Source organism: Schistocerca nitens, chromosome 8, assembly GCF_023898315.1.
Source record: "Schistocerca nitens isolate TAMUIC-IGC-003100 chromosome 8, iqSchNite1.1, whole genome shotgun sequence".
NCBI classification, from domain to species: domain Eukaryota; kingdom Metazoa; phylum Arthropoda; class Insecta; order Orthoptera; family Acrididae; genus Schistocerca; species Schistocerca nitens.
This window is the reverse complement of record NC_064621.1, coordinates 565,609,341-565,753,519: the sequence shown is the minus strand read 5'-3', so window position 1 is coordinate 565,753,519 and position 144,179 is coordinate 565,609,341.

The window sequence follows — 144,179 nt, the reverse complement described above, 5'->3', positions numbered from 1 at the left end:
TTATTGAGCATATATGGGATGCCTTGCAATGTGCTGTTCAGAAGAGATCCCTATCCCATCCAACTCTTACGGATTTATGGGCAACACTGCCGGATTCATTGTGTCACTTCCCTCAAGCACTACTTCAGACGTTAGTCAAGTCCATGGCACCTCGTGTTGCGGCACTTCTGCGTGCTCGCGCGGGTCCTATACGATGTTAGGCAGGTGTACCAGTTTCTTTGGCTCTTCACTGTAGAGGACCGCATCGAACAGCGCAGGTGAGGAGCTCTTGGAACTAGAGGGTGTTCGGCGAATGAACTGGCCTCCCGTACCCGCCGACTTACTCCAATCGAGCACGTGTGAGATACTTTGGGAAGACGTCCACATGCGCCGACGAACATCCGTTATTGTCAACCACGGTGATGGTTAAATGGAACGCCATACCACGAGAACTGCTTGCCAGTGTTGTGGCCAGCATGGGAACACGTTACAGATCAGGCATTGCCGTCCGCGGTCATCAAACGTCTTATTAAGAACCATGTCTTGGTTTTGGTAATGTCCGGGAGCCCATCATAAATTCTTTGAATGAAAGTGTCATTTTCGTTTCTGTCGATGCGTATTTCCTTCTGTTGCCCTCCGTACAATACTGTAAATACGCCACTGGCCATTAAAACTGCTGCACCAAGAAGAAATGCACATGATAAACGGTTATTCATTGGACGAATATATTACACTAGAACTGTCATATGATTACATTTTCACGCAGTTTGGGTGTGTAGATCCTGAGAAATCAGTACCCAGAACAACCACCTCTGGCCGTAAGAACGGCCTTGATACGCCTGGGCATTGAGTCAAACAGAGCTTGGATGGCGTGTTCAGGTACAGCTGCCCATAAAGCTTCAACACGATACCACAGTTCATCAAGAGTAGTGACTGGCGTACTGTGACGAGTCAGTTAATCGGCCACCATTGACCAGACGTTTTCAATTGGTGAGAGATCTGGAGATTGTGCTGCCAGGGCAGCAATCGAACAATTTCTCTATCCAGAATGGCCCGTACAGGACCTGCAACGTGCGGTCGTGCATTATCCTCCTGAAATGTAGGGTTTCACAGGGATCGAATGAACGGTAGAGCCACGGGTCGTAACACATCTGAAAAGTAACGTCCACTGTTCAAAGTGCCGTCAGTGCTAACAAGAGGCGACCGAGACGTGTAACCAATGGCACCCCATACCATCACGCCGGGTGATACGCCTGTATGGCGATGACGAATACACGCTTCCAATGTGCGTTCACAGCCATGTCGCCAAACACGGATGCGACCACCATGATGCTGTAAACAAATCCTGGATTCATCCGAAAAAATAACGTTTTGCCATTCGTCCATCCAGGTTCGTAGTTGAGTACGCCATCGCAGGCGCTCCTGTCTTTGATGAAGTGTCAAGGGTAACCGCAGCCACGGTCTCCGAGCTGATAGTCCATGCTGCTGCAAACGTCGTCGAACTGTTCGTGCAGATGGTTGTTGTCTTGCAAAGGTCCTCATCTGTTGACTCATGGATCGAGACGTGGCTGCACGATCTGTTACAGCCATGCGGATAAGATGCTGTCATCTCGACTGCTAGTGATACGAGGCCGTTGGGATCCAGCACGGCGTTCCGTATTACCCTCCTGAACCCACCGGTTCCATATTCTGCTAACAGTCATTGGATCTCGACAAACGCGAGCAGCAATGTCGCGATACGATAAACCGCAATCGCGATGGGTTACAATCCGACCTTTATCAAAGCCGGAAACGTGATGGTACGCATTTATCCTCCTTACACGAGGAATTACAACAACGTTTCAGCAGGGAACGCTGATCAACTGCTGTTTGTGTATGAGAAATCGGTTGGAATCTTTCCTCATGTCAGCACGTTGTAGGTGTCGCCACCTGCGCCAGCCTTGTGTGAATGCTCTGAAAAGCTAATCATTTGCATACCACAGGAACTTCTTCCTGTCGGTTAAATTTCGCTTATGTAGCACGTCATCTTCGTGGTGTAGCAATTTTGATGGCCGGTAGTGTATTCTTTCGTTTCTTCTGTCTTCGTTTTTCCTTCGTATTCTCCAAGTTTCATCGAGCTGTATTACATGGCAGTGACAGACCACGCGAAACTTACTTTCGTCTTTTAAGTCTTCGACGACAGTGCACTTTAAACTGCTAGGAATCCCGATAAAATTGTTCATAGCAGAAAGGAATATTGCTTACGGGCAGAGGGTGTTTGAAAAAGAAGTGTGGCGAAATGTGAGGAACCAGAGAGCGGCAGTCGCAGGTAGGAAAACACACGCGAAGTCCATCATTCTGCAGCGCGACGCGAGATGAAGCCTGTCGCCACCGCGTCGGCTTGTCAGCGCGGTGACAGCCGCCGAGGAAGAAAGCGTCTCCGGTGTCCTTTATGTCGCCCGGTGAGACCCGGAGGAGGGTGGGAGGTGAACTTCAGAAGCGGCGGCCGAGACCGCTCTGCCCCGCCGCGGCCTGTAGATGCTATCTGGCAGCAGTCGGCGGCTGCGGGCTTGTCCCGCATCCCCGGCCGGCAGCGCGGCCCGCGTTCGTGACAAGTCCCCACTGTCGCGCTGACACGACCGAGGGCAGGTGGAGGCGCTGTTACGCGTGCGGCGCAAGGGATATATCATTCGTGGAAGCAGGCGAACGTGGATGCGTCTGCGGTGAGGTACACTGCTGACGAGGAGAACGTACTCTTCGGCGACCACTGACTCACTACCATCTTACGAGGTACATTCAGAATGTAAGTGTACTGGAATGTTTTTTTTTTTTTTGTTTTTTGATGGTTGGCAACGCTGAGTAGTAGAGAGGGATTCCCTGTCCAGAGCGAGCATCGCAGGAACATCGTAGTGTCCAGTTGCGCGAAATACACTACTGGCCATTAAAATTGCTACAGCACGAAGTAGACGTGCCACAGACGCGAAATTTTACCGACATGAAGAAGATGCTGTGATATGCAAATGATTAGCTTTTCAGAGCATTCACACAAGGTTGGCTCCGGTCGCGACACCTACTACGTCCTGTCATGAGGAAAGTTTCCAACCGATTTCTCATACACACACAGCAATTGACCGGCGTTGCCTGGTGAAACGTTGTTATGATGCCTCGTGTAAGGAGGAGAAATGCGTACCATCACTTTTCCGACTTTGATAAAGATCGGATTGTAGCCTATCGCGATTGCGGTTTATCGTATCGCGACATTGCTGCTCGCTTTGGTCGAGATCCAATGACTGTTAGCAGAATATGGAATCGGTGGGTTCAGGAGGGTAATACGGAACGCCGTGCTGGATCCCAACGGCCTCGTATCACTAGCAGTCAAGGTGACAGGCATCTTATCCGCATGGCTGTAACGGATCGTGCAGCCACGTCTCGATCCCCGAGTGAATAGATGGGGACGTTTGCAAGACAACAACCTTCTGCACGAACAGTTCTACGACGTTTGCTGCAGCATGGACTATCAGCTCGGAGACCGTGGCAGCGGTTACCCTTGACGCTGCATCATAGACAGGAGCGCCTGCAATGGTGTACTCAACGACGAACCTGGGTGCACGAATGCCAAAACGTCATTTTTTCGTATAAATCGGGGTTCTGTTTACAGTATCATGATGGTCGCATCCTTGTTTGGCGACATCGCGGTGAACGCACATTGGAGGCGTGTGTTCGTCATCTCCATACTGGCGTATCACCCGGCGTGATGGTATGGGGTGCCATTGGTTACACGTATCGGTCACCTCTTATTAGCAATGACGGAACTTTGAACAGTGGACGTTACATTTCAGATGTGTTACGACCCGTGGTTCTACCCTTCATTGGATCCCTGCGGAACTCTACATTTCAGCAGTATAATGCACGACCGCATGTTGCAGGTCCTGTACGGACCTTTCTGGATACACAAAATGTTCGACTGCTGCCCTGGCCAGCACAATCTCCAGATCTCTCACCAATTGAAAAGTATGGTCAATGGTGGCCGAGGAACTGGCTCGTCACAATACGCTAGTCACTACTCTTGATGAACTGTTGTATCGTGTTGAAGTTTCATGGGCAGCTGTACATGTAAACGCCATCCAAGCTCTGTTTGACTCAATGCCCAGGCGTATCAAGGCCGTTATTACTGCCAGAGGTGGTTGTTCTGGGTATTGATTTCTCAGGATCTACGCACCCAAATTGCGTGAAAATGTAATCACATGTCAGTTCTAGTATAATATATTTGTCCAATGAATACCCGTTTATCATCTGCATTTGTTGTTGGTGTAGCAATTTTAATGGCCAGTAGTGTACGTCGAATGCCAACCACGTACTGCGATACGTTTCCTACTTGTGAAAGGAACACCACCACATGAACTTTTTTTTTTGTTTTGCGAATCAAAATGGCTTACGGAGAAGGTGTTACGAACGAATTTGTGTAAGTCGTGTGCGTAGGTTATTGGATACAGGACGAATGTTCGTGGCAGCGGAGTGGAAGACCTTCCATTCTCGCTGATGAGGTGGTGCAAAAAATCGAGGAAACTCTTTTTCAAGACCGCCGATTGACAGTGGATGAAATTTACGGCATGTTTCCATAACTCTCCAGAGCTCTCTTTTACGAGACACTCATAGAAACTCTGAGATTCCGGAAACTGTGCGCAAGATGGGTGCCAAAACAGCTGACACAGCAGCACAAGAAAAGTCGGGTCGGTTGCGCCCGTGAGTTTCTTGAGCAACTGGAATTGCAAGGTGATGATTTGCTGAGCTCTCTTGTGACTGGAAATGAAACAGGAGTGGCTGATTACTTTGCTTGAGACAAAACGACAGTCTTAACAGTGGCCTCACACCAATTTACAATTTGTCAAAAAATTCAAAACCCGTTAGAATTTCTGCCTCAGGGAGAGACCGGCAATGTGCAACGATGATGTGAGACCCTAAAAAAATTCGAAAGCAAAATTCCGCAGGAAATGCTGACGAGACGGGTGTGGTTGTCTCGCGACAACGCCTGTTCTCACACAGATTGAGCCAGAAAGGCGCTCTTGGTTGGGATATTTTGAACCAGCCCTCGTTTTCCCCTGACACGGTGCCTTCAGATTAACATCGTTTCACTTCCCTGGAGGCACAAACGAGCGGAATTAAATTTTCAACCAACGAAAAGGTGCAGAGATAGGGGAGGAAGTGGCGAAAAGTTCTTCGAGGAGGGCATAAAGAGGTTTGCGCCACGACTCACCACATACACTGAAAGGGATGGCGACTCATCATCATCATCGTCGTCATTTAAGACTGATTATGCCTTTCAGCGTTCAGTCTGGAGCATAGTCCCCCTTATAAAATTCCTCCATGATCCCCTATTCAGTGCTAACATTGGTGCCTCTTCTGATGTTAAGCCTATTACTTCAAAATCATTCTTAACCGAATCCACTTCTCCTTGGTCTACCCCGACTCCTTCTAGCCCTCTACTGCTGAACCCATGAGTCTCTTGGGTAACCTTGCTTCTCCCATGCGTGTAACATGACCCCACCATCTAAGCCTGTTCGCCATGACTGCTGCATCTATAGAGTTCATTCCCAGTTTTTCTTTGATTTCTTCATTGTGGACACCGTCCTGCCATTGTTCCCATCTACTAGTACCTGCAAGCATCCTAGCTACTTTCATATCCGTAACCTCAACCTTATTGATAAGGTAACCTGAATCCACCCAGCTTTCGCTCCCATACAACAAAGTTGGTCGAAAGATTGAACGGTGCTCAGCTAACTTAGTCTTGGCACTGACTTCCTTCTCGCAGAAAAGAGTAGATCGTAGCTGAGCGATCACTGCATTAGCTTTGCTACACCTCGCTTCCAGTTCTTTCACTATGTTGCCATCCTGTGAGAATATGCATCCTAAGAACTTGAAACCGTCCACCTGTTCTAACTTTGTTCCTCCTATTTGGCACTCAATCCGTTTATATCTCTTTCCCACTGACATTACTTTCGTTTTGGAGATGCTAACCTTTATACCATAGTCATTACATTTCTGATATAGTTCTGAAATATTACTTTGCAAACTTTCAATCGAATCTGTCGTCACAACTAAGTTATCCGCATATGCGAGACTACTTATTTTGTGTTCACATATCTTAATCTCTCCCAGCCAGTCTATTGTTTTCAACATATGATCCATAAATAATATGAATAACAGTGGAGACAGGTTGCAGCCTTGTCTTACCCCTGAAACTACTCTGAATCATGAACTCAATTTACTGTCAACTCTAACTGCTGCCTGACTATCTATGTAAAGACCTTTAATTGCTTGCAAAAGTTTGCCTCCTATTCCATAATCTCGTAGAACAGACAATAACTTCCTCCTAGGAACCCGGTCATATGCCTTTTCTAGATCTATAAAGCATATATACAATTCCCTGTTCCACTCGTAACACTTCTCCATTATTTGCCGTAAGCTAAAGATCTAGTCCTGACTACCTCTAAGAGGCCTAAACCCACACTGATTTTCATCCAGTTTGTCCTCAACTAATACTCGCACTTTCCTTTCAACAATACCTGAGAAGATTTTACCCACAACGCTCATTAAAGAGATACCTCTGTAGTTGTTACAATCTTTTCTATTTCCATGTTTAAAGATTGGTGTGATTACTGCTTTCGTCCAGTCTGATGGAACCTGTCCCGACTCCCACGCCATTTCAGTTATGCTGTGTAGCCATTTAAGACCTGACATTCCACTGTATTTGATGAGTTCGGACTTAATTTCATCCAGCCCAGCCGCTTTAATCTTTATTGCACTGCAATCTATTGACCATTTTCTCCACTTCCTCAAATCTGATCCTATTTCCATCCTCATTCCTATCCCATTGTACATCGAAATCTGAAACATTACTGATCATATTTTCACCTACATTGAGCAATTCTTCAAAATATTCCGTCCATCTGCCCAAGGCATCAACAGGATTCACGAGCAGTTTTCCTGACCTGTCCAAAATACTTGTCATTTCCTTCTTACCTCCCTTTCGAAGACTGCTAGTTGCACTCCAGAACGGTTTTCCAGCAGCTTGACCCAAAGTCTCCAACCTGTTTCCAATGTCTTCCCAAGATTTCTTCTTGGATGCTGCAATTATCTGTTTGGCTTTGTTTCTTTCTTCAACATAACTTTCTCTGTCTACCTGAGTTCTAGTATGTAGTCATTTTTGATACGCATCCTTTTTCCTTTTACAAGCTGCCTTGACTGTGTCATTCCACCAAGCTGTTTGCTTTATCCTACCTTTACACACTACTGTTCCAAGACATTCTTTAGCCACTTCTAGTACTGTGTCCCTGTACCTTGTCCATTCCTTTTCTAATGACTGTAATTGACTACATTCAACTAACTGGTACCTTTCTGAGATCACTGTTATGTACGTGTGCCTGATTTCCTTATCCTGAAGTTTCTCCACTTTTATCCTCCTACATATGGACCTGACCTCCTGCACTTTCGGCCTCACAATACCAATTTCACTGCAGGTTAAATAGTGATCAGTGTCATCAAAGAATCCCCTGAATACCCGTGTGTCCCTCACAGCCTTCCTGAATTTCTGATCTGTTATTATATAGTCAATGACAGATCTGGTTCCCCTGCCTTCCCAAGTATACCGGTAAATGTTCCTATGTTTAAAAAAGGAGTTTGTGATTACTAAGCCCATACTGGCACAGAAATCCAAGAGTTATTTCCCGTTCCTGTTGTCCTCCATATCCTCTCCAAATTTACCCATAACCTTTTCAAACCCTTCTGTTCGATTTCCAATCCTGGCACCCATGAGCAGAACACTGTCCTTGTCCTTTACTCTAACAACTACATCACTGAGTGCGTCGTAAAAACTATCCATCTTATCTTGATCTATCCCTTCACAATGCGAATATACTGACACAATCCTAATTTTAATGCTAGACATGGTCAAATCTATCCACATCAGTCGTTCGTTTACATACCTTATTGCAACTACGCTGGGTTCCATTTCTTTCCTGATGTAAAGCCCTACACCCCATTGTGCTATTCCTGCTTTGACTCCTGACTGGTAGACCTTGTATTCTCCCAATTCCTCTTCTTTCTCACCCCTTACCCGAATGTCACTAACAGCTAAAACGTCCAACCCCATCTTAGTTGCAGCCTCTGCCAGCTCTACCTTCTTCCCAGAGTAGCCCCCATTGATATTAATAGCTCCCCATCTCGTTAGCATTCGTTTGCCGAGTCGTATCTTAGGAGTCCCTGGTTTGTCAATTAGAGGTGGGACTCCGTCGCCTCCAAATGTCCGAGGCATTTTGCTCTGATTGTTGCCAGCATCATATTTAAAGTACCATGGAAGCAGGTTACTAGCCTTACGTGCTTCGGGTCCCATTGAGTTTTACCCCTAACGGTTGAGGGACTAACCGGTGGATTTGGTAGTCTTTGCCGTCTGAGCACAAAGGCGACCACGACTCATAATACGTCGAGATGCCCAAAGTAACTGGCATCCCGACTGTCAGGACCACTTACTTGGCCACTCACACGTTGGGCGACTATGTGGAAAAATAGTCAAAAATTGTATCAACAATGTCCTGTAATCTCCTGAGCCTGCAGACTCAGAGCAATCGTAAAGTGTTCAATACTTGCACCCCCCGCAAACTATTGCTGAAGCAGTACATGCATCTACATATACACTGTTGAGCCCATTCATTAAATCCACCTACTTAATTGCATGTTGGTCCACCTTTGGAAACCAGCGTAGCAACGACTCTGCGGAGCATTGATTCAACAAGTCCTTGGCACTTTTCTAGATGTGACACCACATTTCCACGCACAGAGTCATTCAGTTCTCGTAAATCACGACAACGGGACTTTTGGGTGAGGAGCTCACGACTCACAACGTCCCAAACATGTTCCATTGTGTTCAGATCACGCGTATCTGGTGACCAAGACGTCAAACCACAATAGCACTATTCTGGCTTCGTGCCATGGGCAGTTACCCTGCTACAAGATGCAATTGCTTTCGCGGAAAATGCCAAATGTGGAAGGATGATGGTGGCCTGCAATAACATACAGACAATCCACAGCTGCCGTTGTGGTTCCTTTTACTACCACAGGTTTCATGGAAGTCCAGGTGATTGTCCCACACAACAGAACCCTGCTCCCATCGTCCAGCATCCGTGGCGTGGTGCTGGTTTCGAGAAGTCTTTCACTTGGATGATGGGAGATCTGGAGATGACCATCAACCTGACGTAACAACAAACGTGATTAATAAGACCAGAAGACTCGTTGCCATCGATACACTGTCCAGTCTCACTGATCCCGTGCCCATTTTCTTCATACTTGTTAACGTCGTTGGGTCCACACGGAAACACAGCGGGGTTGTCTGCAGCAGAACTCCGTGTTCAGCTATGTGTACTGTACCTGATCTAGCACGGTACTCAGTCATCAATTTGCCACAGATCCCCACATACTCCGCTTCATAGAGTGGGCAAACCTCCAATCGGCACGTTCTATGATGAACTGGTGACGTCCAGCACATTGTCCCATACTCAGGCATTCACCATTCTTCAACTAATTACCATAGATGTTCCCAACAGTACAATGCGGAAGGCCAGCCAACTTCGCAGTTTCAGAATCCTCGTTCACAATTGCTGGGCCGCAACAATGTGCCCTTTCTCAAAGTCACTTATCATAATCCTCATCATCTCCTTCCGAGAGTAGGTGTTGTGATTATTTTTTTTGACTCTATCATCCACCTATCCATCTGTTATGCAGTATGTCTAGTTGAAACTTCCTGGCAGATTAAAACTGTGTGCCCGACCGAGACTCGAACTCGGCACCTTTGCCTTTCGCGGGAAATTGCTCTACCATCTGAGCTACCGAAGCACGACTCACACCCGGCTCTGACAGCTTTACTTCTGCCAGTATCTCGTCTCCTATCTTCCAAACTTTACAGAGGCTCTCCTACGAACCTTGCAGAACTAGCACTCCTGAAAGAAAGGATACTGTGGAGACATGGCTTAGCCACAGCCTGGGGATGTTTCCAGAATGAGATTTTCGCTCTGCAGCGGAGTGAGCGCTGAAATGAAACTTCCTGGCAGATTAAAACTGTGTGCCCGACCGAGACGCGAACTCGGCACCTTTGCCTTTCGCGGGCAATTGCTCTACCATCTGAGCTACCGAAGCAGGACTCACGCCCGGCCCTCACAACTTTACTTCTGCCAGTACCTCGTCTCCTACCTTCCAAACTTTACAGAAGCTCTCCTGCGAACCTTGCAGATGGTAGAGCAATTGCCCGCGAAAGGCAAAGATGCCGAGTTCGAGTCTCGGTCGGGCACACAGTTTTAATCTGCCAAGAAGTTTCATTTCAGCGCACACTCCGTTGCAGTGTGAAAATCTCATTCTGAAAACATCCCCAGGCTGTGGCTAAGCCATGTCTCAGCAGTATCCTTTCTTTCAGGAGTGCTAGTTCTGCAAGATTCGCAGGAGAGCTTCTGTAAAGTTTGGAAGGTAGGGGACGAGATACTGGCAGCAGTAAAGCTGTGAGGGCCGGGCGTGAGTCGTGCTTCGGTAGCTCAGATGGTAGAGAAATTGCCCGCGAAAGGCAAAGATGCCGAGTTCGAGTCTCGGTCGGGCACACAGTTTTAATCTGCCAGGAAGTTTCATTTCAGTGCACACTCCGCTGCAGAGTGAAAATCTGATTCTGGAAACATCCCCAGGCTGTGGCTAAGCCATGTCTCCGCATTATCCTTTCTTTCAAGAGTGCTAGTTCTGCAAGGTTCGCAGGAGAGCTTCTGTAAAGTTTGGAAGGTAGGAGACGAGATACTAGCAGAAGTAAAGCTGTGAGGGCCGGGCGTGCGTCGTGCTTCGGTAGCTCAGATGGTAGAGCAATTGCCCGCGAAATGCAAAGGTGCCGAGTTCGAGTCTCGGTCAGGCACACAGTTTTAATCTGCCAGGAAGTTTCATTGCAGCGCACACTCCTCTGCAGAGTGAAAATCTAATTTCAGTATGTCTAGTTCTCTCTTTCCAGTCGGCCGACAATTCATTATCTTTTCCGACAATCCATCTTCTGTCATTATATTAGCATGATGCTTCAGTTTCGTTCTACTGTTTTCTATCTTGTGATTAACTGAAAACATTTTTAAACCTGATCTTGTTGTTTCGTTCCTCATTTTATCCATTTTATTACAGCTTCTTAGATATCTCATAAACCTCATCTCATTGTTTCTGTCCATGATTCAGAAACATATACGAGAGTAGGTACAGCCATAATTTTATAGAGTTTCATTTGTGTTTCTTTTCTTGTTTTCCTTCCCAAAGCGCTTCCAGTTGTTCAGAAGATAGCTTGATATTTACTAACTTCCTTCTCAGTGAATTTTTCACAGTTAAAACTAGTACCTTATCCTATATGAAGTGTGACATTTGTCCTAAAATTTTACCATTTATTGTCGATTTCGATCTCACTGTATTCTTTCCTTTGAAAACAATTGTCTATGTCTTTACAGTTAACTTGTAATATATTGCGTTTTGCCTCAGTCTGAACGCTGCTCTTTGTAAACTATCTTTCGTTTTCTGTATAATTATCTGGTCATCAGCATATAGCAGAGTATTTAACGTAAATTTTGTTATAGACTGCACCCTTGTCGAACACCTTGGTTTATTAAAATGTCATGCGACATTTTCGAACCTGAATTTACAACTATTTTTGTATTTCTATACAGACTCTTTATGGTATTAATAAGGTGTTTAAGATAACTTTTGCTTCCAGTATTTTCCACAAAAGGAGTCTTTTTACCTTATCAAAGGGTTTCTCAAAATCAGTAAATGCCAAATGCTTTTCTCAGCCAAATTTCCGACGGTTTTCAATAATCTGTGTTATTACAACTATATTATCATTACACAAACGTCTGTTTCTTAAGCATGATTGTCCTTCTGAGATTACTGGATCAGCGATAATTTGTAGCCTTCGATTAGCTTAGGATAGTTGATTTCGCGATTATGCAGTCTTATTGCCGCTCTAATAATTCCTCGGTTGCGTATATTTTGGGTTATCAGTGTATGCAGGGTGTATCACAAACCTACACGGTGGGACAAAATACAGTATTAGATGCAAATACTTTCCAGTACACGTCGATCGACGGATGAGCCCTCTGCGAAGTAATTGTGGATGTTTAATATAAGCCGCCGCCTTGCTACGCTTAGCTATGAAATGTTACGATGGTTGGCAAATTTTTTTTTCGAAATGAAAGCGTTGCCATCAAGTCACCATCAAACTGAGCTCAAATTTCATTCGTGGCTTACCTTAACAGGAAATACAATACTGCTTTAGCTTGTTAGGCGATCCAGTTTACTGATCGCTCGCACCTGTTAAGGGTGTTACACACAGGGGTTTAAGTCAGGTGACCTTGGTGGAAAAGGAAGAGGCCCTGTCTGACCTTTTAATCTTAGATAGCTGGCACATTATGTGGTATGACGTATCGATACCAGTGCACAGGTGTCACAGTTGGCAACAGAACTGATGGACTCTGGCAGACGCCAATAGCAGTCGTGCGGGAGCCGTCGGGCCCAATGGAGCACGCCCACTGACCACGACTCCAGGGGCTCTGATGTAAGAGCGCCCTCTGCCGCCACAACACAGGATGGCCAGTGACAGCGACCCAGTCCACTTGCACTTGGAGCCTCTTTGCTACGACACGCTATGCAGTCCCAGTTCCGATTCCATGGTTTATGCTTTACTTTGGAGAGCTCCTCCATGTTGCTACTGTAATTGGTGAACCTATTTCATGCCGCATTATTTGTAATGAATCTTTGTATACTTGGAGAAATACAAATTAAATAAATCTGTTTAACGTGTTAACTTGTTCACTAATCATTTCTGATTCTGTCCAGCTTTCCTAAAACGACAGCCGGCCGCGGTGGTCTCGCGGTTCTAGGCGCGCAGTCCGGAACCGTGCGACTGCTACGGTCGCAGGTTCGAATCCTGCCTCGGGCATGGATGCGTGTGATGTCCTTAGGTTCGTTAGGTTTAAGTAGTTCTAAGTTCTAGGGGACTGATGACCACAGCTGTTAAGTCCCATAGTGCTCAGAACCATTTTCCTAAAACGACAGCTGCCACTCCACTCTGTGGCCCTCATTTCCTTACCATAGTGTAGAAGTTGTACACAACACGTCACACGCTACCTTACATCATCAGCAGATATACCGATGGCCCAACAATGCATCTACCACAGCGCTACAGTCTGGAACAGCGCGACCGCTACGGTTGCAGGTTCGAATCCTGCCTCGGGCGTGGATGTGTGTGATGTCCTTAGGTTAGTTAGGTTTAAGTAGTTCTAAGTTCTAGGGGACTGATGACCTCAGCAGTTAAGTCCCATAGTGCTCAGAGCCATTTGAACCATTTGAACCATCTACCACATTTCCCAAGGTATGGACAAGGTGAGCTTCTAACATAATTAAATAGCGACTTACACGAAAAGTTAATATTTCATACGTAGTTGTACTAACTTGGACGGCAGTTGTGGCTGGTACACACACACTCTTGCTCTTGTCTCTCAGAAGACTGTTTCGCAAACACGGGTTTACTGGAACATGTTTGGTCCTGTTCCTTAGACGGCAGTGTGGACTCGGTCTATAAAACCACTAGCCTCAAAATATTTGTGGAGCCTAGCGCGAAATCGGCCCATCTGTGAAATTTTTTGTTCTTCTAAATGTTTCTATTGATGATATCATTTTTATGGCAGAAACACCACAAAGTTTCCAATTAATGTCTGTCAAGTTGGATGGAACAGCCAGCTATATAAAGCTAAAAATAAATAGTCATAAAACAAAAGCAAAGTGTCCAGAATGGAATTTCCACACTGCAGCGGACTGCAACAATCCCTTGGGGTATAGTTTTACCTGTGCACCGTTAAGAACGACGAATTCTTTCTGCTAGGATATCCATAATCCAGTCACAAACCAATGCTCGGTAAGCTCTTATTTTGTTTACTTAGTGACTGTGTGAAGTTTCATTCTGGTAATTACGCGGGCACTGCGACTATTTCGGTGCACCATGGATTGTCAGCAATATGGTAACCAATGTTGCGGCTTCTCGTGACACTTCGCAGATTGCGGTACGCTCAACGACACATGCTATTTCTTGGCGAGTCTCGTCTCTGCTTACGCCACTATCATAGTCGTATCTGTGAGTGGAGGCACCGAGAAGAACAAACGTTGTCAGATTGCTTTCGTCATCGTCACAATTCCCCATAAAGTGGTCGTCGACTGCCGAGGCACTGGCACAACACCACTCTCCAGCCACTACATATCATGACACGTAGCAGAGTTGGAAATGCGTGGAATGGAGTTCTTGTATCTGTCATCCAAACTCATTTCGACTCCATGCACAGCCGGGCTACAGCCTTTGCTGCTGACATAGGTGGCAGACCTGACTACTAAATCTCGCACCCAGCATGGCGACGTGGACTTTCCGACCGTGGCGTTTCCGACCCTTTCCGAGGTGCCACAGCTACGGCGTCACTTCCGGCCGCCCACTTTAGCATCATGGTATTTCCGACCCGAGCCTCTCTGACTGTAGCGACTTCCTCTGATGCGGCGATGGAGAGGATGTCCCATCAGTGCTGCTCGTATCACTCAAAGCAACTTAAACTAGGTGTGACATTAGGCTGCCATTAGCCAAGGATTACTAGTAACACCATTCGCCACTAGCTGCCAGAGGTTGTTTGAACCATGTAACTCATGCTCTAGTTTTATTCATAATAGCTCATTTTTCATCAGGAACTAGTCAGCTGAGGAATTGACATTGAAAGAAAGTACTTCACTCTTCTATACAAAAAAAGGACGAGAGGTTAGTAAAATCAGAAGACATCCAAGGTAAATTACTCGATTAACCAGAGGACTGTATTACACACTGACGATCTGAGTGCAGACAAGAGTAAATTTTTCAGTTATCTTCTAACGTTACGAGTCGCTTCTCTTCATTTGTCCATGTTCGAGCTCACAAATCTTTAAATAATGAAGCTCCTGATCAATCTGAATTATTCATTCTTACCTGCTTTGTACATTCGTATTCAGAAATCGACTGAAAACACTGAAACTTACATCAAACCAGGTCTAGAGGTGAAAGGTATTACTATACTGAGATAGTGAAATTGGTATATAACTCACCTGAAACATACATAACTCAGTGTCTCTGTTTTGTCACAGTTAATTCCTGTAGTGGCATCCCAGATTGCAGATATCCTTTCAACGTCAAAAATTAGGTCTTCTTCATTTATTTTACACTTTGCTACACTTTATTCGTTTCCTTCACTTCTCGGTCTATCTTATTTAATGTTTCTATATTTATCTACTTATTAAAATGCATTACCACAAACACATTGTCGACTGTATTGTGGTAACAAGGTACTGAAGAACTGTGGGGCTGAGAGCACATGCTGGAGTGACGTATCGTGTAAGTGCGCAGCTCCGTAGGGCGAGAAGTGGTGCCTCTGGTGGCCCACGGCTAATAGGCTCCATACACCCGTGACGGTGTAGGGCAACTCCTAGTGGACAGAGCTGCCATCGGGCTGGGTAGCTAGTGGATCAGTGGCTCCACTAGTTGCCACTAGTTGCCCACCACTGCCCTTATCACGACTGGCGCCACTAATGTCTATCGGCTAACAGCTGCCTCAGATACCCACCTAACCACACCCTTATAAATAGCGATATTCACTTGCAGCAATTTTACGTTTTGTTTTTTAGACTGAAAATAAGATTGAAGAAAACAACAATTAAATATGGCAACATAGTTTGTGTATAGTCAGTCCTATGCCTGGTTAAAATATGAATGCGTGTTCTTATAAGATAAGCGATGGAAAAGCCATGGCTAACACCAACCAGTTTTTCACCGAAGTATTTCCGACAAGAGCCTCTCCCACTGTTGCGGCTTCCTTCGACGGTCGGAAAAGCCACGCCAAAATATTTGCGGTCGAAAACGTCACGCTGACGTCCACGGTCGGAAGTCCACAACACTCCCTTTACACCCTCAAATCACCAACAACACGTAAGAGTAACATATCATTATTTGCCACACTGCCTGACGATTTTAACTCAATGACATCGTACTTAACTACACTACTGGCCATCAAAATTGCTACACCAAGAAGAAATGCAGATGATGAACGGGTATTCATTGGACAAATATATTATATTACAACTGACATGTGATTACATGTTCACGCAATTTGGGTGCATAGATCCTGAGAAATCAGTACCCAGAACAACCACCTCTGGCCGTAATAACGGCCTTGATACGCCTGGCCATTGAGTCAAACAGCTGCTCATGCAGCTTCAAGACGATACCACATTTCATCAAGAGTAGTGACTGGCGTATTGTGACGTGCCAGTTGCTCGGCCACCATTGACCAGATGTTTTCAGTTGGTGAGAGATCTAGAGAACGCGCTGGCCAGGGTAGCAACGAACATTTTCTGTATCCATAAAGGCCGTACACGACCTGCAACATGCGGCCGTGCATTATCCTGCTGAAATGTAGGGTTTCGCAGGGATCGAATGAAGGGTACAGCCACGGGTCGTAACACATCTGAAATGTAACGTCCACTGTTCAAAGTGCCGCCAATGCGAACGAGAGGTGACCGAGACGTCTAACCAATGGCATCCCATACCATCACACCGCGATGTCGCCATCACAGATGCGACCATCATGATGCTTTAAACAGAACCCTGATTCATACGAAAAAATGACGTTTTGCCATACGTGCATCCAAGTTCGTCGTTGAGTACACCATCGCAGGCGCTCCTGTCTGTGATGCAGCGTCAAGGGTAACCGCAGCCAGGGTCTCCGAGCTGATTGTCCATGCTGCTACACACGTCGTCGAACTGTTCGTGCAGATGGTTGTTGTCTGGCAAAAGTCCCCATCTGTTGACTCACGGATCGAGACGTCGCTACACGATCCGTTTCAGCCTTGGGGGTAATATGCCTGTCATCTCTACTGCTAGTGATACGAAGCCGTTGGCATCCAGCACGGCGTTCCGTATTACCCTCCTCCTGAACCCACATATTCCATATTCTGCTAACAGTCGTTGTATATCGACCAACGCGAGCAGCAATGTCGCGGTACGATAAACTGCATTCGCGATACGCTACAATCCGACCTTTATCGAGGTCGGAAACGTGATGGTACGCTTTTCTCCTCCTTACACGAGGTATCAGAACAACGTTTCACCAGGCAACATCGGTCAACTGCTGTTTGTGTATGAGAAATCGGTTGGAAACTTTCCTCATGTCAGCACGTTGTAGGTGTCGCCACCGGCGCCAACCTTGTGTGAATGTTCTGAAAAGCTAATCATTTGCATATCACAGCACCCTATTCCTGTTGGTTAAATTTCGCGTCTGTAGCACGTCATCTTCGCGGTGTTGCAATTTTAATGACCAGCAGTGTACTTTACTGGTTCGTGTGAAATCATATTTAATACATATCAGTCAGTAGGATAATTTTCCATATCGGCTACTATGTTTATTTGGTACGAAAGACCTCGAAACAATTTTCTACATTTCTACAGCTCTTCCTTTCATGCGACTGGGTTAATTGCCAGTATGTATCTGCCTATGACAGATTCCCAAAGATGGCATAGAACAAGCGTGAACCCACACATAGAGCCTTGTGGGCATCTTTCTATACTTCCTCACTCTACGCTGCTCTGCAAGCTATACTTCTGGATCAAATTTCCTGCTCAGAAATTGTTAGAAAGGTAACGCTAAGTGCATGCACAGTAACTGGTCTTGACAGATTCCCAGTCAGGGCACATAAATGGAATGCAGGTCCAAAAATGCAGCATTGTGGACACCCTTTCGTACTTCCTCCTCTTGTGCAATTCTGTGAGCTGTACTTTCTGAACGCAGTGTTTGGAGCGGCCATCATATATTGTGGCGGCAAAGGGCGCTCACAGGCCAGAGCCTCTGGAGATGTGGCCCAGCAGTGTCACCTTTGCGCCGCTTCGCGAACTGACTTTCAAACACACTGCCTGAACAGCAGGATTTGGAAACAAATTGGGACCTTCATCTTTATGAGCAGGTTACGAAAACTTCCAAGTTATGACACACAGTGGACGCTGAACAATATGAGACCAAACACGGAGCCTTGTGGACACCCTTTCTTCATTTCTCCTTTACTGTTGCTACGACAGTTGTGCTTTAGAACACACTATGTGAGCAGCAGTTGTGGGAAAGAAAATGAGAAGTAGGCGCGTAATAGCGGGCCGTGACAGGTTGCCAGAGTGGGCATGCTGTCGTGTCGCCGTGCGTGGCACGCGCCGCTCGCCCCGGGTATTCTGGTCGCGCGCCTGCGGCCGACAGTTGAAGCCATGTGTTCGTCTATTCTCAGGCGGAACGGTTTACACGGAGCGGCGCCTCCTCGCCGGCGGCACAGTAAACGTCCCGTCCCGTCCCGTCTCGTCTGCTCTCGTCTCGTGTCCCTGTCGCCGTCCACCGCGCGGTCGCCAGGAATAGACGACACGCAGCACGCGCTCTCGCAGGCACGCACGCACACACACACACTCGTACGCACACACACAGAACGAGTACACGGGTGCACGTCTCCTGCCTGACGTCACACACCGGCTGACACCAGCAGGCTGGCTAGCGTTAACTCAACACGCTGTCATCGCGTTTTTATGTTCAGTCATATAATCCTCGGGCTTCCACTCCTTCACCTACCTGTATGCTTCTTTAGCCGCTGCGCAGCGCATACTGAAGGCTATGTCCTACCAGTAATATGTTTATTACCACAGCACCGCAACTGCGTTGATCAAAGTGACGGGCAGCATCAAACACGGCGTGGACAGGCATCAAGCGACCACTTTAACACTGATTGATTACTACGAGGCTACAGATACTGCCAGTTTCGATACATTACCTACGAAAATGGAAGGCTGAATTTCTCAAACAGTGTGGTTTGACAGATATCTCAGAAGCAAATTAATGTGAGCAAGTCCTTTGTGGATGGGACAAGACATCAGTGTAAAATGTGCTCTGTGGAGTACCCCACGGTTCAGTCCTTCGTCCTCTCCTTTTCTCTCTTTCTATCAACTGTACTTCATATGCGCTTCTTTCTCGTAACTATCTCTTACACACTGACGTCATTCAGATGTATCCAAGCCATGCCCTTATGGACATTGCTCCTGCCGTATCAGCTATGAACGTCGACCTTTGTTCAGTGTGACGATGGGAACAAAATCTGGATCTTAAACCAGAGTCTAAGAAGTTACAGGTCAGCCTCATATCACAAGCTAATCAGTGAACATTTTCGTGGATCAATTCCTCAAGTACTTCCTAATGGTATCCAGTCCCACAGTAAAAGCAGATAGTGACATAATCATCGACGAGTATCTAAACTGGGACGAGCAAACTCTTGCAGTACTCGTATGTACGAAATTTTACACTTACGTTTACAATTAACACTTTCAGTTGGAACTATTTTTCTGAATTTTTGCATTTTATGTAGGCAACATTGCGATTTCCTGCATACCGTCTTAACCGTCTTAAAATAGTTAGATATCTCTCTTGCCTACCTGCAAGCCAAAAATGTAGAAAAATAGTTTAACCTCCAAGTGTAAGTCATAAATCTAAGTGTAAATCTCGTGCATACTGTAAGAGTTTGTTCATCCCATTTCAGATTTCATTTAATATTATGCCACTATCTGTTACACGGTGTCCCATTTCGTCCAGAAGCAAAATAAGAAAAAAGCATGTCAAGTAAGTGTTGCTTAGCTGTCAGAGGGACATTATCGAGTACGATCGCCTTTCTTGTAACTTTGTTCGTTACGAAGATACGAAAAATAGTACATCTTTTTTAAATAGCACCCTCTATGTTTTGTTTGGTAATCCCCTTTCTATCCTAAAGATATGTGAAGAAACGTATCACAGTGTACCATTCACGTAAATATGACCCCATTAAAAAGTAACGTAATCGTTATTGGCTGGTTGGTTGATTTGGGGGAAGGGACTAAACAGCGAAGTCATCGGTCCAAGCGGACTAGGGTAGGATGGGAAAAGAAGTCGGCCGTGCCCTTTCAAAGAAACCATCGTTGGATTTGCCTGAAGCGGTTTAGGGAAATCACGGAAAACCTGAATCAGAACGATCGCACACGGGTTTGAACCGTCGTTCACCCGAAGACGAGCCCAGTGTGCTAACCACTGCGCCACCTCTCCACCTCACTCGGTACAAAACCGACTTTGAGTCTCCTGCACTAACACACAGTGCATGTAGCTGGAATAACGTAACTCGTTCGTTTTCTAGAGCTGATAATGGAAAAAGTAGTAAAGTGCACACTGTGATTCAATCAACCGTCTTCAGCTGAAGTTATCATTTCTACCTTCTCTATTTCGGTGTACTTTATACTCACTGAACGTTAGCACTTCACCCTTCTCCTCGATGGTGCACACAGTAGTCACACAAACATCCAGCTGAAGATAGTGCACTGAATGACACATGTGGATTTTCCTTGTGTTTCCATTTGTTGACTCCATCAGCACTGTGTGCTAATCCAAAGTAGAAGACAAGTTTATGTTACGTTCCTGATAACGTCATGTTTACGTGATTGGTTTGCCGTGATGCGTTCTTGAACATGACTTAACGAGAGGAAGTGGATTACCGTGTAAAACATACAGGGTGCTCCGTAACGAGCATAGTTATAGGACGGGAAGTCATGCTGGTTAATGTCCTCCTGATAACTTAACAACATTTGATAGATGCACATTTTATTTTGATTCTGCACAAAATGATATTTTGGTGACCAAGATAAATGGGACAGTCTGTGTGCATTCTTAGATCTTCAACCATCTAGTTGGTTGACAGCAACTCACCAAGCATTTCTGTCTTCGGCATTCTTCTTGAGAGAGGTTACGTGGTGTAGCTCGTATCCTCCATCTGTTTCTTGCGTTTTTCCCTTCTCCGGTCCTTTCAGCGATACTTTTAATGATACCTTCATGTCTCAGTAGATGGCCGACCCATATGTCCCTCCTGCGTTGAAAAAATTTCAAAAGATACGGTTTCTCTTCTTCCATTCTGCGGAGCACCTCTTCCTTTGATATACGATTATTGTCTTCCCAGGAAATCTTGAGCAGTCAACGGTAGCACCACATCTCGAGGGGTGTTGTATTTTTCAGTTTCTCCGAGTGTCTATGTTTCACATCTGCACAGCAGCGCACTCCAAACAAACGACTTTACGAGGTATCTCCTGACAAGTTTGTCTACGCATATGGTATGAAACGAATTCTTCCCGCGGCTGGTCCCGGCGGAGGTTCGAGTCCTCCCTGGGGCATGGGTGTGTGGGTTTGTTCTTAGGATAATTTAGGTTAAGTAGTGTGTAAGCTTAGGGACTGATGACCTTAGCAGTTAAGTCCCATAAGATTTCACACACATTTCAACATTTTTGAACTCTTCCCTTGTTGAAAAGTGATATGAGTTGATGGATGGCAACGGCCTTGAGACGTTGGTAGCTCCGGCTCCCGCCCGAAGTTAAGAAACGTTCGACCTGGTGAGAATTGGATAGGTGACTGTCCGGCGAAAACCGGATGCCGTAGGTTGAAGAACATGCAAGTCGCGGAAATGGCGTTTACTTGAAATGCTTGCCCCAGGCAGGGCTGTCACACGACATAATCACTATTATTAACTGGTGGATTTGGTTTGCAGTATCCTTCCTTGATCATCCGTCTGATGTAATTTTACTCCATAGGTAGGCAAAGGATTCAACGGTCTCCAGTCGCTCATTATTAAGTGAACATTGGACAACGTTCTTGTATGTGGGGGTTGTAAAAAAACAACTCACACAAATTTATTTAGAGTGTTCGACTTTGCTCCTACAATGCTAAATAACACATCCAGCAACAAGTTTCCTCTAACGAACTAAGTCAGGTGCGAAGTTTTCTGCTTCTGTCCATTTCATACCCATGCACTGAAGATCCCACACAAAAGTTCGTTACCAAGTCTTACGATATCTTCCTCTACTTCTGTACAAATCAGTTGGTTTGCATAACAGTGCTGATTTGGGGATTCTTTTTCCATCTGTCATACGCAGAACACGCTTCGTTCTTTAAGCAACAATTTTAAGCCGGCTTGAAACGCCGTCGCGATAGCTGACCTGCAAAATTCAGCTCAAGCACCTCTGGTGGAAGATTTTGAGCGTGTATTCTGATTTTGCTGGCATTTTGCAGGTCTCACACGCGTACATAGTCCTCGGTAGGACGGTATAGTTATACAGCCGAAGCTCTGGGCACATACGTATAACGTCCTTAGCTCGTGGTCCAGTGGCTAGTGTTGCTGCGTATGGATCACGGGGTCCCAGGTTCGATTCCCGGCTGGGTTGGGGATGTTCTCTGCCCGGGGACTGGGTGTTTGTGTTGTCCTCATCGTTTCTTCACGATGATTTGTAACAGTGGCTACACTGGACTATGTAAAATATTGGCCTGTGTAAAAATTAGGTAAAAATTAGGACTTTCTACGGCCGCTGATGACCGCGCAGTTGATAGCCCCACAAACCAAACATCATCACGACGACATTAGTTTACACACTGCGGAAGCTTTCGCAGTTCTGCTCGTGATACCTGCCTCTACGCCCCCGTTCTTACAGATACGGCCGTAGAGATATGGAAACCGGTCAACATCTTGTAATACCTTCTTTCGCACTATAAACTGAGTAGTTACGTTTCCACATTTTATGCACATTGGTTTGGAAACTTCTTGACAAATTAAAACTGTGTACCGGACCGAGACTCGAACTCGGGAACTTTGCCTTTCGCATACAAGTGCTCTTCATGCTGTTTTGGTTGACTACAAGGGTGGGAAACCGGTGGCCCGTGGGCCATATCCGGCTCGCGACTGATTTTAATCCGGCCTATGCAAGAAATTACCAAAGTTATTTCCAATTGTTTCTCCATTGGAATTGCTTATCTCACTGGTGTGCCCTGTTTCCCTGTTCCTTCTCATATTAATAATTCTTATCCACTGCCAAGGGTTGAAACTGAAGAAAATTTATTACGAATTTGCTGCAACCAGTTGCTTTTATAGACTTTTTTTCACGATAAGATTAATTTTTTTTTAAATTTTTACTATCGCCGTAGCAGAATTTTGTAAGAGGAGTTTTTAAGGCAGCTATTATAAAATTTTGACACAATATTTCCGACGCATGAATAAATGTAAACATCTGAAGACGGGATGGACATAAAATCAATGTACCCTCAAGAATGGGTGCTTTGAAGCATAATTTCTTGGCGTGAAGTGTTGGGTAAAGGGGCACCATCATATCGGTGAGTTACCCCACAAACATTGAGGTCACGGACGCTGTAGTTTCTTTTGTTTTACTTTATGTGCTAGGAGCGCTGCTGTCTTGTCACGTGATCAAGCGGCCGGCGAGCGTAATCAAGTACGTGAAGCAAGCCCTGTGGTCTCCAAAGGTTGTCCGTGCCTAGTTTACTTCACACAGGATGTTTGAAAGTTTTTTCATCAATCTCTAGGGATAGTAGATCACATCATGGGGAATAACTTTTGTCTGAGACAAAATGTTCACTCACGTTTCCCGGCGGAGCTGGGCATCCTTAGTATTCGACTGCCCTGCGACGACGAAAACTCACCGAACCAGCAGGATATGGTAACCAGGTGTGCTGCCGACAGCCTACACCAGAGAACTGAAAGTGACTTTCAGCGAGAAAACCTAAAGACTGAGTGTCTCTAACTTGAGAAAGGTATTACAGAAGCGAATGACAAACTTTCATTTTGCTGGTATTACCTACCCACTTTCACGCTAATCACATTACTGGATTATAGGTGACACACATTGCTTACGCAACCCCTGCTGCCTTTCAGGGGCATTACAGATGGCAAACGACGGCTACCGAAGGGTGAGATGCGGCACGGGCCATGTTTCTCTGTAACAAAATTTGTTTCCTATGACTTGATCCATCACTCCCACAAGTTCGATGCACTTTGAAACATGCATTATATGAATTATGTAGGGAACAATGTTGGAAACTTCGCGAGGATGTCCACATGTTGTCTTCAGGACAGTTTAAGGGGCAGAAAACTAGTGAAATACCGGAAGAACTACAGAACATCAGGGACTATTGCCGCTATTGGCAATTGGCTCTCAGCTCAAATAACAGCGGGGTATTGCACATGTACGGGTTATTACGGAACTATAATAATGCATAACGTAGAGAACACCAAAACAAATAACCACTGAGGTGACAAAACTCATGGGTTAGCCACAAGCACAAATGCAGATGGTGGTAGTATCGAGTACACAAAGGTATAAAAGGGAGCGCATTGGCGGACCTGTCATTAGTACACAGGTTATTCTTGTGAAAAGGTTTCTGGCGTGATTATGGCCGCAGAGAGGCAGTTGGAGCTAGGCACATGGGATTCGATTTTTCAAATTGTTAGGCAGGCGAATATTCCGAGACCTACTGCATCAAGAGTGTGCAGAGAATACCAAATTTCATACATTATCTTCTGTGTTAGCAGAAGAGCCAACACCGTGTAATGAGTGGAGGCCGAAATGCACGCATTTTAGCTCACGCAGGCTGGCGTGAGGAGGGACGAACTATACTGACGTGAGGTCTGGAACATGAGAAGGAATGAGAATTCAGAAAGCGGACGTAATTAGCTTGATACTTAACTTTAATCCATTAATGATGAACGTCGCTCTTGACGGTACATGATTCACAATATTATCTGTTCAGAATACATTCTGGAAGACAGTAATTATAGTAACTAAATATGGCGCCTTGCTAGATCGTAGCAAATGACGTAGGTGAAGGCTATGCTAAACTGTCGTCTCTGCAAATGAGAGCGTATGTAGACAGTGAACCATCGCTAGCAAAGTCGGCTGTACAACTGGGGCGAGTGCTAGGGAGTCTCTCTAGACTAGACCTGCCGTGTGGCGGCGCTCGGTCTGCAATCACCGATAGTGGCGACACGCGGGTCCGACGTATACTAACAGACCGCGGCCGATTTAAAGGCTACCACCTAACAAGTGTGGCGTCTGGCGGTGACACCACATTATCTCTCACAGCAGCCAACGCAGCGGCCGACGGTCTTCACTGAACGACCGAGAGCAGCATCGTTTGCTAAGAGTTGTCAGTGCTAACGGAGAAGCAACACTACGTGAAGTAACGGCAGAAATCAATGTGGGACGTACGACAAACGCATCCGTTCGGTCAATATGGTGAAATTTGGCGTTTATGGGCAATAACAGCACACTACCGACGCGAGTGCTTTTGCTAACCGCGCGACATAGGCTGTAGCGCCTCCCCCAGGCTCGAGACCAGTCGCTTGGACCCTAGACGACTGAAAACAGTGTGCCGGTTAAATGAGTCACCATATCAGTTAGTAAGAGCTGGGGGAAGAGATGGACTATGTTGCAGGCCCAACGGCGCCACGGACCCAAGCTGTCTGTGAAAAAAATGGCTCTGAGCACTATGGGACTTAAATCTGAGGTCATCAGTCCCCTAGACTTAGAACTACTTAAACCTAACTAACCTAAGGACATAACACACATCCATGCCCGAGGCAGGATTCGAACCTGCGACCGGAGCAGCTGCGGCTAGAACCGCTCGGCCACAGCGGCCGCCCACTGTGCAAGCTGGTGGTGGTTCCGTAATGGCGTGGGCTGTGTTTGTATGGAATGGACTGGGTACTTTGGTTCAGCTGAGCCGATCATTGACTGCAGTTGGTTATGTTCGGCTGATTGGAGACCATCTGCGGCCATTGATGAACTTCATATCCCCAAATAACGATGTTACTTCTATGTATGGCAATGCACCATGTTACTGGATCACAGTTCTTCACGATTGGTTTGAAGAACGTTCTGGGCAACTCGGGCGAATGACTTGGCCTCCCAGGACTCCCGATAGGAATCCCATCGAACATTTATAGGAATAATCGAGTGATCAGTTCGTGCACAAAATCCTACACCGGAAACGTTTTCGCAAATGTGTGCAGCTATAAAAGCTGCATTGTTCAATATTTGTTACAGGGGACTTCCAACGACTTGTTGTGCGCAGACACCTTCGAATTTCTCCAGCACTCTGGGCAAAAGGAGGTCCGACACGGTATTACGAGGTATCCCATGACTTTTGCCACCTTCAGTGTCTTTTGTTAACGATATGGTCTCTGAAGTCAACTTGCAACGTTCGGGAATATTTTGTTGCTGGTGCTGATGCAAACTGTTGTATCGGTGTCACTGGATAGGAACGTGTACTGACATTCAAAGCTGCTCTGTGTACTGATAGTTGGCTCTGAGGTCTGCTTGGGGCGTTAGACAAAGGTAGCGGCAGCCCGTGTCAACAGTGGCTGAGAGCCACCATCTGGAATCGGTAGGTCGGCGGAGGTGGCCCTGTGGCCTGGCAACCCACGTCACCTGGCCGTACATGTCCGAATTTCTTCATCTGGGGGCGTGTGAAGCAACTGGTGTATGAAACCGTTGTGGAAACAGAATGAGACCTCGTCATTGGAATTCCCGTCACTCTTAGTACCAGTGCGGACATGCCAGTAATCTCCGAACTGGCTAGACAGTGAATAATCCGATAATGTAGTGTCTGCATACAGGCCAGTTATCGCGCTTTCGAGAGGTTCCTGTGAATGCCACTGTTGTACTAATTACTGCTACAACGGTAAACTACCTTTTGCGTAAATAGTCCCTAGCATCATAAACTGTCGCGAACCATAAGTAATGTTACTGATTATGTTCCTTTGAGTGTTCTCTATCTACTGTGCTAATTTGAACGAACAGTTTCGGAACACTCTGTAGGGGCAGAAACATGTTTTAAATTACATGATTGGCAATTAATTGCACTGAACAACAAATTTTAAGAGAAAATGCGTAAATTACATGTTTTTTAGTTATGTTAATTTCAGTATAAAATGATACAAAATCATCATCTTCATAAATATTTAGCTCTAGTTTTTTTTTAAAAGTAATCTAAATTTTTGTATAAATAACTCACTAACTAAATAGCCACTCACTTTCCAAGATTCAGCACAACAGATTTTAAGTGAATAATTATCTGAATTATGTTACGTGTTATGCACTGATAAATTTCAGTGCCATTCTGGAAGTACGAAAGTAAATTATTAAGAAAAAAATGAAGATGATATTACATGAATGAAAATACTTTGTTAGTCTACTTTGTACCAGAACTACGTAAAGCACAAAATAAAATATATAAATAAAATGGTCACAGATTTATATAAAGGATTACAAACGTTAAATCTCCATATGTACAGTACATACAACTATATATTTTGTTCAGACAATAATTCAGCAGATGACCGTTTTCGCTTGGCTTGACGTTTATGCACAAGCTCGGGAACATTCCTTATAACAGTCCAGCAGTAATCTGCTAAAATAGTAGGGCTCCACTTTCCTCTTCTCAAATGTGGCAATATCTTGACAAAATCACTCCCCATGTTCATCACTTACTGCACCACAATCTTTGGGGAAGAAGTCAAGATGACTATGCAAGAAATCATTTTCACTGACATGTTGCAGCCACGTTTTTCGTAAGATGGCAACATGTTATCTACAGACTCTTTGTAATTTATTGCTCGTTTGTTCCCTAAGAACTGTAGACAGACTGTCTTAAAACATTGCCGTACATGCTTCTCATCACCTTGTATGATTCCATCAAAAGTATGGTCTCCAAAAAGCTCTCGAATCTGTGGGCTACAAAGATGGCCTCCTTTACTTTGGCATCACTTAAGTAAGGGAATTTTCGCCTTAAGTACTTAAACGCATCACCATCTTTACTCACTCCCTTAACAAAGTTTTTCATTAGACCCAACTTGATGTGGAAGGGCGGGAGCAGAATCTGTTTAGGGTCTACCAGACGTTCACTGTTAATGTTCTTTATAAATGGTTGAAGAGATTTTATGGTGGGTCATTCATGTTTACTGTAATGAAATACACGAGCTCGGCTATCCCATTCACAGAAAAATCAGCAATATTTAGTATACCCTAACAGCATACGTAATAGCAGTGCAACCACTTTCAAGTCACCACAAATCTGCCATTGAGAGTCATTATACTTGATGTTGTTGTTGTGGTCTTCAGTCCTGAGACTGGTTTGATGCAGCTCTCCATGCTACTCTATCCTGTGAAAGCTTCTTCATCTCCCAGTACCTACTGCAGCCTACATCCTTCTGAATCTGCTTAGTGTATTCATCTCTTGGTCTCCCTCTACGATTTTTACCCTCCACGCTGCCCTCCAATGCTAAATTTGTGATCCCTTGATGCCTCAAAACATGTCCTACCAACCGATCCCTTCTTCTAGTCAAGTTGTGCCACACACTTCTCTTCTCCCCAATCCTATTCAATACCTCCTCATTAGTTACGTGATCTACCCACCTTATCTTCAGCATTCTTCTGTAGCACCACATTTCAAAAGCATCTATTCTCTTCTTGTCCAAATTGGTTATCGTCAATGTTTCACTTCCATACATGGCTACACTCCACACAAATACTTTCAGAAACGACTTCCTGACACTTAAATCTATACTCGATGTTAAGAAATTTCTCTTCTTCAGAAACGATTTCCTTGCCATTGCCAGTCTACATTTTATATCCTCTCTACTTCGACCATCATCAGTTATTTTGCTCCCTAAATAGCAAAATTCCTTTACAACTTTAAGTGTCTCAATTCCTAATCTAATCTCCTCAGCATCACCCGATTTAATTTTACTACATTCCATTATCCTCGTTTTGCTTTTGTTGATGTTCATCTTATATCCTCCTTTCAAGACACTGTCCATTCCGTTCAACTGCTCTTCCAAGTCCTTTGCTGTCTTCTCCATGAATTTTAATACCTACTTATATTATACTTGATGGCTTCTATTAAAATCTTCATGTTTTGGTATGACTCATATGCATACTATGCCCAAGTGGAATAGAAGAGCACTGCTTTTAAGCTCAACTTTGACGAATCAATAAAGAATCTCCACTCATCAGGGTTGTAATTAATTCTGAAAGCCTTCATTAGACCATTTATGTCTACACATGCCACAAGATTATCTTGCATGTTAAAAAAAGGAGTGAATTGTTGCTCGCTTCTGCGGTAGAATGAAACATTTATATTGCTTTCCAGAAAATTGCTCTGCTGCAATCTTGATACTAAAATCTCAGCCTTAGCTTTAGAGACCCCCAAATCTCTAATGAGATCACTTAATTCATTTGAGACAGTTTTGTGGATCATCAGTTGATGATATATTTGGAAGAAACTGTGGATCTTGTGGTGTACATGGTTCAGGACATTCAGAATCCCCGTCAGAAGTGATGTACTCTGCTGGTGGTTCAGTTATTGGCAATCCTTCCCCATGTACAACTGGACGTATGGCAGATGAAATGTTAGGAAAGATCACTTTCTGCTTCTTCTTCGTAGGTATTCCCTTCTTGATAGGAGGAATCATAAAAAAGTAGCAGTCACTGACATGATTAGTTGCCTCACGCCAGATCATGAGCAATTCCTGAGGTTGCTGGCCAAGTTTGCAGATCACGTGTGGAGCCCAGAGTTTTTTGGTTTATCCTGATCTCCCATTTTGCACCCAAAATAACAACTGTAAGCTTTTTTAATCAATGGAGTTATTTGTTATTTTTGTGAAGCAAATGTCACTTCTCCACACAAATAGCAAAATGTGTCAGCAGTGTTAGCACAAACTCGTGGCACTTTTGTTCACTTCAGTAGCAGTCAACTTGAACAACTGTTTGTTGACCTGGAAACATCTGCGTTACAAATCTAACACGGACATTTCTACCCCTACAACGCTGCCCAAGTCGACTGTTGGCTATGTGACTGTGAAGTTGAAACGCGAATCAACAAGGCCATGTACTGATAAACAGGGATCCTCAAGCATTGTTGAGGCTGACTGCATTAAATCAGCGGACGGAATCTCTCATGAGCTGCAATGTGCTACCAGCAGTCCAATGAGAACAATGACTGTGTGTAGCGAGTTTAAAAAGTCGGGTACAGTGATCGTGTAGCTCCTCATAAACAACGCATTTCTACAGTCAACACCAAGTGACGCTTGAGATGATGTATGCAGCGGCGCCACTGTACACTGATGACTGGAAAGGAGTAATTTGGAGTTGTGAGCCGCGCTATACCCTGTGCCAAGCCGATGGGAGGGTTTGGGTTTGGTGAATGCCTGGAGAAAGTTACTTACCGTCATCTGTATCGGCAGTACTGATGTGCAGAGGAGGTAATGTTACGGTATGGGGGTGTGGTTTCGCGGTTACTGTGTGATCCCCTTACTCTGCTTCAGCAAACGCTATATACATATGTGGTCACTTTGGAGATGATGACTGTTCAGCGTGACAATCCAGCTTGCCACAAAGCAGCGTCTGTGAGGCAATGGTGTGCGGACAATGACAGCACTGAAATGGACTGACCTCCCCAGAGTCCGACCTGAACCAAATAGAACAACTTTGGAATGAGTTGGAACGTCGACTTTGCTCCAGACGTTACGTCCAGTCTCGCTACTTTCTACGCCATTCCTCCATAGACATTTGCCGAACTGAACCCAATGGAACAGTTTTGGGATGAGTTGGAACGTCGACTTTTCTCCAGACGTTACGTCCAATCTCGCTACTTTCTACGCCATTCCTCCATAGACATTTGCCGAACTGAACCCAATGGAACAGCTTTGAGTTGAGTTGGAACGTCGACTTTGCTCAATACGTTACATCCAGTCTCGCTACTTTCTTCACCATTCCTCCATAGACATTTGCCGAACTGAACCCAGTGGAACAGCTTTGAGTTGAGTTGGAACGTCGACTTTGCTCCATACGTTACATCCAGTCTCGCTACTTTCTTCACCATTCCTCCATAGACATTTGCCGAACTGAACCCAATGGAACAGCTTTAGGATGAGTTGGAACGTCGACTTCGCTCCAGGCGTTACGTCCAATCTCACTACTTTCTACGTCATTCCTCCATAGAGATTCAGATACCTGAAGGAAAGTGTCCCCAGCAGAGTTCAAGCCGACATCAAGGCGAAAACTGGACGCACCCTATATTAATGCCCACTAAAAAGGTGTCCAGATATTGTTGATCACATAGTGTGTGGTTGTTGGTTTGTTCCACGAGTTCACTTGGCCGCTGCACTACGGGACGCCTCAGCGCCACATGTACAGTACCGCCTGGTAGCCGGAGACAAGCGGGTGGCAGGCACACAGCCGCACGGGTGTAGCGTGCTCCGGGGCCCACGCCTCTGCGTGGGACAGCTGCTCTGGTCCGGTCCGCCCGTCCCGACCCCGGAGTGTCGCGGCAATTTGCCGCGCCTGCGCACCAGCGTCCCGACAAATGGCTGTTAAGCGCAGCGCGCTGTTTATAAACACGGTCGTACATCAGCGCGAGGCGGTACCCCAGACGCTGCCGGGCTAACGAGCGGCGAGGCGGCGGCAGCGGCTGGTGCGACTCCGGCCCCTGTGGTTCAGGCAGGCGGCAGGTCCCACGCGGCTATTAGCGTTCAGTTTGTTCCCGGCTCAACATCTGGTAATGGTCGGGGATCGCAGTTCTGTTTACGCACATCCGGAGTTCTTTGTCACCAGTCAGGCAATTCAACAAGAATCATTTTGCCACGCAAGGTAGCCGCGCGGTATAGGACGCCTTGCCACGGTTCACGCGGCTCCCCACGTCGGAGGTTTGAGTCCTCCCTCGGGCATGGGTGTGTTTGTGTGTTGTCCTTAGCGTAAGTTAGTTTAAGTTAGATTAAGTAGTGTGTTATCTTAGTCCCATAGGAGCTTACCACAAATTTCCAAATTTCTAATTCAACAATGATAATGAGGACGCTCCATGGTCATGGCTCGATGTGTTTCCGAGGTTGGGTGGTTGATTCAGGGAGGGAACCAAACAGTGAGTTTATCGGTCCCATTGGATTAGGGAAGCCGCGCGGGGTTAGCCGATCGGTCTAAGGCGCTGCAGTCTTGGACTGTGCGGCTGATCCCGGTGGAGGTTCGAGTCCTCCCTAGGGCATGGGTGTCTGTGTTTGTCTTTAGGATAATTTAGGTTAAATAGTGTGTAAGCTTAGGGACTGATGACCTTAGCACTTAAGTCCCATAAGATTTTTTTTTTTTTTGGAATAGGGAAGGATGCGAAAGGAAGTCGCTCGTGCCCTTTCATAAGAACCATCCCGGCATTTGGCTGAAACTATTTAGGGACATCAGGGAAAACCCAAATCAGGATGGCTGGACACGGCTTAGGACCATCTCCTCCCAAATGCGAGTCCAGTGTGGTAACCACTGCGCTATCTCGCTCCGTTTTCCAAGATATTCCACTCATTTTTCCCTGTGGAGTTTGGTGGCAGAACTCTACAACTAATCTCTAATATTTCATATCTCCTTTAAACATCCTTCAGTTTCAACAATTGACATTCTTATTTGACATTATACACATCGTTGGTTAGTTTAATTTTTCTTTGTAACACAGTATTATTTCTTCATTTCTTTATTTTTCTGAAAACAATTTTAGCTTGTAATAACGAACAATGTATGTTATCGCCTGAATATAAAAAGATTTCTTTATTATTCGCGAACAAAGCATCAGAGATAACTGCAGACTGGAAATCTGAATTGTTCTAACAAGGAAACCACACAGCACTGAGATTTTTCACTGTTTTTATACGTATGGCAAGTAAAATTCAGAACTCAACTATCAATCTCCCAAAGGAAATCGATTCATCTCTCAAAAATTCCAGAGAAAATCGACTTTTCTGAGCGTCTTGAATACTCGATATGAAGATCTGTTGTTTCAACAAGCCGTCTGGCTCTGTAGCAGAGTACACCCCTCGTACGTGGGAGGTCTGGGTTCAGCTCCTGGTTGTGGTGCATTTTCAAACAAAGATGCATGTTCCATGAGCATATCGGTAAAGTACAATACATATACATAAGTGGAAACAAACTTAGCTTGTGCTGTTTCTTTAAGTTAAATAATCTTTCTATTAAAAATCTTTCGCAAAAGACTGGTATTTAAGAATTTATGTATGCAATGAAGACAGGATTTTTTGAGCAATATGTAAGTAGAAATATGAGGACGTGAACATTTCGAAGAAATAACAATTAGGTATGTGTTAATTAGCACGTATTTGATGGAATTTTATATTTAAACGAAAAGTATTCGAACTGCACGACATATATAATGACCGAAACTAGACTCGAAGGAACAATCTCCAGTCCTGAGTACTACTGAATTGTTTCCACTGAATTGTTTTTTTAAACTTCACGAAAATACTCATATAACATGGGACTTTGTTTAAAAATTTACTGTGAAAAGGAATCGACGCCGGACTTGTCACGTGGTAGGCAAGGCTGCTACCACAGACCCGCGCTGGTCTGTTTGTAACTGACTATGCTTTAAGATATTGAAGCGTCTGTAAACCGTCAAAATAGATTTTCTCTAGAATTTTTGAGATTTGCATCGAGCTGCTTTTGGAGATGGGTATTTGAGTTTTGAATTTCAAGTACCATAAACCATAGCAGAAATCCAATTACCGTGTGATCACGTAAATGATAAACTTTCCATTTGTCAGAATTCTTACAGAACATTTATAATGCACCACTTCCTTTTACCCTATGCGTTAAAAACACTTTTTCAGCTGAAAATTAATACGTTTCTAGCGGTGGGCACCGCTTCCACAGTACATTTATACTATGTCGGGAAAATAGACATTACTAAAAGTTAATAACAAAGTCGTTATGTAAGGAAGCTATTGTACTAATCTAGTAATGTTTCCAGATTCGAAACTCATTTCTTCGGTGTGTAAGAGCGATAAACACTCCCACTTTTTGCTGATTCACAGTAAAGAAACTTTTCTTAGATCAGAAGATTTATTGATTTATTTCACATGTTGTTGTTGTTGTGGTCTTCAGTCCAGAGTCTGGTTTGATGCAGCTCTCCATGCTACTCAAACCTGTGCAAGCTTCTTCATCTCCAATGTAACAACTGCAGCCTACATCCTTCTGAATCTGTTTAGTGTATTCATGCCTTGGTCTCCCTCTAGGATTTTTATCTTCCGCGCTTCCCTCCAAGATTAAATTGATGATCCCTTGGTGCATCAGAAAGTGTCTTACCAACCGATTCCTTATTGTAATCAAGTTGTTCCACAAATTTATCTTCTTTCCAATTCTATCCATACCTTCACATACCTTACGTGATCTACCCATCTAATTTCCAGCAGTCTTCTTGTCTAAACTATTTATCGTCCATGTTTCACTTCCATACAGGCTTCAATCAACACAGATACTTTCAGAAAAGACTTTCTGACACTTAAATCTATACTCTACGTTAACAAATTTTTCTTCTTCAGAAACGCTTTCCTTGGCATTGCCAGTCTACTTCGACAATGATCAGTTATTTTGCTCCCTAAATAGCACACCTCATCCACTGCTTTAAGTGTCTCATCTTCTAATCTAGTTTCCTCAGCACCATCTGATTTAATTCAACTACACTCCATTATCCTCGTTTTGCTGTTGTTGATGTTCATCTTATATCCTCCATTCAAGACACTGTCAATTCCGTTCAACTGCTCTTCCAGGTTCTTTGCCGTCGACAGAATTACAATGTCGTCAGAAAGCCTCAACGTTTTTATTTCTTCTCCATGGATTTTAATATCTACTCCACATTTTTCTTTTATTTCCTTTACTGCTTGCTCAATATACAGATTGAATAACATCGGAGATAGGCTACAACTCTGCTTCCTTTTCGTGCCTCTCGACTCTTATAAGTGCCATCTGGTTTCTGTACAGATTGTAAACAGCCTTTCGCTCCCTGTAATTGACCACAGCCACCTTCAGAATTTGAAAGAGAGTATTCCAGTCAACATTGTCAAAAGCTTTCTCTAAGTATACAAATGCTGGAAGCGTAGATTTGACTTTCCTTAATCTATCTTCTAAGATAAGTCGTAGGTACAGTATTGCCTCACGTGTTCCAACCTTTGTACGGAATCCAAACTCATCTTCCCTGAGGTCGGCTTCTACCAGTTTCACCATTCGTCTGTAAAGAATTCGTGTAAGTATTATGCAGCCGTGACTTATTAAACTGGTAATTCGATAATTTTCACACCTGTCAATACTTGCTTGCTTTGGGATTGGAATTAATATATTCTTCTTGAAATCTGAGGGTATTTCGCCCGTCTCATACATATTGCTCACCAGAAGGTAGAGTTTTGTCAGGACTGGCTCTCCCAAGGCTATCAGTAGTTATAATGGAATGTTGTCTACTCCTGGGACCTTGTTTCGACTTACGTCTTTCAGTGCTATGTAACTTCTTCACGCAGTGTCGTAGCTCCCATCTCGTCTTCACCTACGTTTTCTTCCATTTCAATAATATTGCCCTGAAGTACATCGCCCTTGTGTAGACTCTCTATATACTACGTCCACCTTTCTGCCTTCCCTTCTCTGCTTGCTACTGGTTTTCCATCTGAGCTCTTGATATTAATACAAGGGGTTCTCTTTTCTCCAAAGTCTGTATCTATCTTACCCCTAGTGATATATGCCTCTACATCTTTACATTTGTCCTCCAGCCATCTCTGCTTAGCTATTTAGCACTTCCTGTCGATCTCATTTTTGAGACGTTTATATTCCTTTTTGCCTCTTCCTTTCACCATTTAAATTCAATATCTCTTCCGTTACCCAAGGATTTCTACTAGCCCTCGCCTTTTTACTTGATCCTCTGCTGCCTTCACTATTTCATGTCTCAAAGCTAACCATTCTTCTTCTAATTTCTTTGCACCGTTCTTGTCAATAGTTCCCTAATGCTCTCTCTGAAACTCTCTACAACTTCTGGTTCTTTCAGCTTATCCAGATCCCTTCTCCTTATATTTCCACTGTTTTGCAGTTTCTTCAGTTTTAATCGACAGTTCATAACCAATATATTGTGGTCATAGTCCACATCTGCCACTGGAAATATCTTACAATTTAAAATCTGGTTTCTAAATATCTGTCCTACCATTGTATAGTGTATCTGATGGTGATGATGATGATGTTTTGTTTGTGGTGTTCTCAACTGCGCGTTCATCAGAGCCCTTTATATAATCTATGTGAAACCTCCCAGTGCCTCCTGTCCTCTTCCACGTATACATCCTCCTTTCATGATTCTTAAACCAAATATTAACATGATTAAGTTTTGCTCTGTGCAAAATTCTACCAAGCGGCTTCCTCTTTCGTTTCTTGCCCGTATCCCATATTCACCTAATATTTTTCCTTCTCTTCCTTTTCCTACAGTCGAATTCCAGTACCCCATAACCATTAAATTTTCATCTCCCTTCACTATCTGAAAAATTTCTTTTATCTCATCATACATTTCTTCCATCTTTTCGTCAACTGCCGAGCTAGTCGGCGTACTGTGGTAGGTGTGGCCTTCGCGTCTATCTTGACTACAGTAAAGCGTTCACTACGCTATTTGTAGTAGCTTACCCCCACTCCTGTTTTTTTATTCATTATTAAACCTACTCCTGAATTTCCACGATTTGATTTTTTATTTATAGCCCTGTATTCACCTGACCAGAAGACTTGTTCCTCCTGCCACTGAACTTCACTAATGCCCACTATATATAGCTTTAACCTATCCATTTTCCTTTTTAAATTTTTTAACCTACCTGCCCGATTACATGATCTCACATTCCACGCTCCAAACCGTAGAACGCCAGTTTTGTTTCTCCAGATAACGACATCCTTAGTAGTCCCCACCCGGAGATCCGAGTGGACTATTTTACCCAAGAGGACGCCATCGTCATTTAACCATGCAGTAAAGCAGCATGCCCTCGGAACAAATTACAGCTGTAGTTTTCCCTTGTTTTCAACTGTTCGCAGTACAAGCACAGCAAGGACGTTTTGGTCAATGTTACAAAGCCAGATCAGTCAGTCATTTAGACTTTTGCCCTGCAACTGCTGATAAGGCTGCTGCCCCTCTTCAGGAACCATACGTTTGTCTGCTATCTCAACAGATATCCCTCCGTTCTGGTTGCGCCTGCGGTACGGCTGTCTGCATCGCTGAGGCACTCAAGCCTCCCCAGCAACGGCAATGTCCATAGTTCATGGAAGGAGGTTATTTCACATATCTGATTCTTGCGAAGATCCTCTCCTCAGTATGAATAGAATTTTCCTTTTGAAATGCTGGAATGGTATTTCATATATATGATTCTTACTACCATGCCAACATTTCAAAAGGAGAAACCTTTGCATACTGAAGAGAGGTTCTTCAGCCTAATATCAGTTCACAAAATCACATTTATAAACACAGGTAGAAATATTTCCACATACACGTTTCCAAAAAGTTGTAAGAGACAAAAAAAAAAAAACGCTTAGCGCTTAATTTACGTGGTAGATGTTGCGTCAACAGTTGCCGCAATAGCTGTCTCAACAGTTATCTTACAACAACCGATTTTGGCCTGCAATTTGTTCTATGTCTTACAAGGGAACCTCCCCATCGCACCCCGGTCAGATTTAATTCTAAGTTGGTACAGTGGATAGACCTTGAAAAACTGAAGACAGATCAATCGAGAAAAAAAAGAAGTTGTGTGGAACTATGAAAAAATAAGCAAAATATACAAACTGAGTAGTCCATGCGGAATATAAGCAACATCAAGGGCAAGGTGAGCTCGGGAGCGCTGTGGTCATGTGGCTAGCGTGAACAGATGCGAAATAAGAGGTCCGTGGTTCAAGTCTTCCCTCGAGTGGAAATTTTAATTTTTTGTTTTCAGTTTATGTCACAAACTCTTATGTTTTCATCACTTTTTTAGGAGTGATTATTACATCCACAAGAAAACCTAAATCGGGAAAGGTAGAAGAATCTTTTTACCCATTCGCCAAGTGTACAAGTTAGGTGGGTCGACAACATATTCCTGTCATGTGACGCACATGGCGTCACCGGTGTCGTATAGAATATATCAGACGTGTTTTCCTGTGGAGGAATCGATTGACCTATGACCTTGCGATCAAATGTTTTCGGTTCCCATTGAAGAGGCACGTCCTTTCGTCGGCTAATCACACGGTTTTGCGGTGCGGTCGCAAAACAAAGACACTAAACTTATTACAGTGAACAGAGACGTCAATGAACGAACGGACAGATCATAACTTTAGGAAAATAAAGATAGTAAACTTATCACTCGAGGGAAGACTTGAACCAAGGACCTCTCGTTCCGCAGCTGCTCACGCTAACTACGAGACCACGACGCACATTTGCTTACATTGTCCCTGATGTTGCATACCTTGCGCATGGACTACTCAGTTTGTATATTTTGCTTATTTTTTCATAGTTCCACACAACTTCTTCCTGTTTTCTCGATTGATCTGTGTTCAGTTTTTCAAGGCCTATCCACTGTGCCAACTTATAACTAAATCTGAGGGGGGGGGGGGGGGGGGTGCGATGGGGAGGTTCCCCTGTTAGAAAGTTTTTTTCTAGAATGTTCCAGAAACAGTAATGATTCATATTATAGTAGAAATTCATTTCCAGCTTTTAAGTAGTGAATTATTTCAGAAAAGCTATATTTTCAGAAGTTTACAAAAATCAAGAATAATTTAACAGCATAGTTTGCTTTAAATAAATTAAAAATATAATTCTAAGACGTCGAAATACGCTACGTGCTTAAGACAACGAATATTTGCCTTTTTCTGTTGTGTTATAATATTTATGATAAATTAGGTCTGCTTCGGGTACATAGTAACAATTTTACACTCAATGAATAAATAATTATCATGAACTGTTAGATAAATTATCTGTTGTCAGTTATCTGAATCAAGTTGATTTTTTTACAGCTCATGTAAAGTAGAGTCCATGGGACATCTAATTGTCTTAGCATTAGATTAATTCACAGAAAAGTGCAAAATTATTATTATCTTCATTACCAAATTGGAAAGATGGGAAATTCATCAAATGCACCAGTGTATAACGTAAAGATTTGGAAAATGTGAATCACATAATTTGTAACTGAATTTTGGGTAAACTATTACTGAAAAGAAGATAGTATCGTAAATTTCGGATATCTTTGGAAATTCCTGTAAATCTTCGCTCATTATACGTTGTATCTCTTTGTGTACATAACTTTTTTGTATCAAAACACGAGAAAGTGTTCTGATACCACAAACAGGTGCCATTTTGGGAAAATCGCCGTTCTTAGTGCCAATAACAATGTTGTCGTTTCACGTGCCATTAATAGCGAGGCTCAAAGTTTCATTTTTCGTGATACAAGTACAGGGGCGCAGCAGTAACCTTTCAAAGTTTTTGTAACACTAGAACAAAATTAAATTCAAGAAAAATTATCTCTCACTGTTGACTTCTGTTCTTTACACCACTCCATTCTTGAGATGAGATGTTGCAAAGTATACTGTTGAACTTCCTGTGCAGCTGAAGAGGCAAAGGCAGCATCGCCAGTAGGTATTTCTGTTTTGCGCCTTGTAAGTATTGCTACCGTTTCACATTAAGTATTACATGACATACACTGGCCATGGTGTTTCCTCTTTAAAATTCATTGATATTTTCCCGTTCTTCTGTTACAGATTAAGAAGTTTTAATGACTATTTGAGGTAGATGAGTATGACATTCCTTTAGTCATACAGTATTCGGAATTTTATACGTCTATATTGACAACAATGTTTTAGCAGCATCTGTAAACGCCAAGACATCTGTTACATGCATGGGAATTACATGGGCTGGGTTCATCAACTGAGCTTTCATAACATTTTCTCAACATTCTTCAAGTGACTAATAGTGAGCCTCGATTTAGCTTGTCGGTCTAATGCCTCACTCCATCTGGACTTCCCGGAAATCGGAACGGTTCTTATGTGTTGAGATACATAATGAGAAAATTTCATGCAACGAATAACACAGGAAGACCCTCTCAAATGAACAATAAGTGCCTGACTTGCACAAATTATTAAATGATAGGGACAGAGAAACGAAATATAAGACTATTTACATATGAAAAAGAAAAAAAAAAGACGTTAACAAAGGATAGAAAGAATTACTTTGATTAAACATTATGCACCTGTGAGTGGGCCATAGGGAACTCGTTGGCTGCTTGTTTTGAGAGAGGGGACCAAACAGCAATGTCTTCGGTTCCATCGGATTAGGAAAGGATGGGGAAGGAAGTCGGCCGTAGTTCACTGAAATATAGTTAATCATTGTTGTGCTCATCAAGGTCTGTCAGAACAAAGTATTTGAAAGTGATACAAAAGCTTTATCCATGTGTGTGTGAATCACAGACACAGTGATAGTTCATACTCACTATTCCGTTTTCATAACTTTGTTCCTGTCTTTTAAATAGTTCACTGTTCTCTGGCTGTTACTAAAGCTTACTTGTTTCTTTCTCTAATTACAATGTAATATTTCTATTTTCTATGCAACTGATGATAATATTTATGGATATCTTACACTTTATGAAGAGAAGAGGACGACAAGTCCATTTGGTAATACTAGTAGTAGCAGTTTTATACATCCATGGATGACTTTTACACGAAATCTTAGAACTTTCGTAGTGTTAAAATATAAGAACTATTGCAACATAATTCATATATGCAGTTACTTATCTATATACAAATCTGGTTTAACAAGGATGTAACAGGCAGTCAGCCGTCGTCTTAGTGCAAGAATCATCCTGCCATTAACTTGTAGACTGATGCATCAACCGAACCAACATAAGGCCAATTTGTTTAAAACCGTGCTACCTGTTCCACTTTTTCCTTAGTGTGTAATCACTGCACACACTACACACACATTGTTCCATGAGATAACACTACACACACAGCTGACGTCGAGGCCATAGCGGCAATGTTTTGTTTCTATTTTGTGTACCGAAATTCCCATTTGCTAGCCTGAAAAACTGCATCAGCATTTCTGTATAATCAATGAGATGATGAGCTCAGGAAATAGTTAGGGTATTACTATGCGTGGCATAGTTTTGGGAATAACTGCAAAAACACACTCAAAGAAAGTTTTGCATCACCCCGGTTCCCAGAACTCCTGAAGGAGAGGGGCGGTTACAAATTACAGGTGCTGTAAGCAGCATCAAATGGATGTGGACTGCAGTGGTTACTCGGGGATAAATAGGCTTGCTCAAGATAGAGTAACATGGAGAGCTCCTTCAAACTATTCTTCTTTCTTCAGACTGAAGACCAGAACAACAAAAGTGTAGACAGTAGAGCTTTCTGAATATGTGATTTAATATTATATCGCAATATAAATTGCCTTTTATGTACGGCTTTTTAACGTATACCACAGAAAAATGTTTCATAATAACATGATTATACAATACAGTTTACACATGCATATAAGTACAATCGACATGAGAAATTTTTACGAGTATATGTAGTTGTCAGCGGCAATTGCTGTACATGAAAAGGTCATAATTTGTTATATGCCATAGACTGTATACAATGTTTCTTCTAATTTCTATTATCTCCCTTAAGAGATAATGACCTCTGCATGTGCAACTAATTCCTGTGAGGATTACATATTCGTGTAAAAATTTCTTATGCGGATGGCACATACAGTATGTGCATATACAAAACATATAACCGTATTGTTAAATGATTGTTACGAAATATACTCTTCGGCACAGGTTAAAAATCAGTGCATATACCGCAAGTCACATTAAGATAATATAGAAAAACCACATCCCCATAAAACACTGTATACTACAAAACATTATAAGAGATATTTGTCTTCTGTGACACAGCTTAGGCGCCGAAAATGGGTGAACCCCCGAAACTAGGCCGATAAAATAAACTAGCATCAAACAGCATCTTACATAAAGTACATAATTACGTATTTGCAATTTCTCCAAGCTGCAGAGTATGAAACGTACAATACAATCACTTTGGGGGCAAGATTTTTCATTACAGAAAGGACAAAAAAATTGCAAGAAAAATATAGTGCTAAAGTGTTACGTGAAAAGATAAGATTTTTATTATTATTAGTATTATTATTTCCGTTATTTCTTTGCATGTGTTACATGTCTTACCAAATTTGTGTCTGCCTTATCTACGTAATTCTTTAGTGTGTAAACTGTATTACTTAACACAAAATTTTTGACTACCTTTTTACATAAGTTTGTTTCAGTAGTCTTCTTCTTCTTCTTCTTGCGTTACGTCCTCCGTAGGACCACGGGTAGCCCCTTCGTGGACTGCATTTTCCTCTTCTTCTCCCACACCCTCTTCATTCTCTCTCTTCTTCTCTTCTGCTCTTCTTCAGAGATCTTCAGCGGACTTTTCTCCTGTCGGCTCCACTGGTGACACTCTAATCTTTTCCTGTATTCTTCTCTCTCGTTGATCTCCAGCATACCAGTCCTTCCGAAGTTCAACAACCCACTTAGTTCTTGTCTTTCCCATTGTCCTCCCGGTTGTTTCCCACACTCTCTTCCTCATTCTGTCCACAATCATCCTAATTACATGTCCAGCAACCTTGCCCTTTTGAGTCTGATTTTCCCTGATATTGTTCTCATGTTCCGGTGCAGTTCTTCCCTAGGTCTTCGCATCCATCTCTCTCCATCTCTTTTGAGACCTAGTATTTTTCTTAGTATTTTTCTCTCTTCTTTCTCTAGCAGTTCTGCCACATTTCTTCCGAGTGTCGTCGTCTTAGCAGCATATAATGTTGCATTCCTCATCGTTGCCTTGTAGTGGCTTCTCTTTGCCTCTGTGGATATATTCTTTTCATTGTATATCTCTCTCGTCATACACAAGAGTGACCTCATCTTCTTTATCTTCGCTGTTATTCCCTCTTTGCTCCTGTTCCTTCCTGTTATAAATTCTCCCAGGTATTTACTGTATATTTGTCCACCATTTGTAGAGTGCCTTCCGGTGTTTCCCATTCTGCAGTGGTATTTAATGACTTTGTCTTGTTATAGGCGATCCCCCGTCTCACCTTTCTGGCTACCTCACTTAAGTTGTAGAGTTGTGTCTTTGCGTCTTCTTCCGTTTCACTTACTATTGCTATGTCGTCTGCAAAGGCTAGGCAGTCCACTGCCCTGTTGTCGTTTTTTTCCCACACACGGGTCTTTAGTATTCCCATTTCCTCTTTTATTGCTCTCCACTGCCTGATCACTTCGTCTAGTGCTACACTGAACAACAATGGGGACAATCCATCTCCCTGTTTAACACGTCTTGATCCAAAATTCTTCTGACAGTGCTCCTCTGAATCTCACCCTTGCTTTTGTGTCTGTCAGAATTTCTTTTATGAGTTCTTGTGTAGTTCCACCTAGTCCTCTGTTCTTCAGGATCCTAAGAAGAGTCTGTCTGTCGATGGAGTCGTATGCCTTTGTGAAGTCCGCGAAGGTTTTTACTGTCTTTTTTTTTAAGGTCCTATGTTCTATCAGTAGCTTCAGGATAAATATCTGTTCTATAGATCCTCTTCCCTTCCTGGATGCCGTGCAGGGTAACAGAGCGGTTTGAGGGACCTTGTCACGGTCCACGCGGCCCCCTCCACGGTGGTTAGAGTCCTCCCTCGGGAATGAGTGTATGTGTTTTGTCCTTAGCGTAAGTTAGTTTAAGTTAGATTAAGTAGTATGGAAGCTTAGGGACCGATGACCTCAGCAATTAGGTCGAATAAGATCTTACCACAAATTTCCAATCTTTTTTTTCTTTCCTGAATCCCGCTTGGTAGTCGTCAACTGTGCTTTCTACCTGTTCTTCTACTCTGTTCAGCAAGAGTTTTGACAGCACCTTGACCTCTAGTAGCGATATTCCTCTGTAGTTGTTTGTATCTCTCTCGTCCCCCTTCTTATGTATTGGTACTACAATTACATTCTTCCATCCTTCTGGCAACTTCTTCGTTCTCCAAATCTGATGGAGATGTTGGTTATGTTGTCTATTGATTTGTTGACTCCCTACTTTATCGTCTCGGCTGCTATACCATCTTTTCCAGTTGATTTATTATTCTTTAGGTCATTTATGGCATGTGCGACTTTATCACTGGTTGGAGGGCGTGGCCCCTCTCTTCTGTGTCAGTCCCCAATTCCAGATTGTCATCAGGTGGTTCAGAATCCAGCAGGTCGTGAAAGTACTCTGCAAAAATCCTAGAATTCACCTTAGCACTAACCGAGAGCTCCACTTTCTTATCTCTTATAAACAGTTCTCTACTCTTATATCCAATCAGACTCTTTTTGAATTTCCCGAAAAAGTGTCTGTTGTTGTTTTTCCTGAAGTTGGTCTCAATCTCGTCCAGTTCCTGCTTCATCTTTTACCTTTTGGTCCATCGCATTGTTCGGACCACTTCCTTTCTTCTTCCTGAGAAAACTTCCCATTTTTCCGGGTCCTTCTTGCTGCTCCAGTCTCTCCAGGCTTTCTTGCGAGTCTCTAGCGCTTCCTCACATTCCTTGTTCCATCACCCGTGCTTCCGTTTCTTTTCTTCCTTTCCCCTTAGTTCATCCCGTTTCGCCATATTTCACTTCATGTCGTCCCATTCACTGAATGGTTCAATTCCTTCCGCATATCTGGATCGATTGTGTCTTAATTTGTCGCTGTCTATCTTCATGTTTCCGGTTCTTCTATTCGTCTATGGCAGTCTGTCCCTGTTTGGAATCCAAAGGCACTTAACTTCTGTAAGATAATGACCCGATTCTATTCTTGTGTTCTCCCTGACCTTTGTGTTCTTGATCTCTTTAGTGTTTGCCCAGCTGATTGCTATGTGGTCAATTTGGAATTCCCCAAGGCGGGTGCCTGGGTTTTCCCATGTCTTTTTCTCACTCACTTTGGTCCTGAAGAGTGTTGTTGTCAATCCCATTTTGTGTTCTCGACACTGTTCAATTAGTCTTTCTCCATTTTTGTTTGTCCACTGATGTGCAGGGTACTCTCCCACTACCCCTTTTTGTTGCTTTTCTCCCAGTCTTTGCAAAATATAATTTTCAATTTTGTCTCTTAGTAGGAAAAGCTGTAATGAATTTTATGTTATTCTTTCTTGAAAAAAGTTAGTTCTTCTTAGATAGTCTTCCATGGTAATGGGGAGGGCTATTTGTGCAGTAAATATCAGTGTTATTTTTGATGTGCCTAACTGTTTGGCAAATGAACTCACACAGAATAATTAAAATCGACAGAATTTAGAACAAATCGTTATAATGAAGTAGACTAATGTAAAAAAACAAGTTACATAGCTACTTTCAAAGTAAACTCTCTTTTAAAAACAGGAAAATTAAAACATCTTACAGATACCCTCAAACATCATAGAATACTCATAACATCACTACAAGAAACTCGATACATAGATGAAAACAATTTTGATTCCGGAGGTTTCAGAATATACAAAGGAAAGGTAGGCAAAAGAATAATGAAAAACACACCCCACCTCGGAACGGGCTTTATAATAGATAAAAGTATTTTAGACTCCATTATCAGCTTTCAATCACAATCGGAAAGACTCTCCACACTCACTTTTAAATCTGCTAATAGAGTATACACAATTGTGAATGCACATGCCCCCATAAATGAAGACAATAGGAAAAATAAGGAAAAGGTGGAACGTTTTTGGGAACAACTAGATGACGTGGTGCAAAAGATCCCAGACAAACACAACATCATACTTACGGGGGACTTCAATGCTCAAGTAGGAAAAGAGAAGAAATACAAAAATATTGTTGGAAACTACCCAGCGCACAATAGAACTAACCAAAATGGAGTCAGATTAGTAGAACTCTGCCAAGCGCATGGCTTGATCCTGAAATCCACAGCCTTTAGGAGACTACCCAGAAAACAGAAGACATGGACCTCACCAAACCCACACTTGGGTGAATTTCAACTTGATCATGTAGCGATAAAATGGAAACACCATACAGAAATACAAAATGTCAAAGTACTCAGAGGAGCAAACTTGGATTCTGATCACTATCTTTCTAAAATAAAACTCAAAATTATCCCCAAAAGGAAAGATAGAAACAGTAAACCCAAAAGCAGAAGATACGATCCAGAAAAGATAATGAATTCGAAGGAGTTTCCCCTCGCGACTCAAGATATAAGGAACCAAAATTGGGATCAAATGAAGGAAAGCCTACTAACCAAAGCTGAACAAATAGCACCTATAACCAAAATCAAAAAACACGCATGGTGGACAGAGGAATGTGACAAACTTATTGAGCAAAGAAAGAAAGCATGGCAACAGATGCAATCTCAGAAAAATGAATATAATAGGCAAAATTTCCTGAGTGTAAGAAAACTAGTGAGTAAAAACCTCAAAAGAATTAAAAAAGCACAAGAAGATCAACTCCTTTTGCAGATCAACGAAGACTTCAACAAAAACAAGACTAGGAGCTTTTACAGAACTTTTAAACAATAAATAACCAAGTACAGCCCACCGACACTCCAATTACAAGATAAAAATGGTAATATTGCACACAACAACAGGGATAATTGCAAAATTTTGAGGGAATATTTCAGAAACCTTCTCAACTGTAAGGAACCAATTGAAAAAATGGATTTCAGCAACTCAACTTCAACAAGTCCTAACTCAGAACCACCCACCGTCGAGGAACTACAATCAATCATTTTGAATCTCAAAAACTATATGGCTTCGGGAGAGAACCAAATTACAGCTGAACTGTGGAAAAATGTCAATAGAAATGCCATAGAATCTCTCCAAAACATATTTGAAGAAATATGGAAAACAGAAAGAATTCCGGATGAATGGAAGATGGCCCTCATTCACCCAATTCATAAGAGGGGATCCAGAACAGACCCCAACAATTACAGAGGGATTTCGCTCCTTGACGTAACATACAAAATACTGTCTAAAGTCCTTTTGAACAGAGCAGAACCCCAGCTAGATTGTCAACTTGGAGAATACCAGGCAGGCTTCAGAAAGGGAAGATCCTGCCCAGAACAAATTCTAAACCTCAAAAATCTTATGGCCTACCAAAAATCGAGAGCAAAAGCGTATGTCATCACATTCATTGACTTTCAAAAGGCGTACGACTCCATAGACAGGGAATCTCTAATCTCCATATTAAAAGAATTGAACCTAGACAATAAAACTACAAACCTAATTAGAGAAACCATCACCAACACATACTCCAAAATTAAATTTATGGGAGAACTCTCAGACCTATTTGAGATAAAAACTGGAGTACGACAAGGTGATGGACTCTCTCCATTGTTATTTAACTGTGCCCTAGAAAAAATAGTAAGAGAATGGAACAAGAAAATCAATAGTGGAATCCGACTAGGAACAAAAAACAAAGGCATCAAGGTTAATTGCCTAGCATTTGCAGATGATATGGCCCTACTAGCTGAAACATGGGAAGAAGCCAAAGAACAGATCCTCGAATTACAGAAACAAGCAGAGAAAATAGGCCTTAAAATTTCTTTTGAAAAAACCAAAATAATCACAAATATAAAAAAGCCAATGAAATATCTTAAAGTAAGAGACCAAAAGATCGAAATTGTTAAAGAATTCAAATATCTTGGTGAATGGATTAGCTGGAACGCCCTTGAGAAAAAATCAATAGAATTAAGAAGAAACAAAGTTGAACTAGCCTTTCAGCTTACTAAAAATACTTATAATAAAAAGTCCCTCTCATGGAATTCAAAAATAAAACATTACAACACTGTCATTAAACCAGAAGCACTATATGCAGCTGAGACATCATCTATCACTAACCATGGCCCAATTGAAAGGCTAGAGATCAAAGAAAGAAAAATATTGAGAAAAATTTTAGGCCCCAAATTTCATAACGACAAACTAATTCATACCAAAAATGAAACACTCTACAAAACCACAGAAAAACTTTCGGATACAATGAGGAAAAGAAGAATTGAGTTTTATGGGCACATTCTCAGAATGAACCCAAATAGACTTACAAAAAGAATGTTTGACTACTTCAAGAATAAAAAATCCAAACCAAATTGGTTTATCCAAACAGAGAAAGACTTAAGAGAACTACACATCACAGAAAAAATGCTCACAGACAGGACCGCAAAAATGATAAGCAAAGACGGAAAAGAGGGATTACAGCTCCAAAATAGGAAGAAAAGAACGATTGTCATCTCTGATGAGGAAAGAAAAGCAAGATCAGAAAGAATGAAGCAGTACTGGGCGAAACGAAAGGCACAGAACACACAGAAGTGATTGATTCAACGTACCCCAAAGTTGGGTGAAACGAAGAAGAAGAAGAAGTAGACTAATACTTTTGGTTATTATTTTTATGGCCACTTTGAAAACTGCCTTTTTTTTCCTTAAAAGAATTCCATAGCGAACATTTGAAAATATAAATAAGTATGTAACTAGTAGACATACTAGTGAGCAGCTTTGCAGGTCGCCGTTATACCGCGTGTACGCGATCCCACAAAAATCGGCGTTGATCTAACTCACCGAGAAGCACAGTCCGTGCGGTATTAGAATCTGACAGCTGGTTCATTTGCTCGGGGCTGGTTGTTAACAATATTAAACAAATTGCAAAGGCTGGGCACGTGAGTGCGATTCGCCCAACTTAGGACATTTCTATGTGCATGCTTTGTTATTATTGAGCAACGTTGGTATTTGTGGAAACTATATTTAATGCCGCATAAAGATGATTATGTAATTTTTGTGATCTTGATTCTTGGATATCTGAGTAAAGGTGAAGGGTGAGTATGTGAGTACAGCTGTACTGCTTCTGAGTTGCATAGATAATTTAATGTCATTGTTTTCACCTAAGAATCCTACATATGGAATTAATCACAGTTAACTAACACACTTGCAGACCAGAGTGGCCAAGCGGTTCTAGGCGCTACAGTCTGGAACAGTGTGACCGCTACGGTCGCAGGTTCGAATCCTGCCTCGGGCATCGATGTGTGTGATGTCCTTCGGTTAGTTAGGTTTAAGTAGTTCTCAGTTCTAGGGGACTGAATACCTCAGCAGTTAAGTCCCATAGTGCTCAGAGCCATTTCAACCATTTTGGTACTAACACACTTCAGCTGATTTAGTGTAACATAACAATATTAGTTCACCACTTGATTATGCAGTCATTTACAGTATTTAAATTTAGCTCAACCATCGAATTTTGTTACATTTCGCTAGGAGTCACGTAATTTGATTGACAGTATGTAATTAGGTCGACCATCCGGTTTTACTATAATCTGTTAAATATTGTTTTAATTTATTTTTGATTATTGCATGTTTTCAAGTCCTGTTACGTAACAATTTAAAACACGTCTTACATATTACAATTTTCATCCGGTAACAGCATAAATTGTTCCTACAAATGTTAAACAAAAGAAAATTCAAAATAATGGTAATGACTTTGAAAGACTCTTAACAAACTATAAGCTGAAAATTAGTTAAAAGGAACGATGTGTGTTAGGTAAAAATGTTAGTAACTTAGTGATTAAGGAGAGAGTATCAGAAATATAAGAAAGAATATACAACATGGTTGCCAGCTACCATCAATGATCGGCAAGCAGAGTCTTGGAATAGCATCAAGTTTTCTCTTTCAGTTGTTACTTTTTTACGTAATTTGGTTACATAATGACGGCAATTATTTATTATTAATGGTACTGACCAGCATTGATCATTATATGAATTACTCTTCTTAACAACCCTTATGTAACAACCGCTGGGCACTGTTTACAGGCCTCTGCCACGAGAAGTTCCTTCTGTATCATTACTGCTGTCATTCAGTCTCATGATCATGATTAGCCTCACTACAGTCTCTCACTTGCGTTTTTTATGCAGTATTCTCAAAACTGTGTCCGTTTTCCTCTCTAGGTCTTCCCATCGGGAGACCTGTTAAGAGAGACGAGTATGTTGCCATCCGTCACTCACTGTCGTCTAGCCCGTGCATGCGAGGTGCTGCGCATTATTACTTGTTCGGGAGAGCCAGTTTCCACGCATGCGCATTCTTGCGTCGAACATGATGTTCATTCGATAGAAGTGTGTTGTGTAAGGACCGTGTCCTGTTAGGTTGCATATCATTACACAGCCTCTGGTGGCGTCCGTTGTTCCTCACTGTAACACCCCAACGACCACCTTAAAGTCAAGAAAAAACATGAAGTAGGGAAATTTATCTTGGCAGTTACGACATCTTTGACGATGAGCTAACACGAAAGAGTTTTGTCAACAACTACACTGTACACCACTGAGCATATTTGTCTGCGAAAGAGAAAGAAGAAACATCGTATTTCAGCAATGGACAAATATCGATGTGACAAATGTGAAATTAATATCTCAAAAGTTAAGTCCAAAGTAATGTCATCAGAGATAACTTTTATGTGGAAGAGAGTTGTAAGCGCAACGAAGAAATTCAATGCGCCTACAATGCTCTTCTACAGAAGAAGTCGCTTGCTAGAAACTCATCCAGTGCAGACGTACGAGAGCAGTTCTGATCCGAATTATTGAGATTGCGAATCGTGACGAGATTGTTTTCGAGTTTAGAAATGTTTGTTGCGTGACTGGATTCACGGCTTAAGAAACTGATTTTATGAACTGAGACAGGAACAGATAGTCTCATTTAACCGTGCACTACGGGTTAATTGAAATCTAATAACGGAATTGGTGAACATTGGACTTAACTTTAAATTAGTTGGACCTTAAGGAGAAGTGAACAGTCTATGAAAGAATACACGCAATCAGTCTTGAGTAGGACCCAAGTACACGACGTCATGAAGATAAAACAATTACGCTAAAGTGTTGAGTTGTGGTAAGTGCCAAGAAACTATAGCTCAATCGGACTGACTTAATTAAACTATTCCGTTTGAGTGTGGTGCGGGAGTTATAAGTATTTAGTGACAAAATAACAATAAACTGTTCGTTACCAGTTAAATACCCGGTGTGGACTACATCATTAAACAGTTTGATAAATGACTAAAACCACGACTACTCATGAAAGACTATTCATTGAAGTGCAAATATTCACGTCATTAGCTGAGAAGTGAACTTTGAAATATTTTCGTATTACGACGCAATCTTACAAAGACTGAATCAAAGAGTATCTCTGGATCTCGCTGCATACCAGAACAACAATTCCATAGCAACGAGACAACAGCGTAAGAAAAAACTGTTAACTAAAATATTTCCTCGCAATCAGTGGTGTGTGTTATGCGAACGAGAGAAGAATTAATAACTACTGCAAATCCGGGCAGTTAACAATACAATATTAATAATAAAAAGCATCAATTATACGAGTTCGCATAAGTGGAAGCGCTGCGGACTTGTAATTGAGATACGACGACTACGCGAGGAACGCCTTTTCGGAAGCTTTTCAGGTTTTTTTCTCCCGTTAATCTACGGGGACTGACGTTATATCGCATCGTGTCTCCACTCTGCCGCGAGAGCTGTGGCAGTAGCAGCTCTACGGCGTCGACTACATCAGCACGCGGTTGGAGTCCGGGGGCACGCGCCACATCACCTGTTCCTTACTTTCGTCGGGAAGTCATACAGCGTCCGGTGCTCACCGGTTGCCTCTGCCACGTATCCATCTGCCATCTTGTAAGGCGTTTTACAAGGTGCCCACTTAGAATATCAGACCGCGTCTTTGACCCTGCAGAGGCAGAGAGACGGATGACGCCCTTAGAGCTGGACCAATGATTTCTGGACTGCCGGAAACGATGGCTCGCCATTGGGCGGCAACTCGGGAACACGCTAAAATTTTGTCAGTCTCCTTAATGGGCAGTGCGAGCGTGCCTGCTGTTGTTTTGATTTAGTGAGCGCTGGCTGTGGGAATATAATCCCAGGCGAGGCCAGAGACGGGCCAATTAGGCCGTGCGCCCACGAGATGAATAACGCGGCGGCCCGGAACAGGTGTGCCAGCCAGCGGTCCGCAGCGCGGCCGACTCCCGGATTTGGAACACGTCGCGCTGGTCGGCGGCGAGCCACTGACCACCGGCTAAGCGTCGCAGTTTCTCCACCTGCCACTCGGAGCGCACTTCCTGTTGTTGTTTTTGTTGTTGTTGTGGTCATTCCAGTCCAAAGATTAGTTTACGGCGGTCGAAAGGAAATACATATTATGGGATGTGATCGAAATGAGGGGTTGTCGGGAACTGCTGTCAAGTCGAGCGTTAACTCAGCTAACTACCGAACGTAACTAGTCTCAATATCGACTTTAATTCCTCCTTTCCGTTCCCTCTTTGGTATTGCCCCGAATGAAGTGTAACTGTTTCCGTTTGGACTGGATATATGCGCCATGCGATGGGCCTAGGTTTGGTCCGCCGCTTCAAGGTAGAACAGAGATTCCGTAATACTCCACTATCCTGAAATCTTCTATAGATGCCCTTATCCCAGCGCAGTTGTTGTACTCAGGTGAGCCAGCCGGGGTGGCCCACCGGTTCTAGGTGCTACAGTCTGGAGCCGCGCGACCGCTACGATCGCAGGTTCGAATCCTGCGTCGGGCATGGATGTGTGTGATGTCCTGAGGTTAGTTAGGTTTAAGTAGTTCTAAGATATAGGGGACTGATCACCTCAGAAGTTAAGTCTTATAGTTCTTAGAGCCATTTGAACCATTTTTTAATTTTTTTAAATTTTTATTTATTTATTTATTTTGTACTCAGGTCGCGAATTCCTCGTTCTTGAGCTGAGCCTGTAAAATAAGTGGTGAAATGGCTCAAGTGGCTCTGAGCACTATGGGACTTATATTCTGAGGTCATCAGTCCCCTAGAACGTAGAACTACTTAAACCTAACTAACCTAAGGACATCACACACGTCCATACCCGAGGCAGGATTCGAACCGGCGACCGTAGCGGTAGCGCGGTAGCACCCTGTAGCGCCTAGAACCGCTCGGTCACCCCGGCCGGCTAAGTGGTGAAATGTCTAATGCTCTGATAAGCTCCAAATTTGGGTTGCCAGAAGCTTTGCGTTTATTTTAAAACACACAGACCAGATAAAGCTCTCAACGGCTAGTAAGACTTTTCAACATACACAGAGCAAAAAACGTTTTGCATCAATTCGGTTCCGAGAGTTCCGGAACGTGTACAGAAAATTGGAGTAGAGATCAACATAAACATCATTTCGGCCATTTTTATTGCTCATGAAGACCACAAATTGCATGTTGTACCGCCATACAGCGAGACCCTCAAAGGTGCTGGTTCAGATTGCTGTACACACCGGTACCTTTAATATCGAGTAGCACGTCCTCTTGAATTGATGCATGCCTGTATCCATCGTGGCATACTATCAACAATTTCATCAAGGCACTGTTGGTTCAGATTGTCCCACACTTCAACGGCGATTCGGCGTATATCCCTCAGACTGGTTGGTGGGTCACCTCGTTCACAAACAGCCCTTTTCAATCTATCCCACTCCAGTCGAGCGATGTCGTTATCCTGAAGGCAGTCACTCACAAGATGTGCATGAGGGGGCACGAATCGTCGTCCATAAAGACGAATGTCTCGCCAATATGCTGCCGACATCGTTGCACTATCTGTCGGAGGATAGCATCTACGCATTGTACACCCGTTACGGCGCCATCTATGACCACCAGCAGCGTACGTCGGCCCCACATAATGCCACCCTAAAATAGCAGGGAACCTGCACGATGTTGCACTCGCTGGACAGTGTGTCTAAGGCGTTCAGCCTGACCGCGTTGCCTCTAGACACGACTATTGTCTGGTTGACGGCAAGTGTGTCTCTCTTTATTGAAGAGAAAGTGATGTCAATCCTGAGCGGTTCATTCGGCATATTGCTGGGCCCATTTGTACCGCGCTGCATAGTGTCGTGGTTCAAAGACGGACCTCGCCATGGACATCGGGAGTGAAGTTGCGTATCATGCAGCCTATTGCGCACAGTTTTAGTCATAACATGACGTCCCGTGGCTGCACGAAAATCATTATTGAACATGGTGGCGTTGCTGTCAGGGTTACTCCGAGTCATAATCCTTAGGTAGCGGTCATCCACTGTGGCAGTAGACCTTGGGCGGCCTGAGCGAGGCATGTCATCTACAGTTCCTGTCTCTCTTTATCTCCTCCATGTCCGAACAACATCGCTTTGGTTCACTCCGAGGCGCCTGGCCACTTCCTTTGGTGAGAGCCCTTCCTGGCACAAAGTAATAATGCGGACGCGATCGAACCGCGGTATTGACCGTCTAGGCATGGTTCAACTACAGACAACACTAGCCGTGTACGTCTTCCCAGGTGTAATGACTGTAACTGTTCGACTGTCCGTGCTGCTCATGCATGATTGTTTACATCTTCGTGCGGGTTTGGTCACATATCTGAACAGTCAATGGGACTGTGTCTGTGATACAATATCCACAGTCAACGTCTATCTTCAGGAGTTCTTGGAACCAAGGTGATGCAAAACTTTTTGAATGTGTTTATATTAGCCTACAAAGTCTCACATATCACAGTTCATGTGAAAAATATTCCCAAGTCACTTACATCAAGTATCTTGTACGGAATATGTTCACGAAATAATATACACTTCTATTCTGTTGTTCTCTGTTGTGCAGACAGAATCGCGATAATAAGGTACAATTTTATACGGCGCGCACCCGAGATACTAATTATGCGGCCTCTAACGCGGTTCATACTTACAACCCCTCGTTCCCGACTGACTAGACAGCTCGAATCAGATCCCTTGGTAGCGCACTTTTGGCTGGAGCCGAAGATGCACGAACGATGTCCAGCTTCTTCACGAAGAGTTTAATTTTAATTGGTCACAAAAAATTCTTCTCACCGATGAGCCCTCTGCCAAGCACTTAAGTGTGATTTTCAGAGTACCCATGTAGATGTGTTTCGTTTGAATATCGTTAATCCAATGATAGTAAAATTGTTGTAGATGCGAAATTTGAAACTAGCGAATTAAAGCTAACTTCTGAGGGTGTACTCACCATCATAGGCAGTAAAAACTGAAATACACTACATCAAGCATTAATACATGAAATTTAGAAGTTTGGTGGTCTAGTCTCTATGTCGGCAAACAATCACGTTATCCTCCTATTTAACTGGCGCAATTTCTCAGGCAACTGGTTCTCATTGTACGAGCTGTTGTCTAGCTCTCACCCCATTTCTTACGACATACCTCAGCTACTGCAGTCTTGGCCAAATTATGGAGTGAATCTCGGAATGGAATCTTATGGCTCGAAATAAAGGAATCTCATACACTCCACACTGGTCTATTCCCACAAGGCTATTTGTTTTTGTATAACTATGACGATCTACTTGCACTTGAACATTCAGTCTTCGTCTGATTGGAAATTAATTACACGTGGTGTTCCTCAAAGTTCCATCTTGGGTCCATTGCTTTTTCTTCTGTGATTAATAAGCTCTCGTCTGTTACATTGCCAAATGCTAAGTTTGTTTTGTTTGCAGATGATACAAACATTGCGATAAATAGCAAGTCAAGTACAGATTTAGAAATAGCTGCTAATCAAAATTTCATTGACATTAATCAATGGTTTAGAGCTAATTCACTGTCATTAAAGTTTGGAAAGACAAACTATATTGAGTTCAGAACCTGTAAGAGATTTCCTTCCAGCACGTATATAACATATGAAGACATGCAGATCGGAGAGATTGAGAGTATTAAATTTCTGGTATTACAACTCGATAATAAATTCAGTATCACAGAATTGCGTAAGCGCCTAAACAGGTCTGTATTAGCAGTGAGAATGAGGTCAGGTGTAGGAGATATGTATATAAAAATACTTGTATACTTTGCTTGCATCCATTCTATTATGTCATACGGGATCATATTCTAGAGTAACTCATCAAACCGAGCCAATGTTTTTAGCGCGCATAAGCATGTAATAAGAATCATTCATCAACATTATGTAGAAATCTGTTCAAAGAACATTGTATTCTAACCACTGCTTCTCAGTGCATTGATTCCTTAATGGAATTTTTTGCAAGTAATATATCTCCGTTTCCAACCAATAGTTCAATACATAGTATCAGAATAACAAGAATCTACATAAAGACCTAAAATCACTTACCTTGGTCCAAAAAGGGGTCCAATACCCAGAAACACACATTTTCAATAAACTGCCAGCAACCATTTAAAACTTGGACTCTGGTAAAGCACAGTTTAAACACATTCTGAAAGAGTTTTTGATAGGCAACTCCTTCTACTCTGTAGATGCATATCGTAACTGTTAGGCTAGCTTAAGTAAAAACGTCTGTTATATTTCAGTTTTGACAGCACTTTGTCACAACAGTCAAGATTAGGTATTTTGTGTATGATAAATTTATTAATAGCACATACAATGTTTCATTCTAACAGTGTATTAATTCTGTAAATATGAGCTTTTCCAGTTTACTGTATTGTGTTCGCCAATTTTGACAATGTCCTGACAAATTAACTGGATAGTAAGTTTTATATTCAAATGTTTAATTTTTTATACTATTCTTTCCGACATGTTCCACACCCACGAGAATCATCTAATTTTTTGGGTCTATGGAACCAAAACTGAATCTAATCTAATCTGATCTAATCTCATGATTACTGCAGTGAAGCCTTTGCTTCACCATACAATTTTCAACGCCAACGTTTCTCTCTATTACTAAATATATTATTCGTAGATGTAGTGTCCATTGTCACAACTTCTTACCACCTGGCAAAGATTTCATCGATGTAGAATTGACTGGTCCTTTATGTGTAGGAGGCTGACAGTCTTCCCTACAGGAAGATACACGACGTTCGTCAGATGACCAGACAGCAGGAGCACGCAGACCGCTGTCCGCTGGAGCTGCGTCTTTTATGAGCGGACATATTGCCGAGATATTCCGGTGCCAGCGCTAACGACGCGTGGCGGCAGTTCCCAAACGCTTTACTGCCAGCGACGGCCGCTGATGACTTTTCTAAGAATAATCGCGGGCCGACCGCGGAGCAGTTTCTGGGAAGTCGCGAGTGCCGTTATGGCTTCCGTTCTGCTCCGGAATGGACAGCTGCCGCAGAATATAAGGGCAGTCTGGAGATCGGGTCTGCTGCAGCCCCATAAACCCTACCCCGTCGACGACTTCTGTACACAGCCTTCTGGGTACAGTTGTGTAGCCACGACATCCAGGATCAATGACTACCAACAAACATAGTGGAACAAAAATACAGCGTCTAAAAAATAAAAAAAATAGGCACGCAGAAGCAATGGTTGGATGTCAATGTAATGTACACTCTGTTGGTGGGTACATAAACGTTGCACTACTCTGTGACAAGTATTATGGCCACCAGAGTGCGTTACTCATGTTCGACTTAAGTGCTGTTTTCAGACCTGGTAGAATATACAAAGTGATTTAGCTGCCCCTGCCTATGAGTTTTATGCAACCTGCAATGCCTTCAAAAACCACATGCAACACTTGCATATTCTCTCACTAGCTACAAACAAACCACTACTCCTACAGAGGAATTAACTTGTCCTTCTTACACGAAATTTACTGTAGTTAAATCTTGTAGTCGTATACATTGTCACTGGAGGTCATAGGTTTCAAATTATTCAAGAACAACACGTTTAAAGGTCACTTTTGTACATTTTTCATGGATAACTTGAAAACTTTGGCCTCTTGCGAAAGCGTATCATAGTATAAAGTTTTAGTACATTGAATTTCCTACAAAGTGATCGCGTTCATTTTTTTGTGTAGGATTAACAGTCTGCACGTATCGAGTGATAGAGTATCAAAATCATTTACATGTATTTGAAGGCGCTGCAGAATGCATAAAAGCAATAGTTAGGTGAAGTTCAGTCACCTCCTACAGGGGACGTAGAGAATGTCAGATGTAGAGTGATAACTATGAACCACACAGTGGTACCAAGTACACGTATGAGAAACGTTATCAGAATCTGACAGAGACAGGAAGGGGATTCTGTGCGTGAAAATTTGGCCGGCTGCTCGAAGCAGGTAAAATCCAAATCTGTGGGGGAATGGAGTGTGACAGTGGCCCTAATGTTGGACTGCTCTGACACAGGAGGTAAAGAGAACGTTTTTAATTTCTGAAATAAACTTTCATTATTATCGTATGAACGAGGGATGGCGGTTATACCTGAAACAACCGGTTTTCGGTTATATCGCTTTTTTCTTCGTCTCCAGTTTAACACGACCGTAAAAGCCGCTCGAATTAGCCCGTTTATGAAATAACCGCTTTTCCGTTTATTTATTGCTATTATTAACAACAATAAACGTAGACTTCGAACAAAGATTGAAACAATATTAATGAAGGTGAAGGAGTGGGTCTCGATCGATATGACGTCGTGAGTGTAGCAGAAATCACTCTCTGTAACCAGTAAAGATTGCAGAGGTGAGGGAGGTGGCCACAGCAACGTCGAATCCAAAATATCACAAGTTTGTGTCTTTCCTGCATCGTAATTTTTGTGTAATATCAAGTTCTCACCCAGAATGAACCAAAAATTGAGAATTCAGTGATTAGTCTTATGTTATAGCATGTCAATAAAATTAGAGGTATGTGAATCAAATTTGCGTTTGTTCCAAGGGACAATGTGGATGTTTTCTCCTTATATGATATCGCAAGTTTGTTGTGCCTGCTCCCGTTTTTAATATTTTAAAGAAAGTCGAGCATTGTGCCTTATTATTAGGTTTTTGCCCTCCCTGCTATGAACTTATATAGTTAATTTAAAATTTTAAATCAAAAATAATTTGACACTTGCTACAGTTCACTGTGTCTAGGTGTTACTGGGAGATAGACTCTGTGAAGAAGAACGCTTTGTTGTTTACTGTAGTTTTCTTCTTTGCAGGAGTTGACACAATACTTTCAGACTATGGACTGGCCCATTTTGTAATACAGCCGATGTCCTGGGACGACAGCAGGGAACTAATATATATTCGCGGTGAGGGGCTAAAGACATACACACTGCACATACTCGCGTACAAAGCCACACCACACGACAATGGATACACTATTGTCTACGCAGTGCTATACCGATTCTTATGGCTTGTGTTTGTTCCTAGTTTCTAATTGTCGGTATGTTTATTAAAATATTACTGACAGCCTTTGATATTTTCTATTACAGATTAACATTTAGAAGCAATGGAAAATTTACAAATAATTATTACTCTTGGAAAAAAAGTTATATTAAAACCAAAATTTTTAGCACTGCTGCTATGGTGAATTGACATACCAGTTTTTTACCCGGTTAGTAGTAAGAAAAGAAAAACGCCTGTTATAACAGAGACCAAATAAATACCGAATAATACCGGTTATTCAGAACTATAATACCAGTATAGGTTTTTGCCCTCCCTGCTATGAACTTATATAGTTAATTTAAAATTTTAAATCAAAAATAATTTGACACTTGCTACAGTTCACTGTGTCTAGGTGTTACTGGGAGATAGACTCTGTGAAGAAGAACGCTTTGTTGTTTACTGTAGTTTTCTTCTTTGCAGGAGTTGACACCCACGTCTAACTACCCCAATAAATTATTATCATATTGTACACCAAACGGACCATATCTCTTTCAGTCCTGCTCGTGGCAGCTGAGAACAGGTAATGGGCTCCATGCGACATTCTCTGTCAACGTGGACCCATGGCTGGAGACTATTAGCAGTCGGACTGGGGAATTACTGACCCATACGTAGGCTGCCGTTAACACCACCATACAAACAGATGTATTCGGAGTGGTGCCGTTACCAGGAAACGTAGGCTGGTAACAACTGGAATTGCATTGCCTTCAGCGCCAAATCGCTGTTCTGCGTTGTCCCGCATAATCGACACACGCTAGTAAAGCAGCAACCAGGGTACAGCTCAATCCTTCCAATGTTTTGGGAAGGAGCAACGTCTTAGTGGGGAAAATCATCGGGTATGACTCAGGTTACGTCTGACGGTGACTGACGGAAGTCTGACGACACAAAGCCACAAATACTGAAACAAATAGCTTTTAAGTTTATCAGAACCTAGAAGCTCGTGCTTGTCAAGCATTACTGTAGAATACTTTTCTGATAGTTGTAACGGTCTTCAGATCCCCGCTAGGAAACTTTCAGCTGTTTATGAATAATCTAGGTGCATTATTGAGCTACCTGTCAAACAAGAAGAAACAGTTATCGTTTGTGGATATTTAAATGCAGATTTAGTAAAAGATACTGCCAGGAAAAATGAAGTAGAATTGCTATTTTGTTGTTTCAGTCTAATATAAGTAGTCAGTTTTCCAACTCGTGTGCAGAAAAATAGTTGAACACTGATTGATAACATTTTTACACTTAGTGCTCAGGCTAAAATATTTAATTGTATGATCATGGTGCACAATTAATCGAAATAAACAATATGGCACCTTACCACCCAAAAGACGGCTCATACAAAAAAGTGAGCCTTTTGTTACTAGAACAGGATCAATGTTTTAAGAGTAGATCTATTAAAAAAATAAGTAAGCCATGGATAACTAAGGGAATCAACGTCACATGTAAGAGGAAGAGATAAATTTATTTAAAAGCCAAAGTAAGTCAAGACCCAAAATTACTTGCATCCAAAAAAAGTACTGTAGCACTTTTAAGGGAAGTCATTAAAATGTCCAGAAGTATGAATGTCCTGACAGAAATAAGTAATTCAGTTAATGAGATTAAAACTATATGGAACATTGTCAAACGGGAGACAGGAGAACCAATCAGTGTACAATATTCCAAAACAATTAAATTGACTGATAATTCACAAGTGCAAGTTCTGTCAACAATCACTACTAAACGTGGATAATATAGTATTAAATGGTTCAGTTGAAGAAGCAAGAGAATATAAAAAAATGTCATTCCACAAAACTTTAAGCAAGTAGAAGTAGCACCAACATCCTTCACAGAAATTACTACAGTTATTAAAATTCTAAGAAACAAAAGCCCTTGTTGTTTGATGGCATTTCGAACAGAGTTCTGAAAAGTTGTTCCATCTTAATAAGTAATGTCCTTAGTGATATATGCAGTGCATCACTGGCACAGGGAATTTTTCCAGACAAATTTAAATGTGCAGTTAGTAAACTGTTTCTAAAGAAAGCAATTTTCATCCATACTGACATCTATTCCCAAAATATTGGAGAGCGTAACGTTCTCAAGAGCAGACACACATTTCAGTAGAAACATTTTACTTAGCATACCACAGGTTGCACTATAGAGAGGTTACTCGACTGAGAACGCCATTTACACATTCTCTCATAAAAAGTATAAGCCTTAAATAGTAATATACTTGGTGTTGGTACTTTTTGCGATCTCTCAAATGCCTTCGACTGTGTAGATTATGATACTCTCTTAGATAAACTCATGTTTTATGGAACTGACGGCTTTATACACAGCTGGTTTGAATGATACTTAGCAAACAGAATGCAAAAGGTTGTGCTGAATAATTCAATGTCGAAAACGTAGAACATTTTACTGACTGGTGTAAAAATTACAAAGGGAGTCCGACAGCGTTCAATTTTGGGTCCACTCTATTCGTTATGTATGTGAATGAAGTTTCACTTAAGATTCAACAACCAAAATCGGCACTTCTTGCAGACGGTAGTAGCGTTTTAATGAACCCAATTAGAAGCGAAACAATGGAAGAGTTAATTAATGATATTTTCCAAAGAATTATTGAGTGGTCTTCTGAAAATAGACTCTCCATAAATGTCGAAAAAAAACGCGCTACATTCAGTTCTGTACAACAATTAGAGTCACACCAACAATTGAAGCAGGACATGAGCAGGAGTCAGTATGTTGGGTAAAATGCTCAAAATTTTTGGTTGTATCTATTGATGAAAACTTGAACTGGAAGAAGCATATTATTGAGCTTCTCTAACAATTAAGTTCATCTGCTTTCGCTCTTCGGATAATTGTTAATCTTGGAAACAAAAGCTTCAAATTCATGACATATTTTGCATTTTTTCCAATCAATAACGTCGGAACGAAGAATTTTCTGGGGTAACGCGTCACTTATAAATAAAGTACTGATTCCACGAAAGCAATCAGTAAGAATAATACACGTAGTGCTCACCTACGGACGTTATTAGGCCTGCCTTCAAAGAGATAGGCAGTTTAACTGCGCTATCACAATACGTATTTTAGCTAATGGAATTCGTCATAAATAGTCCTCGCCAATTTGAGAAGAACAGTGATGTATTTATCTACAACACTAGAGGGAAAAATACTCCTTATTACCCATTGATAAGGCTGTCAGTAGCTCAGAGAGATCAACGTGTAGCAACAAAAATTTTTGACCATTTAACCAATAACATAAAATGTCCGACAGGTAGCGAAACAAGTTTTAAATATAATTTAAAATCGTTTCTCCTGGACAACTCCCTATAGCCCATGGACGAATTTTTACTTGAAAATTGGTAGCCAGTAATTAAAAAAATTACGTGTAGTTGCATCAGTAAGAGTAATAATATTAATGTGATCGTTAATGTTAATGCTAATAATGTATACATATCCTGTAAACTGAGTCGTTCTACATAATTTCGCTAAAACGATTGGTCACATAACCTGTAGAACATGTGACTAACTAAGTAACTAACTAACCAACACAACGTCATGGGCGTCTGCCGTCCTCATGTCTTACCTCTATGTGGCCGTATCGCGGTGCTGTTTTTCAACACATGGCACTTCTCTCTTCAAATTTCTGCGTGATGTTATGGTACCATCGTGACGAACAAGATCCCCAAATCTGTCTCTGATATAACATGTGTGGGACCAAGTTAGATATCGACTCAGCCCACGTGCCAGTATGCAGGAAATAACACATTTTCTTTCAACCCATGAAGTTTCATTACGTTTCCTCCTCCCATCCTCGGTGCTTCGCTTGTTTTGTGTCAAGCAGAAGGTTGCAGATTGCGTCAGCGAACTGAGAAAGTCCAGCGAGTAATATGTATGACATGTAATCCTCAACCGATATCTAGACCGGATAAAAAGTTCGGAGGCAATATGTTTTAGCACTACCTCATAAGAAACAGAAAACAAGCAATAAGCGAATAATATAATTAAAAGTTCACTGTGGCCTTACATCAGACTGACAAATTAGCTGAAAAGTGATTCAAAGTATCAAAGTAAAATATAATTACGTAGTGCAAGCAGGGCAATAACAACCAATAGCAAGTGCGGAATAAGTGCGTGAAAATGAGTAATATATCACGACGACCTGTAGCTTAATCCTACAGATCGACTGCATGAAATCTTGCTAACATTCCCTCCTAAATCTGAAGTCCATTGTCACCGTTATTATCACCAAAATTGTCTTAATTCATTGTACAATTGAAATTACACAATGCAGCAAAATCAACATGGTTGACCGCTATTTATGAACGGCTAAATACCTAAGTTTGTATGATTATAAAATATAATCAGTCACAGTAGAGCAACTTGGAAATTCTAAGTCTCCAACAGAATTCAGAGCGTCAGATATTTTGTAAATTCTCAACTCCGACCACCAAGATTTCTAAGACCCAGTGACACAGTCCGAGATGCCAGCGGCCGCTTGACAAAAAACTAGAGCTTACCAAAATGACTGTTCAATGACAGAAGGCCTCCAGATCAGTCATGTTTGCCTATTTAAGAACTTGATCATGTGACTACTACTTTATTCAATATACTGAATTAGAACACGACTGCAGTTCATGAATATGGCACAAAACGTCAGACTTATAAATATAATAACACACATGAACATTCTCAGTCAACTTGTGAACTCATATTACAATATTCAACTATAAACCTTGCAATAGTGACTATATTTATGAGAATTATTTGCCATATTCGACGCCGCAGTGTAGCTAGTAAAAACAATTTCACACACATTCGAATCCTACGTCAGTCAAAACATCAATTTTTCACATATAAAGACGTATAACTGTCTTTAGATAACACAACTATCAATTGGATCTTAGACTGGGATTTCCATGCTGAAATTAATGAAGTGTGTTCATGGGGAGAAATCGTAGTGTAGGCCCAATATTATAGCATGTGGCCCTCGGCCACGGAATGCGCTCTAAAGTGGAAGAAGACGGAAGCACGGAGGAAATCAGTAGATGTGATGTACATGCACGGAAATCAAATGATTGCAATTTTAGAAAAACTTGATGATTCGTTCAAGACAAAGATCTTAACAAATTCAGCAAGTCAATAACGTGTTGGTCCACGTCCGGCTATTATGCGAGTAGCTATTCGGCTTACCGTTGACTGATAGAGTTGTTATATGACCTCAGATGCCCTTCTGAGGAAAGTCGTGCCAAATTCTGTCCAATTGCAGTGCTAGATCACCAAAATCCTGAGCTGGTCGGAGGGTATTGCCTACAATGCTCCAAACCTTGTCATTAGTGAATAAATCCGACGACCTTGCCGGTCAAGGCAGGGTTTGGTAAGGACGACAACGAAGAGTATTGCCTCCTGCGGTCAGGCATTATCTTGCTGCCCTCCATAAGTTTGGAAACACCATGCTGCGTGTTACAACGGAGCAAGATGGAAATGATCTATGTGAGTTATTGGTTAAAATACGGAATAGCAAGCTCAAATAACGGTTAATAATGACACGTACAGTATTGTACACTTAATTATTGGACATATGCATACATATTGGAACATACTAGAATTGCTCCGTTTCATGTAAACCGACGTTACCTGTCGAAGTTGTTCTACTAAACACGCCAGGTGGCGCGAGTATACCGCATGGCTTTGTAGAGGTACGTTGTTTACATTTCTGTTCAATTGCAGTGCGTTTGCATAAAGGTATAATACCCCGCGAAAGTAATTGAAAATGACCACAAAGTGCCAGATTCTTCACGAATCACTTTGCACCAAGAAGGCAATACTGTCCGAGAAATAGCAAAGAAACTGATGATTTCCATCAGTGTAGTTGTCAAAACCATACACCGGCGTCGAGAAACAGGCTCCTACGGAGATCGTCCTCGCTCAGGAGCACCCAGGAAAATATCTGAACGCCAGGAAAAGTATTTGGTAGTGACCAGTAAACGTAACAGATTGAAAACTGTCCGTGAATTGACTGCTGAAGTAAATGCAACGAGGGATACACCGGTGAGTGAGTCAACAGTGAGACGACGCCTGGCAGACAACAAAATCCGAAGTTACGTAGCAACAAGAAAACCACTGTTGCGCCCTGTTAACAAATTAGAAAATGCCTCAGTGGTCTAAGACACACCAACATTGGAGAGTGGGGGATTGGGAAAGAGTCTTATTCACTGATGAATCCAAGTTCGACATATTTGGAAGTAAACGCCGTCAATTTGTACGCCGTTTACCCTAGGAACGCTTGAATCCTCAGTGCGTAATTCCAACTATAAAGCATGGAGGGAGTTCTGTGATGTATGGGGATCCTTTGGAAGGAATAAAGTCGGAGATTTGATTAAAACAGGTGGAAAAATGAACCAAAAGGATTATCATGCCATTACTGATTGGGAAAGGGTTTGCCTTGCAGCAAGACAACGACCCGAAACATAAGTCTCGCTTGTGTCAGATCTATGTGAAGTCTCTAGCGGTTCGTAAAACATTGAAAAACATGGATTGTAACCCAACCGAGCTGCTATGGGATGAAATGGAGGATCCGAAAACGGGAAATCATAAGTGGGTCACAATTATGGGAAGTCCTGCAGCAAGAATGGATATTAATTCCAACTGAAACCGTGGAAAAACTGACGCAGCGCATGCTGAGAGTGTGCAAGGCAGTAATGAAAGCAAAGGATGGCTATTCTGAGGAATCGAAAATTTAGTTGTTGCATCTTTCTGTGTATTATTTGAGCTTAATAAACATTTGGAAAACAACAAAATGCATTTTTATGCTGTATTTCCTTTCCATTGTCTATAATTACTAGGTGTTTCCAAACTTATGGAGGGTAGTGTAAGCCCAGGATGGCTTGTCATAAAGGGCAACAAAACGGCGCGTAAACAATCGTCGGCGTACCGTTGTGCTATCGGAGTGCCGCTGATGATATTCAATGATGTGAAATGAAGTGACACCATGGGTTATCTGCCCTGGTTTTCGGGCCACAGGGCGGGCGACAGTCAGTTTTGCATCGCACCGCTGACCGGGGCGTTTCCAAATATCTCTTTTCTGTTCGTCGGGGTTAATTTCGAAGCGGAACTCATCACTGAAGACAATTCTATTCCAGTCGGTGTGCCCAAAAACACTGAAAACGTGCTTTTCGGCGTAAAGAGTTCACTGGTAATCAGCTGGCGGCCGGCCGTGAGCTCAATCTCCGTTCTGTGAGCCACCTGTTAACGGTCCTTGTGGCCACTGAAGCACCATTTGGCCGTCGGATCGATGATAATGATGAATCCGGGGCTCTGATTGCCTCCCTGACGATAGCTCGGTCCTCACGTTCTGTCATCTATCTAGGTCGACCGTTTCCTTTCTGACGCTGTGTTCGGCAATGGTTCACCCATTCCCACCAGAGCGATAATGACATCGCTCCCATTCACATGTCGAGTGATTCGCTGATTACTCCAACCGGCCTCTTTGAGCCCAACTACATGTACTCTCTCTAATGCTGACATCAGCTCATACGAGGTGCGGCTAGAAAAAAACCGGACTGATGCTGGAAAAAACATTTATTTACAATTATTTACAATTTCATGTTATCTCCTTCAATGTACTCTCCTCCTCGGTCTGTACACCGCTCCATACGAATTTTCCACTGTTCATAGCAATGCTGCAGATCATTTTCGGTAAGTCCATACATTACTTCCGTCGCTTTTTCTTTTACTGCTTCAACAGTCTCAAATCTAGTTCCTTTCAAAGCTGACTTGACTTTAGGGAAAAGAAAAAAGTCACAGGGGGCCAAATCAGGTGAGTAGGGTGGATGATCTAAGATGGGAATGTTGTGCTTTGCCAAAAACGTCTTCACTGACAACGCACTGTGAGCTGGGGCATTGTCTTGGTGAAGGATCCATGACTTTTTTCTCCACAAATCGTTCCGTTTTCTCCGTACTCGCTCACGTAGGGTAGCCAGGACGCTAATGTAGTAATGCTGATTCACCGTTTGTCCCTCTGGTACCCAATCAATGTGCACAATCCCTTTGATGTCAAAAAAAAAAAAAAATCATCATTGCCTTGAATTTCGATTTTGACATTCGTGCTTTTTTTGTCGTGGAGAACCAGGAGTTTTCCAATGCATCGATTGGCGTTTAGTTTCGGGATCGTAAGTAAAAAACCACGATTCATCGCAAGTAATAACATTTTGTTAGAAGGTGGGATCACTTTCAATGTTTTCCAGGATGTCAGAACAAATCATTCTTCGGCGTTCCTTCTGTTCAATTGTGAGACACTTTGGAACCATTTTTGAACACACTTTGTTGATGTTGAAACTTTCATGAAGAATCTGCCTAACACTTTCCTTGTCAACTCCTGTTAACTCAGACACTGCTCTGATTGTTAAACGGCGATCTTGTCGAACAAGTTTACCGATTTTTTCAATGTTTGCAACAGTTTTTGCTGACAATGGTCTGCCAGTGCGAGTGTCATCACTGGTGTCTTCACGGCCATCTTTAAATCGTTTAAACCACTCAAACACTTGTGTTCGCGATAAACAATCATCGCCGTACACTTGTTGTAACATTACAAACGTTTCACTTGCAGATTTTCCTAGTTCGAAACAAAATTTGATCTTAACACACTGTTCTTTCTGTACACTCAACATTTTCCGACGCACAGACAAAACGTCAACTACTTAAAACAGACGCCACGGGCAGACTGAGTGCGGGAGGCAGATGAAACTCGAGCAGTAGGCGGAGCGAGAGTCACGTGACAGGCCACGCGACTTTCAGCCTTATTGCATTCGTTTTATTGTTTCACCAGTACTAGTCCGGTTTTTTTCTAGCCACACCTCGCATTGTTCACGCGCCTACGTGCGAGGAGTACTGTCCAGCTGAATACATGGAATGAAATTCGCAAGGACTTTGTGCTCTGGTTTCGACAAGTCCCCTATTTACTGTACTTGCCAGCTGCGCGGTGAAACGCCCTGCATCGACACACATTCATCAATAGTTGTATGAATATCAGCTTCTGACCAATTTGCATAACTTCTTCGTGGTCCTTTGTTTTAGAGTGCCTGAGTTGTTACATTGTAAGCTGAATGGGTAATTTTGTTGTATTGTAGCGTAACACATTGTATTTCCATAGATGTGAAGTTGTTCGCATTGGTCGAGTGAAACATGTCAACCTTAAGAAAACTTACATGCGACTTGTGCTGCTCTACAGTGTTATTTTAAAGTGGATCTCTTAATTTTTCCGTGAAAATTTAAATTTTTACTGAGACGGATGAAGCATTGCTTCATATACGTAAAATTTTTTTTGAGCTACATCAGACAAAATCTCCCTTCGTGTATGTTGTACGATACAGGTGTGTGGTGCAAACGGCACTACATTTTGCGCTGGACAGCACAACAGACAATTTTAACGGTGGTGTGTGGCTGGCGTCCCAGTCTGAACCAATTAAGTCCTTCGGCTTCGTTTCTATGCATTCCGTTAATGTCAGTTGCTTCTACGTTATATCGCGCATCGCATCGCTTATCGTACCGCGTATCGTGTCGCCTCAGTAACGACCACGCTAGGTCCTGTGCTACATCGCGCAATTCGGATGCGGTATATACAGGGTGTTCCAAAAATGTACGGCCAAACTTTCAGGAAACATTCCTCACACACAAAGAAAGAAAATATGTTATGTGGAAATGTGTCCGGAAACGCTTACTTTCCATGTTAGAGTTCACTTTATTACTTCTCTTCAAATCACATTAATCATGGAATGGAAACACACAGCAACAGAACGTACCAGCGTGACTTCAAACACTTTGTTACAGTAAATGTTCAAAATGTCCTCCGTTAGCCAGGATACATGCATCCACCCTCCGTCGCATGGAATCCCTGATGCGCTGATGCAGCCCTGGAGAATGGCGTATTGTATCACAGCCGTCCACAATACGAGCACGAAGAGTCTCTACATTTGGTACCGGAGCTTTCAACTGCCCCCGTAAATGAAAGTCAAGAGGGTTGAGGTCAGGAGAGCGTGGAGGCCATGGAATTGGGCCGCCTCTACCAATCCATCGGTCACCGAATCTGTTGTTGAGAAGCGTTCGAACACTTCGACTGAAATGTGCAGGATCTCCATCGCGCATGAACCACATGTTGTGTCGTACTTGTAAAGGCACATGTTCTAGTAGCACAGGTAGAGTATCCCGTATGAAATCATGATAACCTGCTCCATTGAGCGTAGGTGGATGAAACTAAAATGAGCTCTAACATGGAAATTAAGCGGCTCCGGACACATGTCCACATAACATTTTTTCTTTATTTGTGTGTGAGGAATGTTTCCTGAGAGTTTGGCCGTACCTTTTTGTAACACCCTGTACAGGCAGTGTAAAGGCATGGAGTCAGCACACCGTTCTGGTGGCCGTTGTCGGCTGGCCAGATTTTGGAGCCACTACTTCTCGTTCAAATATCTCCTTAATTGGCATCCTAAAGCTAAGGAAATGTCCCGGACACTATAGATAGTAGAACTCGGGTATTCCGCATGGATGTCAATCGCGCTGACCACTGAGCTACACCTAGAGCTCTGGAGCCTTTCACATCGTCAAAGTGGCTATGTTTATCACAGTAAAACCACTTTATACGAGAAGAGTACGTAAAATCAGGTGTAGGAATTCCCAGTGAATTTTCGTGCAGGTGGCGTCACACAGCTGGTAAACAAAACTGAAAAGTCATATTATTTTGAGAACTGCCAAGAGCTGACACTGAAACAAATCTCTCTATTAATAAGCGATTTCTGTTATCTGCTCATCATCAAGCGTTATGAAAATATTTATAGCCACCTGTATGGGCAAGTTCCTACTGTGGCAGGAAGTAAAATCAAAACCACCGCACATCATTGTCTACTGTAGAAATTCTACAGTAAAAGGCGTCACTACAGTTAATAGGTCTTCATACACAGTGACAATCACGTTGCTTTTTTCTACGTAGGGTGCATTTTGTTCTTAATGGCAGTGAAGCAGGATGGGTTTCAAAAAAATGGTTCAAATGGCTCTGAGCACTATGGGACTCAACTGCTGAGGTCATTAGTCCCCTAGAACTTAGAACTAGTTAAACCTAACTAACCTAAGTACATCACAAACATCCATGCCCGAGGCAGGATTCGAACCTGCGACCGTAGCGGTCTTGCGGTTCCAGACTGCAGCGCCTTTAACCGCACGGCCACTTCGGCCGGCGATGGGTTTCATTTTAATTTAAAACGTCATATGAACGTCACCACCCGGACTGTTGTAAATAATTTTATGGTATTTGATGGTGACCAGATGATCGAAGCCGGAAGTTAACAAAGATTTAATTCACCAACAGCTGCAGGTGGTTTGTGCGACTGTTTTCGAACTGAGTTTGTTGGTATAGTAATATATAAGGGGACTGCAGTTGTAAACGAAACCACGTACAGGTTGTTATAGCGGCCAAGTGTAGGCCTATAGTGCTGCTTCAACATTTAATCTCCTTATCAAACGGACATGAGATAAGACGCTGAAAAAATTGCCAAGCTAGAAGTCTCTGGATCATATCATCCTATGTACGATTCCACTGACACAGACGACTGCTTCCTCCTGTGATGCAGAATTACCTGAAGCACACAAACACACTCATAAGCCAAAACGTAATGGTCACTTGGCTAACAACCATTTGATGCACCTTTGGAATGCAATATAGCAGCGATTCTATGTAGCATAAATTCTGGTAACGTGGTACCAGATGTTTACACACAGTTGCGGGCTTTCAAATAAAATGATGAAAGAATGTGAGGTGAACAACAGACCTCGCGAGATATTCACTTCTAAACGCATACTACATCTTCACTGTAGAAACCTCGGAAACCTCGCAACTTCACAAGTCCGCACTCCGAAGTATTTCTATTTCTCGCGTCAGGCGCAAACCGCTCCACACTCCAAGTCTCTCTCGCGACCGTGTGTGCCTCATGCCGTACTGTTCAGAACTCTCCGTGTCCTGTGCGACTGTCTCTCTCGCGTCGCACTGTTCAGAACTCCCCCTCCATTCACTTCGGTAGTCGCTTCCCTTAGTAACAAGCGCTGTGATTGGCGATACCGCTTCCGCCATGTCTCCAAGCCAAAACACACTCACAAACATTTTGAAACACATACGAAATACTGGATTTACAATTAAATAACTCGAAATTAAATAAATATTCCTACGACTGGACCATAAACACGCTCTAACATACATTATTAAATACATAAACAAATTAAATAAACATATATCAAAGGAATAGCAAGCAAAGTAGGCCAGTAGCCTAATGTCTCTGTGCTTTCTGAAACATGGTAAATATTTGACCAATATCTTCATGAATAATATATATGGGATATGAACAAAGACATAGATGAATAAATATATTTATAAGCATGCTGTTACCGTTTATTAGTGTAACTGTGGAGTACTTATGGCCTGACGCGATCGATAGTAATCGGCCACTTTGACCTCCAATAACTCATGTACTATTCAAGTTACATACCAGTAATTTATATCAATTTAGGTTTACACTAATAGCTTTCTAAAGAGACGTCGATCGACAAAATCGGATGAACTGTTTGGATTTTGGAAATCCGTTGCTGGGTGTTACTTGCAAAATTTACAGTCAGATACTAAACTTTAAACTAATAAAGATATTCAAAATCTGTTTACACCATCAGAATCGTCGTGCAAATAATGGTAATATACGTGTTTCTTTTTTGAGGTACCATCATTCATCTGGCTACTATTAATTTCTATATGAACTGTGGAATGTCTGCCATCAAGGTTTCTTAAAGTCCGCCATCTTTGGCACTGCCGGCATGTCTCCTTCATCGACACAGCGTCGCCATGGAGTTCCCAGCCACGTGGCCGATGGACCCCAGCTAAGGTTCGCCACAACGTGGCCGCCGACGAGCCGCGGCCCACCGAGAGGCCCCCCAGCGCGGCTACGCCAACTCCGAACATAGTACATTTCCACGGCGTCACAACTCGGTCGTTACCTCACACGGTGAAACGTCACTGTCTCTCCCCTTCATATACTAATCGGACAAAAAAGCCTTGGGATTCCTCCAAATATCGTGTGGTGCCTCTATTTTCCAAGCTGACGTAGCATGGACTCAACAAGTCATTGGAAGTCCTCTGCAGAAATATTGCGCCATGTTGCTTCTATAGCCGTTCATAATTGCGAAAGTGCAGCCAGTGCAGGATTTTGTGCACGACTTGATACCTCCATTATGTCGCATAAATGTTCGACGGGATTCGTGTCGGGCGACCTGGTGGCCAAATCATTCGCTCGAATTGTCCAGAATGTTCTGACTTTGTGCGCTGCCGTCCCTAAACACTCTATTATTGTCTGGGTACATGAAATACTTTAACGGCTGTCAATGGTCCCCAGGTAGCCGAACACAACCATCTGCATTCCATTCCACGTAAACACAGCCGTTTATGGGGCCACCGCCACCTTACACAGTGCCTTGTTGACAACCTCTGTCCATGGCTTCGTCGCATCTGCGGCACACTCTAACCCTACCATCAGCTCTTACCAACTGTAAGGGAGTCTTATCTGACCAGGCCACGGTTTTCCATCCGTCTAGGGTCCAGGAGAGCCCAGGGTAGGTGCTGCAGATGAAGTCGTGCTGTCAGCAACGCATTCGCGCTCGTCGTCTGCAGCCGTAGCCCATTAATGCCATATTTCACCGCACTGTCCAAACGGATGCTTTCGTCCTACGTCCCACACTGATTTCTGCGATTAATTCACGTAGTGTCGCTTGTCTCTTAGCACTGACAACTCTTAGCAAACACCGCTGCTCTCGGTCGTTAAGTGAAGTCCGTCGCCCACTTCGTTGTTCGTGGTGAAATGTAGTGCTTGAAATTTGGTATTCTTGACTAACTCTTGACACTGTAGATCTCGGAATATTTCCGAAACGGAATGTCCCTTGCGTCTAGATCCAACTGCCGTTCCGCTGTCTGTTTATTTCTGTCGGGAGTCCTTAATCACGTCGGAAACCTTTTCAAATTTATCATTCGAGTACAAAGGCAGCTCCGACAATGCACTGCCCTTTTACACCTTCAGTACACAATACTACCGCCGTATGTATAGGTGCATATCGCTGTCCCATGACTTCAGTAACCTCGGTGCACAGGTTGGTGAAATGTGTCACCTGTGGGTCCCGTTAGTGGCACGGTATAGCGGTACCAAGCTAAATTCTTGCTTTGGTGGGGCTGCACTAGCGCCTCCTGGAAGGAGGATGGGAGTGTTACGACGTGTTTTTATTTCATTTGATTTCCATTATGCCTTAGTCGATGTGCGACTGCAGTTGGGTGCATGTGTGGCTTGTTGAGGATTAACGCACTATGGTGGCAGAGGAGGGGAAAGTTCAGTATGGGGGAGACGACGGTTTGGTTTGTCAAATGCTGACAAAATCTCCCAAGCACGAAATCGTGACAGAGATGTGGTTTCCATAACGGACACAGCAAAACACTGAACCTGAAAGGAAAGAATCACAGACGTGTTTTAATTTTAAGGGAAGTTTTGGTTTTCCGCACTCTTAAGGGTGGCGGAGTGACCTGAACTGCGAGAGTGGTTCTGAGGCTGTGAAGAGCGAGTGCGTGCTGACGCAGCCGCTGGCTCGACGTTTGACTGCTGGCAGTAAGTGGTCTGAAGCTACTGTGGGACATCTTCTCATGTCGCTGGCAGGACCTACTTCAGGTCATGGTACGTCGTCTTTCTGGTATATTAGTTTTTGCTTACTTGATTCAATCAAATGAGCGAGACTTTGGGGCCGTTCTTACGTCTCATAATGACTTTGGATTCAACCAAAATACCACCAGTAATCCCATTCTATCTATGTTGTGATTTTCCTCACTCTGTCACGAGCATTTGTAACAGTGATCTGCAGCTAGCAGAGAACCATGTTTCTAACGTGCGCTTGCTGGAATTATTTTTTAAAAATCTAATTCGTGAAGATTTCCTCATATTCCTCTCATCATGACAGTATTTCCGTTGTCTTTACAGAGTTACGATGTCTTTACAGAGTTATTGTGATAGGGTGACCACACCATGCTACGCGTTTTGGTAGTCATTCGTTTTTTGTGAACTTGTATTGGTATTCCAGATGCGTGTTCCGCTAGCTAAATTCGTCTTGACAAATAAGATCATCTGAAACAGATACAACTCTTCCGTTGCTGATGCGAAAAAAAAAACCATCACTCTCTCCCCAGGTCACATTGCACCACCTGCTTGCTGCAAGCCGTTTCCGTTGCGCGATAGACATTTGATTATTAATATGTGGGTCAGTATGTGATTACTCATCCTGTTTACCAAGTAACAGGCCAGGGAGTTGACGTGATGAGGAATGAAAGGACACTGAGCCAATTGACAGATTAATTTTAACGTCTGTTTCACCCAGCTGTAATATGTCTTTTAGCCTATAATTAACGTTTCCTAACAAGATACGTAGTAAAGGCATAATAGTTAACTTTCAGCAGGGCACTCAATTCCCGTAAACAATGGGCCGGCGATTTTAGGGTGCGGGTCTGGCACACGATAGGATCATAGATGCGTTCCATAGGTTTCAGATCATGCGAGTTTGATGACCAAGACACTAACGTGAACTATCATCCTCTTCTTACTGTGTCGTCACGATTCTGGTTTTTTAAGGGGCTCCTGAAAGGCTCAAAATCATGAAAAGTTCAATTTTTACTTTTTTGCGTTTTCTGAATCTGCAGACTATTACCTTTTAATAGATATATAATTTATTCAATTCCGAAGACTACAACTATTTTTAAATTTTTTTTGAAATGTGTTCCACAAGGGCGTGACCCACTGTGGCGCTGTTAAACTGCTGTCAAATCGTCTTATTATTAACGTCCGTGTTCATCAGGTACATTTTAGTGATGTGAGATAAAGTATAAAACCTATTTTCAGAGACTTAGCAGCACCTGAACTGTTGAAAAAGTGTATTCACGGAAAAACTCAAAACCCCAATGAAAGTGTAAATAGTGTTATATGGTCGAGAATCCCCAAGACTGTATTTGTTGGAATAGAAACACTTCACTTCGTTGTGTATGATGCTGTTGCGACTTTCAATGATGGCAACATTGTAAGGTGCAAGGTATTTAGAAATATGGGAATGAAGATAGGTTCTAACATGGTACGAGCGATGCTTGCTTTAGACAAGGAACGCCTTCGGGCTGCAGACAGGGCTGTAAAGAGTCTAGAAATACAAGCAAGAGTAAACAGGAGGAGGAACAAGAGGAAGCTGGAGGAGGAGTTTGCAGAGGATGAAGATAATCCATCCTATGGACCTGGAATGCACTAAAAATTTAATCCAATCTTTGTCGCTCCATTCCCAAAACTTTTATTTTCTCATACTAATTACATGTTTTCTAAGGATCTTCCAAACATATTTGTTTCAAACTTTCAGTAAATGTTACACAGTACCTTCTGCATAATTTAACACAGCCTTTTTCCAAAAAACTGTATATTTTTCAATATATAAATAAAAAATTGCAAAAAAATGTTGTGAATTTTCATTACAACTGAAAAAAAATCATCTTTAATAACTGAACTAAAATTTTGTAAAATCCCTGTGTTAAGTTGTAGCCCACATTCCAATAAATAATCTGTAAGAAGTTCAACTTCCTACCTCAAATACTTTGTGAGGAAAGATGTAATTTATAAGCGTTATTTTAACATTGCAAGTATAGGGCGTTCCGGAGCCCCTTAACATGGACAGTTATCACTCCCAGGAAATACATCGACCTTGGTAAAATGCAGTTGGTTCGCAATAATGTTCACTTAGCCCACAACTGTAGCGATTACCACCACAGATCGTATGAAAGCACAGGTGGAAGTACGCCATAGCGTAATTCTTCGCCTATCAACCTTCATCCGTGCCGTGATGTTTCGAGCAGGAGTTTCCCTGGATGGAGGCATATTCAAACGCGACCATCGACCGGGTGTAACAAGAAACGCGATTAATCCGACCAGGCGATCATTTTTCGTTGACCAACTGCCCAGCCGGCCCATGTGGCCGAGCGGTTCTAGGCGCTACAGTCCGGAACCGCGAGACCGCTACGGTCGCAGGTTCGAATCCTGCCTCGGGCATGGAAGTGTGTGATGTCCTTAGGTTAGTTAGGTTTAAGTAGTTCTAAGCTCAAGGGGACTGATGACGTCAGAAGTTAAGTCCCATAGTGCTCAGAGCCATTTGAACCCACTGCCCAGTGCCTACGGTCCCGTGCCCACGACAGTTATAATTGACGATGTAGTTGGGTCAGAAATCATCTGCTGCAGAGCCTCGTATTCAGCATCATCGTGCACTGAGTGGTGTGCTCCGAAACACGTGTACCTCCACCAGGATTGTACTCTATCGTCAGATCCACTCACTACCTTTAGGCTCATATCGTGTTTTATAGAGTGGGCGAACATCCAACATGCACGTACTGCGACGCGCGTGGACGTGCAGCACGCGGTTGCCTAATCGTGGTTCCCCGTGCTTCAACCATGTTCCATGGATTCTGACGACAGCAGCACGCGAGTAGACGATTGGCACCTACTTCGCCATTTACGAGATGCTCTCTCCCAAGCGAAGGGACATAACACACTGAAATTTGGCCAAACCACTTCTGTTAGTGAAAGTAGACATTTCTAACCTGTATCTTCGCTGTAATGATTCCTTATGTGTCTCTGCTCGTTTTCTTATACTTTTTTAACGCGTCATATGACCCCAACACTACCTCGCAACATTCAGTCTCGCTGTGGGCAATGGCCCATTAGTGTATGTGGAGGTACGCTCCGGTGTTTCCTGAGAGGTACTGAACGCATCGCTATATCGTCAGATAGATACCTGACATGCCTTCCATTACAATGTTGTTATCCACAAGCCCGTGCTGCTTTCTTAGAAGGTACGTGTCGATAATTAGTCGACTGTTAATTACTGTCCACTTTAAAATGTATTCTCCTTGTAAGTATTTTCTGTAACATACGCAATGCGATGACAGATAAATGTAGGAAGATTTTTTGTTCAAGTGTCTCCTTTATCTAGCATTCACCAACATTCTATTTTCAAACTTTGCAGTTTTACTATTAGATGACCATATTCATGACTAAACCTTCATACTCTTGACTGAGCATAATGACAGTGTTGCTAGTATCTCATTCTAATACTGACTAGGTCCGGCGGTTAAACGTTGCTTTCGTCAGCTGTGCGGAGAACAGAAAAAACTGGACGAACATAGGACAATAGATACACAAGAAAACTAAGAATTTGTTGCGGTATTCTCAACCGCTGGATGAATCTACTAAGGTTTTGAGCACGTCACAACATCTCGTGTCAATTTAAACTACCAGATGAGGGAAAAAAATGGCTCTGAGCACTATGGGACTCAACATCTTAGGTCATAAGTCGCCTAGAACTTAGAACTACTTAAACCTAACTAACCTAAGGACATCACACACACCCATGCCCGAGGCAGGATTCGAACCTGCGACCGTAGCAGTCCCGCGGTTCCGGACTGCAGCGCCAGAACCGCACGGCCACCGCGGCCGGCAGATGAGGGAAAATTTTGTACTCTTTTGCAACAAGCATGGAGCAACAACTCAAAAATATAGTTTCTTGTAAGTATAAAAAATTTTGCAAGACTATAACCTTCAATAGAACCAGCTTCAAATTGTTGATGCTGATGGAGGAAAAACCATGACTGAAGTGAGGGCCTGGTGGTGCAGGTCAGGACTCAAGAGGAAGATTTGCACTTTCCTGGCGCTCTGTTCACACACTGCATAATACATTATCAAGCAGTCTGTGGGAAACAATTAGATATTTTTTGTGTACTGAAACCAGTCGTTTCTGCTGTGAACTACGTTCAGGGACATGCATCCAATCACTGTCTGTTCCGGACTTTTCTTGGAGAAAAGATAATGAATTTTTTGACTTGGTTTATCACATAGCTGTGCGGTAGCTCAGCTGCGGTAAAGTCTTGTCTCGTGTATACAAACTCCAAACCAATATACATATATTTCTCACCGAAAAAGATAGAGCTGACTCCACAGCTGTCAGATGCTATCTGCCTGTGCATATTGTCATTTACGGTCCACATCACGTTTCACCTGAATGAACTGAACTTGAAATATCGGGGAAGGGATAACCTCGTCTGTGGTCTCCGCAGAATTATCAAAGGATTTCAGAAAAAGTTGCCATTATTTGACGCACAGCTGGAAAACAAAATTATTCGTGACTTGAGATGTATTTTTAAGAGATTTTCAGACATTGACAGAACTGAGAGTGACGATGCCCCATTTGAATTACAGTTGGAAGTCAATCATTTGCAAGCAAATCCTTGTCGAAGGAGAAAGACAGGGAAGGAGCTTACTGAATTTTATCTCTGCTTACCTGGTATTGAGTTTCCGAAACGGAAGAGATTTCCCGCTAGTGTGGGATAAGTGTTTGGAATAACTTACGTCTGTGAGTAAACATTTTCAAATAGTGATGAATGCGAAGTCAGCTAATCGAATTGGATAGTCTGATGAATATTTCAAAGCAATTCTCTTGACTGGAGGCAACAATTCCAAACCAATCATTGATGATATCTTGAAGGCCAAACGTCAATTTCACCAACCTCAGTAACGTTTTCTGGTGGTTAGTATGTGGGATTCGGATACGTGCACACCAGGTCTCACGTACCCACCTTTTTGCTGACGTCGACTTGAAAACATTTTTAGTACGTGAATAAGTTGGTTGCCTTTATTTTTTGGCCGGCCGAAGTGGCCGTGCGGTTAAAGGCGCTGCAGTCTGGAACCGCAAGACCGCTACGGTCGCAGGTTCGAATCCTGCCTCGGGCATGGATGTTTGTGCTGTCCTTAGGTTAGTTAGGTTTAACTAGTTCTAAGTTCTAGGGGACTAATGACCTCAGAAGTTGAGTCCCGTAGTGCTCAGAGCCATTTTTTTTATTTTTTGTGCGCTGAATTCCACCCACCCACGACTAACACGGAATGCTCAAGCCCGTTTTTCGTGTTTTTTCCCAGAGTTTTCATCCTGGTTTGCAAGTATTGATCAGAATGATGCTGCCCGCGCTCTTCATTTTGTCAGTTTTCTGTCCCACCGTGTTGATTCTGGTCTGTGCTCTAAATGATACTATGGATGATTGTGGAAGCCAAAGGAAGGAGAATGGTGCAACGTGATGACAAGACACAGTTTGTTCCTCTGTAAGGAAGCTTTCCAGCAGGGGAGCGTAACGCTATATGCAACGAATGCACCACACATGCCACAGTTCCTTGACCCATGCGACTTTTCAAAGAGGCTTGGAATCCTACCCAGGACACTGGATATCATTCCTCACCTCTCTGCTGGCTAAGCACTGTCTCGAGAATTACGGCTGGCTACCGTGTCGAGTGCCACAGCGTTAACGAGTTCAGCTACTGTGATGGCTACCAGCAGTGATAAAAGAAACTCACAAGCGAGAGTCAGGCTACCAGGAAGCCTCCACAACTCGTAAAAATAACCACCTTGCGAAAATGTGTTTATAGCGCCCTTGCGAACAAACGTTGTGAAACGTTTTATAGCAGCTCTTCAAACATTTTGCATCTGCCTCGGGTGCGTATCTAGCGGGAGCAGTAGCTTTGACGTGTCAGGTCACACAGGACAAGTTCTTGTCGTAAGCTACTCAGAGGCTAGCCGCACCTGCGCCTTACCCGAGACCACATAATTGAGTTAATATTTCTCCCAGTTCATGTTCCCGCTGAAATGCAGCGTCGTTGACCACCGACTCAACCTTGAAATGGCGCAGGGCGACTCTGCTGCCGAGAGAGATCGCCCTCCGAGACTGGTTTAGTGGCCGAGCTGGGAATCGTGCGCGGTTGTTAGGCGCCCGGCGCGGCTCGTAAAACCCGCGAGTTTGTGCCGCCCTAAACGTCAACCCGGCGCTGGGCAGGTGGGCGCGCGCTCCACCACCGCCAAAAGCCCGCTGACGGACCGCGACGCATACCTCAACAGCTGCTCCGCGCTCTGCCCCCGACGTGCCAGCCTCAGAAGCCTGCACATAAGTACGTCACAGTGCAACAGGTGCTGACGGCTTTGCGGTATCGCCACGTTTATTTTAAGTCCACTGGACAAAACGTTTGTGCCCCCCGGAAGACATCACGCTTATGCCGTCGAACACCAATTTTATCTTTGGCGAGGGATAGATACCACTAGTTTGTTCAGGTAAGTCATATAATGCTGACGCCACTCATTGGTGATTGGATCTGTAACACCTCCTCTTTTTTATCCCGACCTGATCTGATCGAATAGCAGCCCAATATTTATTATTAACATGACCGTGAACCTAATGGGGCTGGTAATCGGAATTGACTGCTACGGAAGTTTTAACTTTCCAGTTCGTCCTGTTCAATACTGTAATACTGAATGCATGTTAATAAGGAACACCAACATAGTTTTACTAATTACGAACTTATATTCTTCTCAAAACACAAAAAGGAGACAGCCTTCGTCATACATATCTAATTACGAGTAATCTCAGCACAGGCTTTCTTTTTTTTTTTTTTTTTTGTTTATTTGGCCTTTGAGTGTGTACTCAATTATTTAGCCATCGGCAACACATAGTGACAATGTACACATAATTGAATAAACAAATACAGAAATGCATATTTACAAGAATAAAAAGCTTAACTGTTACAGTTTTGTACATAATGTTTTAAAAATTGAATTGAATTGAATTGGAAAATAGTTAAAAGTGTCTTGGCTTGCCCGCATCTCGTGGTCGTGCGGTAGCGTTCTCGCTTCCCACGCTCGGGTTCCCGGGTTCGATTCCCGGCGGGGTCAGGGATTTGCTCTGCCTCGTGATGGCTGGGTGTTGTGTGATGTCCTTAGGTTAGTTAGGTTTAAGTAGTTCTAAGTTCTAGGGGACTGATGACCATAGATGTTTAGTCCCATAGTGCTCAGAGCCATTTGAACCATTTTTTTGTCTTGGCTTACAACTCACACCAATTCTGAAATATCTTCATCAGCAAGACATATTTATAATTTACGTACACCATTAAAACCTACATATTGTGACCAGTACTCTTGATGAAGTTAACTATCACTTTATATAGACGCACGTCTTTAGCACACAAAAGAGAAGAGGCTGATTGAGGAAGATGGTAGCCCATACTCAGCAATGTCTTCAGAAAGACCAACCGTTCACGGTCAAATTTGGGGCACATAAATAAGATGTGTTTGACATCAGCTTCCGTCTCAGGATCACACTCACATGCTGGTGAACTGTAAACGTTGATCCGATGTAGATGTTGTGGGAACGAGGCATGATTGAAGCGGAGTCTTATGATGTCAGAAATCTTGGATCGGTCCAGATGTGTTCATTTGCCATTACCGTCACGTGCTAATCCATCACTGCATCCAACACTGCAATCCAAGGTTTGGCTGGCGCGGTAGACGCGAAACTAAATATCGGCACTAGCAACGTCACTGATCACTTTTATAAAGATACTTCATCACTTTCCCGGTATTTATTTATTATTTAGGGGTCTAATCACGGCGATGGTGACACCCTTCTCGATTAAAAACCCTGTATTCCAATAATGGCCTCCACACACACAGCATTCCCGCCAACCACTCTGGCGCATCTCAACACTCGCTCTCGCAACACGTCACAGTCGATTGTTCGTCCTATCGACCTGTGCCGAATGCAAAGTTATAGTATGGGCCTACACCCGTTACAGATCCCACAAAACTGCCAATTTCTACATCTGCATCCATACGTCTCAAACCTATGTGAAGTTCGTGGAAGACGGTACTTCACACTGTTCGAGTTATTAATGCTTTCTCCAGTTTCATTCGAGTATGGAGGGCGGAAGAAACAAAAGTCCTCTGTGCGTGCTGTAATTGGTCTAGTTCTTTCCTCACGGTGCATACGGGACGATACGTATGGTACATGAAATGTATTGGCAGTTGCGAATAAAGCCAACCATCAACTGTGTAGTGGGATTTTTATTTATTTAATCGTGTCAGAAACACACACTACAGCTTACAAGTTATACAAAATGTTTCAAGAGATGGTACTATAAGCATTAAAATTACAATCAAATGCGGCGTGACCAGCATGCAGCAACTTCGGATGCTTCCTTGTGTAAGCGTATTGTCATATAGCTGGCTTGGTTGTGGAGTATCTTTGCGGGGAGCCGCGTCTGTAGAGTGTCGAGCGCGGGACACGGTACTGTTACGTTGTGTAGTGTGTAGCTCTTCATATGAGAGGCTTTTTTTTTTTAGTATTCAGGTTGAAGTGTTGCAACAAGTGCCGTCACAGTAAAGTGATGAAATATGGAAGTGATTCAGATGAAAGTGCGTCAAGAAGTAATGAAAACATGAGCAGTGCGTTCGATAACGTATTTGTGTGTCCTCTCGTTGCGTGTCGCAGAGCATCGATCATCCGCGCCGTGTTCGGTCTCCCAGAATGAACTGATGTGAATCTAGTAAAAATTAGCTACCATAAAAGAGTGCAGTCAAGTGCCAGTGTCTTGTAGCGAGCGTGAGGACGTGCGTTCGATCATCGCGTTTCCGCATCATCAACAATCAGCGGCGCCGCGACGGTTACGCGCACGCTCGTACAAGTGAGAACTGAGAACAGAAAAATTAACTTTACGAACAGTGTTATATCATTACTAGTGACAAGGAGCACTATTACCAGGTATCTGTATGTGTGACGAGCGTAAGAACTTTCGTTCGATCATTCGGCTTCCGCATCATCAACAATCTGCTGCGTCGCGTCGGTTACGCGTACGCTCGTCTAAATGATATTTTGTGGACTGTTAATCACCCATTAATTGGGACAACACTTCTGAATTAGAATGTAAACAGTGCAGCCTGCGATTTTCCTTCAACCGTCTCAACATAGTTGTTCGTACCAGACGTCGAACAGTGTGTAACGTTCCTTGGCAAACTCACGCTATTAATGAACGCCGCTCTGAGCAAGTTGTATATACCGTAATTATTAAACAAAAAATATTACTGAATTTTGTGTAAAAGACATTTGTTATTATCGTAATATTTTTTTGTAGTAATATTCTATCTGTATTTAGGATAGTAACTTTTCTATATTTATTATGTGATTGTAAAATGTGTCAGTATCTGCGATAACAGAGATGTGAAATTTAGCCAGAGGAGAATAATATTGTCAAATTACAAAGAAATGTTAATAGTCAGCAGTAGTATAAAAGAACCATGTACAGCGTATTCTTTGGTCTTCTCTGTGTAGAGCTGAATGCGAGAGGAAGCTGTGTCGAGACGATTTATGAATGGGTAGACTTTTTTTGTCTCTGTCTAGATTTAGCCGCCATTAGAGGAGGCGTTACAAATTAATGTGAGTTGAATTATTGTTGGATCTAAATATATCAGGATTTATCAAAAGTGTGTAAAATTAATGTAAATTAGCTTGCCCATGTCATCTATAAAATTTCTTTAAAGAATTTTCAGCATTTTTAGCGGTGTTGCTGGGCTGTGCCGCGACCGATCGATTTGCAGCGGCGGCACATTTAAAAAATTGTTCCGCTAAAGGAAAAATCAACCAAACCCGTAAACCGGGAACAGATAGATAAAAATTAACAGTGAATTAACAAATTGTTCTTCATTTACAGTGATCCTGAGACTGATGAATTTTTAAACTAATTATACGTTTGTGCATTCGTAGGCGGATAGTTAATGTTAGTTAACATTGAAATTTAACAATTTTGGTTCTTCAAATAACTTAAATGTATAGCGAAGTAGGTTTGATCAGTGATAATTAAATGTCGGCTTGGCAATAATTAACCATTTTCTGTTAATAGAGATAATCTTGTGTTCCATAGCTAACGCCGGGATAGAATTCAATAATATTTAACAAAAAACCCACTGCATTTAGAAAATGTGTGCCAAAGCCGGATTATGTAAAGGATTTAATTCTCAACTAAATATGCTTAATCAGTTAATATGAGTTCACATAATTCTTAAATGTACGTAATTCTTTTGAAAGTGAATTTTCTTATTACCACACGCAAATAAGATAGAGGTTCTACAACAAAGTTCGTACTTACAGAAGACAGTTAAAGAGAGAGGCAAATTAAGAAACTAAAAGCATAACAATTAATAATTATTCTTTAACGAAAATAAAACAGCGATTTCGTTAAAAGTGTTGTGTTTTAACGTTGAGTGGCTCCCCTTATTCGCTTGCATATTTCGATAAATAATTTCAGGCAAGCCAGCAGCAGTGTGGAGCAGAACAGTACGACCGCCGCGGGATTACCAGGTACGTGGTGTGGACAAGGCGCACGGTCAAGAAAAGCAACAGTCCGAAACGAGTAGTCAGTTTAAGGGTCCCCCACCCCTATTCGTACTCCCGGACGTGTCACACCTGGTGGCATCAATGATATTCTGTGCCGTGCATGACGTTGGCCATAGGCTGCAGACAAGAAGCTGGCTCATTATCTGTTCTTCAGCACATTCATATGCTGTGGAGTCGCATGCAAATCCCCACTTCTTCAAGTTGGTCTTCTATCTTTCAAATCCAGAACGCAGCCTGTTGAGGGTCTTCGATATTGACCAGCTTTCTTCGTGAACTGATGGGAGGTTTTCGGACGGGATCGTGCACCCTGCAAGGTGGCTGGATGTGGAACGCCATGAGTTGAATGGAGTAAGCTTTTCCTTGAACCTTACAAGGGAACCTCCCCACCGCATCCCCCTCAGATTTAGTTATAAGTTGGCACAGGGATAGGCCTTGAAAAACTGAACACAGATCAATCGAGAAAACAGGAAGAAGTTGTGTGGAAATATGAAAAAAATAAGCAAAATATACAAACTGAGTAGTCCATGCGCAAGGTAGGCAACATCAAGGAGACTGTTGGCTTGCGAGCGCCGTGGTCCCGTGGTTAGCGTGAACAGCTGCGGAACGACAGGACTTTGATTCAAATCTCCTCTCGAGTGAAAATTTTAATTTTTTATTTTCAGATAATTATCAAAGTTCAGGCACTCACACATAATCAACTTCGCTCTCCAAAATTCCAGGACATGTTCAGATTTGCTTGGACATATACAGAATTTGACGGTCTACGCACGGAAACATTTCAGAACGTAAAAAAACATGTTTTGACAGAGCACAGGGAAAACTGTGCGACTCTGAAACTGTTCCATTCATTTGATGCAGTTTATGTGACAAACTCTTATGTTTTCATCACTTTTTTTGGAGTGATTATCGCATCCACAAGAAAACCTAAATCAGGCAAGGTAGAAGAATCTTTTTACCCATTCGCCAAGTGTGCAAGTTAGGTGGGTCGACAACGTATTCCTGTCATGTGACGCACATGCCGTCACCAATGTCGTAAAGAATATATCAGACGTGTTTTCCTGTGGAGGAATCGGTTGACCTATGACCTTGCGATCAAATGTTTTCGGTTCCTATTGGAGAGGCACGTCCTTTCGTCTACTAATCGCACGGTTTTGCGGTGCGGTCGCAAAACACAGACACTAAACTTATTACAGTGAACAGAGACGTCAATGAATGAACGGACAGATCGTAACTTTGCGAAAATAAAGAAAGTAAAATTTTCACTCGAGGGAGGACTCGAACCAAGGACCTCTTGTTCTGTATTTGCTCACTCTAACCACGGGACCACGACGCCCATCAGCTAACACTGTCCTTTTTGTTGCTTATCTTGCATATGGACTACTCATTTTGTATATTTTGCTTATTTTTTCATAGTTTCACACAACTTCTTCCTGTTTTCTCGATTGATCTGTGTTCAGTTTTTCAAGGCCTATCCACTGTGTCAATTTATAACTAAATCTGAGGGGGGTGCGATGGGGAGGTTCCCTTGTTAGTACTGCTGGCTGATACCCCGTCAGATTCAGTGCCTTAGACTTTCCCAGTCTGGATGCACATTCACGACTGATGCCTAATGTTGGGATGCCCGCTAGACAATAAACTTTATCAAGTGGTGTAGAATCTCAAACATGCCGTAATGAGTCTGCAGGTTTGGTTCAAATGGCTCCTAGCACTATGGGACTTAAGATCTGATGTCATCAGTCCCCTATAACTTAGAACAACTTAAACCTAACTATCCTAAGGACATCACACACATCCATGCTCGAGGCAGGATTCGAACCTGCGACCGTAGCGGTCGCGTGGTTCCAGACTGAAGTGCCTAGAACCACTCGGCCACACCGGCCGGCGGTCTGCAGGTTTCATTCAAGGCGATATCCGATGACTAGATCTGCACCACACAGGGCAAGCATATTCTGTAGCTGAATAACAAAGAATTACAGCAGAAGTTTTTAAGATGTGAGGATGCGTCCCCCAGGTTGTACCCGACTATTTCCGGAGAATGTTGTTCCTTGCAGATACCTTCCATTTGGTGTTCAAGCAATGTATTCTGTAGGTAAGTGCTCGATCAAGTGTTACTCCAAGATATTTGGGGGTGAAGCAGTGTTCTAATTGCTTACCTTCCCAGAACACCTGTAATTTCCTTGACGCACGTATGTTTCTAACATGGAACGCACAGGTCTGTGTAACAGAATGATGACACAGAAAATTTGTGCTGGGCCGGGACTCGAACGCGGATTTTCAGCCTTCAGTGGACCATCGTTTTACCGTTAAGCTCTCAGAGCCCTCTTCGCAGCCAGACCCAAACTTCCACACACGTCAACCCCGTGTCTACAAGCTGCATTCGTGTCCATTACATACAGGGTGACAGTTATTGAAGTATATGAAAAATAAACTACGACATGCATGCACTTTATTCAACATTGTAAGGCTTGTATATTTCTATTGTCTGTTGTCAAACTACAATTTATGAAAGAGGATAAATTTCAAAGGGAAGATTTCATTTTGTTATTATTAAGCAAGAGATAGAAATCCTAAGGAAAGGTTTCAAAGGTTATTGAAGAAGGGAAGGTTGCGTAACAAAAGAGATATAGAGGAGACGGTTATTGCGTAACAACAGAGGTATAGAGGAGACGGGAAGGTTTCAACCTGTAAACGTCACTACACGTATTCGTATTTAGGTTACGACATGTCTCATATGCCTGCCATCATTGGCGATGATATGGCGCAGACGAGTAGCGAAATTGTGCGTTACCCGCTGAAGTGTCGAGACATCGATGCTGCGATGACCTCCTGAATGGCTGTTGACAGCTCAGCAATGGTTTTGGGGTTATTGCTGTACACCTTGCCTTTAATATAGCCCCACGAAAAGGAGAAGCATGTGTTTATATCCGGAGAATAAGGCAGCCAGTTGAGGCCCTTACCAGTGGCCCCTGGATTCCCCAGAGTCATAATGCAGTTTCCAAAGTGCTCCTCCAGGATATCGAACACTCTCCTGCTTCGATGGGGTCGAGCTCCGTCCAGCATACGAGCCACATCTTGTCGAAATCAGTGTCATTTTAGTTAATAGGGATGAAATCATCTTGCAAAACGTTCACGTACCGTTCGGCAGTCACCTTACCGCCAATATCGCACCGATTATTGCGTGACTGGACATAGCACACCACAGAGTCACCAGCTGGGTGTGAAGAGACTACTCGATCGCGAAATGTGGGATCTCAGTCCCTCAAAAGCGCTAATTTTGCTTAGTGGCAAACTTGTCCAAATTAAAGTGGGCTTAGTCGCTAAATTAAACCGTAATGCGCATACTAATTCCCATCATGCTCGGCGGCCAACCGTGCAGTTTTAACGTCCTAACCCAAACCATTCAGACGTTATGACGATTTCATTTCATATAGTTCAATAATTGTCACTCTGTAAATACCCGTACAAGGAAGAATTTTGATTAAAAATCTTCGCCTGCGTTGTTCAGATTTACGAAGCAACGTTCCTTCGGACATGCATGCACGTCCGAAGGAATATTCCAATGTACCTCTGAACAACACAGCCTCTGCAATATAAATACATCATAAAAAGTTGTGCATCACCTCAGTTCCGAGAGTTCCGGAACCTTAACAGAAAATTCAAATAGAGATCAACATAAACATCATTTCCTCCCTTTTTATTGCCCATGAAAACCACACATTGCTTGTTGTGCCACCATACAGCGAGAACTTCAGAGGTGGTGGTCCAGATTGCTGTGACACCGATACCTCTAATACCCAATAGCAAGTCCTCTTGCATTGATGCATGCCTGTATTAGTCGTGGCATAGTATCCACAAGTTCGTTAAGGCACTGTTGGTCCAGATTGTCCCACACTTCAACGGCGATTCGTCGTAGATACCTCAGAATGTTTGGTGGGTCACATCGTCATAAACAGCCCTTTTCAATCTATCCCAGGAATGTTCGAAAGGGTTCGTCTCTGGAGAACACGCTGGGCACTCTAGTCGAGCGATGTCGTCATCCTGAAGGAAGTCATTCACAAGATGTGCACTATGGGGGCGCGAATTGTCGTCCACGAAGACGAATGCCTGCCAACATGCTGCCGATATGGTTGCACTATCAGTCGGAGTGTGACATTTACGTATCGTCCAGCTGTTACAGCGGCTTTCATAACCACCAACGGCGTACGTCGGCCCCACATAATGCCACCCCAAAGGAGAAGCGAACGTCCACCTTGCTGCACTTGCCGGACAGTGTGTCTAAGGCGTTCAGCATGACCGGGTTGCCTCCAAACACAACTCCGACTATTGTCTGGTTGTAGGCATATGCGACACTCATCGGTGACGAGAACGTGAAACAAGTCCTCAGCGGTCCATTCGGCACGTTGTTGGGCCCATCTGTACCGCGCTGTGTGGTGTAGTGGTTGCAAAGTTGGACCTCGCCATGGACGTCGGGAGTGAAGAAGCGCATTATGCAGCCTATTGCGCACAGTTTGAGTCGTAACACGACGCCCTGTGGGTGCACGAAAAGCATCATTCAGCATGGTGGCGCTGCTGTCAGTGTTCCATCGAGCCATAGTCCGTAGGTAGCGGTCATCCACTGCAGTAGTAGCCCTTGGGCGGACTGAGCGAGGCATGTCATCCACAGTTCATGTCTCTCTGTATCTCATCCATGTCCGAACAACATCGCGTTGGTTCACTCCACAACGCCTGGACACTTCCCTTGTTGAGGGCCCTTCCTGGCACAAAGTAACAATGCGGACGCGATCGAACCGCGGTATTGACCGTCTAGGCACGGTTGAACTACAGACAACACGAGCCGTGTACGTCCTTCCTGGAGTAATGACTGGAACTGATCGGCTGTCAGACCCGCTCCGTCTAATAGGCGCTGCTCATGCATTGTTGTTTACAACTTTGGGCGGGTTTAGTGATGGCTCTGAACACTGCAAGGGACTGTGTCTGTGATGCATTATCTACAGTCAATGTCTATCTTCAAGAGTTCTGGGAACCGGGGAGAACAAAAATTTTTTTTGATGTTTGTAGTATCGATACGTAAGAGGCAGTAATATATTCCTTGATTCAGTACTTAGAACTGGTCCTTGAAACTAAATAAGTAGGCTTCATCACAATACTATGAATCTTCAACCATCAGCTTGTAATGTCCCCACAGAAAATACCCTCTACCACGCAACAATTAATCATTGTCAATCAAACCATCCACATTCATTCACTTTGGAAAAGTATCTGATCTGATTTTCTCGTAACATATGCGGCGACAGCTAGACGACGCCAAAGTATTTTCTAGCGCGTTTATTCTTTGAAATAACAGAGATGCATATATGCATTCTCCATGGTTGTTGGAGTAGTAACTAGGACAGCTTCTGGAGTAGGAATTGAGGGATTGACGTGTTTCTGAGAGATACATATTCTGATTTTCTTCTCGCTAAATCGAGCGAATTAACTTTTGTGCCACTAGCGGTTTGTTTGAATAGAAAGAGAGTGTAAACGGAAAATAATTAAGACGTGGAATCACCGGAGATCTGGACATGTAATGGAGATGGATTTAATACACAATTTCCTTCATAAATAAGGTTTGTGTCCTTTTGTTCTGGTGTGAATGAACGAATGAGTTTTTCTGAATCATTTGATGATCACGTTGGCCCTGTAATTAGAGGGGAAGTTTCAGCTGTGTCGAAGAGAACCTGCAATCACTGAGTCTGTGTTAAATCGTCCAAAAAGGCTTCGTACACATCTGGAATTCGCAATCTTTCGTAAAAGGAACAAATTGTCCACACGATTGATTCTCCCGACTGAATACAGTGTTTAACAGAGTTAAAATGGCCAATCCGTGACAGGGCACGTTTTTGGACGTTGCTAAAATAATTTTGTTCTCTGTTTCATGTCAACTACGACGAGCTAACCTAACTGACGCTTGGAAAAAGAGAGGAAAGACTCGCAGGTGATATAATTTGATATACAAATAAAGCCGAAAGACAGCACGCTGGGCGCAGGGTAAAGGCCAGGACTATATTTTCATTATTGTGGCTTGCTAGTATAGTTGAAGTATACGCTTCTCTGTTTAGTGTTATTTTGGTATTTGAACCATGGAGAATGCGTATATGCATCTCTGTTATTTCAAAGAATAAACGCGCTAGAAAATACTTTGGCGTCGTCTAGCTGTCGCCGCATATGTTACGAGAAAATCAGATCAGATACTTTTCCAAAGTGAATGAATGTGGATGGTTTGATTGACAATGGTTAATTGTTGCGTGGTAGAGGGTATTTTCTGTGGGGACATTACAAGCTGATGGTTGAAGATTCATAGTATTGTGATGAAGCCTACTTATTTAGTTTCAAGGACCAGTTCTAAGTACTGAATCAAGGAATATATTACTGTCCCTTACGTATCGATACTACAAACATAAAAAAAAATAACACTAAACAGAGAAGCGTATACTTCAACTATACTAGCAAGCCACAATAATGAAAATATGGTCCTGGCCTTTACCCTGCGCCCAGCGTGCTGTCTTTCGGCTTTATGTGTATATCCAATTATATCACCTGCGAGTCTTTCCTCTCTTTTTTCCAAGCGTCAGTTAGGTTAGCTCGTCGTAGTTGACATGTAACAGAGAACAAAATTATTTTAGCAACGTCCAAAACCTTGCCCTGTCACGGATTGGCCATTTTAACTCTGTTAAACACTGTATTCAGTCGGGAGAATCAATCGTGTGGACAATTTGTTCCTTTTACGAAAGACAGCACGCTGGGCGCAGGGTAAAGGCCAGGACTATATTTTCATTATTGTGGCTTGCTAGTATAGTTGAAGTATACGCTTCTCTGTTTAGTGTTATTTTGATATTTGAACATTTATTATTGATATTTGAACATTTATTAACTGTGTTTATGTTAGATGTATTTTCATTGACCTGTCCCAGTTGCATTTCTCTGTATATGTACATTAAGAAGGCAGACACAGAAGTACTCTTGTGTGAACGGAGTTATATATAGTGACAGTAGAAGGGAGTTATAAATGTATAGTGACAGTAGAACATTTATATGGTTTTTACTAGGGCAATGTTTAGGTTAATCAAGCAGCACGCAACAGCCTTCAGCTGTTAGCACTGACAATAATGACGTAGTAAGAAGTGTTGTAGGACCGATGGCTACAGATAGCGCAATAGAACGCCCTGTAGACACGGCTGGAGGTATAACAGCAAGTACAGCAGGGATTGGATCCATTGGTAATTATCATGAGACAGATGCAGATGATAACCGAGAGCACGAATACTTTGAAAACCGATGTTGTTGTTGTTGATGTGGTCCTGAGACTGGTTTGATGCAGCTCTCCATGCTACTCTATCCTGTGCAAGCTTCTTCATCTCCCAGTACCTACTGCAACTTACATCCTTCTGAATCTGGTTAGTGTATTGATCTCTTGGTCTCCCTCTACGATTTTTACCCTCCACGCTGCCCTCCAATGCTAAATTTGTGATCCCTTGATGCCTCAAAACATGTCCTACCAACCGATCCCTTCTTCTAGTAAAGTTGTGCCACAAACTTCTCTTCTCCCCAATCCTATTCAATACTTCCTCATTAGTTACGTGATCTACCCACCTTATTTTCAGCATTCTTCTGTAGCACCACATTTCGAAAGCTTCTATTCTCTTCTTGTCCAAACTGGTTATCGTCCATGTTTCACTTCCATACATGGCTACACTCCATACAAATACTTTCAGAAACGACTTCCTGACGCTTAAATCTATACTCGATGTTACCAAATTTCTCTTCTTCAGAAACGATTTCCTTTCCATTGCCAGTCTACATTTTATATCCTCTCTACCTCGACCATCATCAGTTATTTTACTCCCTAAATAGCAAAACTCCTTTACTACTGTAAGTGTCTCATTTCCTAATCTAATCCCCTCAGCATCACCCGATTTAATTTGACTACATTCCATTATCCTCGTTTTGCTTTTGTTGATGTTCATCTTATATCCTCCTTTAAAGACACTGTCCATTCCGTTCAACTGCTCTTCCAAGTCCTTTGCTGTCTCTGACAGAATTACAATGTCATCGGCGAACCTCAAAGTTTTTACTTCTTCTCCATGAATTTTAATACCTACCCCGAATTTTTCTTTTGTTTCCTTTACTGCTTGCTCAATATACAGATTGAATAACATCGGGGAGAGGCTACAACCCTGTCTCACTCCTTTCCCAACCACTGCTTTCCTTTCATGCCCCTCGACTCTTATAACTGCCATCTGGTTTCTGTACAAATTGTAAATAGCCTTTCGCTCCTTGTATTTTACCCCTGCCACCTTCAGAATTTGAAAGAGAGTATTCCAGTTAACGTTGTCAAAAGTTAACGTTATGAATCAAAAATTTTCCGTATTTTACCTAGGTAATGTTTACATTAACGACTTCAGCACTTGGATGCCTGATAGACAAACTAACAAGTGGATTGAGGGTGTTCGATTTGCACAATTTATGAAGAAACGTAGTTATCATTCTGCAACTGAAGCAAGTTCATACGAAGCTATTTTCGGTTGGCCCATAATAGTGGGATTATCTCCTTCTGTTATACCACAATGTGATTCTGTGTTTCTAACAGTCTTGTATAGTCCGTACATCATACCTTTGAATTATTAGATAATTTCGAGATGGTTCTTTCTTCTTACAAACTGTTATTCTCATTACATCTTCAGTTATTGAACCATACTTTCGTTCTTTCATTACAAATTACTATATATACTTAATTTCATTGCATAAATACTGAAGAAGACCTTGCGAAGTTAGAAGATTTTTCAAGAGACCGTGATTATGGGATCTGATTCAAATATTACTCAAGAGGACATTCTGTTCTCCCTCACTTCTAAAGAATCACCTACAGAAACACAGGAATTTGTCGATAGTTACCTTGAACTGCCTTCTACAGCGTTGATTGAGGATACAGTTATGAAGAATATTCGGTTAGCCTGCATCTCAAAGGAATCGCCTCATCATGTGGAAGAAGTCACCACTGAGATAGCATCAACTTCAGCAGAATCGCCATCACAGTTTCGTTCACAACCTAAAAAAAGGACCGTAGGAGACATGGTCTGCACTGTTTACTCAAAAGCAGCATCAGGTAATCAAAGTGTAAATCGTACGATCCGTTTATTCACGTGGTTTGTGGTGAAACAGATCCTAAAGGGGAAGGTTATAGTAAGAAAGTAATGTGCACATTTGTAAACCGGATATGGATCATAATATACAGCGTGATGGAGCCAAAAACGTTTAGAAAAGCAATCAAAGAAAATATTAGCAATTTCTGATGCAAAGCACCCAGATGTCAATGAAAGAGTAACCGTGAGAATTAAAGTACCCCAAATAAAAATAGCCAAAACTGATGCCTACTCGATTTTTGCTTTGGTTCTTAGTAGAACAGAGGACGGCTTTTATAAATTTGGTACAAGACGAGTATTTTAAAACAGTTATATGCATAATTTGAATTCAGTGTTTGCAAAGAGAGACTTTTAAGGAAAGAGGACTTTCTTGGTGTAGAGATATCCTTCCGTCAAACAGCAACAAAACAAACCCTTGGTACTCTACATGATTCCAGAAAATGTGACTGCAAATCGAAATGTACCACAAACATGTGTGCTTGTTGGAAATATTGCATGCTATATAATTCAAAGAGTCACCAATTTTTTGACTGAACAAGTAAGTAAGCTTATCTTTATCAAATGTTTGAAGATTCATTTCCTTAAGGGCGGTAGGACGTCAAACGGGCTGACTTGGAGCAGGAGAGGCACCACAGGACATTTTAACTTCCACTGTCTATACTTTAACAAATAAATTCTTAAAACTTTGTCAGCATGACCAGGAACGATTCAGAATTCACACTCATAGCAGTGGAAGTTCGAAAACATAACGAAGTAATTTATTTTACATGTGAAATATCATCATTTTTTTCACTTACTAATGACAGCATTTGTTGCTACAGGTACACTTTTCTTCATAAGTAAGAGAGATAGTCCGATGAATTTTGCACAGCATATAAACCATACTTAAAGGTGTATCAAACTCTATAATTTTCCAAATCTATTAAAAACTGTGGTAAAAATTGAGGTGATTAACTACAAAATTTGTGTTTTTTCTAAACATGAAGTTTAAAATACAACAGATCATTCGTTTTTCATAAATTAAATAAATTCTAGATTTTCATACACCTGTAAGTATGGTATGTATGCTGTGCTAAATTCATCAAAGAATCTCTCTAACTTATGTAGAAAAGTGTACCTATAGCAACAAATGCAGCCATTAGTAAGTGAAAAAATGATGAAACTTCACACACAAAAAAAATTATTTTGTTATGTTTTCGAACTTCCACTGCAATACGTGTGAATCCTGAATCCTTCCTGGTGATGCTGACAAAGTTTTATGAATTTATTTGTAAAAGTATAGGCACTGGAAATTAAAATGTCCTGTGATGCCTCTCCTGCTTCAAGTCGGCCCGTTTGACGTCCTACCCCCCTAAACTGTAATAATATTTTACACTGTTTGTGTCTTCTATAATAGTTTTTTAAATGACTGATCATTGACTCTGGCAATTAATTTGTTGACTGGTTGACAGTATTAACTGGATTCCTTAGATATCGAAAAACAAATAAATAAATTAATGCAGCATCATTGCAAGGCCGTCGCATTGCCTTTAGGGTACGTGATCGGCGATATGTAGGTATGTAATTTAAGTGTACAGAAACGTTGATGATGTTCTAACTTTCACTTTCACTAGTACCAAGTAGATAACCTGTCGATTATCTAGGTAACTTGCAGATTATCTTGGTAATTTGAAAAATGGAACAATTTTCAGCCTTCAACGTATCACCTTAGTTAATGTGCACATTACATAAATAGTTTTCCTTTCCATTGCTCTGTATATTATTCTTGTTAGTAAGTTGAATGCATGAGCTGTTAATGCTGACTGTGGGGTAGTTCTCCCACTTAACTGGCTTTCATGCAGCATCTAACTCACTACATTACTGGCCATTAAAACTGCAACATCAGTAAGGATAGCAAGGTACGAAATTTTACTTACTGTGCATATACAATAAAGTAGAAATAATATGTAATTACATTGGTAGGTGAAATTCTGGTACACAGTTTTCTAGATGTAACAAACACTTCTGTCACGAACAATGGTTCCAACTATGCTTGTAATGGGATAAAAATGAGCGTGGGTAACAGATGCGGATCCGTCGTTCCGAGTTGCTTCAACCCTATATATTACAGCAGAGCACTGTCGCCTCGGGCGACCATGAGACTCTTCAGGTCCAAGAGGTCAGCACAGCCATGGATGATCGCACTGATAATTACTTCGAGGACAAATGTCTGGCACCTAAAATGAGGACTGTCGGGATCATCACGAATAACGATGCAGTTGGAAGAATGAAATGTGAAACCAGTGTCAAAACAGATGCAGACAAATATGTCAGGTAGCTTGCAATAATTACGAAACACTGACGAAGGAAGACTGATTAAAGTAATAAAAACACAACGCTCTAATTTGGTAAGAGATATACGCAGGCCACGTTACATATGGAATAAGTCACGATATCGGCATAGGCTGGAAGCTTGATGAAGGGTAAAGGACGATCTCGTGAGACTTAAATGTCAAGACCTTGGAGTTTTTCTGCAGGAGATGCTAATCTCCGAATGAAACTGTTTCCTTTGCACGGAACTTGTCATATTTACTACCAATTTCTAAGCCACAGAAGTGTTAACATGAGAAGCGATGTGCATACGCCACTTTGATCTGCTGGAATCCCCACTCGTGGCTGCTACCGTTTACATTTTACACTTGGCAGCTCACGGTCGTAACAGAACTACTCTCACGAATAAATTTCTTCGAGCTCATATATTCCCAGGGTCGCTCTCCGCTAGCGACATTCGCTACGGCACAGGAATTTTTACGTGGTGCGAAACATACCTGAGTCTGAAGCACGTTTGCAGCATGTCCATTAGAATAAAACAGTGTCAGCTTAGGATATGTTAGAAGTGTAATTACTGGGGAATGCGCGGCGGCGAGCAACGCCAGCTGTTTGAGTGAACTCGGGGTTACTGCAGCCGGAGGTAGCAGCCGGCAGGTGCACCTTACGTATTCACGCCCTGGCTAGAGCGAGGACTCTTGGCAGACAAGCGGAAAAGCACACGTACGTGACGCACGGTCTAACGCGTAGCCGACTGCATGGGCGAGGCTGTGCACAACGCTAAGGCCGTCATCTGCTGGAGCTATGTGCTCGACCAAGTATCGAACCACCTCGTTTACATTTTGCTAGTGGTGCTTGTTAAATCGAGACACCCAAAAGAGTTTACTTTCAAATCTTGAAGCTGCCTCCACCTCATAGAGGGTGAATCACGTAAAATCTGTATCACTTTTATATCGTGTATGGTCCCAGACACTTACTTTACCTGTCCATGTCCGGGCGAGAACATCTAAACTCTCTTCGTCCAAAACACTGCACTTTTAAAGGCCTTGCCATTCCACAAAAATAGATCTTCTGCTGAGCAAACAAACTTCATCCGTGGGCACATGAGCAAATTTTCAATTGTCTTTGTTTATCCACATTCGCACTGATCATATTCGGAGTAGCCCCACTTAACCATGTTCACTTTGCATTTTGTGACTCCTATTATGAATCTATTCAGCCCCCTCCATGTACTGAACTGTAGTTGCTGCCCTTGTGTGATTTCGTTTATGGGGTGCTGGTTTGTATTTTTCAGGGAGTGCAACCGCAAAGATTGTTGGCCTGTCTTATACGGCCTTCTGCCGATACTGTCCGTTGGATAAAGGTCTTTCTTGACTTAAGACGAGTTGGAACTGTTTGGTAATTATACATTAAAAACCGAGAGTGGATTTAATGCTTTTTCTTCTCTGTTTCACTGGCTACTTTGCGTCTGATATTTGGTGGTTCTACATATGGCCGTATGTGTGTAAATTTTGTGGACAGGTGTAGGCTTCAGGTAGGACAATTGTGACACACTCATTTAATGCTACATCCACTTGTTTGGAATGGCTAGACGGTTTCCATATTCCTACTGCCGATAATTCAAGAACTTCAAGTTGTGGTTCCCGTGTTGAACCAGTCAGTTTACGTATAATTTTTACCTGTAATATTGATCCTTGCATATATTTTCCTTTTAGATTAGTACAGTGTTTTTTAAATGACAATGTGAGATCTTCGGTGGGCCCCAAATATTTTGATTTGGCGCGGTGCTCTAGTTTAATCCCTCTCCACTCCCACCACGAATTCCTTTCCGGTGCAAACCTCTTCATCTCAGAGTAGCACTTGCAACCTACGTCCTCAATTATTTGCTTGACGTATTCCAATCTCTGTCTTCCTCTACAGTTTTTGCCCTCTACAGCTCCCTCTAGTACCATGTAAGTCTTTCCCTCATGTCTTAGCAGATGTCCTATCATCCTGTCCCTTCTTCTTATCAGTGTTTTCCACATATTCCTTTCCTCTCCGATTCTGCATAGAACCACCTCATTCCTTACCTTATCAGTCCACCTAATTTCCAACATTCGACTATAGCACCACATCTCAAATGCTTCGATTCTCTTCTCTTCCGGTTTTCCCACAGTCCATGTTTCACTACCATACAATGCTGTACTCCAGACGTACATCCTCAGAAATTTCTTCCTCAAATTAAGGCTGGTGATATTAGTAGACTTCTCCTGGCCAGAAATGCCTTTTTTGCCATAGCGAGTCTGCTTTTGACGTCCTCCTTGCTCCGTCCGTCATTGGTTATTTTACTGCCTAGGTAGCAGAATTCCTTAACTTCATTGACTTCGTGACCATCAATCCTGATGTTAAGTTTCTCGCTGTTCTCATTTCTACTACTTCTCATTACCTTCGTCTTTCTCCGATTTACTCTCAAACCATACTGTGTGCTCATTAGACTGTTCATTCCGTTCAGCAGGTCATTTAATTCTTCTTCACTTTCACTCAGGATAGCAATGTCATCAGCGAATCGTATCATTGATATCCTTTCACCTTGTATTTTAATTCCACTCCTGAACCTTTCTTTCATTTCCATCATCGCTTCCTCGATGTACAGATTGAAGAGTAGGGGCGAAAGGCTACAGCCTTGTCTTACACCCTTCTTAATACGAGCACTTCGTTCTTGATCGTCCACTCTTATTATTCCCTCTTGGTTGTTGTACATACTGTATATGACCCGGCACTCCCTGTAGCTTACCCCTACTTTTTTCAGAATCTCGAACAGCTTGCACCATTTTATATTGTCGAACGCTTTTTCCAGGTCGACAAATCCTATGAAAGTGTCTTGATTTTTCTTTAGCCTTGCTTCCATTATTAGCCGTAACGTCAGAATTGCCTCTCTCGTCCCTTTACTTTTCCTAAAGCCAAACTGATCGTCACCTAGCGCATTCTCAATTTTCTTTTCCATTCTTGTAACCAGCTTCGATGCATGAGCTGTTAAGCTGATTGTGCGATAATTCTCACACTTGTCAGCTCTTGCCGTCTTCAGAATTGTGTGGATGATGCTTTTCCGAAAGTCAGATGGTATGTCGCCAGACTCATATATTCCACACACCAACTTGAATAGTCGTTTTGTTGCCACTTCCCCCAAATGATTTTAGAAATTCTGATGGAAAGTTATCTATCCCTTCTGCCTTATTTGACCGTAAGTCCTCCAAAGCTCTTTTAAATTCCGATTCTAATACAGGATCCCCCATCTCTTCTAAATCGACTCCTGTTTCTTCTTCTATCACATCAGACAAATCTTCACCCTCATAGAGGCTTTCAATGTATTCTTTCCATCCATCTGCTCCCTCCTCTGCATTTAACAGTGGAATTCCCGTTGCACTCTTAATGTTACCACCGTTGCTTTTAATGTCACCAAAGGTTGTTTTGACTTTCCTGTATGCTGAGTCTGTCCTTCCGACAATCATATCTTTTTCGATGTCTTCACATTTTTCCTGTAGCCATTTCTTCTTAGCTTCCCTGCACTTCTATTTATTTCATTCCTCAGCGACTTGTACTTCTGTATTCCTAATTTTCCCGGAACATGTTTGTACTTCCTCCTTTCATCAATCAACTGAAGTATTTCTTCTGTTACCCATGGTTTCTTCGCAGCTACCTTCTTTGTACCTATGTTTTCCTTCCCAACTTCTGTGATGGCCCTTTTTAGAGAAGTCCATTCCTCTTCAACTGTACTGCCTACGGCGCTATTCCTTATTGCTGTGTCTATAGCGTTAGAGAACTTCAAACGTATCTCGTCATTCCTTAGTATTTTCGTATCCCACTTCTTTGCGTATTGCTTCTTCCTGACTAATGTCTTGAACTTCAGCCTACTCTTCATCACTACTATATTGTGATCTGAGTCTATATCTGGGTACGCCTTACAATCCAATATCTGATTTAGGAATCTCTGTCTGACCATGATGTAATCTAATTGAAATCTTCCGTATCTCCCGGTCTTTTCCAAGTATACCTCCTCCTCTTGCGATTCTTGAACAGGGTATTCGCTATTGCTAGCTGAAACTTGTTACAGAACTCAATTAATCTTTCTCCTCTTTCATTCCTTGTCCCAAGCCCATATTCTCCTCTAACCTTTTCTTCTACTCCTTCCCCTACAACTGCATTCCAGTCGCCCATGACTATTAGATTTTCGTCCCCCTTTACATACTGCATTACCCTTTCAATATCCTCATACACTTTCTCTATCCGTCCATCTTCAGTTTGCGACGTGGGCATGTATAACTGAACTATCGTTGTCGGTGTTGGTCTGCTGTCGATTCTGATTAGAACAACCCGGTCACTGACTGTTCACAGTAACACACCCTCTCCCCTACCTTCCTACTCATAACGAATCCTACACCTGTTATACCATTTTCTGCTGCTGTTGATATTACCCGATACTCATCTGACCAGAAATCCTTGTCTTCCTTCCACTTCACTTCACTGACCCCTACTATATCTAGATTGAGCCTTTGCATTTCCCTTTTCAGATTTTCTAGTTTCCCTACCACGTTCAGACTTCTGACATTCCACGCCCCGACTCGTAGAAAGTTATCCTTTCGTTGATTATTCAATCTTTTTCTCATGATAACCTCCCCCTTGGCAGTCCCATCCCGGAGATCCGAATGGGGGACTATTCCGGAATCTTTTGCCAATGGAGAGATCATCATGACACTTCTTCAATTACAGGCCACATGTCCTGCGGATACACGTTACGTGTCTTTAATGCAGTGGTTTCCATTGCCTTCTGCATCCTCATGTCGTTGATGATTGCTGATTCTTCCGCCTTTAGGGGCAATTTCCCACCCCTAGGACAAGAGAGTGCCCTGAACCTCTTCCCGCTCCTCCGCCCTCTTTGACAAGGCCGTTGGCAGAATGAGGCTAACTTCTTATGCCGGAAGTCTTCGGCCGCCAATGCTGATTATTTATCAAAATGTAGGCAGTGGCGGGGATCGAACCCGGGACCGAAGACGTTTTTGATTATGAATGAAAGACGCTACCTGTAGACCACGGGGTCTATCTTACGCAGGTGGAATGCGTACACTTGTGTTTCTTCTGGATTAGGTCGTAGGTAATTTTCTCCATAGTACTTCTCCTAAGTATGCAATGCTTTGTCAGTTTTCTTTCAACACCTTCAAATGTTCTTCCTTGAGCAGTAATGGTACTGTCGTCTGCATATATATGCATCTTTCTATTTCCAGCTGATGTGGATGAGCATTTTTATACATATTGTACAAAATAGGGGAAATAACACTCCATTGTGATAATCCATTCTTTCGGTTTGCCCATATACTTTTCTCATCTTGGAGAGTTACGTAGAAACTTCGATTCTGCTACATGACGATCGTTAGGATCCGTTGGTGGTTTACTGTGTCATACACAACAAAAAGGTCAACAAAAATAGCAACTGTTATCAATTTCCTTTCAAAATCGTCTTCAGTGTGTTGAGTTGTATCCAGTATTGGGCTACAACATGCCTTCCCTGGTATGAAACCAGGTTTTTCAGGGATAAGTTTTGTATCGATTTTGGTTGCTATTTTTGACAGAATCATTCTTTCAAATAACTTACATAGGAAGCATGTGCAGGAAGTAGGACGTAAATTTTTGGCTGAGACGGTTCTTTGCCAGGCTTTGCCAGGCTTCCACTCTTTGGTAATCCGAAATGTTTCCAAATATCTGGTCATCATCCTCATTAACCGTTCATTAGGTTTTGGACCAAAGTTTTTTATTTGTGTAGTTCGTATGTCATTACGGCCTGCTGTTTTATTTTCTATCAGTTTTTGCATCTCTGTTCCCAGTCCCACAGGTGAGAATTAGATGTCTAGAGATTTCGCTTGAGATTCAACCTATTCGCCTTCTGTCTTGTCTAGCCATTCAGTAGCAGATGGTTTGTAGTTAGGTTCGGAGTGACGCTTGTACTCAACGAAGTGTTCGTAGGTTCATGGCTAAGACCTTTTATCAGCTTACACGCTCTTCGACCTTTCTCAGCCACGTTTCGGCGTAGTTCTTCTCCCACTTCAATTGTAACTGGTGAGAAAGGATCTGCGTTTTACTTGCTGCGATAGTCGCTCAAGACCTTTTGTGAGCTTCAACCAAGCCCACATAAAAATTGCGTTCTACATCCACGAGGAATATGCCTCCTTGGCGTTTTGCAATTTCGACAAGTCCTTTTTAGTTGTTGGGGGCTGCTTCGAGACCCGTCTCTTCTCTGAAAACATTTAAATTCGTATTCTTGAAGAAAAATCGAAGTTCGAAGGGTACGCTTCCTACTCGGACAACTTCAGAAACTGTCTAAGATACAGGGCAATGTTACGTGCTGGGGAAACGTTCTTCTGCTGTTTTTTAACATGATGTGCAACTTTCTCAGAAATGTAGATGCCGTCAGGCTTATACCCCATTGACATTCGCAGCTATTAAATGATGGTCTTAGTTTAGGATCAAAGAAGTTCCGTATATGAACGCAACATTTTGGCAAACGATAGTAGGCAGAGGCGTACGTAGTTTTGTTGCATTGATAACACATATAACAGTTCTATCAAGCAAGGTATTGAGCCAAGCATTTTTAATGGAAAAATATACCTCTTACAGCATTCGTAAGGCCTTGAAAATACCTGTATAGTGATATACTGCTCGTTGACGTTCGCATCGAAACTTTATCGTGAAAGTATCCCAGAAACTTGCTAACGTTTAGAGAAAAGGGGTCCGCTATTGCGTTGTGAAGTCTGGATGCTGGGGTCATCATCTCAGGCTTCGCCGTTATGTTCAGCAGGAAGACGGCTTAAGCTACTAAAATAATATGTATTTTCTGTTAACCTTACTTTAGATAACGTAGATATAGTGTCAGTCACAACTTGTAAGTTATAGCATACCCATGATTGTTTGAGAAGCTTTATTGGAAACAAGTAAATACCAGAAAGGGTTGATAAATGACGAAGCCTTGTAAGGGAGCCCCTGTTAGCAGAGTTTATACAGCAGTACCTGATTCCCACCGCCTTGTCTTACAAATGCAGCACATTTCTCGGTTATTTTTAAGGAAATTCTGAACACTAGTATTAGAAAGGGTTACATCCTGTACACATGTTTCCAACAACTTTCGAAACTCATTAAAAATTTGCAGGGTTACATTAAAAAAATACTTCCTGCAATATCTTGGTTGATAAAACATTTCAGAATTTTACCAATATAATAGACATATCAAAAAAGGGTTTGCATCACCTCCGTTCCGAGACTTCCAGAACCCGTACAGAAGATTGGAATAATCAACATAAACATCATTTCCGTCCTTTTTATACCACATGAAAACCACATATCGTGTTGTACCAGCATACAGCGAAACCTTCACGAGGCGCTGGTCCAGATTTCTGTACACATCGGTACTTCTAATACCCAATAGCATGTCCTCTTGCATTGATGCATGCTTGTATTAGTCGTAGCACACTATTAAAAAGTTCATCAAGGCACTGTTGGTCCAGATTGTCACACTCCTCAACCGCGATTCGGCGTAGATTCCTCAGAGTGGTTGGTGGGTTACGTCGTCCATAAACAGCCCTTTCCCATCCGTCCGAGGCATGTTCGATACGGTTCATGTCTGGAGAACATGCTGGCCACTCTAGCCGAGCCATGTCGTTACCCTGAAGGAAGTCATTCACAAGATGTGCACGATGGGGGTGCGAACTGTCGTCCATGAAGACGAATGCCTCGCCAATATGCTGCCGATATGATTGCACTACCGGTCGGAGAATGGCATTCACTTATCGTACAGTCGTTACGGTTCCTTCCATGACCACCAGCGGCGTAAGTCGGCCCCTCATAAAGCCATCCCAAAACACCAGGGAACCTCCACCTTGCTGCACTCGCTGAACAGTGTGTCTAAGGCGCTCAGCCTGGCCGGGTTGCCTCCAAACACGTGTCCAATAATTGTCTGGTTGAAGGCATATGCGACACTCATCGGTGAAGAGAATGTGATGCCAGTTCGGAGCGGTCCATTCGGCATGTTGTTGGGCCCATCTGCACCGCGCTGCATGGTGTCATGGATATCGCTATGGACGTCCGGAGTGAAGTAGCGCAACATGAAGCCTATTGCGGACAGTTTGAGTCGTAACACGACGTCCTGTGGCTGCACGAAAAGCATTATTCAAATTGGTGGCGTTGCTGTCAGGGTTCCTCCCAGCCATAATCCCTAGGTAGCTGTCATCCACTGCATTATTAGTCCATGGGCGGCCTTAGCGAGGCATGTCATTGACAGTTCCTGTCTCTTTGTATCTCCTCCATGTCCAGAAAAGTTCGCTTTGGTTCACCCCTCGATGCCTGGACACTTCCCTTGTTGAGAGCCCTTCCTGGCACAAAGTAACAATGCGGACGAGATAGAAATGCGGTATTGACCGTCTAGGCATGGTTGAACTACAGACAACACGAGACATGTACCTCCTTCCTGGTGGAATGACTGGAACTGATCGACTGTAGGACTCCGTCTAATAGGCGGTGCTCATGAATGGTTGTTTACGTCTTTGGGTGGGTTTAGTGACATCTCTGAACAGTCAAAGGGACTGTGTCTGTGATACAATATCTATAGTCAACGTCTATCTTCAGGAGTTCTGGGCACCCTTTTTTGATGAGTGTATCATTACATGTCCCTCTGCTTATTATCATAAGTCGAAAGCCTCTATTACCCCATAGTCCAGGTTTTATGGTTTCAGCATCACGTTTTCTTCTGATGGGTATTTTCATCATTGATCAGTGATTCCTAAATTCTCGGTCGCCCTGAAATTCCCAACATATGGAGGGAGATCCCTACGTATTGTTTCGGTCCCGACAGAGTTCGCGAGTGCGACATTCAGTTCAGCAGTGGCTTTCTCTGTTGACGTTGTCTTACTTTTCATCTCAGTACTATTCAATGAGTATCTGTCACCACGGCTCGACACATAATTTAGTCTGCGTTGTGAGTTAGCGAATTATGTTTCTCCGCTTTTCCTATGTGCGAAATTAATCTTCGATTCGGTGCCTCTAGAAATACCAAACACTTCGACTATGTTGGTTACAGAAGCGCCCAATATATTAGCGCCAACAGTTCGTTCACGTTCAAATTTAGATAACTCCGGCGTAATGCACTCTCAGCTACAAAGGAAATTGTTCTGGTCACAACTGGTACTTGTGACGTACTCATGCCAGTGCAGAGGTGCCATTCTTGGTCAATTACAAAGGCGCAACTTGCAGGCATGGCTTGTAGTGTTTCCATATTTTTGGCCAACCCCTGTACGTATTAGGTGGTGCCAACTGTACAGGGTGTCCATAACTAAAACTATGGTTTGAAAACTCTATACAAAGAGAACCACTGCTCAGAATGATGTCGAATTTGAACAACACATTATTGGCACATGCAGTATATATATATATATATATATATATATATATATATATATATATATATATATATATATATATATATAACGAAAATTTTACCAACAGGTGGCATTCGGAAGTCAGTAATTCTGGGCTTTGTTAGTTAGGTAAGACATCCCCCACGCCAAGATCATACCACATCGGATGGAAAAATCGGTTTTCAATTGTCCTGGAGCCAAAGAACCCCATTAAAAACGAACTGACATAGCTTCCTAATTGTCATGAGACTAGCGGAAGGTATGTTCTATGTGCTGTTCTCCTTTTTTTTTTTTTTTTTTTTTTTTTTTTTTTTTTTTTTTTTTTTTTTTTTTTTTTTTTGCAACACGTTGAAAGCGAGAAACAATACGTTCCATAACAGATCGGACTATCTCGGGTTTCCGTTCGGAATGCGTTGCCGAACGTGTGCCTTCAATTTCGCTACGTTCGTGATTGTAGCATTGAACATGCCATCTTTCAGGCAACCCCACAGCGAGAAATCACACTGATAAAGAACAGGGGATCTGGACGGCACAATTGTAAACATTTGACAGCTGATAACTACAGCGTTTCCCAAATGTCTCTGCAGCTCCCCCATCACTGGCTGTGCAGTGTGCGGATGAGCGCCATCTTTCATACACGCTGTTGAAGGATTCTAATGACGTTGGAGCGCCATTGCAGAATGATGAAGTAACGGTTGATGCTTATGCAGATTTTCCGCTACCCATATTTTGCAGATCCGCGTATTGTCCTTGTAGATGGAAATGGGCTCCGTCTGTCCGCAGAATGTTCCATGGCCATCCACTCTCAATTTCCATGTGAGCGGAAAATCCCAGAGCGAACGTTAGCCTTGCTGGCAGGTCAGCAGAATACAACATGGGTGATTTGGTGTGTATAGCAATGGAGGATGTTTCGTAGGATTTTATGCACCGACTCACAGGCATATCCAGCGTTCGGGCAATTCCGCATGCACTGCATGTCTGCACACCGCCACTCGATCCCTCCTGCTGTGGCCACATCATCGACAGACGTCGGATAAACTTTCCTCCCTCCATTCTGAGTAGTGGTTCTCCTTCTACACCGTTCTGAAACTGGAACTTCAATTATGGACGCGCTGAACTGTCGCGTCTCAGCTACGATTTCGCTATGAAATTTATTTCTGTCACTATTCTCCACGGGATTCCAGCCGACAGCATCTCCGGAGATACTTCTGTGGAGTTAAAAACGAATGAAAATCAGTTGGCGGACAGTGGAATCTCTGAGGTAGGCCCGGACGGGGAACTCAGGTGACATGAAAGGCAAGTATCCAACAGGTTAGAGCCCCAGTCCGAATCAATCCTTTAATTTCTCACAAATATTTCGGCGTTACCCACAAAGAAAGTACCAATTATCACCCCGAAAACATACTTATATAATTAACTAGCGAACCCTGCAGTGCTTCGCAGCTGTTAAATACGTATGGGAATTGCGTTCTAATCTCCTTCTTCTCACTCTCTCTATCAACTTCTTCCCCCTCTCTCTCTCTACCTCCTCGTCCTCCCTACATCTCACCACCTCCTCCTTCTCCACCTCACACTCACTGCCCATCTCTTCCTCTTTATGTACAATGTCCATTTCCTCCCCTCCTCTCCCCCCCCCCCCCCCCCCCGTCCCTTTCCCGGCAGAGGTTCGAGTCCTCCCTCGGGCATGGCTGTGTGTGTTTGTCCTTAGGATAATTTAGGTTACGTAGTGTGTAAGCTTAGGGACTGATGACCTTAGCAGTTAAGTCCCATAAGATTTCACACACATTTGCACATTTTTTCCTCTTTCCCACTCTCTCAGACCCCGAGTCTTATTTACTGTCACTGTCAATGAAACGCTTTCGTTGGGAACTGAAGTAGCTTAAAATGAGTGGTTAAATTGGTTGGAATCGTTGGTAGTCTATACAAGCTATGAGGGAGACCTCTCCAGCTGCTGGAGCTATGAGAACAGTAGCTTCAACGACAGTACTTCGCATAGTTGTAATCTGTAATCTGCAATCAAGCTAAGTTTCACACGATTTAGATTTCAATGTAATATTCCAATCACAATACGACTAGCCATACATATAACTGTCTTGTTTTATGTTAAACTCGACTGCGAGAAAGAAAGCAAAATAGCACATTGTTCGGTATACAATGTCTTTTAAAAATTATACGGAAGGAGAAAGAAAACGTATAGAAGACACACTATGTCTAATGGTTAAATGCCTTGATATACGAGGTTTGAATGAAAAGTAATGCCTCCACCTTCGTTAGTTGGGTTTGGATGGGAATATTTTAATAAATCAGACGCAAAAATAATCCTTAGAATGTTATCTTTAATTACCAAAATTCACTTTTTCACAAAATCACCTGCCAATTGGATACATTTCTGCCAACGATGAACAAGTTTTCTGAAGCAGTCACGGAAAAAGTCGACGCTCTGTTTCCGCAACCACAGCCTCACAGTTCCCTCGTTTTTATCAGAATCTTAATGATGTCCCCGAAGATCGTCTTTCATTATCGGAAACAGATGGAAGTCAGGGGGTGCTAAATTTGGATATTATGGAGCAGGGGCGCCAACTTATAAAAAATATTGGGGGTCCCGCAGTGGGGGTCTTGCCCCGGGAAATTTTCTAAATTTTAGATGAAAAGTAATGAGTTTTAAAGTTTTTTTAAGCATTTTAGAGTCATATGATCAATATTAGAACCCCGAAAACTTGAGTATCGATAGCCGGCCGCGATGGCCGAGCGGTTCTAGGCGTTTCAGTCCGCTACCGCGCCACTGCTACGGTCGTAGGTTCGAATCCTGCCTCGGGCATGGATGTGTGTGATGTCCTGAGGTCAGTTACGTTTAAGTAGCTCTAATTTCTAGGAGACTGATGACATCAGATGTTAAGTCCCATAGTGCTCAGAGCCGTTTGAACCTTTTTTTTTCACTCTCGATAACTCGATAAAATAAACAAAACATAAACACGCACGGTATTTTCGTAGAAAGCTAATTTAATTGACAGTAGTTATCATGCTTGTAGACTAATGCAGACCAGTGAATATATAGCTCTAAAAAGACTGAAATTATATTTAAATAAATGCTAAACTATCATTAAAAGAATAAAACATAAAATATTGCTGTCGTACAGTAATAGCACTTTGATTAATATGTGAAATAACTAACTTAAGCTTAGTTTGAATGAGGCTCAGGGTTCCTTAAATAAAAACAATATCTCATAGTTAATGCTTTAATACAGTTAATAAAGTTAATACAGTATGTCTAATACTTTCAGTCAAAAAGTATGTAAATAGCGGGATTTAATTGGGTCTTACACCCTAAAAATATTTAAGTATTTGAAAATAACTTATACAGTACTCTAGTAATATAGTAATACAGTACTAAACCAGTACTAATATTTCGAAACTGAAAAGTTAACGTTCTGTAGTATTTAATTCTCTATTCTATAAAGATTTTTAATATTGCTCTAGATGCCATATTAGGGCTGGACTGTTTTTAGAAAGGTGGAAATGTCACCGCCTGACTGGATTACTGAATATGAAGTCGTTGATGACTGGTCGGATATCCATCCAATACATCTCGGTGGGCATGAAGAACAGCCAAGTTGTTCAATCGCTTCTGTCCCATTGTTGATCGGAGATATGACTTCAGACGTCTAAATGATCGTCCTGCTTTTGCTATCGTGATTGGAACTACTTGGAGAACCTTAATGAACTTCATTGCTTCACATAACATTTCTCCAACTGCAGGCTCTTGTGTGATGTACTTTCTTACATGACGCATGTTTTTTAAGGCCAGTTGTTTTTTATTAGCGATATCGGCTAGCATATACAAGTGTAACCGCAGCCTCTCAATTTTTAGGTCATTTTTTAAAAAATCTGCAAATTTTTGCAAATTTGTTTCACCTCTGTTTAATAAAAGAAAGCACTCTTGTTTAACTGCAATGAACTGTGTGAGTCCACTTGAATCAAACCGCTCAGGAATGCAAGATTGCACCGTTTCACAAACTTCAATGCAAATAGCTTTGTATTATTCCTTTGGGGTTTTGAAATTGTACGGTGAGCTGGCTTCGTTGTTTTCGTACTTCTTTGGTATACTTCGATTCCGAGGAAAAGAAGGGTCATCAACTTGTGATGGTTTTTCTTTTAAACACAATTCCCGGATGTGTTCAAAACTATCACCCCTTCCATCCAATATAAAAATCATCCCTCATATATTTCTTCAGATCAGCAACACTCAGATAAGGGCATTAAATGTTTTCATTGACGTCCTCTTCTTGGTTCATTACATGACAATAAAGTCGTAAAAAGAAATACAGGGTGTGGTAGATAAGTAATGAGACTGGCCGCCGCGCGGCGCCCCAGTCGCTCGCAGGGCGGTCTCCACCTGTACGTCACGTGGTGGGGGATCTGAGCTAACAATAGAACCGGTTCGCAGTCGCGTCGGAGCTCTGGTGCAGTGAGGGTCGAGCTTCGCGTATTACGTTGTTTGTGTGCCCGTGACACTTGTGAAAACGCTGAAGATGGATCGCTCGATAGAACAGCGGTATGCAATCAAATTTTGCTTTCGCTTGGGCAAAACTGCTTCGGAAACTTTTGCTATGATTCCGGAGGCCTACAAAGAAGACACCCTATCAAGAGCTCAAGTGTTCCGGTGGTTTAATGAATTTAAAAACGGGAGGGAATCCGTTGAAGACATGGAACGATCTGGACGCCCTTCAACGAGTCGTGTGGATGAAACGGTGGCCAAAGTGAAAGAACTCCTGGACTCCGACCGTCGTTTAAGTCTCAAAATGATCGCCGATGAGGTCTCCGTGAATAAATTTACGGTTCACCAAATTGTTACGCAAGATTTGATGATGAGGAAAGTTTGCGCAAAATTGGTTCCCCGAGTGTTCACCGCCGAACAAAAGCAACAACGAGTGGACGTTTGCCGTGAGATGTTGGATGATTTGGAAAATAATCCACACATTTTAGACAACGTAGTAACAGGCGACGAATCGTGGACATTCCAGTACGACCCGGAGACGAAAGCCCAGAGCTCGGAGTGGCACACACCGGCATCACCGCGGCCGAAGAAAGCAAGAATGTCAAAGTCCCGCATCAAGACAATGCTGATTGTGTTTTTCGACAAGCGGGGATTAATTCACAAAGAGTTTGTCCCTCAGGGGAAGACTGTCAATGCCGAATTCTACAAAGAAGTCCTTCAGCGATTGCACAGAGCCGTCAAACGGAAGCGACAGGACCTTGCTCAACGCTGGCGTCTCCACCGCGACAACGCTCCGGCGCACACAGCGTTCCTCGTGACCTCCTACTTGACCCGAATTGAAGTTTTGCCACAGCCACCATACAGCCCTGACTTGAGTCCTCCTGATTTCTTCCTATTTCCGAAGGTCAAAAGATGCCTGAAGGGTCATCGTTTCGACGATATTCCGAACATCCAACGTGCTGTCACGAAGGCACTAACTGGGATAAATCAAACGGACAACAGTGGGGCATATGAAGCTTGGAAAACGCCCTGGCAACGTTGTGTCGACGCCCAAGGCGAGTACTTTGAAGAATATTAACGTTTTGTACAAATTGGATCAATAAATTTGTTTTTCTAGACCGAGTCTCATTACTTATCTACCACACCCTGTAAGTCTTGATTTAACATTGACTCGAGGTAGCCTATGTGGTGTCACCGCCAGACACCACTCTTGTTAGGTGGTAGCCTTTAAATCGGCGGCGGTCCGTTAGTATACGTCGGACCCGCGTGTCGCCACTATCAGTGATTGCAGACCGAGCGCCGCCACACGGCAGGTCTAGAGAGACTTCCTAGCACTCGCCCCAGTTGTACAACCGACTTTGCTAGCGATGGTTCACTGACAAAACAAGCTCTCATTTGCCGAGACGATAGTTTAGCATAGCCTTCAGCTACGTCATTTGCTACGACCTAGCAAGGCGCCATTATCAGTTACTATTGATATTGTGAATCATGTACCGTCAAGAGCGACGTTCATCATTAATGGATGAAAGTTAAGTATTCCACCAGCTACGTCCGTTTTTCTAAATTCTAATTTCCTTGTCCCAGACCTCACGCCAGCCGGCGTGAGCTAAAACGCTTGCCTTTCGGCCTCCTCTAGTAACACAGTGTTGGCTCTCCTGCCAACCACAACAGCCTACACATTAGTAACCTGCCTCTGTTTTGTCCTCTGCAGAAGATGTTTCAAAAAACTCTAAAGTTCTTCAAGGGTTTTCAGTATTCTTAAGATACTAGAAGCTCGCATACTCCATCGAGTTGGGCAAAGGAGCAAAGCTTGGTCGTTGGCGCTCTCACAGCGTATGCTTCTGAAAAGTCCCATCCCTTTGTTGGATTCCTAACGGTGTTTATTAAGTGCTTGGCTGAAGCCATAATATCCCTCATAGACGTAAGATGGCGGAGACTGTCAACAACTGCCAAGTTTAAACTGTGAGCAGTGCAGTGCACATAAAGTGCTTTTGGTTTTATATCCAAAACTAACTTTTTTAGTCCTTTGAACTTACCTCTCATATTCGAGGCACCATCATAGCACTGTCCTCTTAAGTTATCCATTGACCAATCAAGTCGAGCAGAAACGTCTTTTAAAATACTAAACAGAGTTTGTGATTCAGTGTTGGGGGTCTCGTATAAACCGAAAAGAATCTTCGTTGATGATTAAGGAATCGTCGACAGTACGAATACAAAATGATACTTGTTCGTGAATCGAAGAATCACTTGTTTCGTCAACCGTAATTGAAACATGTTCAGTCTTCTTGATTGAAGCCAATACCTTTCTCTCAACACAGACTTTCCTAGTAGATCAATGATCTCGTTTTGAATATCGTGGGACGTCCACTTATACACCGAACGCCCTAACCAATCTTTAAACTCAGGTATGTCATTCTTTCGGAGCTCCAACAACTGAATAAAATTTGAGTTTACGTCCTTGTGCTCTCTAATTGCTAGTCCTTGTCAGCATGGAAATTGCACGGCAGTAAAAATTGTCTCAAGAGCTAAAGAGCCTTTCTTCATATGACTGCCGAACTGTTCATTCAATTGCAAGGCCACACTTTGGTTAGCGATAGAGTTTAGTTTCAGAACACCATCCTTTATGCATAACGTATTTTCATGAAGACGGAATTTTTCCAAAGAATTTTTCCAGTTAGAAGACCCTACGGAAGTAAATGAAATCGAACTTTTTTTCTTTTTTGAAGAAAATTGTAATAGAATTTTAGCATCTGCCTCTTCGCAAATTTTGCAAAAAACCTTTTCCGTAAATGTTTCATATTCTAGGCATGATCAACCAAGACTTCTGAAATGATCTTCCCTTACTGGATTGTCCAGGTTTGGGCTGTGAATTGTTCTCACCTGAAGACGACGAAGCAATTGACGGGACAATAATTGTTGGAGGTTGACTTGTAGAATCATCAACTTCCAAGCGCAACTTTTTGCTAACAAACTTATCCATTGCAAACTTAATTCACAACACACTAAGAGACTAAAGTAAACGAATAAAATATAGTCATATAAAATAGTCCACTAAAGTCTGCCGGCCGCTGTGGCCGATCAGCTTCAGTCCGGAACAGCGCTGCTGCTACGGTCGCAGGTTCAAATCCTGCCTCGGGCATGGATAAGTGTGATGTGCTTAGGTTAGTTAGGTTCAAGTAATTCTAACTCTAGGGGACTGATGACCTCCGATGTTAAGTCTCATAGTACTTAGAGCCATTTGAACTTAAATCTGCAGCATGCACTGAACGAAACATTGAATGACTGCAACAGCAGGGTGGGCTTTATATTGCCGAGGCGTCGTAATGTCTCGAAGCGTCGAGGCGACGTGAGGCGGAGGGTTCCATGCGCTTCTGCTCCAGTCCTTTTGATGTCTCCGCGGCCGCAGCGCTGGCCCGCAGGCGCCAGACTTTACCCGCAGGTTTGTGCACCGGGACAAATTCTAAGTATGCCCGCAGCACCGTAACACTATCACGATTCACACCACTCGTTTTCAGTTAACCTGCTTACTACCGTAGTAATTATTTGTTTTAACTCATTACTGAATGTATGTTAAAAGATAACTATTGTCAAACAAGGAACATAAAAAATTCCTACATAATATTGTGATTTTACAAAGCATAATATAATTAATAATTTTCTTAAATTACTCGGGGGCTCCGCCCCACCAAACGCATTTTGAGGGGGCTCAGGCCCCCTCAGGCCCTATGGAGTCGGCGCCTGTGCTATGGAGGATGCCGTGTGGTGGTGACATTCAGTCTCTGAAGTTGTGCTGTCGTGGCATGTGAAGTGTGTGGTTTGGCATTGTCATATTGCAGGGAAACGTTTCCCTTTTCCTTTCGGACACTTGTTAGCCATCGTTTCAGAATTCGCCGCGTTGTGATGTAACGCTCTGAATTTATTGTTGTTCCACCATCACATTTTGCTTGTGAAACGCGGTGGTTACTGTCACAGGATGTCGAACTCCTTGTTTGTCACGCAGGTCAGATGTTCCCTCCTCAACTTCTTTAAACTTACTCGCCCAACGACGCACAGTACATTGTGTTGATGCACAGTTACCATAAACTGCTTTCATTCTCTGATGAATCCCCTTTGGGATGACACCTTCTGCTGCCAAGAACTCAATGACTGCACGTTGTTTAAATCTTACTGACAGACCGTCCATACTTTACACTATAACAACACAACCGTTCAATGCTAAGGCTTCCCGCAAACTGGAGATGCAGAGAAGAGGCTAGGGAACAAGTCGGTACCTGCCAGATACCAATGCTGCCAACTGTTGAAGAGTTACGAAAGTTGGTTTCCAGTCAACCCTCGTTTTACTGAAAACTGCGTGTCAGAAAGGAAGTTAAACTATACATTTTCGCAGCAAAGCATTTTCTTTCTCACAGCCGGTTTTAAAAGAAAACCTATACATTCTTGTTTAAGGAAATAGCACCACTATGAGGATTAAAAGCACGTTGGCTTTAAATACTCACTGTAACGGTCGTGAACGTTAGTTACCTTTAAGATTGGACTTGTGAGTTAGTCAAGAATGCCTTTTAAGGCGACAAAGGGTAATTTGGTTGGAATCATTGGCAGTCTATATATATAAAGTCTGTCTGAACGTTTGTTAGAGCATCGTGTAAATATCGAAAGTAAATAAATAAACCTCGATTGTCACCTAAATTTCAACAAAAACTTTTCGAGATTTTTCGTAAATATGTTTCTCCTTTTCATTTAATACTCCAAAACGTTAATGTGAGTAATGAAATTTCTGGAATACATCTGCCCAGGTAAAAAACTTGAGTGATTAACTTTTCAAGATTACCGGTTAATGTAAGCAAGAGATAGGCCATTTAAAATGTGAAATACCTGTACATCAATACCGGTGTAGCCGCCAGAATGCTGAATGTATGGATGCAAACGTGCGTGCATTGTGTTTTACTGATGCGCGATGTCAGTTTGTGGGATGGACTTTCAAGTCGGTTGCACTCGGTCGGTCAATACAGGGACGATTAAGGCTGTTTGTGAAAGACGCTGGGGTTGTCATCCTGTAATGTCCCATATGTGCTCGCTTGGAGACAGATCTGGTGATCTATAACAGGCCAAGGCAACATGTCAACACTGTGTGCAGCTTGTTGGGCTACAACTGCGGAATGTGTGCGAGTGTTACTCAGTTGGAAGCCTCCCTCCCTAAAATACTGTTCATAAATGGCAGCATAATACACTGCTGGCCACCGTAAATGCAACACCAAGAAAGACAAGAGGTAGCATAACAAAATTTTTTTTGTAGATAACGTGTTGACCAAGTATCAAATGATTACGTTTACAGACGTCTGTGACATGTGGTTCCTGCCAGAATCAGTAGCCAGAGTAGCTGCCATTGTTGGAGATCACCCCTGCCACATGTCTCGGCATTGAGTCAAAGTGACGTTGGATGTGTTCCTGGGGTACAGCAGCCCAAGCAGCTTCCACACGTTGCCAAAGATCATCTGGTGTGGCAGCTGGGGATGTAATCTGGGTCACTCGTTGAGCAACCATGGACCACATGTTTTCTATCGGCGAAAGATCCGGAGAGTGAGCCGGCCAGGGAAGCAATTCAATCTGGTTATTGACGAAGAACCTTTGGACAATGCGTGCCACGTGTGGTCGCGCATTATGCTGTGGAAATATGGCTGTGGCCGAGCCCTGAAGGTAAGGAAGGACAACTGGCTCCAGCACCTCGGATGTGTAGCGCCGGCTATTTAAAGTACCGGCAATGCGTACTAGAGGCGTGCGAGAGTAATATCCAATACCGCCCCATACCATAATACCCAGTGCAAGACCAGTGTGGCGGTGCATAATGCAGCTGTCCAGCATCCTCTCTCCACGGTGTCTCCACACTCGAATCCGACCATCGTGGTGCTGCAGACAGAAGCGTGCCTCGTCAGTAAAGACAACGTCATTCCATTCTGCCGTCCACATCCGTCTGTCATCACACCATTGGCAACGGAGACGTCTGTGGTTCTACGTCAATGGTAGACGAAGCAATGGACATCTTGCGGACAGACCACTCTGCTGTAAACGGCGTCAAATGGTACGCGCAGACACTGGATGACGCGTTACAGACGCAATGTGCTGTGCTATAGTTCGGGATGCCACTGTGCGATCCGTCACTGCCATGCGCACAATTTGCCTATCAGCACGTGCAGTGGTGCACCGAGGTGAATGCGATCGACCACGTCGGTCCGTCGTACCCTCCTGCATCCAACGGTCACATATCCGCATTACAGTTGTTTGGTTTCGTCCAACACGACTAGCGATTTCTCTGTATGATAATCCACAATCTCGGTAAGCCACTATCCTTCCTCTGTCGAACTCGGATACCTGATCAAACGATGTTCGCTGTTGTCTACGAGGCATAACTGATCGTCTTGTGAAACAACCACAAGGTAAACACACGTGCCGAACGTACACTCGTCGAAATCGCCAAGCCTTAAATGGCGCTATGAGGTGGCGCCACAGGCGCGCGTGATGTGCGTTTGCGCTGAAATTCTAATCAGTTGCATATCTCATCGCTGCAAATCCATGGTGTAAATTTCACTTGATTCGGATGCTTCCTTCAGGGTGTTGCATTTACGGTGGCCAGCAGTGTAGATTGACGTACAAATGCCCAGTCAACTTGGGTGTGCTCCTGCTGACATACGAAATCACACTCCAGATCGTAACTCCAGGTGTAGTTTCAGTGTGTCTAGCACTCTGACAGATTGTTTGCAATTGGCCTCCTTCTAACCAACATACAGCCTTTACCGGCACCAAGGGTGAAACAGCTGTCATCAGAAAACACAACATACCTCTACCCTACCCTCCAATGAGCTCTCGCTTGACACCAGTGAAGCCGCAAATGGCGGTGTTTTGAGGTCGGTGGAACGGACGCTACAGAGTGTGTGACTTGGAGCTGTCCTTGAAGTAACCGATGTGTAACAGCTCGTTGTGTCACTGTAACCAGCGGTGCCAGCAATCATGCACAGTCGCTACATTCCTGTCAAGTCTTTCTGCAATAACTCAGAAGGACCATACAGCTTCTCGCAGCCATATTACACGACCTCGTCCAAACTTAGTGAGATGCTGATAATGGCATCTTTGTTCCCTTAAAGGCATTTTTGTCTAACATCGAGTCACCACGTCCAATCTCAAAGATAACTCTCACCACCGTTACAGTATGTATTTAAAGCCAACGTGATTTCCATCTTCACAGTGGTGCTATTAGCGCCACTCTTGTGCAACCCGTTCGGAATTTAAAAAGACGTAATCTTTCAGATATAGAAACACACCTGCCAGCTTTCGTTTATGTCGTTCGGCTCCTTCTTACTGATGCGATTTTTTTTCCCATATATATTTAAAAAATACCTAGACTGTGTCCGTCTGAACGTTTATTAGAGTGTCATGCAAAAATCTAAAGTAAATCGGTCAATAATTATTCGAAGATTTTGGCAATTAACGTTAGAGAACGACTTGTCTTAATAAAGTAGTACAGATTACTGTTTGATAACACAAACCTATACTACGACGCTAGATGAGCCAGAAGTGGCGCCCAGGGGTATCGTGTTACACGTTTCTATCGGTTTTCTGTCCCATGTTGTTTTCTACTGAGCTCTTCCTCTCTCTCTCGGCGCAGTGTTTTAACGTGCTGAGGTCTGCCCCATTTGCGACATACCACTTACTTCCTGGTTCTGTCTGCCTCTGGAGTGACCTCACTATGCTAGTAGCATGAGTTTTAATTTTAAAAAAATTCCAATTTTCAGCCCCTTACTATTCTGTGCCGTAACAGAGTGATAATTTTCTGAATCTGAAGAGGAACCTCGCTCCACCAATCCGCGCTGAGCTTCTGGGAGTGTACGGCTACAAGGCGCCATCATGTGACACAGCAGTGACTCGGCGCAGACGTTTCCAGTTGGTCCAACAATTTTGAATGTTGCAAACTCTACCGCCTGCTCTTAAAAGGTATAGTGACTCACTGAGGATAACATGGCTAGGATCTGGTCCCTGTTACCAGACAGATGATTACACTGTACGGTTACCCCCGATCTTCATTTCTTGATCCACGCAGCAGAAGTTATTGGTTCGGACTATCTTTTATGCACCGCGACAGACTGAGTGATTTTTCCCTACTGTTGATTCTTCTTCGGCCAATCGTGTGAGCAATAAGACGCTGGTCTCGCAGCCGCTTAAGCCAGCCGTTTGTCCTGACGTGTCAGCAGTCGCTGGTCCACAGCTGTCCGTGTCCCACAGGTTTGGGGGCGACCCAGTCCCTCGCAGCTTAGTCATTGGCCTTTCTGTTTCGTGTTTTCTTCTTGCGGCATTTCGTAAGTTTCACACTTACAAAACTTTTGCAAAGATACAAACTTATAAGTGTCATTGTCTTAAACAGGGCAAAATCAAGATAGGATATGAAAGAAGATCCAGCACCAATACCAACTGGAGATGAGAACAGCGAAATGGAACATCGATTTAGACATATTGGGTTTTATAATATAATAAAAGAATTTAGATGTATGGAAATAATGAAATTAATTAATGGCAGACAAGAAAATAATAAAGAGGTGATTTGGAATTGGAATTTTGATTACTGTTTCTTATGAAATTTTCCAGCGTGTCGAACGAGCACAGTAAGCTGAGCTATGCCTGTAAATGGGTAAATTATCTTTTCATATTATTTCCACGTAAATGAAATAGTCTCTCACTTGTCGTAGATTTATGCCTACCAATACGGTATAATATACTACCTCCGATCGCCGTATCCACCTACAAAATCTTTATATTGTTTTAATCGGACCTTCGTGATAACTTCGAAGTACACAGGTGGGCTTCTTGGTTTTCTATACATTACAGCACTGCTTTTCACTGGTAAAATGATACTATATTCTTCCTTCGATTCCCATAAAAAATACACACTTTTTACTTATTCTCACAACCAAAATGGCTACCGCCCGTTACGCTCTAAAATAGCGTGCGTCAACCATCGTTCATTAACAGAGAGCGAGTCCTTCCTCTTACCGAGGAACAGGAAAAACATCTTCTGTTTTTTTAACATTTGAAAATCAAAAATACATGACGGTAAGCGCAGGCTGTACGCTGGGCTACCGCTTCACATTTTCTCTTTGCCTTTGAAGAAATGCAAAAGATACATCATGGTTTATAGCCTCTTCTTCAAGTTCAGCTATGCCTGGAGTAATTGTCGTTTTCCATATGGTCAGGATACTCATCGAACACACAAGGCACTGCAGTGTTAGTAATTATACGTACCATTCCTGCATTCAAGTTCGTAGCTATGAATTAAATGGCAATTTGTTTATACCTATTTCAAGTTAGTATCTACAAGTGACACTTCCTGCACGAATATATGCTACAATAAACATTAAATACTTCTGGCTTGTTTAGGCATTTATTTCACTTGGGAGGATTTGAGCCTTCAAGCTCTCTTTTACATCCAATCAGGCTTCCTTATTGAGTCAACATTATATTATGTGTATGCAGAGTGATTTTTTCCACCGTGTCCAAACTCCAGGGACTGATGGACGAGTGGATATGAAACAAAAAACGTCTAATAAACCTATGTCTAGAAATGCACGGTTTCCATGATAGAGACCATTTATCCAATCATACATTGTTGCAGAGGCTTGGGTCTGATACGCGCTGTACCATGCAAGCAAGAGCAGTTACAGTATGTGTTGAAAATGATTTCCATGTGCCCCGACGTATACGTGTACAAGCCTTGTTCTGTCACACACGCGAGATCGGCCAGGGTGCATTCGAACAGTGTCAAAGGCAGCATGAATACGCTGTTCCAGAGTCTCCACATCTGGAATGCGCTCTGAGATGGCCCCATAACCAGAAATCTCGCAGGCTGAGATCCGGTAAACGATGAGGCCGTGCAGCTGGATCCCCCGCTCCATCGACCAGAGAAGACACGATTGAGATGCGTCCGGAAATTAACGGCAAAGTGGGCTGGAGCACCATCATGTAGCAGTCTCATAACCCTTCGAATCATAAATGGCATTTCTCCCAGCAGGGGAGGCGAAGTCATCTGCAAGAAACGCCGATAGTTCTGGCCTCTTAGGCGACGTGAGAGGAAGACTGCTCCCAAAATACACGTTCCAGCTGCACTGATGCTGATGATTCGCTGTCACCATACCATGGGTGTTCTGCGTACTGTCCCACAGATGACTGTTATGAAAGTTGAAGATACCACGGGAAAGTGGCCTCATCTGTGAATACTATGGATGACACAAATCCCAGAATCTTGGTTTGATCTTGGCTGTTTGAAGTTGCACTTCTGTTTCTGCATTAATTTAGATTGCCAGAGTGTGTCAAGCGTATGTAAAATAATAATAATAATAAGACCTAAGGTCTGAGAAAGGAAAGAAGATAATAATAATACATAATAATACAACTACAGAAATCTGTAATTATTGAGACACGTTCAATTACCCGAAAGTTCCTAAATGCAATGTAACATGTACCGTACAGTTAACAGGAAGTCACGCTTGATCAAGGTCCGCGTCACTTTCCATTTTTAACCAGACCCAAGGTCTGAGAAAGGAAAGAAGATAATAATAACAGTATTTAACGGTTAACGAATATATGAAATCCGCTTGGTTAGGGTATCTACTGAAGTACGTGGGTTCATTGCCGTATCTAATTCCTTACCCATATACAGGTTGGTATGTTTCATCTGTTTTTATTACTCATTATGAAGTATTCCAGTCTGTTCTGCTTTCCACAGAGAATGTGTTTGTAGTTTAACCTAACTTCTGATCTATTTCGGATTGCCATTTTGGAATCTCAAGCACTACCTTATCTTTTATTTGATGAAATTCAGCTTCAAATTCTTCCACTACTTCGCTATCATCTAATCCCGATTTCTTATTTGCGCGATGGTTGGCAGAACTAAATTCGGAATTCATTCACGCATTTATGTCTGTGGCTTTAGTTTCAGTCCACTCAGACATACCAGCCTGCAGTTTTTTTTCTAATGTTTGATCAAATAATCGTCTATCTGGTTTTTATTTTAGAATTCCATGCCATTAATCTCACTTGAAAGATTGTCTGCTGCTGTTTCAACCTTAGTTAACTGAATGTCACCTTTTAAATGGTTGACTAATTCAGGTAAACTACCACATTTTTTTATATACTTCGGCCAATTCTGATCAAGTCTCTCCCTAATCACAGAAGATTTTTTTATCTCGTTACTCTTGTTTATTTCTAAATCATTGAAGATTTTCTTATGCCGTTCCTCCTGTTTTCATTGTAATTCATGAAAGATTTCATTATTCCATACTTTTCCTTTACGATATATTTCTTTATCCCTTTCCTCCAATTTAATAAAAAATGTTGCTAAAAGATCCTCGCCTTTGCACCAAATTGGCACATTTGTCACCGTGTTTTCGGCAACATTCTGCAATAACTTCGGCAAATTATAGACCTATTCCGATTTTACCACACTTTGATCTATTGCAGACGTAGACTCTCCGGTATTACACAATACATTCCAAATTTCCTGTTCTGAATCAGCATTGGTATGCTTTCAACATCCAATTCTTCAAATTCATGCAAATTGTCTTGCGATCCTAAATCAAACGATCGATTTTCTTTTTCCCTTTCCGTATTTTAACCATTTCAGCTCAAAAAAAATCAACATCACTTTTGTTAATTACTGTTCTATATCGGGATAAAATATTATGTTCACTTTAGCCAAAAATTTGATAAAATTACTACCAAAGATTTAAAATGAAAGTCACTGCAACCTTATAACGTAATTAAAACTAAATCTAGAATCTTTGACTGTTTCCCAAAAATTATTATTGAGTATTAATTATCATTATTATTACTATTATTATTATTCACAATGAATTAGACAGGGCTGCGATGTGTGGCAGTGATGTTTCGACGCATTACATGTAAGTGGGGGTCGTTTAGAGTGCATTTTTAGTGCTCTTTCCGCAAATGTAGTCTGTTTTTTATGACACCCACAATTTTTACGTAATTATTAAAGATTCATATTTTGAAATGTGCCGAATAACAATACTGCAATAGATCGCAAAATGATTCAACATGATCGGCTGTGAAAAGATCGATATTTCTCGAGGTTTTTGAAAGTACACAAACACATCAGTCATTTGAATATAAATTTGAAGTCGACTTTGTGTGTGTCGACATTACCAGATTATTTGAGATAAGCCTAATAATGGTGAAGATCATGTGTGAATGACCCTGATGTTTTGTTACATCTGCAGTTCTCTGACTCTCAGCGTCAGGAGAAAGAACATAACCTCATTTGTCAAAAAAAAAAAACGTATCTGTCTTACTTCGCAATAAACTTACATGACTAGGCCAAAACTTTCGCGGCTGCATACTGCTTGCCATACATGCATTGCAGATTTAAGGAAGTGGACACAAGCCAAGCACAAAACATTACAATTCGGGATCAAAATGGTTCGGAGAGAAAGCCATGTAGATGATTTCTGTTTTTATATGGTGGAGACTCGCGGCCATAATAAGATCGGTATGAAAGAAATAATTTGTTCAAACCTAAGACCCGTACCACATGTTCCTGACGTTCCTGTGCCTGAACTGCCCGTTACTTTAGAGTCTTCAACATCATCATCTTCGTCATCATCATAAAGTGAAGCTTCAAAGCATGATTATGACTCCACACCCACAAAAAGACAAACAGAACAGTTTACGAAAGAAGAACTTGGTTTCTCAAAAGAAGCTGCAGATGTTTTTGGGTCAAGATTAAAGGGAAAACATTCGCTTAACCCGGGCACAATATACTACTCGCTGCGATCAAAAGTCTCGGAATTACTGTTTCACTACAGAAGGCTCTCTTATTTATTGTAAGAACATTGAAGGTGTGTTATCAGGATATGGTGCTACATTCAACACGAATGAGTGGATGCTGTTTATAGATTCTAACAAAAGTAGCCTCAAGCTGTACTTATGCACACCGGAAATAAGTATGGCTCAGAGGCAGTAGCAAGCTTCAGCTTCGATTCGTTAATTTAAGTTCTGGATTTTGAAGTCTTAACTGTTATTTTCTTATTGATACCTACGGCTCGGCTGAGATACCTGAGATTTCTTAACTGATCTGTTTCACCAGCAGTTGATTTCTTGAACTGTGGCTGTTATTTGCTTTTCCTGAGTCGATACCGGCCTTTGTTGTTTGTTAACAGGATATCTTAAACTGTGTGAGCCGATGGTGTTTCCTGAGCCGGAGCGATAAGATGTTTCTTCTATGCTGTGGCCGGAACCCCACGTCATCACGCAGTACCTGGAAGGTTGGGCTATAGCCGACTTCCCTACCAAACCTCTTCGAACACCAGGTAAGTACTTTTCTCTTGTAATGCGGTTGGGTGTCGGTTTCGAGATACTTTTGGGCATTGCAGACGACATCGCTCTGTGAATTATATTGGCTTACAAAGTGCCTGTGTTCCAAAATTTGCAATTTCTGAGGCTATGCAAATGGGTTTGGCACCCTAGTTGCCTTTCGGACGTTTCGCCGTCGTCGTAAAGGCGATATCTTGCAATGACGCGGGTATACCGTTCGGCTAGTTATTGTTGCCTTTACGTAATTAACCTTGCTGGGTTAAAATGTCTATCAGGTGTTTTCCAATTTTGTTTCTGTCCTTGAGTGGAGTATGTTTCCCTGTGGTATGTCTGTATTCCTTTTCTTTTCCGAGTTCAGCGTTGAAGTCTCCCAGTATCATTTTGACTCTATGTGCAGGAATTTTCCTGATACTTTCTTCTATTGTCGTCCAGTATATTAATTCGTGCACTGAATCTTCGACAGCAGTTTCACAGAAAGAAATTACTATTTGCAGCGACTTATCTGCTGGGCATGAAATAAAATGTGTAAAGCTACACCTAAGTCTTCATCGAGCCATCTTTTGCATACAGACCCTTGTGTCATGGCCCAGTTACTAGCCTATTCTCCTCAGCAAATTTAAAAAAATGAACGCAGTTGTAAAAGACCAGTAACGTCGCAAAGCCTCATAGTCAACTTTTGTTTCCAGTGCCATGAATTTCGAAATAAAAGATTATGCAAAACATTTGTTGACGTGTGTATAATGTGGAGAGAGACAGGAACTTTCATGTCTCCGGGCGAGACAACATTTTAAGTCAGCAAAGGTAGTCAAAGTCCCCTATAAAGTCTATAAACATTGCAGTTACATATTATGAAGGTCTTGTTACCTTTCCTTTTTCTTTGCGAAAAGAGGAAATGGAAGAACGGATGTTACCACAATACTAGGAGACTGGTAACATTCCTAAAACTATCAGAGTGCTAAAATTCTGTGCTATTTTCCTGTGTCTGATAGCCACACTCCAACTTTAATGACCCTTTCATAGAAGGTACGGTAAGCCCCAGTCATCCTTCTTGTTCAGCAGCTGGCATGATTAGAAATTTCTTGTGATTTCGTGATTAATTGTTACTACAGTCGCCGGCCTGCCGTGGCTTCATGCCTTTTATGAACGCAGAAGAATCAGATTTTCCGGAACGAATCTGACATTTAAGGTGAGAAATTAGGCATAAAACAGCTTTCCGCATAAATTACCCCGCAGTGCGGGCGCGCACTCGTTCCTCGGAGACGGGGCTAGCCCTGTGGGAACCGCAGGAACACGCGGGTAGCGTCGCGTTTTCCACGGCCGAGCGGTCCACCAAAGGGCGCATTTCTCACCTGCGGCCGAGTGCGAGGCGCTAAATCAAATCTCCCCCGGAATTTATCACTCGCAGTAATTGGAGTGAGCGCCAAGACCTCGCATAACTGGCGAAGCCGCGGGAGCATTATTCGCGTGCCGCACCCAGCCGCACATAATTTAATCGGCGTGAGTTCCGGAATGGCTGTATGCGGTGAATTCAAAGAATCAGCGGTTGGAGAGGACGTGTCACGCCAGGTTCCACCTCAACGAGGAGGCTGGCGGCGCAGTTCCGTCTCCGCGTCACACGACACTGCCTCTGTGCCTGGCGCTTTCGTTACGTCACAAACGTTGCGTGATGCCGACTTACTTAAAGAATTTTGAGTTTTCATTCAAGTCGTCCGAAGTGACAGAAAAATACCATTTCAGCTTGAAGTCCAATACAACCTTTTTTTAAATCTGAGACGATAATACACTACTGACCATTAAAATTACTACACCACGAAGATGACGTGCTACAGACGCGAAATTTCTCAGAGCGTTCACACAAGGTTGGCGCCGGTGGCGACACTTACAACGTGCTGACATGAGGAAAGTTTCCAACCGATTTCTCATACACAAACAGCAGTTGACCGGCGTTGCCTGGTGAAACGTTGTTGTGATGCCTCGTGTAAGGAGGAGAAATGCGTACCATCACGTTTCCGACTTTGATAAAGGTCGTATTGTAGCCTATCGCGATTGCGGTTTATCGTATCGCGACAATGCTGCTCGCGTTCGTCGAGATCCAATGACTGTTAGCAGAATTTGGAATCGGTGGGTTCAGGAGGGTAATACCGAACGCCGTGCTGGATCCCAACGGCCTCGTATCACTAGCAGTCGAGATGATAGGCATCTTATTCGCATGTCTGTAACGGATCGTGCAGCCACGTCTCGATCCCTGAGTCAACAGATGGGGAAGTTTGCAAGACAACAACCATCTGCACGAACAGTTCGACGACGTTTGCAGCAGCATGGAATATCAGCTCGCAGACCATGGCTGCGGTTACCCTTGACGCTGCATCACAGACAGGGGCGCCTACGATGGTGTATTCAACGACGAACCTGGGTGCATGAAAGGCAAAACGTCATTTTTTCGGATGAATCCAGGTTATGTCTACAGCATAATGATGGTCGCATACGTGTTTGGCGACATCGCGGAGAACGCACATTGGAAGCGCGTATTCGTTATCTCCATACTGGCGTATCACCCGGCGTGATGGTATGGCGTGCCGTTGGTTACACGTCTCGGTCACCTCTTGTTCGCATTGACGGCACTTTGAACAGTGGACGTTACATTTCAGATGTGTTACGTCCCGTGGCTCTACCCTTCATTCGATCCATGCGAAACCCTACATTTCTGCAGGATAATGCACGACCGCATGTTGCAGGTCCTGTACGGGCCTTTCTGGATACAGAAAATGTGCGACTGCTGCCCTGGCCAGCACATTCTCCAGATCTGTCACCAATTGAAAACGTCTGGTCAATGGTGGCCGAGCAACTGGCTCGTCACAATACGCCAGTCACTACTCTTTATGAACTGTGGTATCGTGTTGAAGCTGCATGGGCAACTGTACCAGTACACGCCATCCAAGCTCCGTTTGACTCAATGCCCAGACGTATCAAGGCCGTTATTACGGCCAGAGGTGGTTGTTCTGGGTACTGATTTCTCAGGATCTATGCACCCAAATTGCGGGAAATGTAATCACATGTCCATTCTAGTGTAATATATTTGTCCAATGAATACCCGTTCATCATCTGCATTTCTTCTTGGTGTAGCAATTTTAAGGGCCAGTAGTGTATTTGCTACCAGAGGATGTGCGGACATGAAAACTGTTCTGGCGTTGTTACGCACATATTCTACATGTACTTACAAATTCCACAAGACACACTACGGTGGTTGACGGAGGATATCTGTAATACTACCGGTCATTTCCTTTCCTGTTCCACTCGCAAACAAGGTTGGGAAGTACGATTGCTTATCCGCCTCTGTACAAGCCGTAATTTCTCTTATCTTCCTGGTACTTATGCTAAATGTTCGTTGGCGCCATTATAATCGTGCTGCTGTCGGCTTCAAATGCCAGTTCTCTAAATTTTCTAAACAGTGTTCCTCTAAAAGAACATCACCCATTTGGGTTACCACAGCTTTGCCGTAATATTTGTGTGTTGTTCGAAGCTGCAAGGTAGGGATCCCAAACACTGGAGTAGAACGCAAAAATGGGTCACATTCTTGTCCTACACTCATGTTCACTAGAAACACAGTACCTTGAACGACTAGAGATACGGCGTTCATATTCACGGAGCACGTACATCAGGCCACGGTTTTCCAGTCGTGTAGGGTCCAGCCGAGCCAGGTGCTGCATACAATGTAGTGCTGTTAGCGAAGACACTCGCGTCAATCGTCTGATGCTATAGCGCATAAGGACAAATATCGCTGCACTGTGGTAAGTCGTTGGACGTTCTACAGTGATTTCTGCGGTTATTTCCTGTAATGCTCCTTGTGTGTTAGCGATATATATATTTATTATATACACTCCTGGAAATGGAAAAAAGAACACATTGACACCGGTGTGTCAGACCCACCATACTTGCTCCGGACACTGCGAGAGGGCTGTACAAGCAATGATCACACGCACGGCACAGCGGACACACCAGGAACCGCGGTGTTGGCCGTCGAATAGCGCTAGCTGCGCAGCATTTGTGCACCGCCGCCGTCAGTGTCAGCCAGTTTGCCGTGGCATACGGAGCTCCATCGCAGTCTTTAACACTGGTAGCATGCCGCGACAGCGTGGACGTGAACCGTATGTGCAGTTGACGGACTTTGAGCGAGGGCGTATAGTGGGCATGCGGGAGGCCGGGTGGACGTACCGCCGAATTGCTCAACACGTGGGGCGTGAGGTCTCCACAGTACATCGATGTTGTCGCCAGTGGTCGGCGGAAGGTGCACGTGCCCGTCGACCTGGGACCGCACCGCAGCGACGCACGGATGCACGCCAAGACCGTAGGATCCTACGCAGTGCCGTACGGGACCGCACCGCCACTTCCCAGCAAATTAGGGACACTGTTGCTCCTGGGGTATCGGCGAGGACCATTCGCAACCGTCTCCATGAAGCTGGGTTACGGTCTCGCACACCGTTAGGCCGTCTTCCGCTCACGCCCCAACATCGTGCAGCCCGCCTCCAGTGGTGTCGCGACAGGCGTGAATGGAGGGACGAATGGAGACGTGTCGTCTTCAGCGATGAGAGTCGCTTCTGCCTTGGTGCCAATGATGGTCGTACGCGTGTTTGGCGCCGTGCAGGTGAGCGCCACAATCAGGACTGCATACGACCGAGGCACACAGGGCCAACACCCGGCATCATGGTGTGGGGAGCGATCTCCTACACTGGCCATACACCACTGGTGATCGTCGAGGGGACACTGAATAGTGCACGGTACATCCAAACCGTCATCGAACCCATCGTTCTACCATTCCTAGACCGGCAAGGGAATTTGCTGTTCCAACAGGACAATGCACGTCCGCATGTATCCCGTGCCACCCAACGTGCTCTAGAAGGTGTAAGTCAACTACCCTGGCCAGCAAGATCTCCGGATCTGTCCCCCATTGAGCATGTTTGGGACTGGATGAAGCGTCGTCTCACGCGGTCTGCACGTCCAGCACGAACGCTGGTCCAACTGAGGCGCCAGGTGGAAATGGCATGGCAAGCCGTTCCACAGGACTACATCCAGCATCTCTACGATCGTCTCCATTGGAGAATAGCAGCCTGCATTGCTGCGAAAGGTGGATATGCACTGTACTAGTGCCGACATTGTGCATGCTCTGTTGCCTGTGTCTATGTGCCTGTGGTTCTGTCAGTGTGATCATGTGATGTATCTGACCCCAGGAATGTGTCAATAAAGTTTCCCCTTCCTGGGACAATGAATTCACGGTGTTCTTATTTCAATTTCCAGGAGAGTATATTCATATTTATGCATATAATTATAGTTATATATATTTATATTTGTTATTATTATTATTATTATTATTATTATTATTTTCGATGATTCCCATTTAAGAGAGCGTTTGAACTCGAATACCTTTATGATGATTGTTTATGTTTTTCCTGAGTCCAAATTTTCTTCATGTGTTCACTGTGTTGTTTCTTTCGCTCCGCTGTCCATTTGCATCCTGGTCTCTTCTGTGTTGTGGTGTCAAATTTATGTCTTTTGATGATGTTCCTGAATTCAGTTCTATTTTCTGCATCGTTTACTGTTATGTGTGCTTGTCTGAGGTCCTCTTCAACTTCTTTTATCCATTTTGTTTTTCCCCTGCCCGAGTTGATGACTTTAAGAATTCGCTTTGAAATTCTGATTTCATTGATCCTGTGTGTATGTCCGTAGAACTGCATTCTTCTTTTCCTTATTGTATCCGTAATCTTGTCTGTGTATTTGTATAATTCTGATGTTGGCCTCTCCTTCCAGATTCCTTGCTCTTGTATCGGGCCAAAAATTTTCCTGGGAATTTTCCTTTCTTGTTTCTCTATTTCTTTGATTTTAGTTTGCCCACCTATTTGTGTTGTTTCAGATGCATACAGTGCCTCCGGAAGTAGGACAGTGATGTAGTGCCTCAATTTTGCGTTAATGGATACGGACATTTTGTTGTAATAGTTCCACGTGAGTTTATATGGTTTCTGTAGTTTTTTTATTCTTTCCTCATTGGCATTTAGGTTGATCCCTGGTGGCTGGATGATTTCTCCCAGGTACTTAAAATGTGGTACTTGTACGATTTTCCCATGGGTTGTCACAATAGGTAATTTGTCTTATGGCACTCTTTCTATGTATTGGGTTTTCTCATATGAGATTTGCAGGTCGGTTCTTTGTGCAATTTCGTGTAACTTCTCTATGGCGTTATATTTATATTTCCTATATATATTTATATTTATATTTACTATATATATTTATTATACGTAAACGCCGCTGCTCTTGGTCGTTCAGTGAATGCTGTCGGCCACTGAGCCCTCCATTGTGAGAAGTGAGACCTGAGAGTTATTATTCTCGGCACGCACTTGACACTGTGTTTCTCAGAATATTGAATTCCCTAACGATTTCCAAAATGAAATATCCCAAGCGTCTAGCTTCGACTATCATTCTGCCTTCAAAGCCTGTTAAATCCTGTCGTGCAGCCATAATAATGTCGGAATCTTTTCACATACCAGTGACAACTCTGTCTATGCAATGTCCTTTTACACCTTGCGTACGTGATTCTACCACCATCTGTATACGCTGTCAGCCAGAACTTTATGAACACCCATCTAATATCAATATCAACCCATACAGGCCCCGCTTTAGTTCGGAACAGCGCTGCTGCTGCGGTCGCAGGTTCGAATCCTGCCTCGGGCATGGATGTGTGTGATGTCCTTAGGTTAGTTAGGTTTAAGTAGTTCTAAGTCTAGGGGACTGATGACCTCAGATGTTAAGTCCCGTAGTGCTTAGGGCCATTTGAATCATTTATGAACCGTACAGGCGGTAGCAACATCACCTGGTGAGGAATGACTGCTAGCACTCAGAATTTATTTGACGTTTCTGGCATGACCGCCATCGGTAGAGGTCGAAGAGCCTAGTGCACGAGGGTCATGTTTAACTTCCGTCCGGCCATTTTTAAACAGTGTGAACCATTCGTTACATCGAGTTCGGCTTAAGCACTCATCACTGTACGCTTAATGCATCATTTGGTGTGTCTCTGTAAAGGTTCCCTTCCGTTTCACGCAAAATTTAATGCAGTCGCGTTGCTCCTCTATCTCTGCCATCTCGAAATTCGCAAACAGCGCGACACAACGTTTTATTTAATTCAGCGCTGAACAATAACTAACAGACACACAACAATGAAACTTCCGGCAGTTATCAAACACAATTTCAAATGAAGATATTGAACGTGTGCAATGGCTCGGAACTCCCCATACGCAAAGCCTATGGCGCATGCCAGGGATGCTGTTGGCAGACGTGTTTCTCAACGGACAAGCCGTACCCGAACCGCGCAAGTACGGAAAAACGCCTCGAGTGAGGAGTGCGACTGCTCTGGCGTGCGCCTTCGCCAGCACACCGGTCGGCATTAGGAAACATTGTATAGCAGGCGCTGAACTAGGCGCGCCTATGACGACCAAGACACGCCCCTGGCTACGTGCCGATAACGCCCCCTGGGCAGCGTGGATACAGGTCGCCGCCGCCGACCGACGTGTCTCAATCGCTCAATCTCATTCTCAGCACCTCAGTACGTCACATCGCGTCTCAGTTCGCATTGCCCCTCAATACGTCACACTGTTCTCTAGTCTTCCACAGTGATAGTCGTCGCCTGTCGCCTTTTCTAAGCTGTGTGGGAACGTTAGTCATTGCATACAGTAGTGATATAGACACGGACAAGATTCAAGAATTAGTACATGTTACGGGATTACTGCCAATCACAGTACTTCAGATTCGGCACAGTTAAAGTTAAGTACTCTATTTGTTCCTGTATTAAAGTGCGTTTTAACCACCTGTGCATTTTGCGTTGTAGTGAGAGGAGATCGACCACCCACCTACCATACCACCCTCTGCTCATCCAGCCAGCAATCACAAAGCATTACAAGCGTGCAGAGCCGCCACAGCAGGGACAGTTTCCCGCAAAGTTTCATCGACAGTTTGGTAGCCAGCATTAATAACAGGTGAATATTGTACAATAGTGCCCTGGGGCTCATATTCCTTACTGAGAGTCCGGTATTTGACCATTTTATTGAGGCTCCGACCGGTGTTAAACATGAACGTTATTTATGTCTGTTATCCTGGTATCCCAAATGGAGAATCTGTAACTTTTTCATTCTAAATGTATCATACCATCTCTGTTACGTATGTACCTTGTTTCTAATCATCCATCATTGTTTATGATTATTCCTGCCCAACAATGGCTCTGCTCCTTAGCAGTTGTCGAACACTGTACAAATGGAATCACACGCGGCTGGAAACTAGCAGTGGGCGTTCTTCAGGGTTTCATATTGCGGTAATTTATTCTCCTGGTCATTTCTTATTTGACCTACATTTCAGCAGGTAATTCCAAAGTTACGCTCATGAAGCGTTTTAATTCCCTTGATGAAGCAAATACTTCTCAATAAACTTGATTATTCTTGAAATAAAAACTCAAGCATTCGATGGATGGATTCCTGACGTTAGCAAATTGCTACCTTCGCGATCATCAGCAGCAACAGCAGACATTTGACGCCCACTGCTCGGCGAAGGCCTCTCCCAGTTTCCCCGCCGACTCATTTCTTGAACTATGCGCATCATTCTTGCTCCTGCATGATTTATAATATTGTCTCTCTCGTCTGGCCATCTTGTCCTTCCTTTCTCTGGCCTTCTGATGGCATTATACATCTTACGAATGAAGAACTGTTATTACTTGATAATATTCATTAGTATTGTAATATTCCAATTTTATACTCCGATTTTCACTTGAGAATCTTCATAGTGTTTCTCAGCAGTTGAGGATACTATGCCTCTATCGAACGCGTAAATAAATTGTGTACGTAATTTACACAGTCTCTTAGCCCGATATGTCGCTTTTAACGAATGGTAAATATTACAGTCACACTCTGTATCAGTAATGCCGTTTAAAGACATGCAGACAGACAGTTATCGTTATCTTTTAGGATTCTCAAAAGCTTTGAGTCGCAGAGTGTTATTAGGGCCATTTGATGTACCGTGAAGTATAACTTCAGACTGCAGTTGCTCGCATATCAACTTTGTTGTTTGAGACTATGAGAGTATAGAATAGACATTGTGTCAAATTTATTTGTTGGACTTTCTGTTTCTTCCCCACATACCATACATACCAGACCTCAAGATAATGTCGCGGAACTCGTGAAGTTTTTCTGCAACTTGTCTACTACTTCGCTGCCAGGTGTTTGCCATGTTGAACAGACGGTGAAATGGTTGTGTGTTGTGTATATGGAGCGGAGAAGTACATTCAGAATGCAAGTGAGGTCATATTTCGGAATTTATTGTGGCGCCATAAACTGTACGAGCTACAGTAGGATTTGGCATGCGTGAAGGACTTTTATTATACAGGGTGAGTCACCTAACGTTACCACTGGATATATTTCGTAAACCACATCAAATACTGATGAATCGATTCCACAGACCGAACGTGAGAAGAGGGGCTAGTGTAATTGGTTAATACAAACCATAAAAAAATGCACGGAAGTATATTTTTTAACACAAACCTACGTTTTTTTAAATGGAACCCCGTTAGTTTTGTTAGCACATCCGAACATATAAACAAATACGTAATCAGTGCCGTTTGTTGCATTGTAAAATGTTAATTACATCCGGAGATATTGTAACCTAAAGTTGACGCTTGAGTACCACTCCTCCGATGTTCGATCGTGTGTATCGGAGAGCAACGAATTACGTAGGGATCCAAAGGGAACGGTGATGGACCTTAGGTACAGAAGAGACTGGAACAGCACATTACGTTCACATGCTAACACCTTTTTATTGGTCTTTTTCACTGACGCACATGTACATTACCATGAGGGGTGAGGTACACGTACACACGTGGTTTCCGTTTTCAATTACGGAGTGGAATAGAGTGTGTCCCGACATGCCAGGCCAATAGATGTTCAATGTGGTGGCCATCATTTGCTGCACACAATTGCAATCTCTGGCGTAATGAATGTCGTACACGCCGCAGTACATCTGGTGTAATGTCGCCGCAGGCTGCCATAATACGTTGTTTCATATCCTCTGGGATTGTAGGCACATCACGGTACACATTCTCCTTTAACGTAACGCACAGAAAGAAGTGCAGAGGTGTAAGATGAGGAGAACGGGCTGGCAAATTTATGTGTCCTCCACGTCCTATGAACCGCCCGTCGAACGTGTTCCTCACCCGTCGTGGTAACGTACATGTGCGTCAGTGAAAAAGACCAATAAAAAGGTGTTAGCATGTGTACATAATGTGCTGTTCCAGTCTCTTCTGTACCTAAGGTCCATCACCGTTCCCTTTGGATCCCTACGTAATTCGGTGCTCTCCGATACACATGATCGAACAGCGGAGGAGAGGTACTCAAGCGTCAAATTTAGGCTACAATAATTCCGGATGTAATTAACATTTTACAGTGCAACAAACGGCACTGATTACGTATTTGTTTATATATTCAGATGTGCTAACAAAACTAACGGGGTTCCATTTAGAAAAACGTAGGTTTGTGTTAAAAAACATACTTCCGTGCATTCTTTTATGGTTTGTATTAACCAATTACACTAGCCCTTCTCCTCTCGTTCGGTCTGTGGAACCGATACGTCAGTATTTGATGTGGTTTACGAAATATATCCAGCGGTAATGTTAGGTGACTCACCCTCTATATCAAAGACAGGAAATTAGTACATTAACTGATAATACAGCAGAAGCAGCCAAAAGTCTACAGAAATCGCGTTTTGTTCTAAATGTAATGGAACATGTCCAATCTCCAGCTTAAAGAAGGGACATAAACAAGAAGCCGCTTCAGTCTGGAACCGCGTGACCGCTACGGTCGCAGGTTCGAATCCTGCATCGGGCATGGATGTGTGTGATGTCCTTAGGTTAGTTAGGTTTAAGTAGTTCTAAGTTCTAGGGGACTGATGACCTCAGATGTTAAGTCCCATAGTGCTCAGTCTTTTGAACCAAAAAGCAAACGTGACCGGCGGACATGCTGGGTGATTAAATACTATATCTACATCTACATCCACACAGCTATTCCACAATCCACCGTATGGCGCGTGGTGGAGGGTACCGCGGACTGCAGGTTTTCATTCTACAAGACGCAAAAATAGGCACAAAATGTTCTGTACATGAAATTTATTCTCAGTTGCAAATACGAACGCCGTGCGGGATTAGCCGAGCGGTCTTAGGCGCTGCAGTCATGGACGGTGCGGCTGGTCCCGGCGGAGGTTGGAGTCCTCCCTCGGGCATGGGTGTGTGTGTTTGCCTTTAGGATAATTTAGGTTAAGTAGTGTGTAAGCTTAGGGACTGCTGACCTTAGCAGTTAAGTCCCATAAGATTTCACACACATTTGAAAATTCTTTTTTTTTCCTATTACACTACCAAAAAAAAAGGGAAATAAAGCTCTCTATGTTCCTCCGTATGAGTGCTAATTTTTGTATCTTATCTTCGTGGTCTTAACGTGCAGTGTATGTTGGAGGCAGTGAAATCGGTCTGAAGTCAGCTTCAAATGTCGATTCTCTAAATTTTCTCAATAGCGCTTCTCGAATAGAATGTCGCCTTCCCTCCATGGATCCCCATGTGAGATCCCAAAGCATGATCATAACATTTGCGTGTTGTTCGAAACTACTAGTAACAAATCTGGCAGAACGTCTCTGAATTGCTTCGATGACTTCCTTTAAGCCGTCCTTTTACGGAAGGCAGTGACTCGAGCGGTACTCAAGAATAGCGTCCTATATGTAGTCTCCTTTACAGATGAACCACAATTTCCAAAAATTCTCCTAATAAACCGAAGTCGACCATTCGCCTTCCCTACAACAATCCTCACATCCTCGTTCCATTTCATATATCTCTGCAACGATACGGCCAGATATTTAAATGACTTCGATGTGTCAAGCAGGAAATTATTAATGCTGTGTCCAAACATTATTCTACACTGAGAGCTAGCTGCCATTCATCACACCAACTGGAAATTTTGTCTGAGTCGTCTTGCATCTTCCTGCAGTGACTCAACTTCGACACCTTGCCGTACACCACGACATCATCAGCAAACAAAAGCAGATTGCTGCCCACCCTGTCCACCAAATCCTTTATGTATAAAGAGAACAACAGCGGAACTATCACATTTCCCTGGGACATTCCCGATGATATTCTTGTCTCTGATGAACACTCTGGGCTTTATTATTTAAGCAGTCTTCATGGCACTCACATAGCCGATAACTTATTCCATATGCTGGTACCTTCGTTAGCAGCCTGTAACGAAGGTACGAACATATGGAATAAGTTCAGAGATTATTTACAGCCATAATGGCTATGTTTGTGCACGGTGACTATGTGTGATAATTATTTATTTCAAGTTTCTGCTAACAGTCTCTTTCTATTTTATGCTTAATCTTTCATAATGCAATGCGTTTCGAACATGTTCTGTTCATCTTCAGGCGACTATACATACATACATACATACATACAATAGAGATGTTACTTCAAAATAAACGGTCTTAAACTAGATTAACCTAGAACTCTTTGTCCATTGTTTTTTACTGTAGGTGCCGTTGTGGCATTTGGGCGGAAGGAGGGTGGCACACCAACAGCTACAGTAATAAACAATGGACAAAGAGTTCTAGATTAATCTAGTTTAAGACTATTTATTTTTAAGTAACATTTCTCTATTGTATGTATGTATGTATAAATGTATAAACGCCTGAAGATGAACAGAACATGTTCGAAACGTGTTGCGTTATATTAGATGAAGCACTAAGGCGTACGCCGAACTCCCAATTTTCTATGTGAATCGTACAGACTGCTTTTTCTTCCCGTGAAGCAAGACATGACCTCCAATCATTATTTAAGAACCCACAGTTGACAATACGGTATTGGTTCTTCCACAAAAATGTTGCCAAGAAGAACACGTTGTTTCAAAACTTCAAGACTTTTTGATCCACCACTCTTTTCCAAAGCACTCCATACTCGTAACGTCACAATATAGTCAACAACGGAGCGATTTCGAAACCAATCAGCTAGCCCCGCTTCACAGATCCTAAGAAAAAAAAAACTGTACTCGAAGTTAGGCTCGTATATTGCAGCATCTCATTTCTCTTTTGGAAAGCACAAAACTGTTATCTGTGGAATGCAATGTTCTGAACAGTCCAGAGCGCTGCTCTCCCAAAGATTTAAGTTCTTTCCCTCGGCACTGCTTGGCCGGTAGGGTGGGGACGTTTAGTGAATGAAGAATAGCTCCGGTCACTCGAAGACTCACCCGGTGATCCAGCCTTCACGCTCACAACACCCCTCGCTACCAGTGTGTTTTCTGCAAATGCCAGGGTCCTAACTAGGTGGTTGGAGCTGTTTCTTCTTTGTGTTGGACAATGCCTTAGCTGTCCCAAATCCAATGTGTGGGAACACTCAAGCACTCTAAGCAAGCAAAATAAAAGAAGACCTAAACCATGTTAAACGTAGTTATGACATGTAGTTAGAGGTCAGTGCATACAGACACTGGAGTCCAGTTTGCTTTTCGAAGCTATTATTGTAATTCTCGTTTTATTGCTCCAAAAATATAACATCTACGAAATAAGATCTAGAAGTAAAGTCGTATAGCATTAAATTGTGTTTTCAGAAAGTCAAAGAAAGTGACAAATAGGCTAGCTGCTAAGTAAATATAACCATTATTTAATTATAAATTAATCCCATGATTAATGACTAACATCAGCTTTCCACTATTCATCAATGAATTTTTCCAGTATCAGCTTCCTTTATTTTTGTTGCTGGTATACACTACTGATCATTAAAATTGCTACACAAGGAAGATGAAGTGCTACAGAAGCGAAATTGAACCGACAGGAAGAAGACGCTGTGATATGCAAATGATTAGCTTTTCAGAGCATTCACAAAAGGCTGGCGCCGGTGGCGACACCTACAATGTGCTGACATGATGAGAGTTTCCAACCGATTTCTCATAGGCAAACAGCAGTTGACCGGCGCTGCCTGGTGAAACGTTGTTGCGATGCCTCGTGTAAGGAGGAGAAATGCGTACCATCACGTTTCCGACTTTGATAAAGGTCGGATTGTAGCCTATCGCGACTGCGGTTCATCGTATCGCGACATTGCTGCTCGCGTTGGTCGAGATTCAATGACTGTTAGCAGAATATGGAATCGGTGGGTTCAGGAGGGTAATACGGAACGCCGTGCTGGATCCCAACGGCCTCGTATCACTAGCAGTCGAGATGACAGGCATCTTATCCGCATGGCTGTAACGGATCGTGCAGCCACGTCTCGACCCCTTAGTCAACAGATGGGGACGTTTGCAAGACAACAACCATCTGCACGAACAGTTCAACGACGTTTGCAGCAGCATGGACTATCAGCTCGGAGACCATGGCTGCGGTTACCCTTCACGCTGCATCACAGACAGGAACGCCTGCGATGGTGTACTCGATGACGAATCTGGGTGCACGAATGGCAAAACGACATTTTTTCGGATGAATCCAGGTTCTGTTTACAGCATCATGATGGTCGCATCCGTGTTGGGCGACATCATGGTGAACGCACATTGGAAGCGTGTATTCGTCATCGCCATACTGGCGTATCACCCGGCGTGATGGTATGGGGTGCCATTGGTTACACGTCTCGGTCACCTCTTGATCGCACTGACGGCACTTTGAGCAGTGCACGTTACATTTCAAATGTGTTACGACCCGTGGCTCTACCCTTTATTCGACCCCTGCGAAACCCTTCATTTCAGCAGGATAACGCACGACCTCATGTTGCAGATCCTGTACGGGCCTTTGTGGATACGGAAAATGTTCGACTGCTGCCCTGGCCAGCACATTCTCCAGATCTCTCACCAATTCAAAACGTCTGCTCAATGGTGGTCGAGTAACTGGCTCGTCACAATACGCCAGTCACTATTGTTGATGAATTGTGGTATCGTATTGAAGCTGCATGGGCAGCTGTACCTGTACACGCCATCCAAGCTCTGTTTGACTCAATGCTCAGGCGTATCAAGGCCGTTATTACGGCCGGAGGTGGTTGTTCTGGGTACTGATTTCTCAGGATCTATGCACCCAAATTGCGTGAAAATGTAATTACATGTCAGTTCTAGCATAATATATTTGTCCAATGAATACCCGTTTATCATCTGCATTTCTTCTTGGTGTAGCAATTTGAATGGCCAGTAGTGTATAATGCCTAACCTACTCTTGACAACTACAGAACTAAGTAGTATAATATTCATATACCCTCCTGGAAAATGAAATAAGAACACCGTGAATTCATTGTCCCAGGAAGGGGAAACTTTATTGACACATTCCTGGGGTCAGATACATCACATGATCACACTGACAGAACCACAGGCACATAGACACAGGCAACAGAGCATGCACAATGTCGGCACTAGTACGGTGTATATCCACCTTTCGCAGCAATGCAGGCTGCTATTCTCCCATGGAGACGATCGTAGAGATGCTGGATGTAGTCCTGTGGAACGGCTTGCCATGCCATTTCCACCTGGCGCCTCAGTTGGACCAGCGTTCGTGCTGGACGTGCAGACCGCGTGAGACGACGCTTCATCCAGTCCCAAACATGCTCAATGGGGGACAGATCCGGAGATCTTGCTGGCCAGGGTAGTTGACTTACACCTTCTAGAGCACGTTGGGTGGCACGGGATACACGCGGACGTGCATTGTCCTGTTGGAACAGCAAGTTCCCTTGCCGGTCTAGGAATGGTAGAACGATGGGTTCGATGACGGTTTGGATGTACCGTGCACTATTCAGTGTCCCCTCGACGATCACCAGTGGTGTACGGCCAGTGTAGGAGATCGCTCCCCACACCATGATGCCGGGTGTTGGCCCTGTGTGCCTCGGTCGTATGCAGTCCTGATTGTGGCGCTCACCTGCACGGCGCCAAAAACGCATACGACCATCATTGGCACCAAGGCAGAAGCGACTCTCATCGCTGAAGACGACACGTCTCCATTCGTCCCTCCATTCACGCCTGTCGCGACACCACTGGAGGCGGGCTGCACGATGTTGGGGCGTGAGCGGAAGACGGCCTAACGGTGTGCGGGACCGTAGCCCAGCTTCATGGAGACGGTAGCGAATGGTCCTCACCGATACCCCAGGAGCAACAGTGTCCCTAATTTGCTGGGAAGTGGCGGTGCGGTCCCCTACGGCACTGCGTAGGATCCTACGGTCTTCGCGTGCATCCGTGCGTCGCTGCGGTCCGGTCCCAGGTCGACGGGCACGTGCACCTTCCGCCGACCACTGGCGACAACATTGATGTACTGTGGAGACCTCACGCCCCACGTGTTGAGCAATTCGGCGGTACGTCCACCCGGCCTCCCGCATGCCCACTATACGCCCTCGCTCAAAGTCCGTCAACTGCACATACGGTTCACGTCCACGCTGTCGCGGCATGCTACCAGTGTTAAAAGACTGCGATGGAGCTCCGTATGCCACGGCAAACTGGCTGACACTGACGGCGGCGGTGCACAAATGCTGCGCAGCTAGCGCCATTCGACGGCCAACACCGCGGTTCCTGGTGTGTCCGCTGTGCCGTGCGTGTGATCATTGCTTGTACAGCCCTCTCGCAGTGTTCGGAGCAAGTATGGTGGGTCTGACACACCGGTGTCAATGTGTTCTTTTTTCCATTTCCAGGAGTGTATTATATATAGAACAAAAATTTGGCTACAAAGTTATTAGTGAAATGATCTATGCTAGTTTCGTTGTTGCTTTACTAGGAATTAAGGAACTTTAATTCACTTAATAATAAATGGAGTAAAATATGCTTATATATATATATATATATATATATATATATATATATATATATATAAAAATTGTGTTAAAGTGTTACAATAAACAAAGTATCTTAGAGTAAATGATTATATATATATATATATATATATATATATATATATATATAGAGAGAGAGAGAGAGAGAGAGAGAGAGAGAGAGAGAGAGTTTTCTTAATTTGCAGTATTACTTCTTTACCCGCTTGGAGGATGAGCATCCAAACAACGTTAACTCTAATGATTCTATTTCCTCTAATGTTCATATCCTCAGTGGGATGCCTTCTTCTTTCTTCCAGAATAGCACTACCTAGGTCACAGTCCTCATTGTCAATAGTAGGGATGTCAGTTAGGAGATTGACTTTTCCATAGTCTACAAACCATGGTACACATAATTCCTTTTCGCTGCAGTAACACCCTGTGCCGTTGTGCACCAAATGGTTTGCAACAATTCCGTAGTTGCTGCTTCTTTAGCAACAGGTCGACTTTTGAAGGTCTCCAGCCCCTTTGCCTTGGTTCTAGTAGTTTGCTTTTTTAGAAATTGTACCGGCAAATACATTTTTAGGGAAAACTATTGCGCAGTTTCTTCTGTAGGAGGCAAGGAGGTGAGGATTAATGATGTCTTTAATAAACATTTTTTTGAAGATTTGATGGCTTTGTTTCATCTTAGCAGTACAGGGCTGCTACCAACCTACGTCCGTCTCCACTAGTCTCATTAGCAGTAGAATTGGAAATTACTGAGTGTCTCTGATGCTTTGTGTAGACTGTTCTTCGTCTCCAGTGCCTTGAGAAACTTGTTTCTCTTGGCGAAAAACGACGAAGGCATAACGCAGCCACTGAAGGCATGCACTAACGGTATGTTGTCTATTGATACTTGAGACAACTCCAAAGTTAGGGGAATATAGACAGTGTCACCTCGTGTGCTTTCGTGTGGTTCAGCAAATAAACGTTGGAGGGAAAATAGGGCTGCAGCGATCAGTATCACAATAATATCCGTGCCCCGAGCAGCAACAACTCATAGTGCTTAAACAATGTCAGCAGCAGTAGCTACGGTTACAGTATCGGCGCCCTCGACCAGATGCTTAATACGGAAGAGCTCCCTTTCAAGTTGTGCAGTCAGTAAAGAAATGTCTTCGACAGAAACAAATGTTTTACCATGGCTGCTGACATTTTTCATTAAACGGGATGGTTGGTGTAGTTCTTCTGGTGGCTTTGCGCAGCCGCTGGGCTAATCTCGTGATCCTGTTCCTTATCATATCGGGGTATACATCAAACACAACCGTCACCTTTCTCCAATACCAACTACTAATTTACTCTAAGCATTTTATGATTATGCAAGAAAATAATAATTATTTTGCCATCCTTAATACTCTATGCAACAGAAGCCTCATCTGTAACGAACTCTGCCTTTTCGAAGTCTATTAGGTCTTTAAAGGCATTAAGCAATTTATTAAACACAGCTTTTTGTGATTTGCGCATACCCATGTGGACAGAGAATGAATGTACTGGAAAGGAAACGGACAAGAGTGAAAAACGCAAGAAACCATTCAACTGAAAGTAGATATTGTTCGTTAACCATGTGATCTACTAATGACTGAACAATGGCAATATTTAGCTACCAGTTATGTTTGTCATTTTCTGTGATGCTCTACAATATTTCTTCTACAAAATTTTGTGCCAAGTGAACCATTTCTCAGATGCTGCCCGTTCTGTAGCGTCGAAAAGTGTCAAAAATTTCTATTTCCTGGAGTTGTTTTCTTGCAGAAAAAATTTAGCAATATCCAAGTATTTGCACTCTACCGATGCAGACTTTAATGCTATATATTTTTGGTAACCATAGTTTCGATGGAATCTTGAACAAGAAGAAGAACAGTTGACACGCACATATAATTTTCTTTTCGTCACTACTGGATCTCCATTCAGAAATCGAGGCAAGCTGACATTATACATATCAGAGGCCTACTTTAATGATAAAACAGTTTCCGGAACTCCACTAATTTGTGGAAGGCAACCCCCTTTTTGAAGCTAATTTAACTGGCCTGTTTCTCATCTTCGAATATTTTCGATGATACGCTAACGACTGTACAACCGTAGACCCCTATGTATTATACTGAACTCAGAAGATATTTTATTATTACACACTCTAACCCAAAGAAAAGCGACGCAACACGAAGGAATTATCCGAATAGGACGAAATCGGCAAATGTGGTGTACTTGTACAAACAAACAAATGATTACAGTTTCAGTGAAACTGGATGATTTATTCAGGAGAAAGAGCTTTACATTCTGAGCAAGTCAATAATACAGTGATCCACCTCTGCCCGGAATACAGGCAGTTATTAGGCTTCATATTTATTGGTAGAGTTGTTGGATGTCTTCCTTAGGGACATCGCAGCAGCTTCTATCGAAGTGGCGCGTTGGATCGTCAAACTCCCTACATAGTTTGAGGGCGATGCCTATAATGCTCCAAATGTTCGCAGTTGGGGAGAGATCCGACGACCTAGCTGGCCAAAAGACAAGCGGCAGAAACTCTCGGCGTGTGCTGGCAGGCGTCAGCCCAGGATGGATTTCCATGAAGGTTAACAAAATGGGACGCAGAATATCGGCGACGTACTTCTGTGCCGTAAGGGTCCCACGGACGACAAACAGAGGTGTCTTGCCACAAAAAGAAATGGCACCCCAAATCGTCATTCCGCACAATATGGCCGGTAACGCGTCTCCAGACACGTCATGGGCCTGGAATCACACTCACTGGAGTAGAACTGTCTTCAGTGATAAGTCTCGCTTCTTGTCTTGTGACAGCCAGAGCGAGAGCACCAGCAGCAGCGAGTACTGTTTGTATAAAGCGTTTATTTTGCATTTTGTTTACGAACTTCCACTAAGGGAGGGATTCTATTTGTGTACTATAGCACCAGCAGCAGCGAGTACTGTTTGTATAAAGCGTTTATTTTGCATTTTGTTTACGACCTTCCACTAAGGAAGGGATTCTATTTGTGTTTATCTGCTCTGCATAGAAACTAACAGTTCTTGATCGTTAGGAGAGAAATTTATTTTGTACTTATTTGCTGCGCTTAGCTTTTAAATAGTTTTTCTGGGAAAACCTAGCGTAGTTTTCGCGTCTCGTATTTCAGTGAGTGTTTCTTGATTATCAGAGCAGCTCATCAAAAGATTATCTTGGGAATTTGTCACCGTATAGAGTAGGGTAAACATAGTCATGTGTAGGGACTGTGGTTGTTGTGAGCGGACGCAAGGAGAATTGGCCACTCTTCGGGGGCAGGTGGAGGCTCTGTCTGTTAGGCTCATCGAGCTCGAGGCGCAGGCGTCAGCTCGTAGTGGCGTTGGGGCAACTGTGGTGAGACCTATGCCTACTTCGGTGGCCTTGGAATCACATGGAACCCCTGATGTCGCTGCGTCTTCCGGCAGTGAGCATCTTACCGGTCAGCCATCACTCCAGGGTGAATGGCGGACAGTGGTGGGCTCGCGCGAGCCTGGTCGAAAGGCGAAGGTGGGATCTGGCCGCGTGGCGGCTGCCTTACCCCTTTCCAACAGGTGCTTCCTAGTGGTGATGACATCGTTTCCGAGCCACCACAGGATGCCTCGCCTGTTGGGCCAGTGGCCGATTCTCCGGCAAGGTCCCGACAGTCACAGAGGGCGGGCCTATTAGTTATAGGGAGCTCCAACGTTAGGCGGGTTATGGAGCCCCTCAGGAAAATAGCGGGTAGGTCGGGGAAGAATGCCAGTGTGCACTCGGTGTGCTTGCCGGGGGGTCTCGTCCGTAATGTGGAGGAGGCCCTTCCGGCAGCTACTGAACGCACTGGGTGTGACCGGCTGCAGATAGTAGCACATGTCGGAACGAATGACGCCTGCCGCTTGGGTTATGAGGCCATCCTTGGTTCCTTCCGGCGGCTGGCTGATTTGGTGAAGACAACCAGCATCGCACGCGGAGTGCAAGCTGAGCTTAATATCTGCAGCATAGTGCCCAGAGTCGATCGCGGTCCTCTGGTTTGGAGCCGTGTGGAGGGTCTAAACCAGAGGCTCAGACGACTCTGCGACTATAATGGTTGCAAATTCATCGACCTCCGTTATTGGGTGGAGAACTGTAGGGCCCCCTAGACATGTCAGGCGTGCACTACACACCGGAAGCAGCTACTAGGGTAGCAGAGTACGTGTGGCGTGCACACGGGGGTTTTTTAGGTTAGAGGGACCCCCCCTTGGGCGAAACGATAAAATACCTGACGGCTTACCAGAGAGAACATTATCATCGTTGATAAAGATCGTCCGTCCTCAGAGACCAAAAACAGGAAAAGTTAACGTAATATTGGTAAACTGCAGGAGTATCCAGGGCAAGGTTCCTGAATTAGTATCTCTTATTGAAGGAAATAGTGCGCATATAGTATTAGGAACGGAAAGTTGGTTAAAACCGGAAGTGAACAGTAACGAAATCCTAGACACAGAATGGAATA